Below are 144,179 nucleotides of genomic sequence, written 5' to 3' on the forward strand. Positions count from 1 at the left end.
TCAAAGTTATGCCCTTCGGCATGAAGAATGCCCCAGCTACTTTTCAGCGACTAGTGAACCAGGTCTTGGCGGGGCTCGAGGAGTTCAGCGCCGCCTACCTGGACGATATCGCTGTGTACAGCCGCCACTGGTCCGACCACCTCCACCACCTCCGAGAGGTCCGGCAGGCCCTCCAACGGGCCGGCCTCACAATCAAGGCCAGCAAGTGCCAAATTGGTCAGGGGTCCGTGACCTATCTCGGACACCAGGTGGGAAGCGGTCTGGTGGCCCCTCTGCAACTCAAAATCGCTGCCATCCAGTCCTGGCAGCCCCCAGTCATGCAGACCGAGGTCCGAGCCTTCTTGGGGCTCACCGGCTACTACCGGCGGTTCGTGAGGGACTATTGCAGCATTGTGGGGCCCCTCACGGGACTGACATCCAAAAACCACCCGAAGAAGATCAACTGGACCCCAGACTGTCAAGCGGCCTTCGAGAAGCTGAAAGCCGCCATGTGCACTGCCCCGGTGCTCCAGGCCCCCGACTACAGTCGGGAATTCATCGTACAGACAGATGCCTCCGACCATGGCATCGGGGCGGTCCTCTCCCAGCTGAACTCCGAGGGACTTGACCAACCGGTGGCCTTCATCAGCAGACGCCTCCTGGCCCGAGAACAGCGATGGAGCACCATCGAGAGGGAGGCCTTCGCAGTGGTGTGGGCCCTCAAAAAGCTCCGGCCCTATCTCTTCGGTACCCACTTCCGGGTGCAAACAGATCATCGACCCCTGCAGTGGCTAATGCAGATGCGGGGGGAAAACCCCAAACTATTGCGTTGGTCCATCTCCCTGCAGGGGATGGACTTCACTGTGGAACATTGCCCGGGCCAAGACCACGCCAACGCAGATGGCCTGTCACTCTTTTTCCGCCTCGACGAGGAGAGTCCCCAAGAGGATGGGTGACTCTTCCCGCCTTCAGCTGGGGGGGACGCATGTTGGACAGGCCACATGAGGGGCTTGCTCCCTCCCCGCATGACAGGGCCCGAGCCCCGGCCCTCCAGGTGTTACCCACAGAAACAACCCGCACCCCGTGTCATACGGGACTCCTGCCCCCGGACATCTCTGTATCATGGGGCCGAACCACTACCGGCTTCCTCGCCCAGCCCGGCCGCCATCTTTGACACTGCACCACAAGGCCGCGTGGCCTCAGCTCGACCCTAACCCTGGGCCTGGCCAGGCCCCGACATCCCGGCACCACCATCCACCCAGGAGGTGAACGGACCACTTGGCAGGTCGATGGGAGAAAGAAGTGTCGATGGCTCTCCCCCGCCAGGTGCCGATCGCCCCCCCAGCTCCCCCGGGCGCTGGCTCCACCCCCCTGCTGGGTGTCTGGACTCCCTCACCCCGGACCTCCCGGCCTCCAAGTGCGAGGGGCCGAACATCAAAGGGCGCCAGACCTATAACTGGGGCAGCTCCAGAGCAGGAAGGCAGTTGTATCCTGGAGTCGAGAGACACCGAGAAGAACTCATCCTTGACGGACTACCGGCGCTGCCGTAGCCCTGCCTTGTGAACTATCACTCTGCCTGCTGGCGCTGCTGCGGCCTTCTGCATCCTCCATCCTCGTCGGGACCTGCTGGCGCTGCCGCGGACAGTTGTACCTACCACCTTCATTGGGACCTGCTGGCGCTGCCGCGGACCGTTGTAACTACCACCTTCGTTGGGACCTGCTGGCGCTGCCGCGGCCCGTTGTAACCACCACCTTCATCGGGACCTGCTGGCGCTGCCGCGGACCGTGTAACGACCACCTTCACCGGGACCTGCTGGCGCTGCCGCGGCCCGTCCAACTAGAACACCGAGCTCGAGGATTGTGAGCTATCCATCATTTCATCGCATCTACCAGATTGGTAACAAGACTGTCCCACTACCCCCTTTCCCAACCAAGAGACTAGAATCGAGGGGACCCCTGAGTCCTGACCTCCTTGTACCATTCTATCGTACCTAAAGATTGCTTATAAATAACGTTAAAACCTATCTTTGTGTGGTGTACATCTGTGGAGGGGAAGTTACTCGTCTGTACGATCGCTGGAGACGGCTCTCCCCGGAAACCTCTCCCCTTGTCCTCGGCCGACCCTCCCGGTCCGTCTAACACTGGCCACCAATAGCGCTGTTTCAGTAATGAAACAGTCGCAGTAATCCTTGCATGCGCAGAACCCAGACCCTCATGTGCAGCTAGAATTAAACCGAATCTGCGATCTATGTTTTGGTATAACTCTATCCCCCACTCCTGGAATTTGAGCCTACGGAATATTCTTTGCATCTAACTTGCAGGAGTACTTGAGTGGAAAGCCTTTTGGCAAGGCGGCTGTGCTGTTTTGCTTGAAGCAATGACAGCTATCATTGTGCTTTCGTCTATTCTCATGCTAGAATGAGTGATCGCAGGTACGGCAGCAGTTTGTACTGCCCCTTTTGCGGCTTCATCAGCCAATGAATTCCCTTCAATGTGAATGCCATCAAGTTGATGACTCAGTGTGTACATCACGTGAGTTCTTGGCAAGTCTTTTTTCAACTCTGCCACTTGTTCCCAAAGCATTTTGTGCTTTATTGTGCAAACGTTTGAGTCTTTAAACCCATTGTGACCCCAGTAATGAAGATATTCATAACAGGATTGGACACAATAAAACAAATCGCACACTATAAGTGTGGGGAATTCCCGATCCGTTTGTATTATGGTCAGCTTTTAATTCTGCCAGCTGTGCAGTGCAATCTCCTAGATACTGCGTCTTCATTCTGCTAGGATGGAACTTATCATCACGCATACATCCTTTTACAATTGCACAATCTGCCCTGTATTGTTGTTTATTTCCTATGGCAGGCTGAGCAGAACCATCAGTGAAAATGATGTATTCATACTGATCTAGAGGCATAATTTCATTCGGGAGAGGATATTCTTGTTCGTACTGTAGGAATGCCTGTGCTTTTAGTGTAGAATCAAATTTGTAGTCCACATCTGTTGCAGTGAGAGACTTAGCCCATTGTATCTATCTTGGATGTAAAGCTTTAGCATTTGGAACGTTAACCTTTGTAACAGCCTCTAAGGCCGATACCAGAGTCACAACAATTATTCCTTTCCCCTGAGCCAGTGCTCTTTCTGTCACTACTGCAGTCTGTACTGCTGTCAGAATTTTTTCTGTAGAAGCAAAATGCATTTCAGCGTTTGTGTACAAGTGCAATTTGTATGCTATGGGCACTGGTTAGGTAAGTGTATCCTGATTGACCCGCGATTACACGGATCAACAAATTTGTGGTATTTACATGTGTGTCTAGGTGTTTTGAAGCTATCATGTCAGCTTGTTAGGAACGTAGGGTATCCATGTGTTCCTGTGTCCAATGTCTAAATGAAAAATCAGCTCTGATTAAGTCATAGAAGCCTTTTACTTTAACGTAAGTTAGTGGATGCCTTCGGGAGATGGGCTATTATTGAATTAGATCTGGGAATTACAATTTGCTCGATCTATGCCCCTAACTTAGATGATCCACGGATAATTGAAGAATTAGAGCTTGAGCTGGCTACATGGCCTAAGTTGTTGATTTTTTGTGGTGATTTTAATATTTCTTTAAATCATCTAGGAATGCCACATAATCAATACATGACCACCTATTCAGGAAGGAAACCTAATGTCTATAGGGCGCTCTCCCAACTTAAAGGAAGTTTTGACCTAATAGATATTTGGGCTCTCAAACACCAACTAGATCCTGGATATACGTATTTCTCATTTCCACACAACAAATACGTACAAATTGATTATATGTGGGTAGCCAGCGAGCTATCATCTGGAGCTGAAATTGATAAAAGCCCCAAGTTACTTTCTGACCATAATATGCTCATTGTAACCATTAATTTGACTAAATTGCATAGGCCCCCATTTAATTGGACTTTTGACAGAAAACTTTTATTAAATAAAGAATATACTGAACATATCAAGACTTGGGTGCAGGGATATTTCGACTGCAACCGGTACAGTACAACAAGGAACATGGTCTGGGATGGTTTTAAGGCTGCTCTCAGGGGGGAAACTATGAGTTTTGTAGCTAAACTGAGGAAAAAGGCAGCCCTGGTCAATCAGCAGCTGATGTTGGATTTAGCTAAGGCAGAGCAGGAACATATAAACACTATAATTAATGGGGACAATAGCCAAGATATATTACGTAAATTAATAATTCTAAAAATGGAGATCAATAGCAAGCTTAATCAGAAAGCCGCGGAAATTTTCCAATCTAACCGAAATAAATTATACGAAGACGGGGAGAGGGTTGGAAAGCAACTGGCCCTTCGTACCCGCCAAAAACACTCATTCAACAAAATCAACACCATTCATGCAAATGGTATGATTTATACAGAATCTGATAAAATATTAGATGTCTTTAAAAGATATTATGAAGATCTTTATAAAAATGAAGATTCTCTTGAGGCAGACAAACTACAAGAGGGATTATGCGATTGGGGTCCGAGTAACATTCTCGATGCAAATAGCAGAGAAGAATTAGAAAAGGATATTACCCATGAGGAGGTACAAGTGGCGGTAATGGATCTCGCAGCCGGTAAGGCAGCTGGCCCCGACAAGATCCCCATAGATCTGTATAAAATTTTGGGATCAGTAATCATACCTTATATATTGGATCTTTGCATAGGGATACAGACGAATGGAACCACGCCGGTGTCTTGGATGGAGACTAATATAATGATAGTCCTTAAGAAGGGCAAGGCGCCAATACATCCTACATCGTATCGCCCTATCTCCCTAATTAATTCAGATGCAAAAATTATGCAAAGGTCTTAGCCAATCGGCTCAGGGGGGTGGTTAAACATCTGGTCTCCCCGTGGCAACATGGATTTATCCCTCATAAGGGAACCACGGATCATACCCGTAGGGTTATTTCACTATTTGATATCATGGCAGTGACGGGGGGCCAGATGTCCATGATCCTCCTTGATGCCGAGAAGGCCTTTGACAGAGTATCTTGGAGATATCTTTGGGCAATAATGGACTCTAATAACTTTGGGCCTGGGCTTATCAAAGTAATACAAGCCATGTATCAAGGTCCGACAGCAAAAGTTCTGACGATGGGCTTAGAATCGAGACCATTTAAAATCCAACGGGGTACAAGACAGGGCTGTCCTTGCTCCCCAATACTATTTGCCCTATATATAAATCCCCTGATTGAGAAACTATTGGCAAATATGGTCATAACACCAATTAAAACAGGCATCTACGAAACTAAGGTATTGGCCTATGCCGATGATGTGGCGATTGTGACACCAGATCCCTATGAGGCTTTAGAAGAAATCGAGAAAATAACTCGGTCTTTCGGAGATATGTCTGGATACTCTTTGAACACTGAAAAAACTGTTGTCATATGCACTCAAAGCACCTTATTCAATGATCCCCGAAAGACATCTAACACAGTATATTTGGGTGTCTGTATATCCCCACAGATGGAAAATATTAACAAACTTAACTATGACCACTTGCTTGCAAATATTAAAAAGGAGTTACTGAGGGTTAACAGCCTTAATCTTTCAATTATAGGAAGGACTAACTTTGTTAAAATGAACATCTTTCCGAAGATCTTGTATCTATTTCGCGCGATACCCATCTTAGTTGAGGATAAGACTATTAAAATCCTGGAAACACTAATTTCTAAATTTATCTGGGGATACGGCAAGATCAGAAGATCCTCAAAATTTCTATCTCTCCCACAGCAGAGAGGGGGCCAAGGACTTCCCAATATAACTTTATATTTTTGGACTAGCCTCCTCCAAGGGATGTTCCCGCTACTCAATGCTAGCCCTTTGTCCTATAGCACAGCTAGTATACGTATCCCTTCTATATACGAGTTGGCTGTAGGTGAGAATGCAAAAGGACTATTGCTACGACAAATTGAACCATCCTATTTTAAGAAGGTTAAATTCAAAATTATAGATAATGCTTGGAGTGTTTGGAAAAAAATTTGTAAACATTTTGATATTTCAAAAATTAATAGATATACACCCTTATGGCACTCTTTTCTTTTTTCCAGACTAATTAATGACGATATTGCTAAAAGATGGGAGGCCCTTGGGTTATTATCAGTGGGGGATTTCTTAGATGCTCCATCTAGTACGAGATTCTCCAACCTTCAACTTAAATTTAATATCCCGACTTCCGATCTTTTTAAATATATTCAAATAAACTCCATTCTGTCTGCGAAGGTTTCACAAATTTCAATGAAGACTGTTTCTTTTCTTGAAATTATTGACAGAAGGGGAAAAAAACCCAGTATAAGTATAATATATAGGTTGTTGATGGAACAATGTCAAGACGACATGGAAAGAACAGAAACATGCTGGGCATCTAAATTGAATAATCCAAGTGTGGATTTGGATAAGATTCTCTCCCTCGCTGATAAGATTTTTCTAACAGCAACTCTTAAAGCACAATTTTATAAGACTGTATACAACCTATATTTTACACCCGCAAAACTGTTCACATGGGGCAAACGAACAGACGATAAATGTCCGCGGTGTGGGATGGGCCCGGCCCATTTAATACATATGTTTTCTGAGTGCAGTAAACTGACCTTGCTTAAAACTAAAATATCAGATTTTTGGGAAGAGGTTTTTGGCCACAAAGTCCAGATGTCTCCTACTTTATTTTTGATAGGGCATGACAATACTTTGAGTCATACTAAGGAGGAAGAGATGTGTCTGTTTTTGGGTATGGCAGTATATAGATTAATATTGGCTACCAGATGGAAGGACATAGATCCTCCTAATTTCCAAGTTTGGATAACTCGCTTTTTGGGAATAGCAAACCAAGAAATGGCAATTTATGCAGTTAAAGGCAAAAAGGCTAGACAACGTGGTGCTCTAATTTGGAAGCCTATTACCTCTTGGAAAAACAGGTTTTAGTTTAGATTTTTTCTGGTTTCTTCTGTTGCTGATCAGACTAATTGAAATGTATTATTTATCTGTGAGTTATCTAAACCTCAGATTATTATTTTCAGCACTGTATTCTATTCTAAAAAATACTGAAATTTTGTTTTGTATATATTGTACGTAATGAAGTTGCCTAATAAAAGTTTTTAAAAAAAGAAGCCTTTTACTTTTTCTGTGTTATCCAAAATGTATGTTCTGCGAAAATGTAGAAATCCCAATATGGATTGTAAATTTTCAGAGTTTTTGGAGGTTGGAGCAGCGCGCACTTTTCTAAAAAGTTACAATATCAAAACTAACAAAGGTGACGGACTTAAAATGGTAGCACTTCACTTCCAATATGCTGCTGCCTTATCTGGCTGTTAGTGCACAAAATCTCCAGCACCATTCACCTAGTGATGCCTCAGAGGGGAAATTCTGACAAACAATTTACATTAAATAGAGGTGCACTGAACATAGAAAAGAAGTCCAAAAGTGTTTTCTATTTTTCTTTGTTTAATATTTATTTCAGATAGATAGATACACAACCACAGCCAACGCGTTTCGTTCCTTAAAGATACAATTTCTTAACGGAACTTCTTCAGGGCTGCAATAAGAATAGAAAAAATATATATATAATACAATCATTAAAACTGACGGACGTACACATATATTTACAAACATTAAAAAAAATTTTTGTGTCTTTTGGATCATTCCAATTGTACAAAAATAGAATTGATATTTACAAAAATTATACACATTTTTCTTTATTCTTATACACGTCTACCTATAATATATAAACACAGAATTTGCAAAAATTTTATAGTGAAATAATGAAAAAAGAAAGAACTCTAACCTACCAATAAAGTATTTCAAAACTCCCTAATTTACAGTTTTTATAAATTCCAGACAATCTATCGCTTTGAGTCTATTTAACCAAAGCTAAAACTCATAATGTGCAGGCCATCATCTTACCTCAAAGTGACAGCAAATTAAATGCAAGCTTTGGATTTCAAATTTGAAGAATGACGAATGAGCAGTATATCCCACTTGATAATGGAACTATCCAGAGATCAGAAGATATTCTAAAAGAAATTATATGACAAGAAGACCAAATTAGAACAACCTGAATTAATTATTATGATGTTTTAAGAAGTGGAAGGGAAACAAGGGATGGATATAATCATGTGTCTCACCAGATTGGTCGTAGAGGGTCTAACTAAAGCTAAAAAACCAGTAGTTCAAGTTTAAAGTATTAAGATCCATTTGAATGATGATTGACAAAGATTCATAATGACAATCTGAAACAAGATGAAAAATTATTCGGTCACTTTTGATTAGAAGTGATAAGGATACATTACTTCCAAACAGTATATTCGAAGTACATAACAGACTCGACAGTTTTAGCCCTTATTTTTAGAAGGAGAATTTTAAAAAGGTTTCTACTTCAAGAAGACCTCAAAGAATAACAATCTGCTATTATGAACAAAATAATTTTCAAGAAAAAGTGCTTTTGTTTATTGTATTCATGAAGAACATAACAGACTCCAAAGCGTTGTCATATGTCCCTCAAAAGGATAATTCAAGTTGGGATGACCCCAAAGATAACAATCTGCAACTTCGGAAGATATAATAATCAAGAAAGAGCGCCTGGGTGTATTTATTAAGATTTGCAGTGATCTCACCTGTACTGTTCCTTCAATTCAATTCCTGAGGAAGATTGTCAAACGACATCAAAAGTAGATGCTCAGTCTAATGTCAACATATTATTGATTAAACACCTAATGGGGAATATGTGAAATGCATTAATGACTTAACACAAAACTTATTAATATTCTGTAATTTGATTGACATCATCTATGCCGCCATTCTAAACACGAACGTACCAAATTCAAAAATATCAAATCCTTTAGTAAATTGCAAAATGACCGTTATGTTTTAAAAAGAACGAAAAAGAAGGAGAGAAGGATTAACGTGGTCACGGTGTAAATCATCAAGGAGTCGACCTCAATTCCTCTTTTCTTTAAATAACCAATTCTGATTCGTTTACGCGCCAACTATACACAGAATAATCTCCACATTCCCTGCATATTGCATGAAATTGGCCATTTCAAAATGGCGGAACGATTTGTGACAGTCCATCGCACTCGGGTTGGCGCTTGTGCTGACGTCGCGTAATCATGACGTCATCAAATATGCGCCGGATCAGGTGTTTCTGATCTAGATTAACCTAACAAACTATTTAAACACGAGAATAGTAGGGCGAAAACGGTCGGAGAATCGGGATGTGACCGGAGAACGCTTAATAAGGTACTTGGAATGTAAATCATTATTTTAACATCCTCCACGTGGTTCTGACATAGGGGTTAATTAATGGTTTAAGATGAAACAACATGCATTTTTGTGTTTTACATACTGGATTGGATTAATAACTTTGTTGAATTAGTGGATTTTTGTGAATTTGGTGGTCAGAAGAGATTATGACTTTGGAGATATATTTAGTTGAGTGTATACTTTGTTAATATACAAAGTTTGATGGGAGCTGATTACTTTGGTAAAGAAATTCCAAAGGATAATCCACTTAACTTTTATAATTTCCAATTTTGGGTTTTACCAATTCCTTCTCTCCTTCTTTTTCGTTCTTTTTAAAACATAACGGTCATTTTGCAATTTACTAAAGGATTTGATATTTTTGAATTTGGTACGTTCGTGTTTAGAATGGCGGCATAGATGATGTCAATCAAATTACAGAATATTAATAAGTTTTGTGTTAAGTCATTAATGCATTTCACATATTCCCCATTAGGTGTTTAATCAATAATATGTTGATATTAGACTGAGCATCTACTTTTGATGTCGTTTGACAATCTTCCTCAGGAATTGAATTGAAGGAACAGTACAGGTGAGATCACTGCAAATCTTAATAAATACACCCAGGCGCTCTTTCTTGATTATTATATCTTCCGAAGTTGCAGATTGTTATCTTTGGGGTCATCCCAACTTGAATTATCCTTTTGAGGGACATATGACAACGCTTTGGAGTCTGTTATGTTCTTCATGAATACAATAAACAAAAGCACTTTTTCTTGAAAATTATTTTGTTCATAATAGCAGATTGTTATTCTTTGAGGTCTTCTTGAAGTAGAAACCTTTTTAAAATTCTCCTTCTAAAAATAAGGGCTAAAACTGTCGAGTCTGTTATGTACTTCGAATATACTGTTTGGAAGTAATGTATCCTTATCACTTCTAATCAAAAGTGACCGAATAATTTTTCATCTTGTTTCAGATTCTCATTATGAATCTTTGTCAATCATCATTCAAATGGATCTTAATACTTTAAACTTGAACTACTGGTTTTTTAGCTTTAGTTAGACCCTCTACGACCAATCTGGTGAGACACATGATTATATCCATCCCTTGTTTCCCTTCCACTTCTTAAAACATCATAATAATTAATTCAGGTTGTTCTAATTTGGTCTTCTTGTCATATAATTTCTTTTAGAATATCTTCTGATCTCTGGATAGTTCCATTATCAAGTGGGATATACTGCTCATTCGTCATTCTTCAAATTTGAAATCCAAAGCTTGCATTTAATTTGCTGTCACTTTGAGGTAAGATGATGGCCTGCACATTATGAGTTTTAGCTTTGGTTAAATAGACTCAAAGCGATAGATTGTCTGGAATTTATAAAAACTGTAAATTAGGGAGTTTTGAAATACTTTATTGGTAGGTTAGAGTTCTTTCTTTTTTCATTATTTCACTATAAAATTTTTGCAAATTCTGTGTTTATATATTATAGGTAGACGTGTATAAGAATAAAGAAAAATGTGTATAATTTTTGTAAATATCAATTCTATTTTTGTACAATTGGAATGATCCAAAAGACACAAAATTTGTTTTTAATGTTTGTAAATATATGTGTACGTCCGTCAGTTTTAATGATTGTATTATATATATATTTTTTCTATTCTTATTGCAGCCCTGAAGAAGTTCCGTTAAGAAATTGTATCTTTAAGGAACGAAACGCGTTGGCTGTGGTTGTGTATCTATCTATCTGAAATAAATATTAAACAAAGAAAAATAGAAAACACTTTTGGACTTCCTTTCTATGTTCAGTGCACCTCTATTTAATGTAAACTTTTCTAAAATGTTAGCTGCTAGGCTTTTCCCTTCACTTGATAACTCATATCCCAAAAATAGGACATTGAGGTGTGCTATTTTCGATTTGTTAATGTTGAATTTGTAGCCCTCAGAGGCAAACCCCAAAATTATGTTGCTCACCCTGGTCAAATGAGCCTTTAAATCATCATCTGTCAGATAAATGTAATCTACATAGGACAATGCCTCTTCGTCAAAATTTTTAAGTAACCGTGTTACCCTAGCTGAGAACAACCCGGGGCTATTCTTATACCCTAGGGAAAGTCAACAGAATTGACGCTAAGAGATGAGAGCTGAGAATGCTGTCAAATATCTGCTATCGGGTACTATGTTTTGGCAGAAAAATCCATTTGCGATATCTAGTGTTTTTTTGTTTTTTTTCCGTACGTTATTCATCAATGCAGCACTGTGTGCGTTCTGTACTTCAAATGTCTTCGTGCAAGTTTTCAGATGTCTGTTGTCTAAGACTAGACAGTATGACTTATCGGGTTTCATTACAGGAAACAAAGGATTATTCATTGAAGAGGTGCAAGTTTCTATTACACCTTGGTATTCAAGTTGATTTAAGATCTCCCTGACCTGTTCCTTCCCATCTTGTTTAATAGGGTACTTTCTCTGTGGAGTTGGAGTAGTTTTTACTGGGATTTCATTGTGAGGTGACTAGCATCCCACCCTACATGGTTGCGATATAATACTGGAGTAAGTGCTACCGCCCACTCCTGCACATATGAATGTTTTAAGTATATTGGGACAAGGTCAGAAAAATCCGGTAAGATTACCGTTTCTCACTTTGGGCACTCCTTCACTATCTTAGAAGGCCAATCTTTTTCAGCCAAAAGGCTGTCATAGCCACTTACTCTAGGATCAGGTATCTCCACCGTGATGTGTTCATTCAACGCCGCTGTCACCAGAAATTCCATCAGGTTCTGGCGAGCTATTGTTACTTCTACTGCGCTGTCTAGCATCGTCAGAGCCCATTCACCGTTCAAAAGTTGAGTCCTCAGAATTCTGGACATGTCTAACTTTAAGACCTGCTACCTTCTTTTTTTTAAATTGAGGCTTTAATTTTGATCTATCTTTTTTTTTATATTAAAGTCTGAAGTACGCTGTGTGTCTCTGGACTTTTTCAGTTTTTCTTGTCTGTGTTCTGACCGTCCTTCCCTCTCGGAGTTTTTTGAAAAACCCTGAAAGGAACAAGAGGAATGTGTATCAGTATCCTGATATTATCACGATTCCTAAGGTTGTCCCTACTTTCGGAGGGCTCCTGTTGAGGAAACCCACCCTTGGATTGTGACCTATTCTCTCTATTCTTTTTTTTTTTATTGTACCATTTCTTCTTGGAAGAATCAGGTGCTTGCTTGGTGTTATCCTTTTCAGGACAACCCATCTGTTGAGGTTTTGTTGCTCTAGCTCCCAAATTATCTCTACCTAATTCAGCATATGTGTCTTTGATAATTTTAGGTAACTCACGGATTGCAGCGAAAACTGTACCCCAAGAAGTACAATCCTCTATCTGGGGGGCTATCCCCATTGGCAAGCAGATTGGTAACATTCTGTGTTTTTCTTGAGTGCTTGTATGTGGAAATACTGCCTCTAACTGTGTGATTTTCTGAGCTATCCAGAATGGCATTTGCTCATGTCTAGTGGGCATTTTACCCATAGCTGCGTTTAGTGTTTGTGGAGTTATTTTAGTTGCAGACCCCTGAATTTATCCTGCTTGTGTAGCCCTTGTTGGTTGAAGTGTGAGTGTTCTCATCACAAACTGTGTCAGGTTTCTGTAAAGTTTTATTATTTTTTTGTGTACTGGACATAAGTCTGCTATGGTCATTGTGTCATTGTCTGGATGCGGTGTGTAAGCTGCTAGGACCGGCCAAGTCACTCCGTCTCTACCGAGCAGACTGAGTCTTACTTTATCTTTTGTGTGTGGGAAGGTGCCTTTAAACCAGTTTATGTGCTCCTGGTAGGTGAGCGGAACTTTAATGTCCTCATATGGACAGTATTCGTCTGGTACTTCATCTTCAGTGTATGAATGAAATGTATTTGTGCGTGCATCTGCTGGTGGGAATTTGACCCATTAATAGGATACCTCTGTCCTATATGACTAGTGTGTCTCAATCACGAAAGTTACTGTCCCACCTCTAAATGTGACTCCGTAGTCTGCTAGTTTTAAAGTAAGGGCAGTTCTAACATTTTCTGAAATGTTTATCGCTCCTTTCTGCTTTTCTTCCCTCCATGCATTCATACTTAATATTGATGCAGCATCATCTTCTTCAGTCATTGTTTAAAGAGTTTAAAGGAAACTGAGATAAGTTTGTATGCACAATAGCAAACTATTTATCCTTCAAGCTTGATTAAACCTACAGCCAATACATAGGATATGCCTACTCAGTGGCTGTGGATTTCCCTCCCCACTCCAGGCGTCTCTGGAGTAATGTGAGTAGGGGTCTCTGAGAGAGCACGACTGAACTACTCAGATTTGAACATTAAATAAGAACCAAACCAACGCTGGGCGCCATGTTGTGTAGTTCCTATAAATCTATATAGGATCTGCACGTTTAGACAACATAAACTGTGGGATTGGTGTCCAGACTGATTCCAAACACCCCCACTGGGTATGTTCACCTGTATACCGGCCAGCTCAAAGTGCCACTGTAAACTCCTCTTACCAAGGAGAAAATAGTCCCTGGCAACTATCAAACATGACAACTCTGTCCTATCAGGGATCGTGGAAACAGTACAGTACTTTTTGCTCATTCACTCATGCTCACTTTGTCTCAGAGAAATGCACAGAATAAACAGTGGGGATGTTGTTCAATAAGTATTTTATTGAGCCAGCGTCATTCTAGTGTAAAATAGGTGTGTTGAAACAATCATAAGACAGAAACAGCTAAAAATGATTATAAGCACCAACTAAGTAAATGGATGATATATTTCTACCATAGTGCCAACATATTGAATATATGCAAGCATATAAATACATGAGAATATTAATGAGTACTCCTACGATGCAACCCTAACTAGATGTACCTACGTGTACCTTGCATGTATGTAGGTGTAGAGCCAAGAATCCCCCTCGGCTGAAGCCAACCCCATTACCTGGGGTGAAAGACTGTGGGACCCCGTCTTGGTCTCGAGATGGACACCCCATGAGGGATGTCAGACCACTCGGAGCTGGAGTGCCTGCGTGCAGGAACCTCAGCGTCTTGTGTCAGTGTGTTAGCATGGAAGTCTTTCTCCTCTGCCTGCCCCGGCAAAGATATGGTTTATATATATATCCAAAAGGTACACGCAGGGGATTCTACCTTGCTGTGTCATGTCGGCCGAAGATGATGGAAGGGATGACCCTAATACATAGTTATTATGCAGAAGATGGTAATCCTGTTGTGATATTGAGAATCCTCATAATCCGCATAATTAATGAGGCTAGTTTTCTGTGAAAACCACACAACATTTATGCAGCGCTTATCTAGGTAAAAGGTCAATCCCAAAACCCGTTCTGTAGTGTAATGTATGGTAAATATAGGTGAAGGGTTAGGGGACTACTCAAGCCTATATTGGGGTACACTATGAAACATAACAAAAGCTTGCAAGAGAACCACTTGCATGCCAAAGCAGAAACGTTTATGTTTATATTCCCACTGTAGAATTCTCAAGCTTTATAATTTCTCCATAACAGACAAGAAATGTAATATTATCCTGGATTGGTCAGCTTCTCAGAAGGCATGAGATATTCAGTGTTTCTTAGGAGTTGATCATTTCCACTGGTGCATTCCTACATTTTCTAATGTAATGACCCCTATCAATAGACTTCTGAAGAAACAAAATCAGTTCCAATGTTCTGAAAAAGCAAATGAATCCTTTAAATCCTTAAAAAAACATTTCACCACAGCACCCATGTTGTGTCATCTAGATCCCTACAACTATACTTTGTAGAAGCAGATGTCTCTTGTGGAGCAATTCTATCCCGGAGGCATTCAAAGACAGATCAGCTACACCCCGTGGTCTATCATTCCAGAAAACTAACACCAGCAAAAGTAAACTATACAGTTTCATTTAAAGAACTATTAGCAATCAATTCAGCCTTTGAGGAATGAAGGCATCATTCATTTAGGAGCAACATCTTTAGTCATGGTATATTCGGATCATCAAAATCTTACCGTCTACAAATCTGCTAAAGTCGTAACGACATGACAACTGAGATGGTCTTTGTTCTTTGCCTAGTATTATTTTGTCATTACATTTAGAACAGAATGCCAAAATGGGAAAGCAGATGCATTATCAAGAAATCGAATTTCTGATTCATCTGTAAAAGTAGAGTCTGTGCGAATAATTCAAAGTGAAAAAAGTATTTGAGTACATTTTAAAGATCAAGATGCGAGCATTTTAAAATTAATAAAGAAAGAATTGATGCCCAAATTCACTGTTCAACGGATGACAAATGATGGGAACACAGAAAATTCAAACGTGGTTTATTTTGGTACAAAGAAATCATTTATGTACCTACTGTTGTGTTACAATAACATGTTCATCGTGAAACCCATGTTTCCCCTTTTGCCCCTCCTTTTGGTATCACTAAGACTGAGGAACTAATTAAACGATATTTCTGGTGAAAAGGGTTAAGAGAGGAATTGCAACATTATGTATCTAATTGTGACACCTGCATCAGGACAAAGAATGATAGAGGCCAAAGGGTTATTTACACCCACTTCCTCATCAACCACATCCATTGCATACGATATCAGTAGATTTCATAGTAGAATTACTAGCTGACAATGGATTCACTACTGTTATGGTGGTGGTGGATTTATTAACAAAGATGGCACATTTTATACCTGTCAAAGGCAGACCTACAGGAACAGAAACTAGAAAATATTGTACGCCTCTGCAGAATATCCTCAAAATAATTTCAGATTGCGAAACTCAATTTATCTAACAATTTTGGGGGACATTTTGCAAAACTGTAGGACCAAAAATTCAACACTCTTCTGCATACCAACTACAATCTAATGGCAACAAACTGAATGAGTAAATCAAGATCTGGATTTTTTTTTACAATGCTTTCTGCAAGATCAGACATCTTGGGTAGAACAGCAGTGGTTGCCAAAATAATTCACTTCATGCTTCATTGAATCGTAGTCTGTTTTTTGTTAGCAAGGATATCTTCCTCAATTTCTCCTGGATATAGACCAAATAGTTGCCATTGGTTGTGGAATGGTTGTGTTTAATTTCCAAACTGTTTGAAGAGACGAATGCAGCATTATTGAAAACTAGAGTACTCTACAAGCAATTTGCAGAGAAACATCACTGTAAAGCTCTGACATAGCATCCTGCGAGTTTAATCTGGCCGCTAAGCATTTCCATGGAATACAAAAATGGAAATCCTGTTTTATTGGTCTATTTCCTAACACAAAAGTAAATGATGCAACTGTGAAAATGGCTTTACCATCAACTATGAAGATATACCCAGTCTTTTAATTGGCTCTAGTATAACCATTGAAGAACAGATCTCATGTGGTGCTGCCTCCGTTATCCATATTGGTAGGTTCTGATCAACAATATGAAGTGAATAGCATTTTAGATTCTTAGGTATATCAAGGTACGCCACAATTATCAGTAAATTGGAAGGGTTTTGACCCAGAAGAAACATCTTATCAAGGAGCGACACATAATCATGCACCAAGACTAGTAAAGAAGTTTCATGATTCCTAACCAACCAATCTGCGCACAGCAACTGTGCCTAAGGGAGGAACTGTCACGAACTTTAACATAGTATGCATTCTTTATGATCCAAGTAGGAGAGGTTTTATCATGAGGCACATTTATAGTTTTTTACATGCAGTCAAAGGCTTCGGACTGGAAGCGTGCCCTGCCAGTACGATATACTATGCCTAGACAAATTGTAATATGTTTCCTAATTTTCATGTGCAATGTACTGTGCAGCACACAAGCAAAGTCGGAAAAGTTTGGAGATATAAAAACATTTCTCCTTTTTAATACCTGCCTCAAAAAGGTGTTATTTCTTGGTGCAAAGCCCTGTAAACCATTGTCAGAAGATAGAACATTGCATCAAAAACCATTTGCGGTTACATGGAAACACCAATGTACCACTCATGTAACGTCCCCTTACTGCAAATTAGTGCAAAGCAGCACAAAAAATAATTTTGGATGCTTTGTATCACTTTTGTGATGTAAAACCGGTGGAAAATGTTGGTAAATCTATTCCTTGGTGTTAGATTCTTTACACCTATGTTCCAGTGTTGTATTTGATTTGCAGTTGCTTTATGCCTGTTCATCAAACAGTGGGAGAATTACGGAGCATATTATCAAGAAACGGCGTTAAAATTATCGCCGCTTTAGCGGCAGAAAACTGCCGCTAAAGCGGCGATCATGGGCTTGATAATATGCCCTTGAGAATTCCCATAGAAGCTCATGTTCTGGTGCCAACATGGGCTTCTATTGGAATTCTCTGCAGCATATTATTAAGCCCATTATCGCCGCTTTAGCGGCAGTTTTCTGCCGCTAAAGCGGCGATAATTTTAACGCTGTGCTTGATAATATGCACCTAAATTTGCAGTAAGCACAATTAGGGAAAGAGAATTGTCTGCAATATTTATGCAAAAGGACCAAAGTTTACTTTGGATGGCCCACTAATGTCGGGACATTCCTGAACCATATAGTACTTGAGTTAGAGGGAAAAACAAAGGGTACGTAGAGGGGATATTGCCTCATACAACATCATTTGCTTAGACCTGTCGTGTCCCTAGACTTCGACCAGGTCTTTTTCTGCTGAGTGCAGGCCTTCAGGACTTTGACCTGGACATCCCCTTCTCTAGGTAGTTACTGGGGTGTACGAAGGTGACAGTAGTATCTTGGCACTATTTGGCCCCTCTCTGCATTTCACAGCATCCCATTTGGCTCTTGCAAGAGCTGCATGTGTGCCTTGGTGCTTAGAGATTAACAATCCCCCGTAGCTGATTACAGGAGCTGAGGATGATGATATGGAAGACTTGTACTAGCCACCTCCTCTCCGATGTGCAGTTTCACGTTGGCTCTTTCTCTCTTTCTTTATTTATGCAGTGGTTAATCTGTAAAATAAAAAGTGCCGGGGCTCTCCTCAGAGGCAGCTCTAACAGGAGATATGTGCTGGGGCAAACTGCCTCCTGACTAGAGCCCCGGTAGTCACCAATAATCCTAACAATAAACCTACTTTTGAGTATCTGTGTCTCAATTAAAGAAACTGCACCAGCTGCGGTAACACACAATTGCTAAAAAAGATAAAGATTCGGGTGAACAACTAGAAAATATTTTTAAAAAACACTAGAAGTCTGGATTTCACACAGAGCAGTGAAGGATCGTATGAAGAAAAAGAGAAGAAGAGCAGGAGTAACAGACCACACTTACCTCTACGTTACCTCTATGAACTATGGGGCACATTTACTAAATTATAGGTAATCCTGGGCAAAGCACTACGCTACGCTCGCGTAGTTTGCGAAGTTTGCGCTACTTCGCTTTACGCGAATTGCACGTAGCACAGTGCGTACACGCGTAGCATAGTGTTGCGTAGTGCAGCGGTCATTTTTTGCTTGCTCGCGGTCCTCAATGTCAAGTTGGCGACCGCGAGCAAGCAAAATGACATCCCGGCGAGACTTTTTCCTCGTTCGCGATCAGCAACATCAAGTTGGCGATCGCGAGCGTGGAAAATAAACCTCCCGGCGAGATTCTCAACGTGAGGAGGTCAGGTTTCTCATTGCGACTGCTCGCGATGAGAGACTACCAGTCCGCGTTGAGAAAGCTGCCGCTCGAGTAAAAATCTACTCGAGCGGCAGAAAACCACAGCTCGCACTGTGCAAGATGCCATTTTCAATGATTGCACAGTTCCGGTTGCTTGTCCGCACTGTGCAATCATTGAAAACGACATCTTGCACAGTGCGAACAGGGTACTACGCAGTTCGCAAAGTGCTACGTGTAGCTCGCGTAGTGCGAAGTGCACTTTGCGTAGCTTCGCGTAGTGCTACTTCGCGAACTACGCCCAGGGTTAATTATAGGGCAACGTACGTGGTGCGCTGAATTGCATTAGAGGAAAAAAGAAGCACAGAGCCATGTTAACTAAATATGGCCTGCAGCAGCTCTCTTCCCCTGTAGTGGTACATAAACCGCACACCTCTGCATCAGAGTGAAGAGGTGTTTAGCATAAGTTTTGCAAAGGAAAGGTACTCTTCCAGTACAAAATTCTATGCTGAGACACTTTTAATTACCTTTCACACATTCAATGTGTGCTGTACAGTACAGCTCACATGCAATCAGTGACATTTTGGAGAAATAAATATATTTCTCCAACTTAGCACCTACCTCAAAGTGGTGGTATTTTTTTTACATAAAGTCAGACCTGAAATCTTTGTAGATCTTGCTTTACATCAAAAACCATGGGTGGTAGCACTGGAATGCCCATGTAACAGCCCGAAAACACCCCCTTGATGCAAAGTAGCACACAGCAGTGCAAAATGCAGTTTTTGCTACTTTAAGGGCAACTTACCAGCACAACAAATTGTTTGGAATGGGAAGTAAATATGTTATCACTGAGATGATGGTCTGCTAACATGCCTGGGGGATATGTGGACGATGCAGGCAGCTAGCCAGAAGGTCAAGAGCTCTGTGGCGACATGGCGGCTCAAAGGAAAATATAATACTGTGTTTCCCATAATCTCTTCATTATGTGTAATGTGCCCGGGAAGGAGCGGATTTAATACCATTGGAGACACAGGCAGGTCACCTACAGGACCCACGCAGGGTCTGCTGTAAAAGTGGCTTCTACGGAGCAAGTGTCAGCGTCGAAGACTTCATACGTCGGTTCCAGTTCACGCAGTTGGGTCGATGTATCAAAGTTGAGCCTCTTAGTCGGTGTCGAGGGGTCATCGGAGTCGTACCTCGCAGCGGCGTCTTTGGATTGGCACTGCATCGTCATGGAACCTCGCAGTCAAACACTGCGTCATTGGTGAATCAACAATGTGGTGGAGGGCACTGCGTCGGTTCTGATCGGTGCAAAAGGATCAATGTGTTGATTTTTCCAGAAAACAGCTGCAGAACCTCTCTTCTGAGGCCCAGGACTGGAGAAGGGCATCTCAGGCAAGGGTAGGACTCACAGATTGCACAGATGGCACAGCAGCACCAGCAGCGTTGCAAGAAGTCTTTTGTGAACCTGAGACTTCATAGAACAGGAGGCAAGCCAACAAGCCCTTGGAGAAACTTGGGTTCAAGGATGTAGTGAACAGGTCCAATCCTTCTCACTCCCAGGCAAGAAGCAGCAGGCAGCAGGCCAACACAGCAGAGCAGATAGCGAGGTGGCAGTCCCTCCTACAGCACAGCAAACAGCAGGCAGCAGACCAACACAGTCATGCAGGTAGCAAACTAGCAGCCTCTCCTACAGCACAGCAGCTCTTCTTCCAGGCAGAATGTCTTTGGTTCCAGTAAAGTTCTGATTTGGTGGTGTCAATGGTCCGATCCTGATACCCAAATGCGCCTTTGAAGTTGGGAAGACATCAAAGAGGCCGCTAAAGATCACAGGGCCCCTGCCTTTCCTGCCCTGGCTTCAAACTCAATAAAGGGGAGTATGCAGCTCTTTGTGTGGGAACAGGCAAAGCTCTATTCAGGTGCAAGTGTCAGCTCCCTCCCAATCTACCTCAGGAAGGCCCATCACCCAGGTGATGGGCCATCAGGATGGAAATGTCACACCCCTTCTCCCTTTGTGTGACTGTGGTACTCATAATACAGCCCGCGGGCCTTCATTGGCGGCCCGCGGACCTTGCCATGCCGTTTTTACATTTCCAGTGAGGCCGATAGTAAACACAGAGGATGACCGCAGCAGCATACGTAGTGAATATGTATTAAATACGTATTTACTACGTATGCTTCTGCAGCCATCTTCTGTGTTTACTACCGGCCTCTGTGACCTTACGCATGGCACCGTCGGAAAGCTCCCTAAAAGGCCCTTTAAAAGTCAGCTGTAAGTGTTTTCACAGCTGACTTTTGGGAAGCTTCCTGTTTTTTGTTGCCAGTGAAGTCCTCTTCTATGTACTCTTCTCCCGCAGCCTGTACTCCACCCACAGAGACAGACACACAGAGACAGAGAGACACACACACACTCAGACACACACACACACACAGACACACACACACAGGCACACAGAGACACACAGAGACAGAGACACACAGAGTCAGAGACACACAAAGTCAGAGACACACACAGAGTCAGAGAAACACACAAACACAGAGACACACACACACAGACACAGACACACACACACAGAGACAGAGACACAGAGACCAAGACACACACCGAGACAGAGAGACACACACAGATAGAGAGACACACACACAGAGACAGAGAGACACACAGAGACAGAGACACACACAGAGACAGAGACACGTACAGAGACACACACACACAGACAGACACACACAGAGACAGACACACTGAGAGACACACAGAGACACACAGAGACCAACAGAGACACACACAGAGAGACGGGCACACAGACAGAGATGGACACACAGACAGGGACTTACACAGACAGAGACAGACCCACACACAGAGACAGACACACAGAGACAGACACACACACAGAGACACACACACCGGCAGAGACACACACACAGAGACACACACACACAGAGACACACAAGAAAGAGACAGACACACACAGAGACAGACACACAGAGACACACAGACAGACACACACACAGAGACACACACACAGAGACACACACAGAGACAGACACACAGAGACACACAAACAGAGACGCACACACAGAGACGCGCACACAGAGACGCACTTACAGAGACAGAGACACACAGACAGACAGACACAGTCAGACAGAGACACACAGACAGACAGACAGAGACACACACAGACAGCGACACACAGACAGACAGAAGCATACATACAGACAGAGACACACAGACAGAGACACAGAGACAGACATAGACAGAGACATACAGAGACATAAAGACAGACAGAGATAGACAGACAGAGACACACAGACAGAGACACACAGACAGAGAGACAGAGACAGACAGAGACAGACAGACGTGTGTGTATGCTGGGTCAGGTGGCTCAGTGGACTAATGTGTCCGCTGCAGAGGCCTGTGTTCGACCTCATGGTCAATTTGTTTTACTCTAGCCCCACCCCCCCACTGACCCCGCCCTACAGGTGCAGCCCTTGGTCACAAACCACACTGTAAATTTGGCCCCCGAGAGAAAGTTTGTGAGTACCCATGGTTTAGAGGGAATGCACAAAGCCCAGCTGCTACCCAACTCAGACCTGTATTCGGAGAAAGGTAGAGGCACCAAATGGTTAAAGTAAGAAAATACCAACTTCCTAAAAGTGGTGTTTTCAGGCTTACAATTTAAACTCTGACTTCACCATAAGTTGTGATTTTAAATTGTGAGTCGGGAGACACCAAACTCCACATCCCTACCTTTTCCGAATTGGAAATTACACTTATAAGATGTTTTAAGGCAATCCCAATGGCAACGTATGAGAGAGATAGCCCTTGCAGTAATGAAAAACGAATTTAGCAGTTTTTCACTTCCGGGACATATAAAAATCCAAAGTACATGTCCTACCTTTTGAATAAACTGCACCCTGCCTATTGAGCTGCCATGGGCTTACCTTAGGGGTGACTGATGTGTAATACAAGTGAAGGTTAGGACCTGGAAAGTAGGTTAACTTGCCAGGACGAAATGGCAGTTTAAACTGCACACATAGGCTCTGCAGTGGCAGGCCTGCGCCATGTTTAAAGGGATACTGAGTGGGTGGTAAAATCAGTGCTGCAGTTCCCTAGAAGCATTTAATTTACAGGCACTGGGCACTTACAGTACCCTTTAATAGAGACGTATAAGTACATTAAATATGCCAATTGTGGATAAGCCATTGTTACCCTGTTTTGAGTACAGAGCAAATGCACCTTAACACTGGTTAGCAGTGGTAAAGTGCCTAGAATACCTAAAGCCAGCAAAATTAAGTCAGCAAAACAGGAGGTCAGAAGACAAATAGTAAGGGGAAACCACACAAAGGATGCCAGGTCTAACACTGCTCTCTTCGATATGTACTTTGAACAATTAGCTCAATAGCTTAGAGAAGATAAGGAAACAGTCTTATTTGCTTACAGTGGGCTTGAGAAAAAATATAGCTTTATGTGTTATTGATCCACACATCCGATTTAGAAAGAACAGTACTTCACATTTAGCGAGCAATGTACAATTTTGCTGGGTATCTGGCTACATGGTCAATGGTGGGTCAACGACTGAAATTATGGTTTGGAACATGAAATATAATAGAGGTCCAGTAAAAACCGACATGAGATACCTAGGTATAACTATCCTGCAAGATTTTAAAAACACTGCAGAGGTGAATCTCTTTAAAATAGCTTAAGAAGCTCAGATCCAAAAGTGTAAACGCAGACTGGAACTTTACACTGGTGGTATCCTGAGAGCCTTTAAGGGGTCCAGCTTTCACCCAATAACACCTGCATCACAAATGTACGACTTCTGGGGAGGTCTCTATATAGTGGGGAACTTTGGGGGCACGACAATGTCAATGACATGGAACTGATTTAAAATCATTTTTTCCAACTCCTCATCAATCTTCCTGCCAGCCCTCCACTAATTCCACTCAGATTAGACTGTGGCATTTGACATCTTGCCCTCAGATTAAAACTCAGACCCCTGCTGTATTGGAGGAGGATCTGGTCCTCAGCAGACTTATTGTCCTTTCAACTGAGCCTTGAAGAAATAGTAAAACTTCCTGGGGCTATCAGGATGCCATTGCTGGGGTATGTTAGGCTCAGTCTTGAAGAGATTGGGTGCGGAAATATGTCGGCCAATCCGGAAACATCATGTGGCATTTCCAAGTCCATGCTTAAGGAGCTGTATTGGAGACATGCAGATGGTAGATTCCACAGGACTGGGGTGCAGATACTCTGATCCTCGGCTTCTCTAGAATTAAAAGACACCTATTGTCTGGAAGAGTTCATGGATACAATCGAGCCCCGCAGCTGCCGGATCTCTTTATATCAAGTTCTGCGTCGAGACCTTGCCGCTTCGATCATTTACAGCAAAGTGGCAACGTCCCCACGACAAAGCTGACCCTGACCTGAGCTGTCCTTTTTGCCCTGAGGCTAAGGAAACTGTAGACCATGTCTGTATTTTTTCCCGCAATATCATATACATAGGAGGAAGTGTATCTTGCCGCTGTTCCGCAATCTGATCATTAGGGACTACAAAATTGCTACTAGGATACATAAAGCAGACACCGCTCAACCAATTGTATTAGCTGTTTTTTGCTTTCTCACATATATGTGGAGACACAGACAGAAAACAGTCACACTGATGCTGCTTGATTCCTAGTGTCCAGAGCCTGTGTGTTGTATTTTGCAGTTTTCGATGATTTTATAAGTTGTATGCTGTTTTTGAATTCAGCGTATGTTACAGTGCAACTATGTCTAGGTGTTCTGAAATGAACTTTGCCTCATACTTCAAATTGTTGTGATGTCGCCTTCATATGCTACTAATTCTTATTCAGATGTCCCTTTTTTAATTTGAGATCTTTTTATTGAAAATTGTTTCACGAATCAGCATATCGGTTCAAGTATATGACTGTTCATGCATAAGAAAATCCATCCCGTTGTAGCCAAGGAAACAGCAGAGAATGGATGTTATGTTATGTTATATTAATTTATTATGTGCACAGCTACTCCAGCCAAGGAGCGTCCCGGCGCAGAGACAAGGAGAAACATAACACAACAGGAAAAAAGACCTAAAATGGACAACTAAAACAAGAATGTTTTAATAGCTCTCCGGAAAGACAGCAGATCATCTAACTGACGGACTTCAACTGGGAGGGTGTTCCAAATTAGTGCAGCTTTCACGCTGAAGGAACGACCCCCCATCCGGCTGAGTCTAAATCTGGGGACCACAGCAAGGGCCTGGCCCTGAGATCGGAGACTGCGGGTGGGGACATAGAAAGAGATACAGTTGGACAAGATTTCAGGGCCTATACCTCTTAAGATTTTAAAGGCCAAACAAAGGACCTTAAAAAGAATACGCTTCCTTACAGGGAGCCAATGCAGGGAGCGGAGGACATTCGCCACCGGGCAAAATCTGGGTAGGCCAACAATGGCTCTAGCCGCAGCGTTTTGAACCCGCTGTAGGCGAGTTAACTCAGCCTGGTTGGCCCCAGCCAGGAGAGAGCTAGCGTAGTCCAGACGAGAGATGATAGTTGCCTGGACTACAAGCTGTCTGGTTGGGGCATCGAAACATTTAAGAACTGGTCTAAGTCCTCTTAACAGACCAAAACAACCGGCTGCAGTTTTTTTGGTATGCCCTACAAAGGTAAGGCCAGCGTCCAACCAGACCCCCAGATTTTTCACCTCCGACACCGAGGTCGGAGTGGGGCCCAGCTCAGAAGGCCACCACTGATCGCCCCATAGCTCTACTCCCTTCCCGACAACCATTACCTCCGTTTTTGTGGCATTAAGCTGGAGACAGTTTCCTTTCCTATCAACCAGCTAGCCACCGCCTTCAGTCCAGACTGAAACCTGGGGGCATCTTGTTGTTCATCCCCGCTGAGAGTAACCGCCAGCTGAGTGTCATCGGCATATGAGACCAAAGTTAGGCCCCACTGCCTCGCGACATCAGCCAGCGGTCTCACGTAAAGGTTGAACAACGTGGGACTCAGCGAGGACCCTTGCGGAACCCCCATGGCCAGAGGCTGGAAACTGGACGTGAAGGGAGGGATGGCCACACAGAAGGAGCGGTTGTCCAGGAAGGAGCGGAGCCATTGCAGCGCCAAACCACTGATACCAATCTCCTCGAGCCGATGCAGGAGGATGCTGTGAGATACCGTGTCGAATGCGGCACTGAGATCTAACAATATCAGCGCCGCCGTCTGACCAGCATCCAACCTTGCACGCAGATGTTCCACCATCACAAGAAGAGCGGTCTCCGTGCTGTGACCAGCACGGAAGCCATTCTGTGTGGGGTCGAGGGCGTTGGTCCGGGCTAGATGTTCTGACGGCCAGATTAACATGGGCCTCTGTCAACTTTGCCAGCCAGGGTAGCAGCGAGATGGGACGAAAACTTTCAGGCTTAGACGGGCCAAGGAGGGTTTTTTGATAATCGGGGACACCACCGCCTGCTTCCATTTAGTTGGAACTACCCCCGACTCCAAGGAGAGGTTGACAAGGGAACGCACAACAGGGCGTCCCATAAAGGTCTGGTCTCGAAAGAGAGCAGGCCTCACTGGATCGGATGGAGATCCAGATTTAACTTGCAAAGCAAGTTTATCAAACCCATCCGAGGTGAGAGGGGGAAATTAGAGCAGGGTGATCTGACGAGGTGTCTCATTGGAACTTCCCGACGAGACCCCAATGCTAGGGAATGTCCGATAAATAGCTTGGACTTTTCCCAAGAAATAGGAAGCAAGGGATTCGCAGTGGGAAACAGAACTCTCGGCTGTAGAGGTAATCCGCTTAGCCATAAGATCTTTAACCGCCTTGAAGATGGCCTTTGACGGGTTGGTGCTGTTCCGGAATTCTTCGGCATAGAAGGCCGCTCGAGCACGACATATGGCCCGATGATAGAGCTTGACGGACGCTGCATATGCAGCTTTTAAATCGGCCCCATATGTCTTCCGCCAAGCCCTCTCCGCCCGTCTATTGGCTCCCTTCAAGGCGCGTAAGGCCCCATCATACCAGGGACTCGACTCACGAGGATTGATCTTAGTCGATACAATAGGTATCAGAGCGTCCAGAGCCCTAGTAAGCCAGGAGCAGAAGAGGTCATACCCCTCGTCTACATTGTTAGATGGGCCCAGGGGCTCCACTAACAGAAGACGATGAAAATCTTCCAGCCTGAGTTTATTCCAAGGTCTCCTAGGTACCCGTCTAGCTGAAGAAGTGGGAGTGGTCGCTGACACGGGACACTGGATAGACACCAGGAAATGGTCAGACCATTCTACTGGAGTAATCGCAGTGATTTTAGCCTCAGTCAGATTGGTGAAAAAAGGGTCAAGAATATGTCCCCCGATGTGAGTAGGCTGGAGAACCAGCTGGGAAAGTTGAAGAGCCTCTAAGTCCAAAGAGATGGTACGAGCTGTCAGACTGGACAGTGAATCGAAATGCAGATTTAAATCACCCAGTATGGAAAAATTGGCGCAGTCAGTGATCAAGGTGCCGACAATATCCGAAAAAGTATTTCTGAACAGCACGTCACTGCCCGGCGGACGATATACCACCATCCCAGAGAGTGTGAACTCTGGGCTGACAGAGACTTTAAAAGAGGCACTTTCAAGCCAGCGATCTTAAGGCTGTTCCACACACAGGGAAAACGAGACCTAACTATCAGCGCTATTCCACCCCCTCTAGATGCTCTATTCAAGGTGTACATAGAATAGTCAGAGGGGCATGCCAGATTAAGAATGGCAGTGTCAGCTTCCTGAAGCCATGTTTCAGTTATGGCGAGGATATCCGGGGCTTCATCCTCAATAAGGTCGTACAAGTTCTGCTGATGTTTCAAGACCGGCCTCACATTTAGGTTCATAATCCGCAGAGAGGAAGGAGAGCCCCTACTATGGTGGACGACAGCAGGATATTTCCGGGGGAGAGGCATTGGGGGGTAAAGTATCAGGTCATTGCAGGGACAACGATACGGACCACAGAGAGGGTGGACAAGCGGAAATGTACAGCAGAAGATCACCTGACCGATGGAAACCAGGCTCTCCCTGGAGTATGTCCGCATGGCGACGAAACAGAAGTAATGACTATCGCAGACCAGAGCCCGCCACGTCCCGCACGGCCTTAGCGCGGACGGGCGCAGACGGGCAGGACTCTGGCACGACTCTGGCACGACTCTGGCACGACTCTGGCATGACTCTGGCACGACTCCGGCCACGCGAAGACACGCCCGCTGCGCGATCCCGCTGCGCTAGGGGAGGAGCATTAAATTTGCATTCCCCCGCTGGCGCATGCGCAGTGAAGCGCTGTCGGTCTAATCCCTCACCTCACCACAAACCAAGATGTCCGCCACCCCAGGACCAACCCGCCAAGCGGCGGTGAGGGGCACGATTATAGTGCAAGTAAGGGGAGCAGGAGAGCGAGGGTCTGAAAGACCTAAAAGAAAAACAATCAGGTGAGTTAAAATTCAGCTAAGCAGCAAGCGCCGTAACGCTCCTGTCCGCAGTGCGCTCCTTGTCGGGGGATCACTATAGTAAGCAGAGAAGGCGTATAACAATAAATTCCCCATACACAACAGAATGACAGCAGGAAGGACAAGCAAATCTGTAAGCTTTGTATGCATGAACCTACGATTATTACAAAATATAGAACTTAGAAAACAAAGTACAAAAGGTCGAGAAGGCAGAATGTATAAGATCCTATTATCAGTGCGGCCTTCAGTCCACATGAAAGGGTAGGTGTTTGTGAAATATGGTTAGCTGTTGGGGGGCCTGGGCATGGAGAACAGATGTTTGAGGGGCATTTAAAAGGCGCCAGGACCATGCCTCTCCCACCTAGGTGCATCCCAGTCGAAAAGCTGGAGCACTTTAAGTTTGGGAGGATTGAAGCAGGTATATTCCAAGTGTGTGAAATAATCCATGAAAGGCTGGCAGATGAGAGTAAATTTAGTATCAGAATGTGGGTTCCTATGTGATAAAAGCTCCATGGCCATAACATGCCAAAGGCGTGTAAATCAAAAGGCCATGGGGGAGCAGAGGGTCGCTTCCAATGGAGAGCTTATAAGTTACCTGGAAGCACCCAGCAAGTGGCTCGCCAGACATGAGTCGCTGTGCGTCATGGCCTCTAGTTCAATGGGGCGGATGTCCAAGACCGCTGTGAGATAGGAGGCAGGGAAGGTGAAGCCCAGTACGCTCTTAATGTGGGCTAGGATTTCGTTCCAAAAAAGAGAAATGACAGTGCAAGACCACCGTATGCGTTGAAAATCACCAGGGCCAAGTTACAGCACCAGCAAAGATCAGATGTGGCGCAATAAATGGTGCAAATGCGTGTCGGTGTGTAATATTAACGTGTCATCAGTTTGTACGCTGACTCGCGTTGTGGTATACTGCAATAAATCCTGGGGATATCTCGCCAGAGCATCTCCCGCTGCTTCTGGGAGATACCCTCAGTGGTATCAGCTTGCAATTGCTATTGATATGTGTGCAAACACGCTGGGCCTGAGTGTTGAAGGACCTCATAGGTATGGGATATTAAACCTCGTGCCATCATAATCCCTGACCACTGTTTCAAAAGGAGTAAATTCTCTCGTTGCCCCTGAATATTCATGGGGTGAAGACCCCGGTGGAGCAGCTGACCATATTGAGCCAAGCTATTTCAGGTGTTTGGAATTCCTGTTGGCATTGTTCAGATGTTTTTTAATAGAGGTTCCTGTGAACAGACCGTGCAGTGTGTGGCAATGTCCCATCTCCCAGCTAAGAAATGAGTGATGTTCTTTGCAGCAGGCATATTAACCCTCTGCGCTACCTTAAAACTTCCATTAAAGCAAATTCCGATCTCTCCCCAGGCAGAACATTAATCACCAGAGGTATCTTGACATATTTATTATTGTCTGAAAATTGCTGGAGGGAAGGAAGTTTGCAGCTGGTCCTTTTAAAGCAATAATATACCTGCAAACACGGTGCCCACACCCGAAGCTTTTAGCTGACAAATGCAAGTTTTTCATTTTTAATAAACACTTTCAAATATCATATAAGCATCTCATTTTGGGGGGAAAATACTTTATTTATGCCTCTTAATACCAATTTACTGTTTTAGTAAGTTTACAGTTTGTCTTTTTTCCTCAAGTACTCCCATTCATAATTGCCTCACATGGACAGATTCTACCTGACATGGTTATGTGCAACCATCTCTGGGCAGGGAAGGCCACCATAACTGCAAAAATAGCAGCAAAATGCAAAGGTTAGTCACCATTATTTAAGGGCCACTGTTAAGCTGGTGGCTAACAACATAACTCCTAGGATATCCACAGTATTTTAAAGATGACTATCATTATGCCAGGGCAAGCCATAATTTGGCCAAGTATGCCACCAGCATGCAAAGAATGACCATCCCTATGGCAGGCTAACACCTTAATGCGAAGGAGGGCACACTCTGTCAAGGACAGTCATCATTACATACACCGTAAGTGGGAACCATTGTGATGTGAGAGAGGTGCAGTAGGTTAAGCTAAATTCCAAGTCCTACAAGATCCCTGGCGCCGGGAAACCCACTGCGGGTAGCTGTTGCACATTATAAGTTCAAATAATAATAAAAATAATCCCAGTCTTCTCCTGAGAAGAAAAGCCACAGCCAGAGGGACACATGGCATGGCAGAGCCAGACATTAGCCGTTACATGCGAGTGTCAGCACCAGGGCCGGACTAGGAACCAAAACCGGCCCTGGGAAAGAGCTCGGCGGCCGCCACCCACTGCGAGCGGCCGAGCTGTTTGCCAGGGCCGGTTTCGGACGATTTTGTTACAGAGCCGATTTTGCAGCTATGCAAAATCGGCCCCCACCCTGGCAGCCCACCGGGGAAACGCCCGGTGCCCGCTACAGCAAGTCCGGCCCTGGTCAGCACTTGCTGGCACAAAGTGCACATGATCTGATCCGCTCACCGGAATTAAAGGACATACGTCACTTGTTATTGTTATGTTAGATCGTGACTCAGCAACTTGGGAACAGTTTTACATTCATGTTCATAAATTGAGTTTTGGAACAAAATGTTAACTAAACAGCATTTTACTGAAAGGAATATTTTAAGTATAATAAGTTATCAGTATTTATACAAATAATGAAAGCCCAGAATATAGGACTCTCTGCTTGAAAGAGTGTCTGCTTTCATAGTATGGGAACGGTTGCAGATGCAATCATTACCAAAAAACAACAATTCAAAATGGCGTTTTAATTGAGAGATAAAAACTAGCAGGCAATCAAATGAAGCGACGTCAATCCTCATATAGGTGTTTCATTGCACCATATGTGCAAAGCGGCATGATGCACTATTTGAGTGTAGGTGCATCAAAAATATAAATTCCGCACTGTTTCATTTACAATGCATTTTGACATAGTGATGCTAGCACACCACAAATTAAAAAAAAAGAAAAAGAAGCAAGCAGTTTTGGCAAATATAATTAGAGTTACCTGGTGTGCATTCAAGTTTGGACAATATGCCGGCCTGAAGCTTGGGCCCTAGTTGCACTCTTAAAACCCACATAAGTAAATAAACAGTGCAACAATCAGCTTGGTTCACTTCCTGAAGTGATTGTGCTGATTTTAATATAATTCCAATAATTTCAATTATTTCTCCCTTGAAATCTATTCAAATGCAACCAGGACTTGCAATATTAATTTTTGGTTAACGTTGGAAATCGTGGAGGTGGTGGCACTATCAGTTACGTGGCCAGTGAAAACCGTCAGCCTGAAATGAGTAGGGCCGGCCTTTCATCCTCCGCGCTGTTTCTGTATGTTTCTAATATGAAGCGCAACCAGCTGTTGGTTTGTTGTTTGCTCGGCTCAGGCCTCATCTGCACGGCCTATGAATGCTGAGAATAATTGATGGGCCATTGAGCTCTTCGCTATGCTGTCTAGCTGTAACATGCTAAATTGTTAGATAGGGTTGGGCAAGGCTTTAAGTGGGATGAAAAAATTGGGGGGTCTCTCAAAGGGGCTTGGCCTATATAATGAAGGGCGTGGCTTAAAAACACATAAACTTAAAATCTGTGCTTAGCATAGTGCTGCTTCTGTCATTGCATCCAGATACATAATACAACAAGTAACATTACACCTACAACAAGCAAGGACTGCTGGCTTTGTCAATTGCTCTTAGTTGCATATGATAAATAAACACCAACTACGCCTTCGTTGTATATAACATTGCAAATGCTTCTGTTCTGACATGATGAGACTGAAAGAACTATAACGAGTCTATTTGTAGTTACATCAAAGGCACTGAAGGGTGGTACTGCAGCAGAGTTAAGATTATTTTTGTCACCCTGAGGGTGAGGGAATAAATGGAGAGCCCGACAGGGACCCGCCTTGGCACCTGTTGAACATTGACAGGACCCGGCCCACTTAAAGCCCTGGGTTTGAGGTTACTTTCTGTGTCCATCCGCTCTTCCCGCAGGTGTGAAGTAAGTCCGCTGACACAACGAGAAGGCACATCAAAGCAAGTCATGCTTGTAGTCAGGGCTTTAAGTGGGATGAAAAACTGGGGTTCTCTCATAGGGGCGTGGGCAATGTAATTAAGGAAGTTGCTTAAAACACTTAAGCAAAAACTCTGTACTTAGCATAGTGTGCTGCCCCACTGGTATTTTGCTGCTCATTCAGTGGGTTTCCTAAGGAGCCTAGTATCACACATTGTCACCCAGGGCTTTAAGTGGTATGAAAAGCTGGGGGGGTCTCTCAAATAGGAAATTATACTATTCCTAAGTCCAGCGCGCCCCCTAGAGCAAGTCGTTGTAACAACTTAAGTTGTAATGGTACTACGATGCAACAACTTGGTCGTTGTAACGATGTGATGGCTGTTTCCCCCTGGAAGCACATGTCGTGCATGTAGACTTGCTGCATTTCTTTTGATGAAAGGGCGCGGTTGCCGGGCAGATTGTGTGCCTTTGTGAAAGTAATCATGTTAATTGCAGCACATGATGAGCGCTTCGATTAACATGAATACGTTCACCAAGGCATACAATCTGCCCCGCAGCCGCACCCTTTTAACAAAAGAAATGTAGTACGTGCAGGAGGCACTTGCTGTTGAACTTACCAGCCGCTGTGCGATCTTCACACACCACACTGCCTGCTTGAGGTGAGATAAGTGCGCCTTACAGGGAACTGTGGTCGCGATGTGAGCACTCCCGGTAGGGCATTTTTAGGGAGCCAAGCAAGGTCCCAAAGGGGTCTTCAGGCGACAGTCTGATCCATGTCAAACCAGTGCCTTTCTCTCTTCTGTGCTGCCCATTCAGATATAAAACGGAGGTGTGATGTCCAATAGTATTCAAAGAAATTGGGTCAAGCGAGTCCCCCTCAATCCCTCGGGAGAATCAAGACAGAGTTCGAGAATCTGGGTCATCATCCCCCCAGATGAAAGCACAGATGTCTTGCTGAAGATGTTTGATATCCTCTTGTGGAATATAGGTTGGCAGAGTTTGAAATAGATAGAGGATCTTAGGGAGAAGGGACATCTTGACAGCATTAAGTTGCTTCAGGCAGGATACATGCAGGGACTGCCAGCGACGACGATCATCTAGGATAGATTTGCCGTAGGATACCCAAATAGCTTCCGTTTAAGTCGACATGGTGGAGGTCTAATTGAGACCCAGATAGCGGATGGTATGCGGAGCCCATTTAAATGGGGCAAGAGTCTGTATGAAGGCCCAATTTGGGGGATCATGAGGTTTAAGGCTTGTGACCTAGACATATTAATCTTAGAGGTGGAAACCCGTCTAAAGTCAATCAGAGCATAAACTATTGCAGGGAGAGACGTTACTGGGCGGCTGAGTGTAAGCAATAGGTAATCTGCGAACATGCTCAGTTTTGAGCATACCTACCAAAAGTAATACCGACAATTGACTCCATCTGCCGGATAGTGATGGCTAGGGGCTCCACTGCTAGAACAAACAGCAGGGGCGAAAGTGGGCACCCCTGTTGAGTGCCACACCTTAAGTGAATTGGCTGTGGGTGTTGGCCATTGACCTGAATGGTAGTGGTAGGAGCTGCATAGGAGGCAATGATTCGGGATATGCTAGGCCCAAGGCCTATCGTATCAAGCACTGCTCTGAGGAACGGCCAGCTTACCTTATGAAAAGCCTTCTCCGCATCAAGCGAGAGAAGGTAGGTGGGGATAGTATGGCTTTGGGTCTTTTCCACCAGATGAGAAACCCGAAGGATGTTATCTGCCCCCTGTCGGTTTCGGATGAAGCCAACATAGTCAGGTTGAATTAAACCAGGGAGATAGGGTTCCAGACGATTCACCAAGATCTTAGTGTAGATCTTGGAATCTGTGTTTAAAATTACAATGGGGCTATAGGAGGCGCGTAAAGAGGGATCCTTGCCAGGTTTAGGAATGAGGGCGATCTCCACCGCCGCCATCGTTGGGGTGAGGCCTGATTCAGAGGAGAATGAATTGAAGAGCTGTAAGAACCGGGGGTCACCGATTCCGACATGGTAGCTTGGCGCGAGGCAGGAAGGCACCCGAAGGCAATGTGTTAAGCAGTTGTGCAACACACACTCACACTGACTCAGTAATGTGCATGCAATGAAGACACACCACACCAGGCTGTTTTATAAAACAAGACTCTTTATCTAATTCAAGTCAGAGCAGTCGATTGGGCAGATAATCTCAGAGCAACAGTAAATTCACTTCACTTCAAAACATGAGTAAATTCCTTCAAGTACATCAGAACAGCAGAACTTCCTGCAGGTAAAAAGGCAGGAGTAACAACCTTCTCACTGCAAGTATCACCATAGGTAATGCAGTGCAGGTTAAACACATAGGCTTCAATGCGTTCAGGTACATTCAATTCAACAAAGAGCTTCATGCAGGTTTGCAAACGACATGAGAACATTTCTTAAGTCACTTCGAATAGTGTACCATCCCTTGTGTGGGCATTCAACACCAAGAACACTTGATATGCATGAACTCACTTTTGGCAATACTTCCTGGGTAGGGCAGGTCACACAGCGCCCTCCGCTATGCAGCACAAAGATTAACTCATAATGGGGATGCAATCGGTGATCAGGCCAGATCTCTACCGGCCTTCTACATTCAATCAGAGAGGGAGCAGTCAGAGGAAGCACACTTTAGGCATCTGCCCCCCGTCAGTCACACTCAGCGCGATGTTGAAAGGGGGCGTCGTCCCCTGGTTTCCCCACTCACCACTTGGTCTTTGCGGGGGAAGTTGCAACCACAAAAATCGCCGGACGCCTCCTCCCCGGTCAGCCCGCTCCTCTATGCACGTGGGGCTTCGGCCGGGGGAGACGGATCGGCGCGCTGCTAAAGCTGGAAAAGTTACGGGCTCCCTTGAAGAGGGGGCGGAAAGACACTCCTCGATCCACCCGGAACCTCGCAGATCCTCGCAGGTGCGGCCGGCAGCAGGCCCCAGGCCTCCGCAAGCCTTGAGACCCGGGAGCCAATCACAGGGCGGCCTGAGCGGGGGCACGGCCGATGACGCGGCCGGTGCCCTGGTTGCTGGGCAACGCCTCCTTTCCACGCAGCAGGCCTAGCGCGACCTGGATTCAATCACTGTGGCTTTGATTTACGCGCCGCCTGGGCTGCGACGGTGATTCGGGCCTCAGCTTCTCCTGGCTTAGCGGCGCCCGGGCTGCAGCGGTGATCGCGGCACAACGCTTCTTTCTTCAGCGACCCCGAGGTCGCGGCGATGAGTTTCGCACACAGCGCTTCTCAGTACAGGGCACAAAGGCCGCAGCGGTGATCCTGGGCAGACAGCTTCGTTATCTCTTAGCGCGGGGGCCGCAGCGGTGATCTTTGGACACAGCGCTTACACACTTTCAAGCACAGGGGCTGCGGCGGTGATTCCGGGACACAGCAGGAGCACGCTGCACAGCGCTCAGCAGGGTAGGCAGTTCCTTCAGGCCAGCAGACGTGTGGGCAGCCAATTCGGGTAGTGCAGCGCTAGGGGAGCACAGCGCTTGTAGCAGGAGGCAGGCTATGGAAGCCCAGCGCTTAGAAGCACGACGTTTTACCTGGTGATCCCCCAGTAGCAGCACCGCTCACAGGGTCCTCAGCACTTCAGTCCCAGCGCAGGTGGCAGTGACATCTTGGTTGCGGTTTCTTTGGTTGCAGTATCTTGGGGGAAAGGGTAGGGGGTTGAGTTGGCAGGCACAAGAGGCAGGATGGTTCCCTGCGGCACACTGGAGTTGGTCTCCTGGGTTTCCCCCTCACCGGGCAAGGTCAGCAGGCTGGCAGAGCCCCTCAGCTATCTTGGGTACAGCAGGGCCTAAGCTCAGTCAGTTGTGTAGGTTCCCCCCTAGACCCATCAGCCTATACTCCGGCAGAGGTTCCCCCAGGTCCAGTTGTGCCCCAACTGACTAGTTAGGTTTCCCTCCTTTCCTCTTATACCCCTAGGTCAGGTGACCCTCCTGAAAGGCGGCAAAGTATAACGCCTCCCTGGGCTGGAAGGTTCCAGGGGCTTCTACCATGTCTGTCTATGTGACAAAAAGGCAGGACGGCAAGGATACAGTAACAGTATGTCCCAGCCTGATCCTAACTACCGGTGCGTGTATGTACAATGGCCACTCCGCAGTAGCAGGGGCCTGTGGCAGCCATATTATTAGGGGAGAGCACCTGCACCTCAGCACTGTTTGGCAGTGGTAAGGCGCCTAGAGGCCTAGGTCCAACAAAAAGATGGTGGCAAAATTGAGGCGAAAAGGGAAAAAACGAGGTTAGACCACCCTAGGGCTGACAGGTCTAACACGCGTCCACCCCAGCCGAAAGTGGGGAGAGCTACCCAACCTCTAGGGAGCTCTCATCACTAAGGCGGAAGAACTGAGAGAGACCGTCAGCGTTGGCGTGGTCTACTCCGGGTCGATGTTCCACCCTAAAGTCCATACCCTGGAGGGAAATGGACCACCTCAACAATTTGGGGTTTTCGCCTCTCATTTGCATGAGCCAGCGAAGGGGTCGGTGGTCGGTCTGAATAAGGAAGTGAGAGCCAAAGAGGTATGGCCTCTGCATCTTCAGGGCCCAAACCACGGTGAAGGCTTCACGTTAAATAGTACTCCACCGTTGTTCCCGGGGGAGTAGCCTTCGAGAAATAAAGGCTGGTCTTGGCCTTCCTCATTAAGTTGAGAGAGCACAGCTCCAATGCCATGCTCAGAGGCGTCTGTCTGCACAATGAATTTTTTGCCAAAGTCCGGAGTCCTAAGCACCGGAGCAGTGCACATCGCGTACTTGAGGGTGTCAAATGCTTCTTGACAGGCAGCTGTCCAAATGACTTTGCGTGGTTGCTTCTTTGATGTCAGTTCAGTCAGGGGGGCCACGATGGTTCCATAGCCCCTGACAAACCGGTGGTAGTAACCCGTGAGGCCGAGGAAAGCCCGGACCTCCGTTTGGGTTTTGGGGGGCTCCCAGGCCAAGATGGTCTCGATTTTGGCCTGGAGGGGTTGCACCTTACCCCCACCCACCAGGTGTCCCAGGTAGACGACAGATCCCTTTCCAATCTGGCACTTGCTGGCCTTGATGGTCAGGCCAGCCCGCTTTAGAGCCTGCAGCACCTCCTGGAGATGCTCCAGATGGTCCTCCCAGCTGCTGCTGAAGACAGCTATGTCATCCAGGTAGGCAGCCGAGAAGGCCTCTAGGCCAGAAAGTACCTGGTTGATCAACCGCTGGAAAGTGGCCGGAGCATTTTTCAGCCCAAAGGGCATCACTCTAAATTGGAAGTGGCCCTCGGGGGTGGAGAATGCACTTGAGGTGTTTTCCTCAAAGTAGAGAACTTGATAAAAGCTGTGGAATGCCTGTTGTTTCTCCTAATCGGTAGTGGCCTAGCGGTCAGTGTCAGTATTAATCTTAGCTATATGCATGTAAGCATGTTGCTGACATAGTCTATGGGCCAGAAGCGCTCCTGCCTTATCTCCCACTTTGTAATAGCGTTGTTTTAAAGCAAGTAGCGACTGCTCTGCTTTATTTGTTCTGTTGGTTGCGCAACTGGCCTCACAGCAAGGCCAGCTGCCTCCTTTTGCGTCGGGAGGGAACAGATTCAAGTTGCTCAACAGCCTTAATTTCGATGTTAAATTTGTCTCAACCAGTCCAGATTCCCTCATGCGGGCTATTGCAATAGAGGAAATGACACCCCCAATAGTGGCCTTAAAGCCATTTCAGAGGGTGTGGTCCATAGTCTCTTGGAGATCACTGAGCTCAAAATAATCTGTGATCACTTTTTGGATTTTAGCAATAAGACAGGGTCCCTAAGAAGGTGTGGAGGAAATCGCCAGCGTGACTTCCGCGGTTGTAAATTCCCACCCCAGTTCTACACAGCCCCAACATGAGCGTGATCAGATATGGAAATGTCCGAGAGGGAGACAGAGACCAGCTCTTGGAGCAGAGAGTTGGCGATGAAGAGGTGATCTATTTTGGAATAGGATGTGTATACTTGTGAATATAATGAATAATCACGAGCATCAGAGTATCTATACCTCCAAACATCTATCAAACCCAGGGCTGTAAGTTCTCTTTTGAGCGCTGCCGACATTGCCCCAGTGGCTAGAAGGAGGTGTCAGTGTGGTCAAGCTGGGGGTCCCACACTAGATTTAAGTCCCCACCCATAATTATGTCATCACGCACAGTTGCTAGCTGTTCCTGCAATAAGTACCGAAGGAAGGTGTTGTGCCTGGGTAGGGGAGGAAACATTTAAAAGTGTGAGTAGGCGGGAACCATGATGCATAATAACTTTCACATAGTGACCATTGACTTTGCGTACTGTCTCCAATATCTGAGTGCAGAAACCCACCTTTCACATGATGGTCACTCCCGCTGACTTAGTAGAGGCGTGTGAGCTGAAGCAGTGTGGGTATTTTGGGTGAAACACATGATGAGCGTCCTCCCGCAGGAGGTGAGTCTCCTGAAGGAAGACAACAACAGGGTCCTGTAAAAGGAGCTATCACCACATTTGCATTCTCTTTTTAGGGGGAATTCAGTTCCTTCACATTAAGTGAGTGTAATTTGGTATCTTGTGTGGTAGTCATTGTAAGAAGGAATAGCCAGAATGATGGGGCTATCAGGGATACAAAAATATCTCAGAAAGGAGCACAGACATAACCCATCAGAACACGGTCATCTACTTGCGTGTGGGTCTTAGACAAAAGCATAGTCAGGGGAGAAGCCAGATCAGCAGCTCGAGTAACTGAAAGGGCCCAAGGTGTGGCACAAGTGTTGGTAGGAATTATACATTTGTGGGGTATGCATGGGGACAATGAGAAAGGCCCCCCCATAAAATAAGGTTAGAGAAAAAACACAAATACCATGAGGCCAACAGAGCCTAACAACTCCATTCAGATATTGTCGTGGCCAGCAAGGTAATAAGCCGGACACAATGGAGATGTTATTCTCCAGGGGTGTGAATCAAGGGGGGATGGCCATTGATGATGTGGGATCATTGAACATCAGTTGGCACGTTCCGCTGCCAAGCAGGTAAGACAGCACAGCAGCGTTGCTCTCTGCAGGTCCCAGATCCCCACAGCCAGCAGGAATCATAACAAGAGTCAGTGCGTCAGTGAAAAGTCCATGCGCTACTTTAAGGTCAAGCAGGATCCTGGCGCAGACATTTAAAGTTTCAGATAGTAGGGTGATTTATTGCAATATAGTTTCTCAAAGCCTAAGCCACTAAGTGGGAGCCCAGATGCATGTCTTGTGGCCGCACAGCCCCCGAAGTTCCAGAGCCCGCTCACAAGACTGGGGTTCTCCAGAAAGGTAGGTCCTGTGAGATGCTATTTAAAAGGAGTCATGAAGGTGCTGAGGCAAGTCACAGAGACCCTGTGGCCAATGAAGTTGGGGAGGATTGCTTATCCATTTCGAATAGGTGCTGAATAATGTCCTTTTTTTGTTTCCTGGGAGGCTGTGCCCTTATGGTTTTTATCAATGCGGTGGCACTTAGGACCAGATCGGGCGCAAGGATTCTCTGCAAGGTGTCTGTGGGAGTGACGCAACATGTCTAGATGGATCCTTTTGAAGTTTGAGAAGTTGTTGTGCTTCCGCTAGGGAGCAGATAGCTCATCTTTTGCCCTCCCAAGTGAACATGATAGTGAATGGGTGGTCCCACTGGTAACGAATATTAAGCTCCCGCAATTTGTCTGTGAGGGGCCGAAAGTCTCTGCAGCGATAGAGGGTAACAGGGGAGAGATCCTGGAAAAGCTGAATCGTATGGCCACGGAAGATAAGATCCGCCCACTTCCTCGCAGCCTTCAAGATAACCTCCCTTTCAATGAAAAAGTGGGCCCGTGTCAGGATATCTGAGGCAGATTCCGACCCTCCCTGGAGAGGGGCCACACGGTGGGCTCTATCAAGTGCTGGTCGTGAAGCGTCATGAACGGCATGGAGGATTTTAGCAATGTAGGCCATTATGTCACCATCCTCCGGTCCCCTCACACTCACCTTATATGGATGTTATTCCGCCGGCTTTGATTTTCAAGGCCCTCCAACTTCATTTGGAGCTCGCTGTGCTTTCCCTCCAGTGTCACAGCATTTCCTGGTCCTCGGCGCGGCATCGAACATGGGTGCCAGATCATCCACACTTTCTTCTATGTCTGTGACCTCAGGGTGGAGATCTTTCAAGCAGGACTTAAAGTCTGTTTTGAGGGAGCCAATTTCAGTATGGATTTCTTGTAGGAAATAATTCATGTCGGCCTGTGAGATGGTTATCGATGTTGTGTCCCCAGCCGCACCAGAGTGCATGTAAACAACAGGGTCCATATCTGGCACAGGCGTTTAATTCCATAGCAAGGTGACTAGATTGTCCATAGTAGATCCATCAGGTGTGTCCCTTGCTGTTTTGCCACAAGGCATGGTATCCGCCACTGGAAGGTACAGAGGTGCAGTTGAGACAGCGGACCTGGGCGGCACTCACAGTCATTCTGGCAAAAGCTATCTCCGAATGAGAGTGAAGGTCTATATCCAGTTGTGCCAAGGGGATCGCGAGGTGGAGGATTTATCGAGGTTGCTTTAGCAAGACAGGCAGGACAGGGCCTCTCAGAGTACCTTCTCCATGCAAGATCAATATGGATGGGGCCACGATTGGTGCAAAGAGCCCAGAGGTTGCGTTGAAGAAGGCTCAAACCCTGATGTAGCCCAGGATGAGCCCCGGTCCCAGCCCTGTGTCACAGAGGGGTTAGAGAGAGGCTCAGCAACCCTCCACGTGTCCCCCAGTGTCAAAAGCAGCCTAAGAGGGAGGTAGAGTGGACCTCCAGTGTCTCTCTATGTGCTCCTTACCTCCCACTCTAGGGGGACCTCTTAGTACAGAAAGCGTGAGTCAGGCAGGTCCGAGAGGCCCTCCAGTGCCGACAGCTCCAGGGCAAGATGCGGGGGCCACAGCAAGTATAGCAAGAAATGAATGCATAGGCAGAGCAGGCTGCAGCAGCACTCCCTCTTCAGCAAGCACCTCAGGGACAAGGATCCGGTCCTGGGGAATAATGGGGCTACAGATGTGAGTTGAGACCAGCCTCTCAAGCCAGATTCCAAGACCCATGCTAGCTAGAGGTTTTGAAGGGAGTCTCAGCCCTGTTGTCTCCAGCAAGGCAGTGTTTTAGGGCCACTTTTGTTTTAATTTCAATTTTACCCTGTTTTTAACTGTTCTTGTAGCGCCCACACACCTGCACTTTAAATCGGGCCCCTCACCGCGTTTTGAGCGGATTTGTGATCTTTCTGCATTCGTTTGGCGCGTGGTCGCCATCTTGGGGGTGGCTAGTGTCGACTGTGCCACTTGTTGAGCGCTCTAGCGCTTATTACGATCACAGGTGAGCCCTACTTAAGGCGAGCATTTCTTTAGCTCGACCTTGGATAAGGTAATAGCACGCACGCGCGCTATGCTGCTGTAATTGTAGGCTGCAGCGCTGGTCATTTTTAAAATTACCGTTTTTCTATTTACTTTTGTTTTAATTTAAATTTTACCCTGTTTTTAACTGTTCTTGTAGCGCCCACACACCTGCACTTTAAATCGGGCCCCTCACCGTGTTTTGAGCGGATTTGTGATCTTTCTGCATTCGTTTGGCGCGTGGTCGCCATCTTGGGGGTGGCTAGTGTCGACTGTGCCACTTGTTGAGCGCTCTAGCGCTTATTACGATCACAGGTGAGCCCTACTTAAGGCGAGCATTTCTTTAGCTCGACCTTGGATAAGGTAATAGCACGCACGCGCGCTATGCTGCTGTAATTGTAGGCTGCAGCGCTGGTCATTTTTAAAATTACCGTTTTTCTATTTACTTTTGTTTTAATTTCAATTTTACTCTGTTTTTAACTGTTCTTGTAGCACCCACACACCTGCACTTTAAATCGGGCCCCTCACCGCGTTTTGAGCGGATTTGTGATCTTTCTGCATTCGTTTGGCGCGTGGTCGCCATCTTGGGGGTGGCTAGTGTCGACTGTGCCACTTGTTGAGCGCTCTAGCGCTTATTATGATCACAGGTGAGCCCTACTTAAGGCGAGCATTTCTTTAGCTCGACCTTGGATAAGGTAATAGCACGCACGCGCGCTATGCTGCTGTAATTGTAGGCTGCAGCGCTGGTCATTTTTAAAATTACCGTTTTTCTATTTACTTTTGTTTTAATTTCAATTTTACCCTGTTTTTAACTGTTCTTGTAGCGCCCACACACCTGCACTTTAAATCGGGCCCCTCACCGCGTTTTGAGCGGATTTGTGATCTTTCTGCATTCGTTTGGCGCGTGGTCGCCATCTTGGGGGTGGCTAGTGTCGACTGTGCCACTTGTTGAGCGCTCTAGCGCTTATTACGATCACAGGTGAGCCCTACTTAATGCTCGCTATACCCGCGCAGCGGTGACGCGCAGCGGTAGCGCCTGTCTCGCGCCGGAGTCAAGCCAGAGTCCTGCCCGTCTGCGCCCGTCAGCGTCCCGGAGGCGCTCGGGGCGGCGGGACAGGCTCGGCCACCCAGCATGTGCCATACAGGACCACTCGCGCTGCGTTATACTGCTGGGGAGCTCCGCGCTCTCCTCACTGCTTCCAGTGGCTGCGGTACTGTCTTTCCTGGGCGTCACCGTGGTAAGTCCATCTGCCCCGGGTGTGGATGGCGTCCCACCCGTGCTTTGCCTTGTTCCCCTGGCAATAACATCGCCAGTGTGGGATATCTCTGCATGCTATTAAACACCAGATCGGCGTGCAGACATGCACAAGACGTCTTTGAGCTTCTTGACACGGCTAAGCCACTGTGTCTTATGCTCACCGAGACATGGTGGGGAGAATTTTCGAATCCAGACGTCGCCATGGCAATTCCGCCTGACTATAACGTCTTCAGGAAGGACAGAGCGAAGGGAAGGGGCGGTGGAGTGGCACCGGTGGTGAAGAAAGGCACGGCTTGTACTATCCTGCCAGTGGAGGATATTCGTGGCTCGGAGTCCCTCGCTTTTTCTATCGCTTTGGCTCCGCATCAATCAGTCAAGGGATTATTGGTCTATAGACCGCCTGGCCCACCCGGAACGTTCTTTGAAGATCTTGACTCCGTTTTACTGGGACTGGCCCTGAAAGCAGAACACTGCATCGTGGCCGGAGATTTCAACTTCCGGATGGATGATCCATCCGACGCGGCCGCTATTAAAATCTCAGAGGCTATGGCACCGCTGGGATTGCTCCCCTATCTGCAGGGGCCGACGCATGACAAGGGGCACACTCTTGACCAGGTTTTCTCGACTTCCCCTTTTGAGGTCCTAGAGATTATCCCGGTACTATGGTCAGACCATTCGCTGGCTAAATTTTCGATCAAAGGCACAGTTAAATCGGGTGTTGCCGCCCCACAGCAGCATGGTCGCACCCATAGGGCGTACCATCGAGTGACCCCTGAGATGCTGGCTCAGGCTGCCCTGGATCATCCCTGCCCCCTCTCTGGCGACCTGACGAAGGATTTGGAGTCCTTGCAGGCATGGCTTTCTGACAGGCTCAACGATCTTGCCCCGGAACTGGCCCCCCGTCTTACTCCTAAACGAGTTTCCGCCCCTTGGTTCACCGCAGCACTGTCGGCCAAGCGGCAGCAGTGCAAGGTAGCTGAAAGAGCCTGGCGGGTAAAATATGACTCGGATGCTAAGTTGACCTATAAGAGCGCGGTTAAGGAGTATCACCGGGACATTCGCCTGGGTAAGAAAGCCTACTTGGCAGGGAGGATAGAAGCTGCCTCCAACTCCTGTAAGGAGATTTTCTCTATAGTTAGAGAATTTATTTCTCCACGGACTAACATCTTTGAGGAGAGACCCTCTGACTCTTGGGCCTCTGATCTTGCTAGTTTTTTTACCAGCAAGGTCCAACTTATACAGGATTCTTTTCCATCGGCTGTACCCGTGGAGCGAATTAATTCTGAGGCCAACCGATCGCCCCCGGCTTCGCCAGGCTTGACGCTGGGCGTATTTCCACCTATATCTGCGCCCGCCTCTTTAGCACTTTTGGGCAACTTGAAATCGGGCTCGCCCCTGGACCCATGCCCTGCTAAAATTCTAGCGAAATTGGCCGAGGTGGTTAATCCATTGGCCAACCCGCTACTGAATCTCTCGCTGAGCCAGGGAGTGGTTACGCAGGCTTGGAAGCAGGCAATGGTCATCCCGCTGCTCAAGAAGCCTGGTCTGGATCCAAAGGCCCCAGTCAACTACCGGCCTATCTCTCTGCTGCCGGCTCTCACGAAAGTTGTTGAAAAGCACGTGCAGACGGTGCTGTCCAATTTTCTAGAGTCTAATGAGATTCTGCATGCCACCCAGTCGGGTTTTCGCCCAAATCTCAGCACGGAGACTGCGCTCCTCGAGGTCTCAGAAACTATTAAAGGGGTTCTGGATACTGGGGGCAAAGCCATGCTGGTGATGCTGGACTTGTCGGCGGCTTTCGACACCGTCCCCCATGACGGTCTTCTCACAAGACTCTATGAGATTGGACTACGGGGGACGGTGTTCAGCTGGTTTTCCTCCTTTCTAGCGGGCCGCCGGCAAACGGTCTGGGCCTCGCCAGATTCCGCCGTGATGCCGCCTCTGGGAGTCGGGGTCCCTCAGGGCTCTATTTTGAGCCCGACCCTCTTTAATATCTTCATGACCCCTTTGGCGGCGTTGGCGGAGTCGTTTGGGGCCCGGATCGTATCTTATGCAGACGACACCCAGCTCCTCTTCTCGTGTAAGAGAGGAGGAGACTTTGATGGGGAGAGTATCCGGGATTGCCTTGGGGCTGTGTTTCAATGGTTTCAACTGAATAGCCTCAAGTGCAATTCCGATAAGTCCGAGGTACTTTTCTTTGGGTGTGACACGGAGCCAGACTGGCAGGCTTGGTGGCCTACCAATATGTTCCCCCCAACTTGTTCATCCCAAATGGCTAAGAACTTGGGGGTCAAGATGGACAAGGGGTTGACTATGAAGTCCCAGATCCTGGGGGTGTCGGGCACTTGCTTCGGCCTCCTTAGGATGTTACGGAGGTTTCTTCCCCTCTTATCGGAGGAGCACAGGAAGCTGACTGTGCAGGCCCTGATAGGCTCTAGGCTAGATTATTCAAACGTTCTGTACCTGGGCCTGCCAGAGTACCTGCTACAGCGGCTCCAAATTGTGCAGAATGCTGCGGCGAGAGCGATTTTTGGATTGAATAGACGCGTTAGTGCTGCGGGCTTGCTCCAGACCCTGCACTGGCTCCCAATCCGCAAGTGGATCGCCTTTAAGGCTTTGACCCTGACATACAAGGCCCTCCATGCGACGGGAGCTAAGTACCTCCAAAGGAGACTTGCCTTCTACCGACCGGCTCGCTCTCTGAGATCAGAATCCCTGTTTTTGGCGATCGTCCCGCGAGTGAAGAGAGTGCGCTTGGGAGGTCGCTCCTTTGGACTACTGGCGCCACAGCTGTGGAACTCTCTGCCTCTTACACTTCGGGGAGCCACCAGCTTACTAGCTTTTAGAAAGGACCTCAAAACCTGGTTGTTCACCCAGTAGGTCTTTTTTTGCTCGTTGTTTTCTTTCTGTCTGTGACACTTTCTCTTTTAATGTGTTATGTTAGTATACTGCAGCCTACCCTAAATAAAAGCGCCGGGACACTCTTTTTGAGTAGCCGTGCGCTCTATAAAAGCCATTTTAACATAACATAACATAACACAGCCTCCAAGTGCGGTAGCTGAAGTTCTCCAAAGCTAATGGGAGCAAGAGAGTTGATAGTGCGGGCTGGTCAAAGCAGGGGCTGCAGGCCCACACCAGTCAGGGAGCTGATCTCTATTGTTGGCAAGCATGGAGAATGAGCAGGGGGTGCATGAAGATATCCGCCCACCCTGTGTCCAAATCTAGTCCAGAAGCAGGCAAGGCCTCAGGGCAAAGCAGCCTCACACTCGAGGTCAGTAGGCAGTGGAGGGTGGAGAGACTGCCGATCCATGGTCAGGTTATCCCCCTCTCCGCAGGTCAACTGCAATCTCACCGGTGTAGACTAGGCAGGCCCCAGGGAGTCACCAACAGGTGGCAGGGGGACCCGCCTCCAGCCCGCCCCCGCCAGAGAATGACTCACCAGAGTGCCACAGGAGGCAATGCCGTGGCATCCCATGGTGAGTCCACAGGTCATCCGTTGGCCCCTCTGGTGATGTGTGGTCTGCAGGTCAGGGGAATCCCTCTTCATGGAGCACGAGGTTGGTGGGTAGAGTGAGTTGTGGGTAGAGAGGCCTCTCAGGCAGGGACAGGGTCCGATACCACCAACGTTGCCAAAGGGGTCCTCCGATGTCGGGGACGGCAGGCAAATGCACTCAGGCGCAGCTGTGGGTTCCGCCCGCTGCAAGACGGCGGTGTCCTCTGGCAGACCGTCCCCAGCGAAAGGAGGTGCTACAAGGGGGCTTGAATCTGAAGGGGGTCAAAACGCCACCACAGCCGATCTCCCCTGCAGCTACAGCTAAGGCCCAGGCAGTCCACCCCTGGTAGAGGCATTTGGCAGAGCGAGCGACATCTCATGAGAAACAAAATGGTGTGGCCGACAGCCCAGCAAAGGCTGCCGCTGATCCAAGACCTCACGCCCAGGTCCCGTACTCCGTATTCAGCAGCTCTTCCTGATCGATAGGACACGGAGCATAGGTGCCCCCACCGGTACAATGCCATGTAGATAGGATTACAGTGCTTTTAGTAGCTTTAGAGGGCCGCAGGGATCCGGAGCTGCCACGGAATACGTCCTACTTCATGAGTTCCCTAGCCACGCCCGTCCATTTTTTAAAACTATATTATATCTCACGATTTTACGGATTTTAATGATTTAATGAATTTATTGTTTTAACTTATTGTTAAATCTGCTTTTATGGCAATTGCCGAAATAAAGTCTAATACAGGTTAAAAGCTTCAGAACTAGAACTGCTTATGAGGCGATGAAAGATCTTACCGTTTATCATCTATTGAAGGGTCATTTTGATTAAGATGATAGCTCTGCCCAATTTTACTTTTTTATGTCAGAATAAACTGTTAAACTTTGAAAGAAAAGAACAGAGAAACTACAGCGTATGATTATCAGCTTTACAAGGGCCTCAAATGGAATAATAATTTTATTACAAGATCAGAGACTAGCATTATGCATTAACTCATTTCACTCCACAGCAACTCCACATTACCATAACAACCATTCCAGAATTAAAACTAAACACACTATATAAATTCATAACTTAGACTATTCTCCCTCTTTTAAATGCTGCTCCTGCACAGATAAGTATATAGTGGTTTCTAATAGAAAATGTTATTGTGTTTTGGGTGAAGGCTTCTAATTTATAGAAGTGTGTGAACGATTGGATGAAAATGTATCTTTAGTAAAGCAGTTGTGTTAGTATCATAAGTAAAGACTGAGCAGAGTTTTTTCAAATTTGTAGATTGTAGAATTAGCCATCAGTTTTTTTGGTAGGATTCACTTTTTTTAGAGAGGTGGGCGCGTTTGCAATTCGGGCTATAATCACCCCAAGACACAAGAGTGGCACTGCATGCTTGGGGTATTACTTTAAATGCCTGTAGGAACATGACTGGGGGTTTGTCTCACACAAGTTCTTGCAATGTTGGACAAGTTAAGAGAGGCAAGCGTCTTAAAAAAATTGAAACATTTGGGAAAGGTGCTGATGCCTAAGAAGCAGAAGTTTTGCTTTACCGCTAATTCTGAGACTGTGGTCATAGAGGATGATCAGGATAAGTAACCCCATAGTGGCAGTAAGGAGAAAGGTGGTTTTTACAGCACAAAGATGAAAGGTGTCCTTATCAACACACATGGAGATGCATACTCTGGAGGATTGGAGGAGGATGTGTAAGGAGATTTGCTGCTTGGAAAAGAACAAGGGCTTCATGTGTATGATTTCGATCTTCAAAATGATGATGATACCTTTAGTGATGATGATGAGTTGGACAAGCCATCAATTTTGAAACAGGTGATTATGGCACCTGTAGGTGAGGAAATGTTCTCACCTTATAACATAATGCATCAACCAAGTGCAGATTAGTGGCCTTTAGGACATGCTGGAAAGTGTATAAAGGAGCGTGTTAAGATAAGTTTAGACATGGACGTATGGGCTGTTATGAGAGCAGAATGTTCAAGACCCGTGATTGGGGAAAAGGGATGTTATAATTTAGATCCAGAGTTGATTTAATTTTGGTTTAAGTTGGGAAGAGACCCCAGGAAGGGTCTGGAGAGGTCCTTGAAGCAGTGTCAAGACAAGTTGGAGATCCTTTTTGAGCCACTTGCTAGAATTCTTGATAAAACAGAGGAAGCACATTTGTGGAAGATCCCAGTGGCTACCGGGCTATTGCGGGGTTGGAGTCAGAGGACGATTTGTTTTTTAGCCAACACTAATGCAGCCCCAATTGCTGAGAGGTGTAAGGCCATTTTGATGAAGATTAGCCCAAAGCTGGGAGACATGGAAGGAAAAGAGGCAAGTGAGGACGCAAAAGGTTTACTGTTTGGAGAGGGTTTGGCGAAAAGTGTGGGAAAGTATGTCTCTACCAGAACAGCACTTGATAATGCACAAAGAAGTATGCGGACAGTTTTTGGAGGTGATGATTTTACCAGGACCGGCAGGCGGGGACTTCCTGTTGGCTGAGGATGGTCAAGGTCCCATTACAGTAATCAGACAAGGGGGCACAATACAACTTGCCAAGCCTCAGCAGGATTTTTCCCAAGCAGAGGAAGGCCAGGAAGGAGCAGGACTAGCAGAGGAAGAGGATCAGGTCCTAGAGGGGGCGGAAGGTGACTATGGGGATACATTCTGTTTTTTCCCCAGCAAAGGTAGGAGGACGCTTGAGGTTTTTTGTTTAGGAATGGTTAAAGATCATAAGGGATCCATGGATGTTAGAGACAGTAAAGTGTTACAATTTAGATTTTGTGGAGGATCCTTCCAGGCAATATAGCAAAGGAAATCGAATTTGAAGAAGAATTTGGTGGAGGTTGTGGACTGTAAGGTAAAGCAGTTGCAGGAGAAGGGTGCCATAGTGGTCTTGGAGGAGTGTTGCAAGATTTGTAAGTAACATCTACTTGGACAAGGGTTGCTGTCCGGTAATAAATTTAAGGAAGATGAACAGGTTTGTGCATTCAGACATTTCAAGATGAAAGGCATTCATTTATTAAGGGATATTATGCAGAAGGAGGATTGGTTAGTGAAGCTGGATTTGACGGATGTGTATTTTACAATGCCTATGAGTCAAGAGAGTCAGAGATATCTGCAGTTCCATTGGAGGCAGCATCTTTATCAGTTTCAGGCACTTCTTTTCAGGTTATCTTCAGCCCCATGGTGTTTCACCAAAATACTGTAACCTGTTGTGGCCTACTCGAGGGAGAGAGGAATTTGTGTTTTAATTTACTTAGACGATATTCTTTTGATATCTCAGGTCCAGGAATTGTTGGAGGAGCAAGTGAAGGCAGTGAGGAGTGTATTGGAAGGTTTGGTATTGTGGATAAATGAAGACAAGTGTATGGTGGTGCCTTCAAAGGTGATGGCATTTTCAGATAAACAGTGCAGTCAAAGCTTTTGTTACCAGAGAGGAGGGTGAGTTTGATGAAGAAGATAATAAGGCATGTTTTGCAGAAAGAGAGTTTGACTTTGAGGGATTTGGCAAGAATGACTGGCCTGTTGTCTTCTTCCAATCAGGGGATTTTCCCAGGCTCTTTGCATTATCGAGGTCTGCAGAGGGTGAAGGGGACGCTTTGTAGAAGGGTGTATGGTATAGAGGATAAGTTTGACTTTGGAGGTGAGAGAGGAGTTGCTGTGGTGGCAACAGAATTTGGAATCTTGGAATTGCAGGGCAATATTTGGTTGTGCTCCAGATTATGTCATGGAGGCGGATGCAAAGTTGCAAGGTTGGTGAGCTTGTTTAGAAGGTCATGAAACTGGTGGATGCTGGTCGCTAAAGGAGAATAATTTGCATATAAATTGTCTGGAGTTGAAAGCTGGGCTTTTTGCTGTGAGAAGTTTCAAGAATGTTTTAATAGGAGAAGCAGTGTTGTTGCCCATGGACAATGATTCAGCTGTTTCATACATAAATTGTTTAGGGGGACGAGGTCAAAGGATTTGAAAGATTTGGCGAAGGAGTTTCGGTATTTTTGTTTGGAGCAAAAGACATCTTTGAGAGCAGAGTGTTTACCTGGAAAGGAGAATTTTTATAGTGGATTGGAATTCAGGGTTCTTAAGGGATTACAGCAATTGGAAGCTGAATCCCACGTATTTCAGGAAAATAGACAGGATATGGGTTCTATTAAAATTGGATTTGTTTGCGAGCAGGTTATGAGCCTATTTGGAATAGTGCAGCTGGCTTACACATCAAGGGGCCGGAGCTGTATATGCATTCCAACAACAATGGCTAGAGGAACGGGCTTAAGCTTTCCCACCTTTTGAGATGCTGCAGAGGGTTCTGTTGAAGGTCAGATGGGAAAAATGTCGGTTGGTTCTAGTGACTCCTTTTTGGACTTCTCAGGCACGGTTAGAGCTGGTTTGCCAGGTGCCTTTTATGATAAAGGCACAGAATGGTCTTCTAATAGAAGGAGACGGAAAGGAGCATTGTTTTGTGCTGAGCAGGGTATTGAGCCATCTTGTTTTAAAGATATCAGGAGATATGGATACCACAAAGGCCTTTTGAGTGGAGCTGCTGAGCTTCTCTAGGAATTCTGGGCACCAGGAAGAAGGCGTAGATATAAAGGAATATGGAGAGTGTGGGTTGGTTGATGCATTGAACGGAGTTTGGATCCCGTTGAGGGAAATGTGGTAGAAGTGGTGAATTTTTTGACAGAACAGTTTGAGCAGGGTTTGAACTACAGGAGGATAAACTGTTATAGATGTGTGATTGCTGTGGGCCATGCGTTAAAGAATGGAAGGTCAATAGGAAGAGATGTATTGGTTTGTAGAGTAATGAAGAGAATGAGGTTAGGGAGACCTCAAGGATCTAGGTATAAAGTGTTATGGGATGTTAATTTTGGGAGTGTGGCGTGCGGGGGCGGGACTGCCCTCCTGCCGCACTGCCGAACCCATGTTTGAACCACCCACCATATTAGGAGTTTTCTCCTGTCTGGCGTGCGGTTCTTTGGAGTTCCCAGTGCGGTGCCTATGAAATAGGCACCACAATGAGAATGTCAAAAGCAGTACATGCACAGCATGGACTGCTGGTAGGTATTGGTGTGCACGCACACAGAGGATCACATATTGTGCCCCCCTGTGTGCATCTCAGGACCCGTTGTTTCCTCACTGCCACACTTTTCATGGCATTCGCACCGCAATGAAAAGTATGGCGGTGAGGAAACTCATAATATGTTTGACGGGGCTGCAGGGGCCCTGCCAAGCATACTGCGGACTCTGGACCACAGCGCAACTGCAAGGGAACGGCGGTTCCCTGGCAGCTGCGGTGACCCCAGGGCAACCCGACTGCCCTAGTCGTAATGAAGCGGTCAGGAGACTGTCACCATGGGTCTGGCGGTCCGTGGACCACCAGAATCATAATAAGGCCCTTGCTGTTGAGTTTGTTTGAGTCATGGCCAGTTGATTCATTTTTTTAATGTTTAGAACACTATAAAGTTGTCTACTCTTTTATGTTCGGTATCATGTAGAAGGGTTTTAGATGTTAAAGCATTGGAGGTTTGTAGTAGGTTTTATACTCCTCATGGGGTGTGTTTTGAGATTGGAAAGAGGACTTAGACTATGTCAGATTCGATTTTCTATCCAACGTTTGAGGACAATGAAAAGTTATGTGTAGTGTATTGCATGCAAGTTTATATGGTTAAGGTTTTGGAGTTCAGGCATGAGGCAGATAAGCAGTTGTTAATTTCTTATGCAAAGTCATTTAGGGCAGGGACGTCTGTGACAATAGAAAGATGGTTGAAGCTTGTAATGAGAGAGGAAGGTGTAGATGTGGTTAGTTTTGGGGCCCATTTCATGAGGGATGCTATATAGGCGATATGTCAGGAGCAAGGTTGGGGGATGTTTTGCGAGCAGCAGATTGGTCGGGAGCTGGTGTTTTTGTGAGGCACTATTTCAGACCTGTGGATCACGTTTTGGAAAGTTTTTAAAATGCATGATTCTAGTCTCCGATCTTGTAATGAAATGTTGATTCTCCAAAGTGTATGTAGAGAGAATCTAGATTTTATTAAGGATATGGAGGCTAGCATTATCCTTCCCACCTAATCCTTGGGAGGTATGTGAATAAGGGGGGATTGATTAGTGTTTTATGCTGATTTATTGTTGGTAAAAAAAAAGATAATGTAAACAAAAATGAAAGGAAAATGCCATCCTAGGGGTGTGTTTAGCCAGCTCTTACCTCCATGCTGGAAAATCAGCCATTATGAATTTTAAGGATTTGGTGCACTGTGGGACAACAAACTGCCGCTCTCTACAGGATGTGGTCATACCCTTGAGGAGTTGCCCTGCTCCCATTGGTCAGGGGTGATCTCTTGCTTGACCCAGAGAACTTGGAATAGGTATCTGAGAGGGGCAGAGTCTTTCAGATCTGCTTCTTGAAACTTAAGAAAGCAAGATGTTGCCATGCTGAGAAGTTGAGGTGCACATTCTAAGGCCTGCCCTCTGAAGACTGCACCAGCTAAAACTACAGCCCTGTGGACTGCTGTGCTGTAAAAGAACTAAAGAGTGGACTCCCTGCAGGCTACAGGTTAACAGAGCTCACCTGGAACATCACCACCAAGGGTCCTCAACCTGGAGAACTACCAGTGGATTTGTAAGGGTTTTGTCCAAGTGCATTGTGGGAACTGAAGTCCTCAACTTTCAAACACCGTATTGGAGCTTCCAGACCATTGGAGTGAGTTTGAGACACTTTTGGGACCCTTTGGGGAACTTCAGGAAGAAGTTCCAGAAGTTTGGAGAACTTTGGAGCAACTTTGGAAAAAAGCTCCATAGGGGGACTGACTCAACCTGGCCAACCAAGCAGCCTGCCATCAACTGCGAGCCAGCCAAGCCATCCAGTTTCGTCCCGCTGAAAGCTCAGTAGGACTAACTTCCAGAGTTTGACCGGGAGTAGAAGAAATCAAAGGCCGGCGAACCCTCACCGAATCCAGCCTGGTGAAGAGCATTTAGGGACCCCGCGAGAAAAAGCTCCAGAAAAGTTTCTAAGTCCGAAGTTAAAAACTGTGACCGGGACCTACCGCCAGTCATAGCCGCTCAGGGCTCCATGGCGGTCTGCCTGAAACTTTGACTTTGAGCCGGTCTATCACGACCAGATATCCCAATATGGTGCTATAGGTTTCTAAGTGCTATAAAGTGCAAAATCTTTGAAAATTCATATCTCCGGTTCCCTACATTGGATTTTTGTCGTTTTGGTGTCATTTTAAAGATAAAAATATTTCCTATTCTTGTCAATTGGTGTTGGATTTTTATAATGAATCTTGTCTTAATTATTTACTGAATTGGTGTTTGTAAGTGCTTTACATACCTGTCTTTGAAGTTAAGCCTGCCTGCTCGCAGCCACGTTACCGAGGATTGAGCAAAGGAATACTTTTCTAAGACCTATTCTGAGCCCTATACTGTGTTAGTGGCCTTATTTCCAGTGGCAGACCTACAATTGACCCTACCAATAATCCACTTTCCAACATTTGGTGCTCAGTGGTGTGGATGAGGACTTGTGTTTAAAAAGTACACCTTTCAGTAAAGTGAATTAAGATTATAAAAATCCTCTAAATTGCCTTAGAACAAAACTTTTGAGTATGATTTTTGGAATTTTGACTAAACTGTTTTTAATCGTTTGTTTAGATTTTTCCAAATTGTTCTAACTCTGTTGTGCTTAGTTGTGGTGACCCAAAACTAGGGAACCATGGAGCTGGACCTGGCTAAACTGTCCCAGTTCAGGATGGCTGATCTTAGGGTACTGTGTAGGCTTAGGGGGCTGCCTGCTTCCAACAAGATTAGGAAGGCAAGGTTGCTTAAGTCCCTACAGGCCTGGGCTGCGGTAGCTGGGGAGATTCAAGGTGGGATGGAGGGTGTTCCCCCAACCTCACCCAAGAGGAGGGTGAGGATGGTGCCTCTTCCCCCAAGAGGAGGGTGAGGATGGTGTCTCTTCCATTATCTCTTGTGTTAGCCATATGATTCCAGATGGTGGGAGTGGGGAAGGGTTCCTTACTCAGGATCCACCACTGTCCCTTGCAGAGAGACAGCTTGAGGCTCAATTAGCTTTGATTGCCTTGGAGAAGGGGTAATTGGAATTGGCTAAGAAGAAATGGGAGAGGGAGGAGGCGTTGAAAAGAAATGGTGGCAATAAAAATGATGAAGATTTTGAAATGTCCAGGGGTGGTGGTCTTGATCACAAACTTCCCAAGGGTATAGTAGCCCAGGGTCAAGAAGGTCAAAAACCTAAGGAGTCCTCCAAAGACCCACAAAAATCTGCACAAGGAGAGGGGGGGCGAGCCAACCCAAATTCAAAGGGAGGGGGTATCAGGGAAAGAATGGTAGGTTCTTTGATCGCTCAAAGGTGGGTAAGTGCTTTGACTGTAACCAGCCAGGGCATAAGCAGGTAGATGCTGTCTGCGCCAAGAATCTCCCCCCTAAGGGTCCATCCACAGGGATTGCCAGTGTAAGTGTAGGGGTGGAGAGTGGTGCCCCAGAGAGTGGGGTCCAGAATAGTCAGTTGGTGGAAGCAACCTTAGTGTCCCTGAGTGGAGTGAATATTGCAACCCTTTCCGCCTTCCCTCCAAACATGTACAAGTACAGGCAGAAGCCTAAAGTGAATGGGGCTGAGGTTGAGGCTATCAGAGACACTGGGGCTAGTGTAACTATGGTCCTGTATGAGCTGGTGCCTCAATTAAGGTTGCTACCTGGTGAGTTTCACCAGGTGACTTATGCAGACAGCACAACCAAACTCCATCCTATGGCTGTGGTGGATTTGGAATGGGGAGGTGTGACAAGCCCTATGAAGGTAGCTGTGTCAAGGGTGCTCCCAGTCAAGTGTTTACTGGGCAACGATCTTAAAGTCTTTGTGTGGTCAGAGGTGGAGAGGACTCCATATGAAAATTTTGGAGCTCCCTGAGTGGGTATGTGCTGTGACTAGGTCACAGACTAGCCAGAAGGGAGGAGCTGGACACTTGGGCCCTGGAACAAACGGCCAAGCATCCAAAAACAAGAGTACTGGCCCTGGTTAGCCAGCCCAGGGAACTCCAGAGATGCAGGATGAATCTAACCCTGATGGGGAGGATCTAGGCTCTGAGGGAGGGACTCCACCTCTGCCAGAGCTCTCAGATTTAGCAGAACTGACAGGAGCAGGTGGACCCTCCAGAGAGGAGTTCAGTAGGGGACAGCAAGACTGTCCCACCCTTCAGAGCTTGAGGCAGATTGCTTCTAAGAAAGATGAGGGGGAGGACAGTGGAATTCACAAACTCTACTGGGAAGATGAACTGCTTTATACTGAGGCCAGATACCTCAACGGAGGGGGCCACCAGGAGGTTGGTGGTGTCCCAGAAGTACAGAGAGTTCATCCTGACTTTGGGTCATGATATCCCCTTGGCAGGACATTTGGGACAGACAAAGACATGGAACCGGTAGGTGAACCATTGCTACTGGCCCCATATGTCTGAAAAGGTAAAGGAGTTTTGCAGCTCCTGTGTCACCTGTCAGGCCAGTGGCAAGGCAGGGGTCAAGACAAAGGCTTCCCTAAGACCACTATCAGTGGTTGGGGTTCCTTTAGAAAGGGTGGGGATGGACATTGTTGGTCCCATGGACCCACCTACTGCATCAGGGAATAGATATATCTTAGTGGTAGTGGACCATGCCAATAGGTACCCTGAAGCAATCCCTCTTAGAATCATTGATGCTCCTGCAGTGGCTAGAGCACTGCTTGGTGTGTTCACCAGAGTTGGTTTTCCAAAAGAGGTGGTAACAGATAGGGGCATTAACTTCCTGTCCAGGTATCTGACTGATATGTGGGATGAGAGTGGTGTCAACTACAAGTTCACCACCCCCTATCACCCATAAGCAAATGGTCTTGTTGAGAGATTCAACAAAACCCTGAAGGGCATGATAAATGGGTTGTCAGAGAAACTCATGAGGAGATGGGAGGTTCTCCTCCCATGCTTACTGTTTGCCTACAGGGAGGTGCCACAGAAAGGGGTTGGTTTCAGTCTCTTTCAGTTGTAGTTTGGACACCCTGTGAGGGGCCATTGAGCCCGCTGAGAGAGTCTTTAGAGCAGCCTCTTAAAGAGGCAAAGGACAATGTGCTTGACTATGTGCTATGCCTCAGATCTAGAATGGCAGAGTACATGTACAAGGCAAACAGGAAACTGGAGGCCAGCCAGGAGCTCATGAAGCACTGGTATGACCAGAAGGCTACTATGCCTGAGTATGCTCCAGGACAGTTGGTGTGGGTGTTGGAGCCTGTGGCTCCCAGGGCCCTCCATGACGAGTGGAGTGGGCCCTATCCAATCTTAGAAAAGAAGGGTGAGTTTACCCATTTGGTTGACCTTGGCACCCCCAGGAACCCTCATAGGGTCCTGCATGTGAATAGATTGAAAGCCCACCATGACACCACAGACATGACCATGTTACTGGTCACTGTTCACTGATAAGGGTGTGGAGGAGGAAATTGAGCCTGTGCCCGACCTCCTCTCCACTAATGTGCAGGATGGGTCAGTGGAGGGAGTTGTGCTCTCTCCCTAGTTGACAGACCAGCAGCACAGAGACTGTAAGCTAGTGCTGGAGCAGTTTGCTGGCCTGATCTTTTTGACCCCAGGCATCACTAGTGGTGTGTGCACCACATTGAAACTGGTGACAGCCTACCTGTCAAGAATAAACTGTACAGGTTGTCTGATCATGTCAGAGCCCGCATTAAAGATGAGGTTGCTAAGATGCTGGAATTGGAGATAATTGAACCATCTGAGAGTCCATGGGCCTGTCCAGTGGTGCTGGTACCTAAAACTAATTCTCAGGGGGACCCCAGGGAGTTAAGGTTCTGTGTGGACAACAGAGGATTAAATGCAGTCACAAAGACTGATGCTCACCCTATACCTAGAGCTGATGAGCTCATTGATAGGTATGGGGCTGCTAAGTACCTGAGTACTTTTGATTTGACTTCAGGTTACTGTCAGATTGCCCTCACTGATGGAGCAAAGGAGAGGTCAGAATTCTCCACACCAGAGGGACATTATCAGTTCAAGGTAATGCCCTTTGGCTTACAGAATGCACCTGCCACCTTCCAGAGGTTGGTGAACAGGGTCTTGTCTGGGTTTGAACAGTTCAGTGCAGCTTACCTGGATGATATAGCTGCATATAGTTCTACCTGGGGTGATCACTTAAGCCACCAAAGGGAAGTGCTTCAGGCCATGCAGCAGGCAGGCCTGACTATTAAGGCAAGTAGGGTAGAGTTCTGTGGTGTACCTGGGCCACCTGGTAGGTGGGTGCCATGTAGAGCTTTTCCAAGCTAAAGTCCAAACTATTTTGGATTGGACAGCTCCTGTTACCCAGAGTCAGGTCAGGGTATTCTTTGGACTGACAGGGTATTATAGAAGGTTTGTGCAAAATTATGGGACCATTGTGGGGCCCCTAACAGAATTCACTTATAAGAAGAGGACCAAGAAGGTGGATTGGACCCCGGAGTGACAGAAGGCTTTTGACTCTCAAAGCTGCTATGTGTTCAGCACCAGTGCTGCTGGCCCCTGACTACACAAACTAATTTGTGGCTCAGACAGATGATTCAGAGCAAGGGATTGGGGCAGTGTTGTCACAGCTAAATGAAGAGGGCCTTGATCAGCCAGTTGCCTTTATTAGCAGGAGACTTCTTCCCAGAGAGCAGAGGTGGAGTGCCATTGAGAGAGAGGCTTTTGCTGTGGTTTGGACCCTGAAAAAGTTGAGACCATATTTGTTTGGGACTCACTTTCGTATTCGAACTGACCACTGGCCTCTCAGATGGCTCATGCAGATGAGAGGGGAGAATCCCAACTGTTAAATTGGTCCATTTCCCTGCAGGAAATGGACTTTACAGTGGAACACAGAGCTGGGGTTGCCCATGCTAATGCGGATGGTCTTTACAGGTTTTTCCACTTAGCTGATGAGGGCTACCAGGGTGTAGGTTAGTAACCCATCACCTTTCGTTCGGGGGGGGCTATGTTGCCATGCCATCCTGTGCCCTGGGCAACCCCCAACGTTTTGCTGACTGGTACTGGTGGTAACTGCCTCTGACTGACCCTGGGCTCTGCCTAACCAGGCCCAGGGCCAGTGCTATCCTGAAAGAGACACATTTAGAATACAGTGAAAACACCTACATACACTAGGGTACACTATGGTATGGGGTACCCCTGTGATTGTCATGACCTACCCTATCAGACCCCATTAAATAATAGGGCAGGGGATTAAAACTACATAGAAGTCCCTAGTCCACAATAGGCCAGCAGCCTTTTCTGCACTTGCATGTGTGCACTGCTGAAGCCTGAGATCAGTCAACACTGCTGGGTGGGCAGGGTGCTGCTACAGAAGAATACCAGAGCAGGGGGGAGTCGTAAACCATGGTCTTCAAAGGAAAGGGGAGGCCTCAGTGTCATTTACAGCTCTACCCTTTTGACCCCAAGCCAGAGCTAGGCTTATGGAAGGAATGAGCAGATGCAGGGGGGGGGAGAGTCTATGGAAAGTAGCCATCCTAGTTGGTGTGTTTAGCCAGCTCTTACCTCCCTTCTGGAAAATCAGCCATTATGCATTTTGAGGATTTGGTGCACTCTGATAAAAATAATGCCACACTCTACAGGATGTGGTCATATCCTTGGGGAGTTGCCCTGCTCCCATTGGTCAGGGGTGATCTCCTGCTTGACACAGAGAACTTGGAATAAGTATCTGAGAGGGGCAAAGTCTCTCAGAATTTAAGAAAGCAAGCTCACCTGGAACATTACCACCAAGGATCCTCAACCTGGAGAACTCCCAGTGGATTTGTAAGGGTTTTGTCCAAGTGGATTGTGGGAACTGAAGTCCTCAACTTTCTAGGAACATCTTGGAGCTTCAAGACCCTTGGAGTGAGTTTGAGACACTTTGGAACCCTTTGGGGAACTTCAGGAAGAAGTTCCAGAAGTTTGGAGAACTTTGGAGTAACTTTGGGAAAAAGCTCCATAGGGGGACTGACTCAACCTGGCCAGCCAAGCCGCCTGTCTTCAACCGCAAGCCGGCCAAGCCATCCAGGTTCATCCAGCTGAAAGCTCCGTAGGTCCGACTTCCAGAGTTTGACCGGGAGTAGAAGAAATCTGAGGTGTCGAACCCTCACCGAATCCCGCCTGGTGAAGAGCATCGAGGGACCCCGCGAGATAAAGCTCCAGATAAGTTTCTACGACCGAAGGTAAACACTGTGACCGGGACCTACCGCGAGTGGTAGCAGCTCAGGGCTCCAACGCGGTCGGCCTGAAACTTTGACTTTGAGACTATCTATCACGACCAGATATCCCAATAAGGTGCTATGGGTTTATAAGTGCTATATATAGTGCTAAATCTTTGAAAATTCATATCTCCGGTTCCCTAATTGGATTTTTGATGTTTTGGTGTCATTTTAAAGATAAAAATATTTCCTATTTTTATAAATTGGTGTTGGATTTTTATTATGCATTGTGTCTTAATTATTTACTGAATTGGTGTTTTTAATGCTTTACTTACCTGTCTTTAAAGTTAAGCCTGCCTTCTCGCAGCCACGGTACCAAGGGTTGAGCATAGGAATAATTTTCTAAGACCTATTCTGAGCCTTATACTGTGTTAGTGGCCTTATTGCCAGTAGCAGACCTACATTTGCCCCAACCAACAGATTATTTAAAGGAGCTGCTGCAGGAGTGGCATTAAAGGACATAATGCATAATGCTAGCCTCCGTATTTTTAATTAAATCTATATTCTCTCTTCATACTCTTTGGAGAAATCACCATTCCCTGGAAGAAACATAGGAGGAAACAGTACGAAGTACCAAGTATATTGGCAAAGGGTGGGCAAGGAAATATACAAAATACTTCAGAAAATGATAAAGGCAAGCCTTACCCTTATTATCTTTGGGGTTTTAGAGGAGGAAGAAAAAGAAAGAGTGTCACTATTGCCAAACCAAATTAAGCTTTTGTTTCATATTATATTGCTTGTAAGGATGGTTTCTGTAAAAATAAAAGATGGATTCAAGCAGTAGCCTCGCAGTATGCAGGTTGGTTAGAATGTTAAAAATATGTCAGTACCCTGGCCATGTGATGTTCGAATGAGAAGAAGGCTCAGATTTGGTTACCACTCACAAGGTGGATCACTCCAGAGAACTGTCACCTGTTGGCAAGTCGTTGATGACACCACACTGTGGGGGTCAGAGGAAGTACCCACGGAAAGTCTGAGACATAATTTTTCTCAAGTTAAATAGAATAAGGGAGAGTTCCCATGAACTAGAAATATTGGACCGGGACGGGGAAGAAGAACCAATTACTAAAGAGAAGACCCACCTCCAAAATGAGTTCTAAAACGTAAAAAGCGTATATAGGCTACACAAAACAATACAACAGATATGCATACAGAAAATTATTTTCAAATGGATGGGTACATCCATCTAAATCTGTGTTACGTTCTCATTATTTGGGTTTAAAAAAAACGCAAAGGGAAATATGCATATATTATAAGTTACCAGTGAACAAGTCCTGGCAAACAGCCCAGTCTCGCCCACTTAGCGAGGCCGTTGCAAGGAAACGGTTGCGGGATCCGTTTGAAAATTTCATAAGCACGTGTCAAGGGTAGAAGACAGAAACTCGCAGTATTCCAATCACGTCCACATGAAGACAGACTACTGCCCATGCTTTGTACATGCTCACTGTCTATTGTTTCAAAGCGGCTTGATTGTCCATGCGGTAGCAGTAAAAACAATTGCAAATTTCAAATGGCTGAGGGAGCTTGTGTGTGGGTCCTAATTTAATTTAGGTTGTGCTTTGCAGGATGACTTAATGCAGAACGCTTGGCTGCTGAATATGTAAGACTGGCAAGCAAAAGTGCTTAGATGAACCACTATAAACATTATGAATATTGCCAGAGAGTGTAAATGGGCATTTTTAAAAACTGAAAGAACAACATATAATATAAGCTTACAGGCTGCCGTAGCTGCCTATATCCAGGGCCACCTTATGGATTTTTGGAACCGGGCAAGACATATTTTCGGGCCTCCTGTTCGGTACATCTCTTAATTTATTGCCCAATTTCAGCTACTTCAAGTCCTTGTGATGATACAAGCTGACTTGAGAAGACAAATAGTACAGAACAAAAGCTTGAACAAACATTATAATGGCATTTATTTAGAACGAGACAAAACAGCTCTTGCACTGTTAGACGATCTATTGTCTGTACTTTGTGGGGTCTGCTCCTCCCACGATTTGGATTGGCTTTTGTGTGTGTCCTTTAAAAATCGTAGCCTGCAAATTGCTACTGGTGAGCGTATGTCCCACCTTTTCTTGCAAGTTCACTCCCATTGAGTATTGCTGCAGGAGCGAACAGAGACATGCACGCTGCTTGCGTGCCTTTATCTTCTTGTTTTCTCTTGCTGCCCTTCCCTGCACTACAAGCCTGGCTCATGTCTTCAGTGCCCCTGCTCGTCGCTACCTACTCTCTTTGGGCACCATCACTGCTCCTATCAACATACCTGCAGCTGCGTATCTTATTTGCCCCTGAACGTCGCTACCCCAATCTTCCATGCAGTGCCCTCCCCCACCACCACCTCCTCTCACTGCTCCTGTCCACACATGGCGGCAGCTGCATGTCTTCCGTGCCCCTGCTTGTCCTTACCCCATCTCTCTATTATTGCCATTGGGCCCGCTTCACGGGCCACCATGCGCATATGTTTAATATTCAGGCGCTTTCATCGTTATTACTTTTGCAGTACCATGGTGGCCAAGCGCCTGATGTTTATGTGCAGGGGTGCTGGGGTTTGTTTAAGAACGTCACCTGCTTTTTTAATATGTCTTCTTCCACTGTCTTTATCCTTATAATTTCCCCATTACTGCTAGATACAGGAAACTGGTCTCGGAAGCCTAAGAGGAACGGATGCTGTGGTGTGGTCCCCCTTGTCTGACACCTCCAGGCATGCAACCCAAGTATAACTAGACTGTGCTCCCATGGGTGGGGGAACAGGCAGCTTCAGAGAGCCGGGGGTGTGGGCAGAGGACTGGGGCCACCCTAGCTCCCCTTGCCCTGCTGATTCATGCGGTAGCGCAGCGAGTGCAGACGTAACAAAAGCATCATTTGAGTGTCCGTTCACAAACAGAGGTAGACTATCAGGAAGGGGCACGGACATATCACACACACATGCTCGTCCACTGCATGCTAGTGGGTACCAGTTACACCTAGCATGTGGTGGGCAAGTGCTAGAGAGAATGGTCCTTTATAGCACCCACAAGATGCCCGCTAACACCTCTGTGCTTGAACATGTGCCCAGGCCGACAATCAGCACTGACACACCATGGATCCAAAGAACACGCTGGGAACCAACTAAAAACATTCTTGGGCTTGAGCAACCTTTACAGCACACATTAGAGTCCAGCAGCTGTCTTCTCACACAGGCCAGTCCCAACGACCAAATTATGTGGGATCGTTGACTAAATTATGTTTCAAGATAAGGCAATAATGCAGTATATTTTGTGACAGTATTACCACTTGCAGGTTTTCAAAACACATAAATAAAAGGCTTTGTCATTTACAATGCCAATAGCTCAAACTATCGCAAATGCTAAGCCTATTGCATTGCAAATGCTTGTTGTCAATTGACCTGTCTGGGAGCAGGTATCTGAAGTCAAAAATCTTAGAACAGTACACTGTCATTCACTGCTTCCAGAGCGAGCAGCCCCTCAAGGGAGACAAAGATACACCCTGCTTGCTGCTTCATAAGTTGATCGGCAGATAAACCGAGATATGAATGTATTAATGCAATTTACTTTCTCATGCTTTGTACTTTTGGATATATGGTATGCAGCTGCAACTGCTGCTTATTTTTAACATGGGGATTGTTGTTTACAAGCTTCTCTCACTTTGCAGTGTGAGAAAGAAAAGTAAAATTAATTTTGTGACATACTTGCTGGGGTACAGGGAGAGCAAAAGGAAAGAATATAGGATATCATTTATTGTAACACATTGCAAATAAAGTGAAATGAACAATACAAATCGGGGAGCTAATTGCTATAATTTGGAAAGATATTTATGAACAGCCATTATACAGACTATGGTCATTCTTCTCGGAGGAATTTTGGAGAAACTGTAACAAATGATGCATTTTTTAATAAACATTCTCAATGCAGGATTTATATTATAATGGATTTCACATGTTGTGCTGAAAGCTTCAGAACATGATTAAAAGCATCGCTGTTGTTATTATAACATATGCTATTAACTCTTTTGGTGCGGGTGTCGCCCAATGGTCGACGTCCACACTACCTCCCCAGTGCGTGCGTTGGCCATTGCCTGACATTATGGAGGTAAATAAATGCCCCTCTGGTGCGCTGCGCCAGATGGAGACAATTAATACTTTTTGAGGTCAGGCTGCTCGGGAAGAGCTTCCCGAGCAGCCTGAGTATTTTTTTTTTTTACTGTCATGATGATCGGCTCTCAGGGCGCGCTGACGTAATTACAGTAAAAGTTAAAGTAAAACAAGCAGAGGGGCATAGCCATACTCTCATCCCCATAAATTAGGGGAGACAGTCCTTCTGACCCCAGAGGGTGCAGCAGACAACCCACTAGACACCAGGGATTAAGTTTTTTTATTTTTATTTTAGGGTTGGAGCCTACCCACCACGGGCATTGCCATGCCCCCACCCCATAAAACGTATGGGGAAATAGTCTTTCTGCCCACCCAGGGAGGAAGATTGGGGTTATTATCCCTCATCTGCCCCCAGGGTGGTAGCAGAAAGCCCACTAGAAACCGGGGATTTTTTTTAACTATAGGGGTGGGGGCTGCCCAGCAAATAAATGGGGCAACAGACTTTCTGAACCCCTGGGGGCAGATGGGATAATTACCCCTGATCTTCCCTCCCCCGGGGGTCAGAAAGCCCACAAGAAGCCAGGGATTTTTTTTTTAAATATAGGGTGCAGGATTTCCACCCTAACATTAGGTCCCACCCTCACCCTAAAACTTCAACATTCTGTCTGGTCCCCTGTGGACTAAAGCATCCCATCCCAATGGCAAGCAAGAGAGTCTTTCATTCTTTTTGTGTGTTGTTTTTACAAATGGGCCAGAAGAGTTTGGCAAACTCCAAGTATTATCCCACTTACAATAGTATGGTGAACAGCTGCACTTTTTGGGCTTGGTTAGGCTTCTTACTAGACCCTGAAAACTAGACATTTGGGGGAGTCCAGGGTGGTGTGCTTTGCATGCATCCCACACCATTTTCTTACCCACAATGCCCTGCAAACCTCGAACGTTGACTAAAATAACACTTTTTCCTTACATTTCTGTGAGGAAAACTTCTGGAATCTGTAAGGAGCCACAAATGTCCTACCGCACAACATTCCTCCAAGTCACTTGATAAAACTGGTAGCTCACTTGTGACGGTGGGGCAAGAGACCTTGACACAAAAGGTCTTAAAGTGCTACGAGGAGGGATCAGCACTAGGGGTAGCTCTGGGATTTGGAGACCATGCTCGCCTGCCACCCATGGAAACCTACCCACCATAGACATTTTCTTTTAAAGTAAATATAAATAACCAGGGCATTCCAGGGTGGTGTACCTTGTGTGAATCTCATGACATTTTCTTACTCACAATGCCCTGCACGCCTCAAACTTTACATGAAATTCTGCATTTTCCCTAAATAAAAATTGTGATGGAAACTTTTGGAATCCACAGGAATCCACAAAATGTCCTACGACCCAGCCTTGCCCCAATAAATCTCTGCCACTTGTGTGGTTGGCAGAACACACAAGATGATGGACGGAATGTTGCACATTGGCAAAACATTCACCCCCAGTCACAGATCGGGGTTTAATCCATTGTTATTTTGCTCACCACGCCACCCCAGTTCAGACATGGCCATATGCAAATCAGTCTTGACCCTGTGCCTCATGGGAACAGTCCAGCCCGAACTGCCAAGCCATGTCTTCCCTGGACCGGAATCAAGCATCCTAGGACCGGTTTCGGGGTTTCAACCCTCTTCAGCCAGTATAGCTTGACTCCAGTGGCGTAGTGAGCACGGGACCCACGTCTGGGCATACCCTTCCCACATAGGGAGAACAGCAAAACACACAAGATGATGGACGGAATGTTGCACATTGGCAAAACATTCACCCCCAGTCACAGATCTGGGTTTAATCCATAGTTATTTTGCTCACCACGCCACCCCAGTTCAGACATGGCCATATGCAAATCAGTCTTGACCCTGTGCCTATGGGAACAGTCCAGCCCGAACTGCCAAGCCATGTCTTCCCTGGACCGGAATCAAGCATCCTATGACCGGTTTCGGGGTTTCACCCCTCTTCAGCCAGGATAGCTTGACTCCAGTGGCGTAGTGAGCACGGGACCCACGTCTGGGCATACCCTTCCCACATAGGGTGAACAGCAAAGCACACAAGATGATGGACGGAATGTTGCACATCGGCAAAACATTCACCCCCAGTCACAGATCTGGGTTTAATCCATCGTTATGTTGCTCACCACGCCACCCCAGTTCAGACATGGCCATATGCAAATCAGTCTTGACCCTGTGCCTCATGGGAACAGTCCAGACCGAACTGCCAAGCCATGTCTTCCCTGGACCGGAATCAAGCATCCTATGACCGGTTTTGGGTTTCACCCCTCTTCAGCCAGGATAGCTTGACTCCAGTGGCGTAGTGAGCATGGGACCCACATCTGGGAATACCCTTTCCACATAGGGCGAACAGCAAAACACACAAGATGAATAGGGGTGGCTGAAGAGGGGTGAAACCCCGAAACCGGGCCTAGGATGCTTGTTTCCAGTCCACCTGGCGTGGCAGTTCGGGCTGGACTGTACCCATGAGGCACAGGGTCAAGACTGATTTGCATATGGCTGGGTTCAAACTGGAACAGCATTGTGAGCAAAAAAACGACGGATTTAGGCCCAGATCTCTGTACTGGAGTGAATGTATGACATTGTTCTGCATCCTGTCCATCAACTGTTGTTTTTGCATTTGTCACTCCGAGTGGGAAGGGTATGCCCAGACATGGGTCCCGTGCTCTCCATGCCACTGGAATCAAGCTATCCTGGCTGAAGAGGGTTGAAACCCCGAAACCGGTCCTAGGATGCTTGTTTCCAGTCCAGGGAGGACCTGGCTTGGCAGTTCGGGCTGGACTATACCCAGGAGGCACAGGGTCAAGACTGATTTGCATATGGCTGGGTTCATACTGGAACGGCATGGTGAGCAAAACAACGATGGTATTAGGCCCAGATCTCTGTACTGGGGTGAATGTATGACATTGTTCTGCATTCTGTCCATCAACTGTTGTTTTTGCATTTGTCACCCCGAGTGGGAAGGGTATGCCCAGACGTGGGTCCCGTGCTCTCCATGCCACTGGAATCAAGCTATCCTGGCTGAAGAGGGGTGAAACCCCGAAACCGGTCCTAGGATGCTTGTTTCCAGTCCAGGGAGGACCTGGCTTGGCAGTTCGGGCTGGACTGTACCCATGAGGCACAGGGTCAAGACTGATTTGCATATGGCTGGGTTCAAACTGGAACGGCATGGTGAGCAAAAAAACAATGGATTTAGGCCCAGATCTCTGTACTGGGGTGAATGTATGACATTGTTCTGCATTCTGTCCATCAACTGTTGTTTTTGCATTTGTCACCCCGAGTGGGAAGGGTACGCCCAGACGTGGGTCCCGTGCTCTCCATGCCACTGGAATCAAGCTATCCTGGCTGAAGAGGGGTGAAACCCCGAAACCGGTCCTAGGATGCTTGTTTCCAGTCCAGGGAGGACCTGGCTTGGCAGTTCGGGCTGGACTGTACCCATGAGGCACAGGGTTAAGACTGATTTGCATATGGCTGGGTTCAAACTGGAACGGCATGGTGAGCAAAAAAACGATGGATTTAGGCCCAGATCTCTGTACTGGGGTGAATGTATGACATTATTCTGCATTCTGTCCATCAACTGTTGTTTTTGCACTTGTGTGGTTGGGCCTACTGCCAGCAACAGGAACAGATGCACCAGAGATCAATAGGAGTCCCAAATCAAAGGCTCCCATTGTCTTTGATTTTATCCGTTCCTGTCATAGGCAGTAGTCCCACCTTCACAAATGAGGTACCAGTTTTATCAGAAGACTTAGGGAGATGCTGGGTGAAAGGATGTTTGTGGCTTCCTACAGATTCCAGAGCTTTCCATCATAGAAATGTGAGGAAAATGTGTTTTCTTAAATCAATATTTGAGATTTGCAAGGGATTCAGGGTTAAACAATTCAACACACCCTGGATTTCCCTAGGTGTTTAGTTTAAAAAATGTACAGGTTTGCTAGGGTTTCCTATGTGCTGGCTGAGCTAGGGCTCAAAATCCACAGCTACCCACTTTGCAAAAAACTGGTCTGTTTTGAGGGGAAAAATGTGATGTAGCCATGTTGTGTTTTGGGCCGTTTCCTGTCGCGGGCACTAGGACAACCCACACAAGTGAGGTACCATTTTAATCAAAAGACTTAGGGGAATGCTGGGTGGAAGGGAGCTTGTGGCTCCCGACAGAATCCAGAACTTTCCATCATAGCAATGTTAGGAAATATGTTTTTTTCTTGGCAAGGTTTGAGGTTTGTAAGGGATTCTGGGTGGAACAACCTGGTATGAGCCACACAAGTCACGCTATCCTGGATCCCCCTAGGTGCCTAGTTTGTTATACATGTACAGATGACCAGATAGAAAATTTCCCTATTGGTCAACATTAAAAAAGTAGCATCTTTCTGAAGATGAAATACAAAATATTTTATGACTTCGTTATTTCACCGAAGGACTTTTCAAAGAATTGGCAAAAAGGGTCCTTATATAGGAGCAAATTTACAAAACTGGTTCTAAAGTGCTCTATATTGAAATGATGTGTAGAGGATGCTTTTTAGCTGTCAAATCACTAATTTCCCTTTTCAAAGATATGTCAGTAGCCTATAATTAAGGCTCCCTGTTTTCCGTTTTTACTGATTATTACAGATAAATACAGACAGAAAAACATGTATTTTCCTGTCTGTATTTATTTTTAAATAATAATGAAAACAGAAAGCGGGTTGCTTTTTTGAGTGATTCTAAATACTGTTTGCTGTGACAGTCAGGCAAATAGCTGTGTGGATTGATAGGTAAGGGGGTTAGAAAAAGAAAATAATTTTAGTAAAGAGGCTTAAACAACAGTAGATGCAGAATGTTGATACTGAAAATTGCATATTTTCATATAAGTGCATTGATTTATCTTCCGCACCTGTTCATATCATTGAAACCTGGCAGGTGTTCAAGCATGAATGCATATTGATCAGTTAAATAAATGTGGAAATATACTTATTTCAGCTTTATTTTTTCACAATACCCAAATAAATATGGATTAATACAGATAAAAGTCACAAAAAATAAATCTGGATACATACAGACAGACATGTCAAAAAATAAATTCCATAAAACCGGGAGCCCTACCTACAATCATTGTCAAATCCACTGAAACATGTTTGTTGTAATCCTATTGTCTTTGACCAATGTTTAAAATGAACAATTTTTCACTGAATTTGATTCTATTGGCTCTAAGGATAGCTCCGCCCCATCTCTTGAAGTGAAGCCCTGTCATTATTGGCTGAACTGCTAGACGCAGCCGCCCCTCTCCCACAAAGTTCGGGTCTAGTTGTGCTCTTATGATCCACTCCATATATCCCCGCTTCTTACTGTCTTCCTTTTTTCTTCTTACTTTCCTTTCGCTCTTTCCTTTTTTCTTTATTCCTTAAATCTCTCTTTTTTTTTGCTTTTCCACTCTACTTACTTGGGGGTATATTAGCAATAGACGGCGATAAATATGGCAAAGCGCGCTTAGCGCTTTTTTATTTATCGCTGTCTATCGCTGGAATTTTTCGCTCGGTTAGCGCGTTATTAACAACACGTATAACCGAGGCGATAAAAATTCCAGTGATAGAGGGGATATCGCCGTTTTTCATGGAACAATGCTGGTTTTCAAGCGATGTTCCATGGAAAACGGCGAAAACCTTGCAGATACGACCCTGTGGTCGTATCAGCATAATCCATACACCTAAGTCAGCATTTTTGCAGATGTTAGTTTTTGGTGAAAACCACGGTTTTCGCCAAAAACTAACGTCTACAAAAATGCGTGGGCCTCCTTGTAAATATTGCGATGTGCACATCAGCGATAATTTACAAGGAGTACTGCCCAGTGACGCCCACTTTGCATCTCATTAGGGTCGAGGCGTCAGGAAAACGGGTGCTAACATGCGCTAATGCATGGTAGCATCCCCTTGTAGATAGGGCGATGTCATTTTCGCCGCTTTTTTGGCGTATAAAGCTAAAAAATCTGCAAAATGGCCCTTCTTAATATGCCCCTTGTTTTTTTCATTTTTCTATCGCTCTTTTGTTCTTTCGTTATGTTTTCTGTAACGCGATCCTCTCTCAACACTCACTCAAATGACTTCGAATGGTAATTATTCTTTAGTGGGTGAGGGACTTAACATTCCTGGTTACAGTGCTACTATTTTTAAAGTGTGGCTGCACCCGATCGGCTATTTCTGCATAGTGACTGAATAAAGCGGCGTGCACTTTTCCCTGCTGAGCAAAGCTAAACATATTCTATAAATGTACATCGTGTTGAGCTGTCCCTGACGAACCACTCTTTTCCAGTCATTTTGGACTACCACACATTCTATGGGCTACTAAAATAGGTCCATCAAGGGTTGCTGCTTTCAAAGGCCACATTGTGAATTCAGTCAGGGAACAAACATTCATTTTTAATAGTTATTTAGTCTGGACTCATTTTCTCCGAATTAATCAGTGGTAAAGTGCTCATGCACCTCTTGGGGGCAGCTGTCTGACCAGGATAGACCTGTAGACTGCAAGTTACACCCAGAGCTATGTTGTAGGTGCAGTAATTCGCTTGCCTTATAATTTATGCTCCGCGGTTAAAAACAGATATGTATTTCAACCCCCTAATCTGGCTCATTAAAATTGGAACCAGTGACCTGTTGATTAAACACAGACCTCGGCAAAATATTCCTTGAAACTGTGGTTTATCTATAGATGAAAGTAACTGCATTCATGCAAATTACACATGGGCCTCTCTCTAGTTAAAAACCTAAATATTGGCGGCGTCTGTATCTGTTTTGTATACTTTTAGGACCAGATGTACGACCCTTCCAATTTGCGAGTCGCAAATTTTGTCGTTTTGCAACTCTCAATTTGCAGCTTGCACAATGGAATGTACAACAGAGTCTCAGACACTATTTGCGAATCCTAATGGGGTCACAAATTTCATGCCTCATTAATATTCATGAGGCAGGTGCAATTTGCGACCCCATTAGGAATGGCTAGCACTCCCAGGGATGGTGGCCTGCTGGGGTCAGCAGACCACCATGTCTATGACTGCTTTTTAAAAAAAGCACCAAAAAGGGATGCATTTAAAAAAGAAAAATGAAACGTTTCTGTTTAATTTTTTAAGGGCAGGCAGTGGTCCCCGGGGCCACTGCCTGCTCTTAAAAAATATTTTTGCATCCTTTTACAAAGGGGAAGGGGTCCGCTTGGGACCCCTTCCTGTTTGCGAGTGGCTTACCACCTACTTCAAGTAGGTGGTAAATTGTGAGTGTTTTGCGGCCACAAATGCAGTTGCAAAACAATGGTACATTCCATTGTGACTCGCTGTTAGGAAGGGATGCCCCTTCCTAATAGCGAAAGTCGTAAACGCTATTTTGAAAGGCAACGATTCGCAAAATAGCGCTCGTACATGCCTGGACCCTTTTTTGCGTTGTCAAATGGGCCGCTTTCCCATTTGCGACCACAAAAACTGGTCGTACATCTGGCCCTTAGTGTTATTTCATTTATTCCTTATCCGTACCTTTTTAAGCTCTGCCCCCCTATGTCAGCATTTTCTCATTATATCTCTAGTCAGGTATTTTGTGTTTTTCTGTAGATAATTTTTTCATTTTCAGTTTTATTTCTTTACAGTTGCCTTGCCTTGCCTTGCCTTGCTGCCTACAGACAGCCTTAGCTGTGTCCCAACACTTACATGAGCCCCATCGAGAGAGATGTGCAACGGTTTAATACTCCTCAGCTATTGGTTGCTATAAGTGTAATTCACTTATTTATCAGTCTACATTCGGAAGCCACTAGTTGTTGGTAGATGTTGTTCATGATTTATAAAGCTTTGTCTGTGCACTGTCATAAGGCCATTTCATTGGTACATCAGTCAGATACGTCCTCAAAGGGAGCGGTGTACTTTTCTTTGTGCTGTTGCTATTTTCAAGATGGCAGACCCTGCCCTCAAACAGTGGTGGCTGCCTCCGTGCATGCACATTTCTTATGAGAAATGTGCATGTGCGGAAGGAGGGCAGGAGTAAAGGAGAGGGACTGCCGACACATGCACTCTTTAACAGCGCATGTGGGAAAATAAAAAAAATAGCACCTGCCGGAGCCTGCACCTAGTGGAAAGACACTAGCCACTGACAGGAAGCTGTACTTGCTCCATGCTCTACCACAGGGACATACAGAGAAGCCCAAGGAGAAAGTGAAGAGAATGCTCTGACCCATGAGAATCATGGAAACGAGAGTGACGTGGAAGCTAACCAATGGGAAGCAATGGGAAGCGCTCTGCCAGCGAAACCTAAAATATAACAGGTCTCCAGGGGAAAATATTGGTATTAGAACGACATAAGGATGAATGTCTTTATAAAAGGATTTTGCATGTCTCCGTTTAAGGAAAGGTAATAAAATGTGCCAGGCTGTCACTTCTGCTTACATTATGAATAAAAGCAGTTCTAGCTCTAAGCATATAGCTTGTGTCAAGCCACTCCTCAGGGGCCTGCATTACTCAGGGAGTGATTGGCAATTCTTGTAACTTGTTTCTCAAATCTAGTCAAAAGCCTGGGATCTCCTTTTTGAACTTTTACATTCAGGGGGTATAAATGATGAAAATTCAAACCTTACTATTATGTAAGATAAAATACTTTTATTGTTTTAAGGAACAATATCAATCAAAGTTAATACACGTTTGGCACAAACAAATATACCTGACTGTGTATCTTAGTTACTCTGTAACTAATTCGGACTTTAGGTTTATGGAAATAAAAGTTTACATTCAGGAGAGCTAATTCCCAAAAACTAACCAAGCACAGCATCTGCTTACAAGTGTTCAAGTTATCTCAGTTTGATATCGGACTGTCCATTTTTTATGCAGGAGACAGTGGGGGTGCCACACAAACTGGGACCGTGCAATGGGACGTGGTTACACAATTGCCGGACAGCAGATGCAAGAGTCTTAGGGACCAGATGTACGACCATTGGAATTTGTGACTCGCAAACTGTGATAAATTGCGGTTCCAATGTACAGCAGTGTCTGAGGCACTTTTTGCGATTCCCAATGGAGTTGTAAATTGCATGCCTCGTGAATATTTATGAGGCTGTCGCAATTTGCGACCCCATTAGGAAAGGCTAGCACTCCCAGGGATGGTGGCCTGCTGGGGTTAGCAGACCACCTTGTCTGGGACTGCTCTTAAACAAAGCATTTTTTTTTTTTTAGTGCAGCCCGTTTTCCTTAAAGGAAAATGGGATGCATTTGAAAAAATACAAATGAAACTCTTCAGTTTAATTTTTTAAGGGCAGGCAGTGGTCCCTGGGACAACTGCCTGCCCTTAAAAAATATTTGCGCATCCATTCCCAAAGGGGAAAGGTTCCCCTGGGGACCCCTTCCCGTTTGCGAGAAGGATGGTAAACAGCGAGTGTTTTGCGACCCCAATTGCAGTCGCAAAACATTCATATATGGGTTTTTTAGTTATTAGGAAGGGACACCCTTGGCACACTTCTTCCTAATAGGGAGTCGCTAACCCTATTTTGCGAGTCGCTAATTGATTAGTACATTGGCCTGACCTATTTTGCGGTCGCAAAGGTGCTGAAATCCCCCTTGCGACCGCAAAAATCGGTCTTACATCTGGCCCTTAGTCTGGGCCACATGCCAGTACAGGTAGCAGCACCTACATGATAGTTACCATTTGCAAAAATCCATTTAATTTCGAACTTCACACCAAACTTTTGGAGGACACAAAATAATGTAAAGTACATTTCCCTTTTGGTTTGCTTCAGCTCCATGGCAACTATTTGGAGGTAGCAGTCGTACCTTCCTTTAGTGGATTGCAGGTTAACAGCTCCTCTTCTCAGCTCAAAGATAAGATATCCAAGAGGCGCAGGGCCCCCCTGATTTCTATAGGGGTGGGGGTGTCCCTGGTGGTGTCTCTGGCCAGATTTCTAGGCCACGCTCTTTTTATTCCTCTATGCCCAGGTCACACCTTGGCCTGCTGGATTTGATTCAGTTTTATTCCCTTGCAGGGAAAAAATGTCCTTCTGTTTCAAAGCCAAACATTGCATTTGACTTTACAAAGAATCCCAGGAGGGCTACACTGAGGAGCAGTACAGTGGGGCATGCAGAAAGAGGAGAGACAGCTATTTCTGGCTACCCTTAACCCTATTAAGCACCCAACAGTGCAAGGCTTACATGCAGGGATGACCCCCACAAGGGTACACCACCTCACATGTTACCCAAGCACATGCATTAAGGCCCTCAACGGACTCTGTCTCCTTCCACTCGTTCTATTACCTTCCCCCTCTTTTAACTTTTCATTTTCCTTCTTTCACTAAACCTCTTCCATTGCCTCTAATCATCTACAGACCTCTGGGCCCTTCCTTGTCTTTCTTTCATGAACTTGAATATGTTCACTTGTGTCTTTCAGTCCCTTTTTCATTACTTCTTCTCTCAAATGCATTTTTCGTCACATTGAAGACATGTCTTCCTCTCGGTATTCTTACTGAGTCTCCTAACCACACACTCTTGGCTCCTCCACCTACCCACATCTATGGCAGCACCGTGGATCTCATCTTTTTCTCCACCTCATTCAAGGTTTCTCCTTCCTCTATTCTTCATTGTCATTCATTGAATCATTTTCCTATTTCGACTACTCTATTTTCTACACTGCTCCTTCTTGTCCTACATACATTTGACACAACGTGAAGAACATTTCCCAGCTTCAAATTCCTCTACTGCTCTTAATTCATTGTCCTAAATTGAACTCTTCTCTTCCCTCAGACAATGAATCCTCTACTCTGTCTGACTCGCTCTGCATGTACCTCGACTCTCCTTCTTCTAAAGGCTGTCTGACCTACCCAGAATTACTACCCAGTCCTGACTTATATCTGAGCTCTCTGTTCGTCACAGTTATGCACTCCATTCAAGAGGCCATCATGTAAGCATGGGCCATATTATCAAGGACGGAGTTTATCGCTGCTTTAGCGGCAGGAAAGTGCCGCTAAAGCGGCGATAATGGGCTTGATAATATGCCCTTGTGAATTCCCATAGAAGCCCATGTTCCGGTGTGAACTTGGGCAACTATGGGAATTCATAGCGGCGATAATATTAACGCCGTCCTTGATAATATGGCCCCATATAACTGCTGTCCTCCTAGCCCCACGTCCTGTCAGTTCATGTCACTTCAACTCAAATATGCTAGAAATCAATTTTTCAGAAACTAATTCACGATCAGGCTCATCACTCTCTTCGCTTGCTTTGAACTACAAACCATTTACTTTCCCCTCCTGCTCCTCATACCTCACTTCTTTCTTCTTAACTGATTACTTCCTCCTCCTGCCCCCCACCCCTCACTTCTTTCTTCCCATTCAGCAGAGGACTTTACAACTTATTTCACCTCAAAGATCTCTAACATTTGTGCCTCTTTTCCCTTTCTTTCTTCCAATGTTTTTCTTTTTTTCTATGCCTGAAAAAGACTTATTAGTATTTGACTCTTCTCCATGCTTCAACTCCTTCTTTAGCCATATCTTTTTCAAAATATAACAAAAATCGATCTTTTTTTTAATCTTTGAAAAACACATTTTATGTCCACCCTTGCATCCACGTGCATGCACAAGCTCATGCAGTCATCTTAGAATGGTTTTCGTCATTAACTACGCTGCAAAAACAGGCATTGACAAATCCACTAGCTTGCGCTCAGAGTCAAAAGGCGCAGTCTACTGACATTGCCACTGCTTGTTTCATTTACAGCAGCAGAATGACCCTTCTATGCCTTATTGAATCATTTCAAACCATTCATGGTATCACTTGCTTGCTCACTGTGACTTGAAGAAATTTCAACCCAAGGTAAGTATAAGTGTCCAGAGTGAGCTGTTGGCTTTTATTAAGCCACTGTGCTTCGGAAATACCTTTGCACCCAAACACAAGTACCAGGGTTTTTAATATTAACTATCAGCTTATTTAACATACAATAACATGAAGGACCCCAGTCTATCTTGGCATCCCATATCATCGAGAATGACCAGGCCATCAGTAAATATTTGCTTTTTGGTATGTGGTTTCTTTCCACAGGGGTGGGAGTTGCAGGCTTTGAAAAACATGTTGGTAGGTTCGCCAGCAGCAAGCACAGTAAGAAAGGCGCCAGTGCAAAGATTTTTTAAAAAACATTTCTAATTAGAAGTTAGGCTGACAACTGGTCCTCATACCCCGCAGTGCCTTGATTAAGTTTTCAGTTTGTTCAAGTTGCCGTAAATCTAGAAAACCAGAAGGAATATTCAGATCTGATCTCTTTGTTCTCGACACCACATGGTCTACAGGACTGAAAGCCCCTATGAGGTTCGTGAACAACAATACTGCTGCCCTTTGGCAATATCCATGGAATTCTGAGCTAAGCAACCGAGGGCACACCCTTGGTACATGCTGTTTAATTTAGTCTATGACTATCTGCTCAGAAAGTATATTTGCTCTGCCTCTTCCCAACTCTCAAGTCTACGCAGGATAGTCAGAGGCAAATATTTCCATTGCTTCATTGTTGCTTTCCAGCTTCTAGCTTTTGTGATGTTGCACAGCTGCTGTTCTTTATTGCTAGCACATGCTTGTCAGCCCTTGCATCTTCGAAGCATTGTTCCAAGTTCCATGTTCGTGCCTTGGAAGACTGGCAGTCTGTTGGGCGGTTTAGAAGGACCGACTGAACTGGAAGGTCGCTGGCAATTAGGCTCTTCTACTTGGCTCATTTTCTACAAATAAACATCTGAACAATCACACTTGCCTGTGTGGATCATTGGAGGCAGCCCACAACAGCCATCGAGCAGGAAGACCAGTCTATAAGAGAATGGATCACTGCCTCCTTTATAGATTTTTAAAGATGAATGGTCTTGTTCTTGGTGGAGGCCATGTGTTCATTTCAACAATCCACCAGAACAATGAGTAACCTAGCACAGGCCACAATGTTAAACTTGCATATATATTTGAGTTTGCCAGCCGGTAAGTGCCAGGGCGACTATTATATATGAAGCATAAAACACTTTGGCTAATTTTTTTAAGTCCAAAAGTGGGACTGACATACTTTAAAAATTAGAGTCATAATGGAATATTTTTTGATAGAGGGACTAAACAGCAGGTGAGTGAAACGGAGGTTTATTTTCAAGTGGATAACTATATATTTTCAAGTAATGGAGCACCTGATGTTCTCACTGTTCTACCATCAGACAAAAATGAACCTGTGACAAAAATAAGAGGTATTTGATCTCTGGTGTATACAGCGACCTACTAAAAAAAAATCCCAAACAGAGCTAGAAGCATTTACTATACCTTTACCACAGCATATATACCCCCCACCCCCCCCCATTACATGGCTGACTCAGCAATGGATTTCAAAACATAGAGCGGTGGCTCTGACTGTCGGTCTTAGCGCTGGTGACTCAGTTGTGATGGACTTTAGAGGCTCCAAGTGGACAGATCAGAAAAAAAGAACTGTAATCCGCTTTGATTAATGTCTTGAAACGAGCCAGCATGCCACCTGTGACTGTGCGCCAGGAGGAGGGGAGCGGTGACGTGGGCAGCCAAAGAAGGGGAGGTTTTGATCACCACAGTTTGAGTAGAACACACTGAAGTTGTATCCACCTGGGCTGTCAGATTAGCACAGAACCCGAGCTTGTGTCCGTTAATTAACACCTCCCTGCGTCAGTGCGCACCCAGCATGCACCGGTCGGGGTCACCATGATGGGAAAGCTCTCAAAGACCCCAGGCCTGAGGTTCGGCAGCTCTTCCCAGAGAGCTGAACTTCTCTGTTGTCCTGGTCACGCGCAGTGCTCAGGCCCTGGGCCCACACAACTCCGACTTTGAAAAGCTGAAACTATGACGTGCATAGCTTTGTGTGACAAGGCAAAGTGTGCTGGCAGCCAGCCTCATTCTCAGTCAATACCTAACTGCTTGACTAGGAGCACTTGCTAATGTTTACTTTTGAGTTTCAATGTTTGCCTTTAATTTTCTATCTCTGAGGCGCGTGGGGGGAGCGCGGGGAGTTAATTTTCCTCTCTTAAATATTTAGCGATGAGAAGTACAGAAGGGCAATGACGCGACCAGCTTATAAACGAGCTTTTCACTTACAAGGTTAGCACATAAAAGCCCTCATTGAGCACTGGCAGGGGAGGATTCTTGGAACAGAGTCAGGAAAATGGGTTTGGAGATCTGCTAATGTGATTATTAACTCCTGTGTGCTGGGTGCGTGTACTCTTGGCAGCACAGGGCCCGCAGCATGGCTGCAACAAATGTCCCAAACATGTGTAGAACCGTATGTTCTGTGTGCTGGGTGCGTGCACTCTTGGCAGCACAGGGCCCGCAGCATGGCTGCAACAAATGTCCCAAACATGTGTAGAACCGTATGTTCTGTGTGCTGGGTGCGTGTACTCTTGGCAGAACAGGGCCCGCAGCATGGCTGCAACAAATGTCCCAAACATGTGTAGAACCGTATGTTCTAGATCCAAAATGTGCTTTGGGTTTGACAGAATGATGCAAGCATAGGGTGGGTCATATAACAAATATACTATAAGGCAAATATCTGACATGCAGACATTTATAAAATTCACAACAGCATAACATAATGAGGCATAACGGTTAATAACATCATGACATTTCAGAACATATCACGGCATAACATAGCACTACAATGTAGCATAAAATAGCATAATTTCATAACATGGTATGACATAACGAAATAACAAAGCATAGCATAACAAGCATGCAATGGCATAGCATAACATATTAGAACATAAAATAACATAGCAAAACATAGCAAGCTAGGATTGCAGCTGAGCCGCCATCGTCTGTCACTTTAGGTGACGGGAGCGTTGATGCAAGAATGAAATGCATTCAGCGCTCCCAACCGTCCATCGCTTCCTTCTTATCTCCTTTGCGAGTATCAGAACTTCTACGTTGCAAGGACCCTCTCATTCCAGCACAGCCTTCTCGTGTTTCAGAAAGCTCCTGTGTTTGGGTATCCTAGCCTATTTTCCATTCACGGCTGCTGCCAATATAAAGTGGCGGAGCGGCAAAACAGCAGCCGGGGGGAGGCGGCGAGTGACTTATTAATAAAAAATGTACCTGGTGCTGCCGGCCACCTCAGGCCTTGGTGCTCCTCTGCTTCCTGCTCCCAGCAGCCCCTGGGACACCACCAGAGACTCCCCATCCAATCCATTGACCTGAACAGGCTGGTTTAAAGCTCGCTCAGGCACAGGGAGTCTGTGCCGTTTCTCCACCTGGCTGTGGAATACAGCTGGGTTGGAGAAACCTATCTGCACATGTCTATTTGGCAGGCCTAAGATGACCGGCCAAACTGGCATGCACATTTATAAGTTCACTCCACTCCACTCCTCCTCCCTTCCATGGCCCGGCACCTTCCTGCAGACGCCTGGCTCAGCCAGCGCCTGAAAAATAAAACAATGGTAAAATCTCATTTTATTTTTCAGCTGCTGGCTCTAAGCCAGTGGGGCGACGCTGCTCCACCATTGTGGAGGAGCCGCTGTTGCTATTTTCTTTCAACTATCTGCAGAAATATTTTTTATTGCTCATGGACCATTGTGTGGCATCTGTTTTTACCAGCATCCCACGATGTGGGATCCTTAATTTTCCACATACACCTACCACCTATCACAAGTTGAAGTGGGTGGGATTTGTTGGAAACTATGTTCCCAAGATTTTAATTTTTTTGAAAAAAGTTCCCATACTTTTTGTCTAAGAGTAACTGTTTCTTCACAGCTAATGATGACCTTCTATTGTTTCAGATTGAAAGGAAAGAAGTGAGTCTCCTCACCTGCTCTGTAAATAGTAATTTAACTATTTTTCATTTAAGGTATGTGCATTATATTTTATATGGAGATACTCTTGGTGAAAGTCCAACAATATAGCTACAGAATATATATATATTTTTTAATTATCTGACCCGGCCCCACACACACTTACGCGGAACCCATTGTTTTCAAGATCACAGTTCCCATACTTTTTGCATGGACTTATACCACTGTGCTTATTGACTCAATTGTCCCTTCCAACATTCCTCTAGTATTCCCGACTATATTTGCTTCTCTTCTTTGTGCATCTTTTCAAAAGGCTACAGTGAGAATGACACAGCCTCCACCATTCCTAAATTACGTTGATGAGTCTTATTAATTTTGAGGGAGTAGATAAAAATATCGGAATCAAACTTGATTACAATAGAGGGACACACAATACTCCTCTTGGGAAACAGCAAGTTTTTCTCCATTATATAGGTATAGAAAGCAGGAAAATGTTACGAAACTCTTCCAGATTTAGTTGAGGATGGTGGATATGAACCTCAAATTGATGTCTGCTTGTCTACATTAGGGAGGTTAAGGAACATTTTGGAGGCAAGGGTAAGGTTGTCCTGGAGAGACACAAATTCTTCAGCAGAATTCATTACAGGTATGAATAAGTGTTCAGTTAAAAAATGAGCTCTATGTGGTATGTCTAACACGTGAAGTGGAAGCTCTTTGTGATTGTTTGATTAAAGACAAACTCATATGTTGCGCCAACAACCCACACATACAGGAAAGGTTGTTAGCCCACAGTCTTGATCTGACATCACTAGGGATAGAGAAATGAAAACTCCTGTTGACAAAGTCTGAATGGAAAACAGACAGGAAGATGCTGGTAAGGTAAAAACAGTCTGAATTCCAGAACTAAATACCTTCAAGATGGAGCTCAGATCAAGTGTTAGCAATGCAGCAAAAGTGTGTGTCTCACTAATCCAACTTGTCCTGCTAAAGGAGCTGTTTGAAGCAGTGTGGCATTGATAGGGCATGCAGGGATCGAACAACAGAAATGTGAACGCTGTACAAACTTTAGAAGAGGCTCCTAAGAGACCATCGCATTTGAGATTTCTACAGACAAAATCATTGGAAAGTTATCATCTTGCAAGCTTTTATTGGAAGGACACATTGTGAAAGTTTAATGCAGATTCTTTGTTCACCATTTCCATTGAAATGTTCTTTGATAAATTTGGAGAAAATACTGTTTTTTTAAAGAAGTAGACATTATCCAGAGAATTATCACAAAGAACCACTCCCTCTTCAAGTCATGGAAAGAATGGAAATTCCAAATTTCTAAAAAAAACCTTGCCAATATTGTGAAATCCGTTTGATGACTCCTAGAAATGAAGTGTTGTTTGAGTGTAGAGAGGCTTTTGAATCAATTAAGAAATCTATTGAGTGGGCACCCTCATTAGGTAACTTTAAAGTACAGCGTGGCACCTATTAACCACTTACGCCAGTGAGAGGGATTAACAAAACTACTCTTCCACAAAGGCCCTCCATGTGATTATAGGATTTTAATGCAACTATTCTACTGCGACAAATAAAGCCTTAGCCTGTTATTCCCCAGTAAGGCACTTTACTTTTTCCTGTGAGGCATTCCCTTCACATTAAGAATTGATCACAAACTATCAATATTTGCATTTTCCATGAACAGAGTAAAACACCACTCATAGAATGGCTTATAGTCTGCTGAGGCTAGAAGGGTATAATTTCAATGTAGCTGTAGATTGTTTATCTAGGTAATTGATATTGAGATCTGATCACTTAGAAAACCATCTAGAAGAGAGGGTGCTCTCCATCGCGACAAAAGGGCTCAATAAGGGGGAACAGGATAGAAGCATAAAAGAAGATGATTTACTTGAAACAAGTTTAGTAATGTATAAGAAGGGTGGCTCAGCAAGTGAAATAAGTTACCAGAAAGCACCCCAGGGTTTTTATGAGAGTTCAGCAATTAAGTGAGTTTAGACTATGGTAAAATGCTGAGAGATGGTAAGATTGTTACTCGTGGTGCGTTGCAGGATAAGATTATAGAGTTAGTCCATGCAGGCAGTCTGAGAAGGAGTCTAAGAATAAGGCTTGTAGTCACTACTGGGGGACGAAAAGGGACAGCTGTATTGAGCAGACGGTCAGGGACTGCACCAGCAGTGCCACTGGTGACAAAACTACAAGAACTAGGAATCCCCCTTTGTCCCCAGTGGGTAAATACATCATTGGACAGGCCGATTGACATTTAGTTGTCCAGCAAATCATGACAAGTGTCCTCATTTATTTATTTATTTATTTATGGGTTTGTAACGCGCCGGCATCACACCCGAAGGTGTATCTCCGCGCGGAGCTGTAAGGAACAGTCAGGGCAGCGCTCCAACTAGAACAGAGTGGTTTTAAGGAGTTTCCTAAAGGCCAGGTGGCTAGAGCAATCTCTGAGAGAAAGAGGAAGATTGTTCCACAGACGCGGGCCCCTGATGGAAAGGGAGCGACCCCCCTGTCTGGTCTTGTTGTGTCTAGGAACCTGAAGTAGCAGCTGATTGCTGGACCTTAGAGTGCGGGAAGGGCGGTGGTATACAAATTTCTCCGCAAGGTGAGGTGGACCGAGGTTGTGAAGACCCTTGTGCACCACACAGCAAATCTTGAATTCCACCCTTTTCCGGATGGGGAGCCAATGGAGGGCCTTGAGGAGGGGCAAGGATGGGGTTCTAGGGGGGGCACTGGTTACCAGGCGGGCCGCAGTGTTTTGAACCACCTGAAGTCTGTTAAGCACTCCTTCGTTGGCTGCTAAGAATAGGCCATTGCAATAGTCCAGGCGGCTCAAAACGAGGGCCTGGACCAAGGTCTTTCTGGTGTGGTCTGGTAGAAGGGGGAACACCTTCCGAAGGAGGCTAATAATGTGAAAGCAGGAACCTGCCGTGATGTTGGCATGATGAGCAAAGGTGAGATCATGATCAAGACGGACCCCCAGGTTTTTCACCACCTGTTTAGGGAGTGGGGCCTGACCCAGACTGGAGGGCCACCAGTCAGGGGTCCACAGGATTTTAGCCCCTCCGAATAGCATGACCTCTGACTTTCCCACATTACACTGGAGAAAGTTCCGGGCCATCCAGCTGGCGATCGCAGTCATGCCGTTGGAGAAAGCTAGTCTTATCTCCGGGGTAAAGTTTTTAAAAGTAAACAGCAGCTGCGTATCGTCAGCGTAGGAGATGGGCATGAACCCGAAAGACCTCACAATGTTAGCCAGAGAGGAGACATATACGTTAAACAACGTAGGGCTAAGACAGGAGCCCTGTGGGACTCCTCTGGTGATACTGGCCGAGGGGGAACTGAAGGAACCCATATTCACCTTCTGGGTGCGTTCAGAGAGAAAGCTGTTAAACCACGCCAAGGCGGCTTTCTCAATGCCGATCTCCTTTAATCTGGTCAGGAGAATTGCGTGGGATATGGTGTCGAAAGCTGCGGACAAGTCCAGCAGCACCAACACCACTGACATCCCTCTGTCCAAGGACAGGCGTATAGCATCCGTGATGGAAAGGAGCGCCGTCTCGGTGCTGTACCTGGGCCTGAAACCCGACTGAGAGTGGTCCAGACAGCCGGCCTGCTCAATAAAGCTGGAAAGATGGTGATTAACATGCTTCTCCGTCAGTTTGCTGATGAACGGCAAGAGGGAGATAGGCCTCAGATTAGTCATGTCAGACCAAGGGATGGAGGTGTTTTTCCTAATAGGCTTGACCATGGCCTCCTTCCACTCCCGGGGGACCAGTCCCTCAGAGAGGGAGCAGTTGATCACCGTCTGAATGGAAGGGCTGAGGACACTCCCAATGTGGTGCATGATACGGGCAGGAACAGGGTCCACTGGGCTGCCTGACTTAATTGTCCCGATCAGGGAGTTGACTTGGTCCAAGCTGATCTCGGGAATAGAAGACAGCGCAGCGGAGACAGCACCGATTGTGCCGGGCTGGGGGCTGAAAGAGGGGACCGTCTCCTCAATTGGTGGACTAATTTGGGAGATGTTATGATAGATGGAATCGATTTTATTTGCAAAAAACTCAGCGGTATCCTCACACAGTTTTTGGGTCAGCATTTCAGGACTGTCACAGGCGACGGGCTTGGTAAATGTGCAGAGAACCTGGTAAAGTAGTTTAGGATCATTGCCAGCCTCAGACAGTTGGGAGACAATGTAGGATTTACGGGCAGCTCTGATGTTTTTGTGGTAAAGTCTCATCGCTGAGCTATAGCGTTCTTTATCGGTCATACTGCGTGAGGTTCTCCAGGCTTTCTCCAACTTCCTGCAGGCCTTTTTCTCCTCACGCAGTAGGTCCGAGTACCATGGTTCCTGCCTGCGGTCAGAGCGCCGATTACAGCGCCTTAAAGGAGCAATTAGATTGACAGCCGTGATCAAGGCCTCGTTGTATTTGGACAAAGCCGAACTGGTGGAGTCAGAAGGGAGAAAATCGGGAGGTACAAAAGTAGCTCTAAAAGTGTCAGCAGACATTTTATACCACTGCCTGCGCCATAACGGAAGAGGAGCAAGTAGGGGGCGTTCTGTAAAAAGAGCGGGGAGGGAAAAATTAATTACAAAATGATCAGTCCATTCCACCTGCGTAGGAGGATAACACGACAGGAGGTGCGAATTGGACATGATTAGGTCGAGGGTATGACCGGCCCGATGAGTCGGACCTTGGTTGCACTGTTTAAGACCAAGGGTAGATAGATCAGCCAGCAAGTTGCGTGCATCTGCATTATCAGCCACTTCGCTGTGGACATTGAAGTCTCCAAGGAGTACAAAATTAGTTCCTATAGTAATATAAGGAGCCAATGTCTCCAGAAGGAGAGTCGAAGCCTCCCCACAAGGGCCAGGGGGACGGTACACCAGTGCTCCCTTCCAGCAAGTTTGTGACAAGGAACCTATTCTGAAAACAAGGACTTCAATGTCCTTAGTACAGCATTGGTCGAGGAAGGTAACAGTAAGAGTGTCCTTATAGATTACTGCAACCCCGCCGCCAGTTTTGACAGGGCGGTCAAGCCTAAGAATCTTGTACCCCATGGGGATCCCCAGGGTAATGGCAGGGACCAGATGGGGTTTGAGCCAGGTCTCTGTGCAAAAGCAGAAATCAGGGCGGGCCGAGTGAATTAAGTCCCAAACCTCCGAGTGATGCTTCGGGAGGGATCTTATATTACATAATATGCTATTGCCCTTAGGAGACCAGGAACACAAGTCACCAGGGGTCAATGTGCCTGAAAGGGGGGGGCATGTGTATGACTGATAGTGGCAGTGCCTACATGAGAAAGGGCCCTCTGGACGAAAATCAGGGTTCTGAGCGCAACCTTTCAGCGGAGGGTCCCACAATTTACGAAGGTCATTGGAAGAGTACCTAAGTCTGTTGGAACCGCCAGCGTAAAGAGCCTCGATAGCAGGGGTCATGGCCCCTGGCCCCGTGCGGTCACGGACGGGCACAGACGGGCTCCTCTCTGGCTCGTCTCAGGCGCGACTAAGGCGCCCCCTGCGTGCAATCGCTGCGCGCTTGGGCGACGAGAGGGCTTAAATGCCCTGCCTGATGCAGACCGCTAGAGCGCTGACAGCGCGAAAGTGTGGGTGGGGTCACTGGCTCTTCCTGTCCCGCCCTCCGCTCAATCGGCACTGGTTGCCGTGTCGGACCGGGGCGGGGCAGGGGAAGAATCGAGCACAAGCCCTCAAGGAGTCAGAACGCAGTAAGTATGGCCAAAGTGTTTTAAAAATATCGCAATAACAAGTTAAAAGCTAGACAGTGCAAGCATACACCAACAGGTACCGGCTAGTGGGGAGCGCAGAGCGCTGTTCCAATTACAGCAGGTAGTAAAGCGGGTCGGGGAGACTCTGCCACCGTCCTCCCTTCCGCAAGCTCCCGCTGCTCCTCGCCGCCTTAAATGCCCTGCCTGATGCAGACCGCTAGAGCGCTGACAGCGCGAAAGTGTGGGTGGGGTCACTGGCTCTTCCTGTCCCGCCCTCCGCTCAATCGGCACTGGTTGCCGTGTCGGACCGGGGCGGGGCAGGGGAAGAATCGAGCACAAGCCCTCAAGGAGTCAGAACGCAGTAAGTATGGCCAAAGTGTTTTAAAAATATCGCAATAACAAGTTAAAAGCTAGACAGTGCAAGCATACACCAACAGGTACCGGCTAGTGGGGAGCGCAGAGCGCTGTTCCAATTACAGCAGGTAGTAAAGCGGGTCGGGGAGACTCTGCCACCGTCCTCCCTTCATTATCTTCTGTAGAGATGTCTTCATTGGCAAAGAGGCATCAGAGATTTTAGACACTGTTTACAGTGTGCAGTTCATGTCAGAATGCATGCAAGTGTTTGTTAAGAAGGCGCTCGCATCCATGCAGGTAAGTCACAGGTGATATTTATTTACCAAGGAGGGCAGAAGTGAGGAGCGGCGCAGGCACTTTCCGACAGTCACGGGACTCCTCTCACAGCCGCCTCCAAGAACCCACGCGCCCATGCCATTCCATGCCCTCAACATTCCACATGGTAGAAGGCAGGGATTTGTAACAAAGTCAGAAAAGATGAGGGTGATGGATTAAACCACTGGAATAATTACTTCCAGGAAGCAGTGAGCCAATCAGAGCTGGAGCCCCCTTGGGGAGTGTAACAGCCACCAGGCACCGCCCCGCGGTGATGACATGTCCCGGAACTGCACCTAATGCATCCTCTGGCCAGGCTATATAATAAACAGGAAGAGACCACATGTGGTCTTCTGGCTCGCATTATAGCTCTGTGTGTGTGTTCATTGATTCAATGCGGTGTAGTCAGGCCTAGTGCCTGAAGCAGGAGGCCCTGTTACACTGGTGACGAGGGTGGGCTGTCCAACCCCACCTGCAACGAGGGCCACACTGATGTCATTACTGAGATCCTGTGGGCACTAAACTGCTGACTTCCGCTAGCCGCCATCAACCTGTTCAGCAGTGGAGTCTGCGAGGCATCCATTGACTCCAGTCTAGTCAATTTATGTCAGCGGTGTGAAGAACATGCTTATCAGAGAAAACATTATCCAGCGCCCTCTGTGACAGGCCGCTGGCCAAGTATCTGCTTGATTTCAGATGTGAAAACTGACCCCCAACCATCGTCAACAATCAGCGCTGCTTCTGCCCTGCGGCAGGCCGTGCAAGCTTCTGCTCCTAGCCTCCTTGCTACGCCGCCCACATCACCTGGAGCGCAACAGAGCACGAGTCTCGACCAATTGCTTCACAGCTGCCCAGCTCAGCCGCACGGAGCGCTCGGCGGCCCTCTTCCTTTTACCCTCCGTGCACAACGAACATCCAGTTGAGAGGGCCCGACCCCTCCCTCTACATCATTACGCCCGACCGCCACCGCACTCTGGCCCAGGGTGCCCATCAGTGGAACAAGCAGTAATCTGACACTGTGAAACATCAGCAACCTGAAAAAAAATAAAAGATGCAACACGTGATAAGGGGATCATAAATAATAAACACACAAAACGAAATAAAAGATAGTGAATGGAGATGCCAGGAGACGATACCACGTCACATCCAGATGACGCTGACGTAGCACTTCAGCCAAGGGTGCCACAAGACTTGCCTGCCCCACCACATGCCATAGTTGGTGCCCTGCCACCGTTCAAGTGAGCTAGTGGACCCAGCTACAGCCTGAGTGTGTTGGAAGGTGTAGGAGAGTGGGGTCTGCTATCCTATGGTCACCCCAAATTTTTGCTTTTTGCTTCACTGGTTTTTGACATATTGAGGCTGTGGGCCTGCTAATCAGACCCCCAGCCTGCTGTTCTCTCTACTAAATTAACACTATGCACTCTAGGTGCATAACCCATTGGAACTAGGTCACCCTGTTAGCCCCTTGTACCAGTGTACACTAGGTACCCAGGGCATTGGTGTATCTAAGGCCTACCAGGGGCTGAAGCATGTATTATGCCACCCCTGGCCTGGCCTAGCAATTTGACACAACTGGCTGATCACTCAGCTGGGGTAAGTTGGTGTAACCACCTCTTACTTAGGTGTAGTATACCTATACCTAACCTTAAAAGGGACACATGTTAACCTATAGGTCACTCCTATGGCAGGCCTTGACAATCCTGAAGGCAGAGTGCTTGGTTCCATGTGAGAGGGTGCTCTGGCATGAGCTGAGCCTGTCTGCAGTGGTCGGAACAACTTCCTTCTACTGTTTCCAGAACATCGTCATACCATATACTCTTAAGTGCATTATGAACCTCGCGGTTAAATGCTAACTTTGGTTTGGCTTTATCAAAACATGTCGAGTAAGGTGTCATACGAATTGGAATACTAACCCCTCGCCAATTCTGGCGACGGGGTTAGCATTCCACCCTTCTAGAGGGACACGACATGTACAGTACCTGAAACCCGGGTAAAATCAGACATAGCCTCAGCTCCACAAAATGGATGCTGCCACCACAGACACAAGTCTGCCCTCCTGCTGCTGGGAGTCCTTCCAGCTTGGGAGACGTGGACAAAGGGTTTCCTGCCAGGGGAGGTGCGAGCACCACCCCAGACAGGATTTTGTGTATTGGTCAGGTAGGGCTTGAAAGGAATCAGACATGCCTGAGGCTCACAAGGAGCCTCGGTGCATATGCCAGTTCAAACCGGTCCTGGGGCACACCAGCCCCGGACCTGGGGCGAGCTGGACAAAGGATTGGGGGTGTAACCACCCCCCTTCCTGGTCCCACCCTTAGGGAGGGACCTAGCAGGTAGTCCGGCCCCTAGAATCCGCTTAAAGGTAGGAGCTGTGTCCTAAGACTTCAGACATCCTGAAATCAACTTAAATTAAAGAAGAAGACGGGAACTTCGACGCACTGCTGCACAGAGGACTGAAGGAAATCTCCCCTATGGTCAGGGAGTGACCATCTTGCTAACGCAAGCACCAACCAGCAACTCGACGTCTGCTTTGCCGCCGCCTCCTGCCGTTGCCTGAGCCCAGAGCCCGACAAGACCTGGATCTCCAGACCTCTCACCGCCCGATCCACAGTCCCTGAAAAGAAGGAACCCGTGGAGGCACCGAGACACGTGGAGCCAGCCATCTTGGAAGACCAACGACAAGCTGCAAGCGCAACAACAGAGGCTCCCTCCAAGTTGTGCTTTGGGTCCTGAGAAGCCCAACCACCGAGCAGCATCTGCACCAAAGGTGAGCCCTCCAGCATCTCCACGATCTGCGTGGGGCCCCTCTGCATTTTGCATCTTGACACGCCTGCCTGGTCTCTGGCCCATTGGCTAGTGGCCATTTTGGCGACCTAAATTGAAATCAACAATGCTGGTCTGGTTGCTCCAGACTGGCCCTAGCTGCTCTCCAAAGGAGCAGCCCCTCTGATCTTGCTGGTCAGAACAATCAGCTTTCCTCTCTTTCCACGACTCCTGCCTTTGCCAAGACTTGTTTGTTTCTTTCGAGTCGCCAACACCGCCGACAGCGAGAACCTGCGTGGGACAGCTCGTGAACCGACTCCTGGACGTCGTCGACCTTCAGGGACCACGTGGCTGCGGAGACAAGCTACCCCTCATCACCTGTTTGCACCCGACATCGCCTGGTACCTACCTGGTGCCACGCTGGTCACTGGCTAGTGACTGTGAACACTGTCCCCTCTGCTTTCAGGTCTTATACAACTCCGATCCACCCTTGGATCCAACGCAGCTCTTCTGGACCGACCGCCTGCAGCATCTTTGTCAACAGGCTCCATTGAATCGATAGAAGAAACCCGACGCACTTCGAGACCTATGCACCCGCTTCCTGTGGGTGCGGTAACGCTGGCACTCCAGTGCCCAAGTGTAGAGAAACATCTCTAGTGTCTGTGTTTTGAATCTAAAGTTCGTAGTCCATTCAGAAGACCCTTTCTGCAGTAACTTTTAAACTTTTACGCACCCATTGAAAACCTATGGGAGCCCGCGTGTAACTTTCCTCACTGCACACGCGACCCGTGGACCTCCTGGTCACTAACTGAAGTTAGCTCCTTGTAGGCCCAGTGATTCTAGAGGCCCTAGGCCTTTTCCCTTTCCTGTTCGTGGTACTTATACCACTATTTTAGTATATGGTTTGAGTGGCCACCAGGGCCCATCCATATAAAGTGCAACTTCTGTATATTATAACATTGTCTTGTTTAACGATTTGTGCTCCTGTGCTCATAAAGAGTCTAGGGGATACTTTGAGAAATAAATACATATATATTTTGAATATATATCTGTGTGGTGTCCTTTCATTGGTATAAAAGGGGGTTACATTTGGTAAAACAGCTGGCTTAACAACCTTTAACGAGTTTAGCCTCAAAGACTGCTTAGCCTACGCTACCACTAGGGCAGCTAGTCCGAAAAGGTTGACTTACAACCACACCATAAGGGTTGCTTGGCATGGTACAAGGTGGTCACTTTAACTAGTGAACATCATATACCAGGCCAACTTCTCACAGAAGGTATGGCTTGGAAGTTTAGAAAACGACTTCATAGCTACCTGTGAGTCCGATGGGACCATAAAGCGTTCTCTCCTACTTCATTATGCAACCAAAGAAATCTACACATTATTTGAGTGCCTCCCTAACACAGGTGTGGCAACTGACTCTGAAGTTAAAGCGCTCAATGTGCATTTTGACCCGCAATTAAACCCAGACCTTGAGAGTTTCAAGCTCCGCTAAGCTGACCAGAGGGAAGGTGAGTCGATAGACACTTTCTACGCATGACTGCGTGAACTTGCCAGTACTTATACAGCTGACGATAAACCCAAAGAGGTGCGGACCCAAATCATCCAGGGCTGCCGGAGCAAAATACTAAGAGGGCTTATCCTGAGGCAACCGAACATCAGCCTGGATGATATTTTGATTCTGGCCAGGTCTTATGACCTGTCTGAAGCAAGAACTGCTGAAATGGATATCGCAATCACGCAACAGCTAGAACCCACGTCCACAGTGAAAGTGGAACAGGCTGACGCTGTACACACTGGCAGCAAAGCAAGAACAACGAAGACGCCAGTGCCATGTCATGATCAAGCTGTGGACACTGGGGCCGCATTTAGCATCCACTGGACGAATGCACCACCCAAGTTCTCATATGCTCTAAATGTGGTAAACTCAAACATTTTATCTCCATCTGTAGAAGTGACCTCAAAAGCCGAAACACACAAGGGGGCAAGATCAGGCCGAAGTCAGGCTGACAGCTGTCCCCGGAAGCCCATACATACTTTGGGGCCACCAAGGTACCTCTGCACATGCTGGAGAACTCCTCACCGGATGACAGGGAAGAAGTATTCCTTAAATCGTATTTTAATCACAAGTGGGGGGGGGGGGAGGGAGGGAGAAGCAATGGTCCATTCAGCCTCCAAATAAAGTACAAAGATCAAAAAATGGGGCAATGGACCACTTGTACCTGCGTTACCAGGGTCATGGATGGTTGGTACCTTTCATAAAAAACCCTCATACATGTACGTATGTGGGAAGGCAGTATATCTTGGTTCTCTGCCTATTCGTAACGTGACACCACTGGTATTACAGTAGTGTCCTGAGACCTCACGAATGGACTACACTAGTGCACAAGATTAAGTAACACGATCTATATACACACACCCATTGTTTTTAACTTCTTCCACATCCCCATACAATAAATGATTTCACCCAAATGAGGATGTAGAAAGAATTTTAACCTCACTTCACATTGAGCACTTCACTTCCTCCAATTTTTGGTCTCTGGACACCACTGTAATACCAGTGGTTTTACTCCTGGTGGAGGTCAGCATACCGAAAACAACCCTATGATGATGCTGTCACATTACGAATAGGTGGAGAACCAAGATATACCGCCTTCCCACCTACATATGTGTCTGAGGGTTTTTTATGAAAGGTACATCCATGATCCTGGTAACGCAGGTACAAGTGGTCCATTCCCCCTTTTTTTGATCTTTGTATTCATTAAATCCTTTACAAATGAACTCAAACAACACCGAGGACCCCACCCGACCTGCCCGGTTGACGACGTAGGGTCCAGCAACAAAGCCCTCATTGACACAGGCGCTTCGGAAAATGTAATGGGAATCTAACAATATCAGTGCCTGCGATCAAGTCCGCAGTTAGTTTGTACGAATACCATAATATTCACGTATGGAAGCCAATCGCCACTCCCGCTAAGAGGAAAAATTACAGTACAAATAAGATCTGAAGACCAAGAAGTCACAGCAACTGTCAATGTTGTTGACAAAGAGTCCGACACCCTCATCGAAAGCCACACTGCGGAAGACCTAGGATTAGTATGATTCGAAAGGAACGTGAAAGCCTTTTAAGTAGACAAACTCATAAGTCAGTTCCCTGAATTGTTCCCAGGGCTCGGGTGCCTAAAGGCCAAGCTACACAGCGACAAAACTGTGAAACTAGTTGCTCTTCGCCACAGGTGTGTGCCTTTGCATCTGAGACCGCTGGTAGAGCAAGAGCTAAGCAAACTGGAAAGCCTAGGGGTGATAGAGAAAGTATCCAGTCCAACCCCGTGGGTGTCCCCGTTGGTCATCGCTGAATAACCAAAGCAGCCCAGCAAGCTACGACTCTGCATTGACATGCGACTTCCCAACCAAGCCATAAAGCGGGAACGACACATCACTCCGACAATGAATAACATAATTACTGACCTGAATGGATCAAGGTGGTTCTCTAAGCTGGATCTCAATGCAGTATACCACCAGCTGCTGCTGGCAGAAGAGAGTCGCTACATCATCATCTTCTCAACTCATCTGGGATTATGCAGATATAAGAGGCAGAATTTCGGGATTTCGCTTGCAGCGGAAGTCTTCCAAGATGCCACCAGAGAGACACTGTGTCTGACCTTCAAGGGGTCATGAATGTAAGTGATGACATCCTGATCCACACTGCAAACCCTGAGAAGCACAATAGACACCTCCGAGCAGCACTGAAGAGGCTGTCAGAGCACTGTGTCACGCTTCACTGAAAGAAATGCTCCTTCTTTCAAAATTCTTTTGATTTCTTTGGCTATGGCTTCAACCAAGACGGAGTCTAGATTGATCCACGCAAGTCGCATGCCATCAAGCAAGCCCAGCACCAACAACACTATCTGAAGTTCGAAGCTTCATGGGCATGGCCACCTATTGTTGCCGGTTCAACCTGAACCTAGCGACCATTGCTGAGCCTCGAACGTGCCCTGACGAAAGTGGATGCCCCCGGCTGTGCGGCCAGAAGGAGAAGGAGGCTTTCCAAATGATGAAAACTGCCTTGCTGAGCAAAATGACAAAGGCCTATTTCAATCCCAAGAGACAGACTGAACTCCTGGTTGATGCCAGCCCCGTAGGCCTGAAAAGCCATCCTCACACAAGAAGTGGAGCCAGGAAAATGGGCACCCGTGGGTTTGCTAGCAAAGCCCCAACCCCAACAGAGACCCGATACTCCAAAATAAAGAGAGAAGCATTGGCCATCAAATGGACGTGTGGCCACTTCCATCTATACCTCAGCGGTAGGCCATTCCATGTGGTCAGGAACCATCAACCCTTTGTCCCTCTATTTTGCGGCACAGCTCCACATTCTCCTCCACGGATCGAGCACTGGGCCATTCAACTGCAAACCACAACATGGAAATCGACCTGGGTCCAAGAATGCAAATGACTTTCTCTCCTGAACACCCGCAGGCTCATGCCAAAGATAACCACATAAGGTGCATGCCCACAAGCATTCACCCTCCAGGAGATCAGCGATGCCACGAAGTCAGACTCAGTCCTAATATAGGTTTTGGACACCCTCCATCGAGGGGTCATGGCAGAATTTCTTAAGAGAGGCCAACGACTGGCTTGGCCCAGTAAAGGAACACCTGATCAAAATGTGGAGGGTTTATGATGAGATGAGCGCCACCTCAGATGGATTAGTGCTTCGAGGAGCCTGCATTGTCATACTCAAAAACCTGCAACAGCCTTAGCTCATGGATAACTCCAAGGGACAGTTTGAATGAAGTCTAGAATGAGAGAAAAGATCTGGTTTCCGGGGCTAGAGGCAGCAGTTGACGAAGCAATGAAACGCTGTCCCTCGTGTCAGCTCACAAGTCTCCAAGAACCACCAGCGACCATCATCACTGAGGAGCCAAGCACCATCCAATGGTCCCAGGTGAGCCCAAACGTTGGGAGCTTCCCAGATGGACACATTGCCGCCGTAATGGTTGATAGCTACTACAAGTTTCCAATTGTTGAGGTGGTAGAATCCAAATCCTTCGCAAACACAGCCCCAATGCTGGAAAGAACTTTTGCCCTGTTTGGCCTCTCGCATGCAATAAAGACAGATAATGACCCACCGTTCCAGGGATCAACGAACTTCTGGACGATTTTGGGATCAAACATCGCAGAATTACCCCTCAATTGCCATTAGCCAACAGTGAAGTTGAGCGCTTCATGCGCACCCTGAACAAAACCCTCAGAATCGCTGTTGCCCAAGGCGCCAATCCAGGACTGAGAATGCACAGGTTTCAAAGAGAATGCCAAGAGACACCTCACTGCACCAAGCAACGGTCCCCATGGCCCCTAATGTTCAACGTACACAGGTGTGGCACCATCCCAGTCTCCCCAGGATGAACTCCACCTCCTTATGATCCAGTATGTGCCCAGGCCAGGCGCACGCAAACCAATATACACACCAGCATGAGGCGGCCTACAAGAGTCCAAGTAATATCCCCCGGAGACAAAGTATTGATAAACAACAGAAGACCAGGTGGAAGTTTTCAACCCCATTTGCGCCCGGAACCTAAACAGTCATTTGCTCACACAGTACCATGATCACCGCCCAAAAGGGTCAAGAAACTCTCACCAGAAATGTGTCATGGTTCCGGAGAGTTGCCTCCCCACGTAGCCTGTCCCAGAAGCAGAGAAACAAGAAGACAAGTGGGAGAGCTTATATTGGCAACCAGGATCCAGGGGGGGAAGACGGCAAACAGACCTGCCCCTGTGTCAAGTGACTCGAGAGACAATGCCGTCGACACCCGCCAGGGCAGCCAGCAGTGTGAGGACAATAACAAACAATAACAACTGCTCCTGTCACCCGGGGTACAACCTCAGGCTCAATTCACTCCCAAGCCAGAGACTCGTATACTTTGCATGCCAAGCACGACAGCAAAGTCCTGGGCCAAGTGAGGAAGGATGTAACAACCACCAGGCACTGCCCCCACAGTGACGCCATGTGCCGGAACTGCACCTAATGCATACCCCAGCCAGGCATGGCCAGAGGCTATATAATAAACAGGCAGAGACCGCAGGTGGTCTTCTGGCTCATATTATAGCTGTGTGTGTGTGTGTGCGCGGATGTGTGTGTGTGTGATTGATCCAGCATGGCGCGCTCAGGCCTAGTGCCCGAAGCGGGAGGCCCTGTTATAGGAAGGAAGTGAGACATATAGAACAATTATGATCTTTATCATACTGTAAAAAAATGTAGGAATTTTAACAGAGGAAAGTGTCCAAGCCTAACCAGGGAAACACCAAGGTTATCTCACTGAATAAGCCATGAACTTCGTTTGGCCAATAGTTTTGCTGGTCCCTATCGTAGAGTTGAGCAGGAATGTCGCTGGTAAAGGAACTGGTGAGGGGATTACAGTGGTGGCATACGAAGGATGTCACTTATGTACCTGCAGGGGGCTGGAGCTCAGTACCATTATCTGTCACTATGCTGTTCAATCATGTAAACATGAGCTGGATCTGTGAGCCTCAACGCTCTCCACATTCAATTATCATCTCGTTTTGTAAAACTCGTGAAGGAAGTGGTCCAACCACTGTTTTAAGTCGAGGTGAGGGTTACACTCACAGACACCCTAACAACCAGCATCATTTCTGCACAGAGCTCCCGTCCTGCACAAAGTTTTACATGAAGGGTCGTATTTGAGTAAAGATTTCTTGGGACCTTGAAAGGAGGGAACTGATAGTGCTAGAAATACATTAGCGGGTGAGCGATGTGAACCAAGGTGACAATAAAAGTGTGCTTGTATTAGAGCTGTAAAACGTTCAGACAATGAGAGACAGTTTGCAGTGTGCAAGAAGCTCAGGACTTTATGATTTCCTCATTTCAGTGATTTAATTTGTTTGAGATTGCAGGTCACAGGGTTTATCCAAGACTGAGGAAATGAATGTGCAGATCTTCAGTCAATGGGGGCTAGATGTTAATCTGCAAGAAGTTGAGGGCAGCAGTATTTCCTCCATTTGCAGAACATTGGGGGATTTGTTTTTTTTGAGCTTGCATATCACAGGGTTTATCCAGTACAGGGTGATTGGAAAGTATAAGATTGAATATGTGGAGGAATAAGGTATAGACAGCATTTCGGGCAAGGAGTTAATTAGGTCGGATGTGGAATGTGGATAAACTGTAGTAGATCTGATCAAGCAGCCAAGGATGAAGTTGGTTGTGTATTTTCATTAAGTAATGAAGGACTTTGTAGCAGTTGTAACTGGGTAATGTTCTTTATCCTGTGATGCATCGCGTGGTCAGAGGATAATGGTTCAATGGACAGTTCAATGTAGGTGCAACTCTTTCAATATGTGCCTAGCATCCTTTAAATGGCTGCACAACCTCAATTACATGTGCACATTTCGCTCTGTGAATTAAAGGTTTATAGGAGAAGGAACTGAGGGTTAGTGGCGTAACAAAGGCGAACTTCAGGGGACCCCCCACCCCAGTACCCTGGTCTAAGAGCTCCTGAGAAATTCCGTTATGCTGCCCCTCCATGCACGTTCCATGGGGGGGGGGGCTCAGGTTTCCTTACGCCACTGCTGAGGGCTGGGGGTCATATAACTTGTTGTTGGGGATGAGACAGGGATAGGTGGTCATTGCTGCTGGTCCACTAGACAAACACCAAACTAGTAGCAAGTCAGTGGTGCAATAATAGCCCCCACAGTTCGGGGCGCCCTCGAGCTCCTGGGGTCCCCCCGCTGGCACAGTGCACTAGCGGCAGACTCCTGGCCTGATAGCTCCAGACAGGGTCTAGAGCGTGAGGAGCCCCCTCCATGTATTTTGCAGGCAGGGCCCTCAAGTTTGGTTACGCAGCTGCAGCAGGTGCCTGGCGCTCTTCTTGCACAGTGTGCATTCTATCACATTGCTCACAGTACTGCTCCTTATGCTCCTGGTCAAGGCACACCAGCCCCAAAACAAAATTGTCAGACATGCTGGGGAATGGATTAGAGGTGTCGAACCCTTAGTGGCTGCCATCAGGACCCTTGGATAACCGTAGTGGGTGTCTTCAACAGGCTTGCTTGCTACTGCTGCACTATCTTATTGCATCGTGTCTAATTGGCTTTAGAGTGAATTCCAAGAATATGTACATGAAAAATGTTTGGTTGACCTAAGGCCATAGGTGTTGGAAAGGGAAAGGCTGTTTTAGAATGATCAATTTCAAGCCAAACCAGCATTGCTTAGGAGCTTGAATAACTATGTGATTGTGAATCCTAATACAGATAACTAATCAAAACAAACTGCTTCAGGAGCAGAATGATAGAGCATTGTGATATTCTGGAAATTGTAGGGGTACATTATATTCATGAATAGTCCGTACCCGCATATATTCTTATGTGTGTTAATTTTAGTTAGTAAATTGTGTTGTAATAATCGATGGTAAATGAAGTGTTAGAATGAGTCGTGCCATTCAAGAAAATTAAAATGGCATTTAGATGGAATCATGTAATTCTCGATATTCATTGCAAACGCTTAACAAGGTAGCTCACATGTAATGTAATATATTAGATTTGAACGTGCCCCATATTAAAGTCTGCACCTGTAGGGATGATTGACTGTGCCTTACAATGTGATGAAATGTAGTGCTTGCAGATGCAATTTATAAATGCGTGTTTAATTTGATGTCAAAGGCCTAGATGGAGTATTTACTCTTTCATGCTATGAAAGGCCTATTCGTTTTTCTTATGTTACCTGGTTTGTATAGACCTGAAATGCATTTTCCCCTGGTAAAGCTCTCATTTGGAGGCAGTCAGTGAAATTCATGTGCGTGCAAGGTTGTTCTGTTCTCACGTTTCTGTTGCAGGTGCAAGGACACCGTCCTCGTTAGTTAGACAAATGCCTTTTGTTTTAGGAGACAGGTATGGAGGAGACCTGTTACAAAGTATTCAGGAACGCTGATAATTGGGAGCCAATATTCCTTCTTGCTGAAGAAGCCTGAGACCCAAGAACACATCAACCGTTGCTGGACCGAGTACATGTTTTGGTGGAAAATTACCTACAAGAGGTGCCTGGCCAGAGGAGGTGTTTCATGGGCGTGTTCTATCAATTGTGCATTTTGTATTAGGGACAGTGCCCTGAGGGATGAGGGAAAAACCAAAGGAAATGATGGACGGAGTGTTGAACATTGCAAGCACTCGCCCCCAGTCAACTGATCTGGGTTTAATCCATCACCGTTCTTTAGCCCACTCTGCCACCCCAGTTCAGACATGGCCATATGCAAATCAGTCTGACCCTGTGCCTCATGGGAACAGTCCAGCCCGAACTGCCAAGCCATGTCTTCCCTGGACCGGAAACAAGCTTCCTAGGACCGGTTTCTGGCAGAGTGGGCTAAAGAACGGTGATGGATTAAACCCAGATCAGTTGACTGGGGGCGAGTGCTTGCAATGTTTAACACTCCGTCCATCATTTCCTTTGGTTTTTGCTTTGTTCGCCATAAGTTGGCAGGGTATGCTCAGACGTGAGTCCCTTGCTCACTTTGCCACTGGATTCAAGCAAGCCTGGCTGAAGACGGCTGAAATGCCAGAAACCTGTCCTAGGAAGCTTGTTTCCGGTCCAGGGAAGACATGGCTTGGCAGTTCGAGCTGGACTGTTCCCATGAGGCACAGGGTCAGACTGATTTGCATATGGCCATGTCTGAACTGGGGTGGCAGAGTGGGCTAAAGAACGGTGATGGATTAAACCCAGATCAGTTGACTGGGGGTGAGTGCTTGCAATGTTCAACACTCCGTTCATCATTTCCTTTGGTTTTTGCTGAGGGATGAGGGGGCAGAAGCAGTTAGAAGGGCTGAAGCAGGGGATCAATTCTAGCAGAAGCAGGTCTTAGAGCGAACTCTGTGGCTTTGGCTACTGACCCTTACAACGTGAGTGTACTTCTTAGGAAGCCTTCACGAGCTGACACCTTTTCTTGCTCTTGCCTGGGAAATGCTGTGGGATAGTGTAGGGATAGATTAACGGATTTGTTTACAGCCACTAATGAAGACTAATATAGATGTTGGGGCAGTTATTGCCTGTGTAGTATTTTTGGAGTTAATCATTCTTTTTATGCTGCACTGGATTAGACTGATTCGTAGGATGGGCTTTGTATTAGTGCCTATGTATTTTTACAACCTCGTCATGAGGTGCTTGTATGTTCAGTTATTTTTGGCCTTGTAATAAAACCCTAAATTGGAATTCGCAGTCAGTGATCCTTTCCGAGTCTTACTTAATTGGTCCATGTTACTTAGTCATGAATGTATGGTTTCTCCCATTTACACTTCTCAGCAGGTAATAAAGATCCAGTCGACCGATGATTCTTGGTGAAACTTTTATAGTGGAATCCGGCGTTATCAGTATAAACTAATGAATCTTGTATACCGTGTGCAGTCAGTGAAGGCTTGGATTTAATATGAAGTGCCAACAATCACAAGAGAGTGGAACCCAAATCAAACCAATATGAATTGAAGTCCCCAAAATGTTTTAAAGAGACCCTCACCCACTAGTGCCATGCTTCATCATTGGGTCGACACACCCGACAGCTAATGTGTCAGGGTGAGTTTGACCTCCAAAAGAAGTAAGCACTTCTAGGTTTGAGGCTTAGTGGGCTCTGTGATTTCTGTGGTTAAAATTACCTCTAACTCCTAATCTACTTAATTTATCTTGCAGGATTTAGAGTAAGGTTAAAAATGGAACAAGATGTAAAATGGGAGGGAAACAATGATCCCTTACATCCAAAATCACTCACAGGCCACATGTTTTGACCAACCCCACCCAACCGGGTCATGTGACGACTTGCTCCAACCCTCCTGCATACTAGTCTAGTCCTGCCTCTTCTGACCACTGCACTGGGACAATACTGTCACTAGGCCTGTCCTAGTTACATTCTAGTTGGCTCCTATGTCGCCTGTTGATTACCACTGGTAAGGTCAAAGATGGAGTAGAAACCACTAGTGAAGGCTCTCAATGATTTCAACAGGTGCAGCGCTAAGCTGCCATCAGGTGGCACATGCAGTGAAAGTGAAAAAGAGATTGGGGTGTAAGTGGATCAATGTGTATTTAAAGTGCTATCAAAGAAAGTGTGCATGTGTGAGGTTGCTTTTCCAGCTGTGTAGCTGTCAAAACTCAGAGATTATTATTTACCTATTTAGTACACATTTTGCCCAGCACTACATGTTACTACAAAGCACTGGAATGGCTGCATGTATACAGGTAAGGAAGGTGAGAAGAGTGGATAAAGTTCAATTGGAAGAGTCGATCGAGTCGCTTCGATAGCATCCCATCATAAATGATGAGTTCAATGAGAAAGCAAGTGTGGGTAGGTCTGTCTTCATGATGAACCTTCATTTGCCAAGTCAATATTTCAGGATTTTGTGTCGTATAGCATGGAAACAGCATTTGTCCACACATGTATTTACATGTGTTATTCCTTTAAAACCCCACCCGTTGACATTGGCAACGTTTTTTTTACATGAAAATATAGATGTAAAAGAACAATGCCTAAGACACAAATACAAAAAACACCAGGAACATGAATACGGGGAAATCAGTTGGAAATGTTCATACATGCAAAGTCAGTAGAAAAGCCGCAGATGTGAAAGAACAATGGATAGGACAGACTGGGAAAAAAATCCATACAGGTCCTGACTAAAATGTAAAAAAGCATGCTGCAGTGAAAAAGCATTGGCAAAGCTAATAGCTCTCATTGTTACAATGCAGGCATTAAGCTATTGGCTTTGCCAATACTTGTTTTGTAGTGCACTGTAACAAAACACAAAAAAACATTCCAAAATGGCTGCTGGTAAGCAAGCACTGAGGCCTTCTAGGAATGTTTTCTGTTTGAGGAAGCCTGTTCTTAGAAAGCCACTGTTTCATGATGACATATGTGAACAAGTGGGCAGACATCTCAACCAAAAAGAAAGGTTGTCAGTGTCTGTGCATGAATTGTAATATCATGACGCATGAACACAGTTGTGATGCACCAGAAGCTATTTTAACTATTTGTTTAAACTTTAACATTCAGTTCAAAGATGACCATAAGCCATTTTTGACCAGTTAATAGAGTTGTAAAAAGTTTGAGAAGAAATGAGTGGCCTGCATCAGTGTACAACGGCTTAGCCCTCAAAGAAAAATGTTAATTTAGATTTTTTTTAAAGGGGTGGAGGTGCCAGGGGAGAACATGGATGTAAAGGAAAGGAGAGCAAAAAACTTGCAATCCTATGGAGTGCTAAAAATAAAATAAAATATGGAAAGTAAAACCGGGAGGGGTTTGACAGCAATGGACGACATGGGGAGAAGAAAGCCACTCATACAGTGGAATTAGGGGGACAAAAATATACAGCAAAACAAACACTTGCTGGAGAGAGGAAAAATCACATGCACTCCAATGGAGTGCTGAAAGTAAAAGTAAAGTGTGATTTACCGATTATAAGCAGTGGAAAGATGCAAGCCATTGATGGAGCGGGTAGTACAAAATTTTGTATACCTCCCCCATTTTAGTATAAAAATACTAATTCAATAATCTATTAATTATAATAATATTAAATGAGCTTTGCATGAATATTAAACCAACATTACTAAATATCCAAAATTACACGTGGGATTGCATATTGCATGGCTAAATAACCTTATGACTAAAGTCCGTACGCATACTAACAGTAGTATATATATTGAATAGAATATTGCATGATATATGTTGCTTTATGATGTCTTTGTAATGTTGCCCAAGAAGACAACGTAAAAGGGTGAATATAAACGCTTTAAAATGTTGCTATACGCTAGATAAATACAAGCACATAGAGGGATTAGTAAGGGGTTAACATTAGATTTATTATTTCTATGCATTAATTACTCTTTTGTGTTTGTTTTGCTTAAGTTGGTGTTTGGGCCTAAATCTCAAAATGGCCGCCGACGTGACACGATGAAATGGCCACTGTCCCACGAGGCGCGGAGCGAACCGAGTATGCGCAACAAAGATGAATGCAGCCTCTGCATGACCCGTAACCTACTGTACTAAGGCAAGGCCACAGTGGGACGACAGCCAAGTGACAAGACAATGAACATTCATAAAACCAGTACGGACTGAACCTGTGACATCACCCCTTGAACTGTACCAATATTCTAAAATGACTCTATCGAACGATCCTAACCAGCCAATCACAACCATATTGGAATTACAAAATGTATCTTTTTGCTTTGACTTTATTATAAAAATGCGCGGTAGAATAGAGAGGTTGTAGATGCTTTTTCGTAGATGCTGTAGCGAGATGCTTTTTCCCGATACTACGCTACGCTGTTGAGGACAACGACAACGGCGGTGACTTTATGCGACTTAGGGTGACTGCTGCGTTTTTCTTGAATCCTAGACGATCTCGATGATGCCCAATTGCTGATGACTGCGAACTTTCCTAATTCTATGGGCACTGACAGATGCTTGCACGACTTTGGTCTATGCCGATCAATTGAGACTGTGGCGTGCTGAGCAGAGAAATCGGAACTTCGATAACTAACTGCGATATGAATCAATGACTTAGAGGACTCCGATTAGCCAGATTAGGTAAATATGATGTTCTGCGCTATATTTGAAAATTGATATAAATAGCTTTTCCAGAATTTTAGATAAACAGATATTGATTAACATGAAATGAGTTGGTGGTTTATTGAGAAAGGTAAGATTTAAATCTTGAATGTGTTTTAGCTGGTTCGAAATCACCATCAACCAATCCAACAGTGAGGATTGATATCGCCTGCCCTAATTTGGCAGCTTTCAATAATCAATTGAAAGGATTCTTTACCAACCCTGACTAGTACTTCCCTTTACTTAAGCATACAACTGGTGGCCCTTTGGGCATGATACCCACCAGAATAGTTGCAAACCAATGCCCTTTGCCTGTCTTGAGAGCGGAGGGAAATGTGCAATTGGACACAATTTATCCCGTGCTTTATTCCTGGTGAAAAACATGCTTCCATGCTACATCTCATGAAAGTATGGATGGGAATGAGGGGCTTTGTTAACCCAATTTGACATTTACTCCAGTTAATTTTACAACTAATACCAAGTGCGCAATTATTACGAGAAAACCCGTGGGAATGTTTTTGGGTATCCATGAAGTTTCACGGTGACTTGAGAATTTCTATTTTTGGTACAGCTATGATTTACTTGGGTGTGAAAACCGTTCTGGGAATTAAGCTCAGAGTGGGTGGAGTAGCTGTGAAAATAGGGAAGGTACCCAAAATAAAGGTAATTTCAAAACCTACACACGGAAACCTTTGATTGCAACTTTTTTACTATATGTAAACTTTTTGCCTCCCCCAGGTATTTTTTGCCAGCAAGTTTGTTTTATACCGAAAATGCATCAACTTTTTGCAAACGTTTTTGACAAAAGGGAACGGGTTTTCTCCCATCTTTTTTCAAGATGCTACTTTGCAAGAGTGGGAAAGAACATTTATGAAGGCCCCTCTACGTCACTGCCCAGGTTACCAGTGGCTAGTGGAAAGAGGATGTCTGCTTGAAAAAGTGAAAATACCTGATCTGCTGGTCACACCAGATCTTTCAAATGAAAGGAATGCAGCAGTCCTGAATTGGATTGTGTGTGTGTGAACTGCACAACTTCCGGTCTTGCGGTGCAACTTAATCCTTCCCTGTTGTTCTCCTATGGGATTTAAAAGGCAGACAAAAGAGAGCCACCAACCTCTCTGTGCGAATGAGGTAGGTAATCCGCTCAGCTCAGAGGAGGGTGACGCCGCTTTTATCTGAGTAATCAGAATCACAGATGCCAGCCTTTTTCGCCATGTAATTTGTATTCAAAGACAGAGTGACTCATTCTGTTGGAATTATTCTGCAAACGAGAAGGAATAATTTAGTCAGGTGAAGTGCGTGGGCTTATTACTGTAGTTAGATGAGAGTAACAATAAAAGCAATTAAATCGGGAGTCGACAAAGCCAATATGTTTGGCTTTTTATATTGTGAGGGACTAGGTTGCTGATCATGAAGCTGTGTGGCGTTAGTTGTGGTAAGATTTATTGAAGCCAGAAGAACTTTGTGGCTCATTACGATGGTGGGCGGACATGAGTCCGCCTACCATCGTTGCGCTGTTTGGGACCGCGCGCCAGTCATGCGGCGGTCCCACTACTGCAATCACGATGCACCCGCCAGTATGGCGGGCGCGTCCCGGGCCTTTAACATTGCAGATGGTGCTCCTGGCTGCAGCACCGTTCGCAATGTTAATATGGCATGCACTGCATTTCCCTGCACTACATGGCAGGCACCACGCGGTGACTGCCACTTATTGCAGAGAAATGTTGGGGGGTACCATAAGTACCCCCCAGTGCACCCCCCCAAACGGGGCAACGGGCCCCCGAATCCAATCACCGCCAGCCTTTCTTTGGTGATTGCACCGCCATGGAAAGGCTGGCTATAGCCAGCATTGTAATCAGGCGGACGGTGCCTGTTAGGCACGGTCACCATTTACAAGGTCCTTTCTGCTCTGCCAGGCAATCGTAATGATTGCCTGTGGCAGAAGCATGGCAGGTGGTCTTTGCGCCCGCCACGCCATCGGAACTATTCCCCCCGCCATCGTAATGTGGCGGGGGTAAATGGGCAATCAGATGGCAGAGGGCCCGCCACCGCACGGCTGGAGCCCATATGCACCTGTTCCCAGCGTGATGAGGGCAACAGGTGGTCAGCATTGGTAGTTTTCAGTTCAATCCTAATATACAATCAAATGTGCTAATTATAATATCAGCTCATGAATCACAACAGCATGGTTTTTTATGCATACTTTTCAATCAAATAAATAATACCAATTTTAATATATACAAACATTTTAAGCCCTTATTAGTCACAATACATTCCTTCAAAACATTGTATTGCCTAAACCTGGTTTTTCATCCCTTTGACCACAGAGCCACTCAATCAAAATAATGCTAACATTGCTCTAAAACTGCCAAATGTATTTGTACAAATTTTGCTTGGGTGACACATTTTTACATATCAATTCCACTTATCAAAAAAAATCTAATATAACTACTTGGACCAAGCCACCATCACTCAGCGCCGCTGAAAAACAAAACCCGGGAATCCGTGGGGCTGGTATGTAGCAGCGGGTGTTGTAAATCACCAAAAAACACAATGAGGCCAAAAGTTGATATATCATTCAGCTCTAAATGATTAATGCTGCATATTAAGAAACTGCAGCAAATGTTTTCCCTGTAAAAGACTTCCTTAAAAATTCTTCTTTATTTAATGCACTTCACCATCTTTAAAACATGTTTACAGCATGCCAACTCCTCATGACAATTCTTTTAAAAAACAAGTTCTAAATCGGAAAGCCAGAAATATCCCCCATGGCTTCCTCACAATTCATTAATAGCAGATAAATAAGTGTTTTACTTTGATCAAAAAGGGAATATTTATTATACATTACCACAATCCATGTATTTTATGGTCCCTTGTACTTTGTATAGCACAGAAGAATGTGCTCTTTATATAGTTCAGTCACTACAAATGCAGCAACCACAGACCTTTCCATATCTTACATTAATCTATTTTAATGACAAAATGTTCACCCACAAATTGGTAAAAATAGTACATGCCCTTTGAATAAGTGCTTCTGTTACTTCAGTTTAATCAAGTGACTTGTAACAGAACGTTCTGATGAGTTTGACAATCTTTTTGAGCTTGTTTCTGGTAAACAAGCTGCAGTGGCAACACATATAAAGGGTTTGGTCAAAATGTAGAAGAAAGCCAAGCTCCCTCTTTGCCACAACGCATACCCATAGTTTGTCATTCTCACCATGTCATTGTGTCAAAGAGTTTATTTAACTCTATCCTCATATATAGGGTTAAAATGTAACATGCCTAGTGGAAATTGCCCAATGACCTTTGCAAGTTTTACTACCTGATTTTCCCATCCTAAGTAATTGGAAAATGCAGTCTTCACTAATTGAATAAGGAGACTGTTTCATTTTATGTTTGTCAACATAAAATGATTGTTTCATAACATAAATTCACATTATAACCCTAAGTGTAGAACGGGTGTAATTTGTGTAGAGATTAACATGTGTTTTTACACACGTACTGGAGAAGATATTTCAGCCACAAGTGTGTCTAGTTTAGGCATCTAATTGCTTTGCAATTTAATGTCAGTTGGAGACTGGTTTTGTTGGGGAGATAAACGGAACAGCCTAATTGTCTGATATTTTAAACAATACTGATCACAACAAACGATTATGGTAAAACTCATCCAATTCATAACTTCATGCTCATCTGGTCCCCACAATGCTGCTACCTGGATGAAAAAATAATCAGTTTAAACTCCATGATCTCCATGCACAAAAGTATTGTCAACAGGGAATTCAGAAGGTAGAAAACCATGAAGTATCTAAATCCTTGGGTCATCATTTGTCTTTCTAGGTTCAAACCTGCATTTTGTTTGGGGTACTGCCAGACAGTACTTCATCTCTCCTCTTGTTCTAAACACAAACAGATCTAGACCTGGGTGATGTTGGATCAATCCGATCCCTCCAAATATCCAACAGGTGTTAGTCTAGGACAGTTAAAACTCGACATTCAATTTGACTTGATTGGTAAATTTCTGTGCATATCCTATCAATCAGTCAGTAACTTTATTGCTAAAGTCATCACTCTTGACATTAAATAATGTTAACACAAAAGAATAAAACACCAGTGATCTGGACCTCAAATAAACAAATTACAAACCAATGTTAAACACAGGCCTACTATTAACTCATACATACACCATTACATTTCAGAACATATGCAATTTAAGTACTTCTTTAGAAAAAACTCTGGACCCACAGAATGGGATTGCATCATACTGAATGGAATTCACTGAATGGAATAAAATTCCATCATAAAGCAGAACTGGGGTGCTTCATTAAACCACCTCTCATGATTTTGCTTTAAAACAAGCTTTAACAATCAATTTTGAAGTACCATGAATTCAGGACAGTTTGACAAAAAAGTATGAAAGGTCATCTGGAAAGCATCTTAAACACTCACATCATCCCAACTCTGCCATCCGAATTTCTACACTAGCACTATGACGGAATGCAATTTCTCAAACCATCATCAAGAGTGGCAACCGTTTTATGGTAGCAGATGAAATATTAACCAAAAAGTCAGCAATACCTATAAAGATGTTCTAATAAGTGTGTTTACTAATGTACTCTAAATCACTTCTAAAAGAATGTTTGAAAGAGAAACTTCTAATATGGGTTTTTGAATATATTCTCCTCCTCCACCTGCATTCCAGTCTTCAAACAAGGAATCCAAATCATATTTCACAAACAAACATTTTAACTTCATTTTAGTTCACTTGCCCAGGTGTTCTCTGAGTTTACTATTTCTAAAAATTCATTCCTGTGAAAGAATCCCCTCTTTCTCTGGTCAGGTCTGATAAAAAATTACTTTTAACACCTCAGCTTCTAAATTATTAATGAGCAGTTCCATTTCTAAAAGACGTTAGTCCATGGCAACAGCATGAGGCATTAACACGCCCTTAATCAAACACTTATCTACATAATGTTTAAAACCTATTGGCTTTTCAAGGTAAAGGGCTAGGAAGCCATTTGTTAATGTAAGTATACATTCTTGTACAAATACTTTATGCACGGGTATGAAAGAAATACCTCCATACATGTTAATAAATAGGGTAAGGGTAGTTATTTCAGCAGAAGCCATAACAGATTCATCTTCTAAATGAGAATTCAAGAACAATCTATCTGTAAACACAATACATATATATTTATATAACTTTGCCTTGGTTAATATAATGTATTTTAATCACTGGATATAATTCAAATTCTGTGTGCCAAATGTAATTTCTCAATTTTATTTTAATTAATAGCAAGTTTATTTAGGTCACAATATAGGCCCAGGGCGTCAAGCTGGCAATGCAGCCCAATTGGGGTATAATCTATAACTAAATCATCTATATATATCATCATGGAAGTTAATGTGCCAATCACCTACTTTCGGTGTAAAACCTAATGCTGTAGCAGGGTTTTCAGAAGATAAGATAAATACAGGGCAAATAGACAAGGGGCTATGACACAGTTTTGTTTTACTAGATATAGAAATTGATCTTTTCAGTAAGCTACTCTCCTTCACCCATTTGGATCTTGTTTTTTGAGTACAGCTTTTGAACATGGGGCAGAAGACCTTCTGAAATACATAGGCCCTCCAATTTTTTCAAAAACAGGGGCCATCCACTGTATCAAAAGCAACACAGAAGTCCACAAAATATGAATTGCCGTCTTTTGTATATTTGCATGCTATATAGGTCAAAGAAAAGATATGGTGCAACGTAGATATTACCGGCCTAAAACCGACCTGTTCAATATGGACAAGTGCATGCTCATTCATCAATTCTTCTAATTCATGTTAATATACTCAGCCAAATGTTTTGACTGAAGAATCAAGTAGCGATAAAGGTCGATATGAACCAGATTGGCACCGATCACACAAAATTTGGTTGGTCCATGATCCACAACAGTTTTGTGGGATTGTCTCTATGGCCCTTATTACGATGTCGGTTGGAGTTGCCTCCAACCGACATCGTTGCGGATTGGGAAATGACCGACCTCAGGTCAGCGGTTCTGACTGCATTATTTGGATGCGACCGCACAGGGTGGGGTCTGAAACATCCATTTTTCAATGGGAGCTTGTACGGCGGCCTGAAACTGCCCACAGCACAAGCTCCCAATGAAAAGAGGCTGCTAGTCTTCTAAAAAATGCATTCAGGTGACAGAGTAGAGGCTATTGAGTGGTTGCTGTGGCTAGCTCCGATATTGATAGTGCAACATGCATCCTTGGAATAGAGGGTGGTATAACTCTCATTCTCTGAGGCTATGCTGAAGATTTTCAAGATGTTTCCCCCCATGAAGCGTCACTTAATGGAAATCATCATCTTACAAACCACATCACTCACATTTGCTTGAGCCAGGAGAAGAGTGATGGTTGCATTCATCTATGTAGGTGTTCCATCAGCAAAACTGACAGTCACAGTCATGAGGCTGAATCAAGAAGACTTTGCACAATAAGGGATAAGCGCTGACACTAATGTGGGAAATTGTGGAGTAATTCCTTGACCTCACACCCTTTATTTCCAAATAGGTATGACATTTTGTGTTGGTGTGCAGTATCAAGGTGTACAGTGCCAGAGTGTACAACACTAGGGTCTAGAGTGTCTTTGGGCAGTGTCACTGGGGCAATGGCAATGCCTGTATGTGGTCATGGTCTAATGTCAATATGCTAGCTTTGAGTTATGGATTGCAGTGCCAGAGTGGGAGTGGAAAAGTGTATTCAGGGTCAGGGTGTGCAGACTAATGGTGGGACATTTCAGTAGGCAGTGTTGGAACAACATGGTCAGTGTGAAGTGTAAGATGTTGCAATGTCATGGTCTGCAGGAATGCAGCACCGTAAGAGGGAACAGTATCAGGATAGGCAGTTTCAAGGTGTAAAGAATCAGGTGTGCAAGCAGAATCAGGTGTGAATTGACAGCATGGTCAAAATCAGGGTGAGCAATATCTTGGTCAGCCGGGTCACATGCAGTGTCTGAGTTGACAGCGTTAGAATTGGCGGTGCCAGCATGTGCATTGCCAGGGCTTGTAATGTTAGCATGAGAAAAGTAATAGTGGGCATTACCTGTGTATTATGTTAGGAGTTTTGGTGTCAGTGTTGTCAGTGGAGAGTGTGTATTGTCAGTTCTTAGTATCAAGGTGAAGTTTTCTAATATTTGCAGTCTTGCTATAGACAGAGTAAGCGTAGGTAGAGTCGATGTAGGCTGATTCACTTACTATATGGATCTGAAGTGAAGGAATGGGTTGAGTCAGAGTATGACGCATTTGGGTGTGAAATGTTATCATTGATAGAGTACATGGACGTAAGAAATCAAGTTGCTGATTGAGGGGGATGGAAACCCCACTCAGGGAATAACTAAAATCCTTGTCGGGGTGCACCACAAATGTCACTAAATTAACCTGTGCTTAACCCTCTGGTATCTTGGCACCAGAAGCAGTCAAGTTTAGCTTTGAGGCAATGTGTAAACTATTTACAGCACACAAAAAGTAACAAAGTGAAAACCCAACACAGAAAAATCCCTAAACCAATTTATAACAATACAGTAACTTTTGATAAATAAAATGATACCAGAACAAAAATCCAGTCAGTAGAATTGGAGATACCCAGTTTCAAAGTTTTAGTTAGGTATAGTGCCTAAAAGCACAAAGTGCCCCTCATGGTCACTTGGTCATGTTAGCCCAGGAGAAAGTCACAAGTTCAGGTTAGTCCTGCTGAAAAAGCTACTTTCTCAAAGTCTGGTGCGAAGGTACCAGTTTGGGATGGAGGAGGCCCTGAGGAGAAGGGTCAGCATTGTGGATGGTCAGCGCTGGGGTGCAAAGTGCAGGCCAGGCATCGCTGATGGTCGTCAGTGTAGCATGAAGATCCAGTCAGGTGTCGCAAATAGTCGTTGCTGGAGCTTCACGTTGGTGGTTATCCCGGGCTGTGGTTGCTGTAGTGGGTAGTGCAGATCTCGCATTGACAGTTGTCACTGGCAGTCGCTGTAAGAGTAAGAGTTGAGTTCCACAGAGCTTTGTGTTGGCAGTTGTCTCAGACGGTAGTGTCTCGGCACAAAGAGGCCTGTTCAGGGTCACAAGGAGCCCAAAACTTCAGGATTTCTCCTTTAAAAAAAAAAAAAAAAGAGGTGCACTAAGAGGGGTGCACATTGATGCCAGCCAAGGGTCCAGGACTGAGGAAGGCACCTCTTGAGAATCAGGGACTCACTCTAGCAGAGCACAGTATCTGGTTATGGAAAGTTCTTTCCTTCCCCTGCCAAGGCAGCAAGTAGTCTGGGGTGACAAAAGACTGGTGTCAGATTCATTAGAGGCAGCTCTTTGAAATGTAAGTGGGCCAGGAAACATCTCCTACCCACCCATCCTGGCAGGAAAGCCCGTCCTGTCAACATCTAGTCCCCTTTTTCTCAATGTCTGGGAGGAACACAAAGGTCAACTGCCACACTATTTGCACTCATGTGACACAGGACACAGCCAGCAGGCACTAGGTGGTTAGGACAAAAAAATGCCAACTTTCTAAAAGTGGCATTTTTATAAGTGTGACTTGAAATTCAACTTTACCATTAAGGTTTTTAAATTATAATTCATTTGAATCCAAACTTGACATTCCTATTTGTTACAATAAAATGTTAGCCCCTATTAAATATAATAAGGTAGCTCTATTTTATCCAATGGGAGACATAGGGCTTGCAGTAGTGAAAAACAGATTTAGGAGTTTTTTACTACCAGGACATGTAAAACTTCAAAATAGGGCCTCCCTCAGGGCTAACATATATTTTAAAAAGGAAGGGTTAGGCCTCGCAAAAGGTTTGTTATGGCAGGTTGAATTTGCAGTTTAAAGCTGTGCTAGTCTGCAGTGGCAAGCCTGAGACATGTTTAAAGGCTACTTAAGTGGTTCGCACAATGCATGCTGCAGTGTTCAATTTACAGGGCCTGGCAACATGTAGTGATATATACCAGAGACTAGTAAGAAAATTACATATGCCAATCAGGTGTGAGCCAATTGTATCATGTTTTACGGAGAGAGCACAATCACTTTAGTAATGGTTAGCAGTGGTGAAGTGCACAGAGTCCGAAAGCCAACAAATACAAAATTCAGAAAACAGGAGGGGTGAAGGCAAAATGTTTGGGGGAAGACCGCACCTCAGATGGTGATTCTGACAGTAGACAATAATAAAGCATGGTATTGTCTTTGTCAATATAAAAGTATCAGATTCTGAAGTGGCAGGGCGCACATTGTCATGGTGAGCCGTATCCTCAGTAGACAAGATGGGATCTAGGCATGGCTAGCAGAGCCTTTTTAGGTCTTGCCTATGCAGCGCGCAAGCGCTACTTAGAGAGACCTCTTGGCATCGCTCAGCACTTTTGCTAAAACTCGTGCATGTTTGCACTGCTCTCTTTGGGCACTCGTGCATGTTTGGCGTTTCCTGCAGTGGGCCATCTGTTAGCAATTATCGCGCCTTGCTGCTCGCTCCCGCAAGGGAAATGCCAGACATGCCCTCAGCGTCTACAGGCGTACTTAGCACGATCGAAATCGTTAATTGCTTCTCTTTCGCGCGGCCACCCTCTCTCGTCCATTGTGGTGGAATAGTAATATAAATACACTGCTATACTCGTGCAGAAGGACAATTCACGTCCACACACCACACTCAGTGAGCCCTGTGTCATGGGCACTCAGTGAGTCAAGTATCAGTAAGATGGCATTATCATAGTATAGGCACCCTCGTTGAGTCCTAGATAACTGTTACTTTAATCACAGTCCACATTATGCAGTCACTGAGCCCAGCGTGCATGTGAAAGTTTTGTCTACCTTTAGAGCACTTTCAGTGAGTTCTGTTTCATAAGAGGCTATTTTCGACCCATACACCATATTGAGTGAGATAATTGTAACCGGACTGCATACTTGCTCTTTACATCACACTCAGTGACTTCTGTGCAGAATGTATCCTTCATCCCTGAAGCCCGCTCAGAGAGTTATGTTAATGGAGAGAGGTGGGGTGGGGATGTATATTCTTGAAAGATATGCCGCCCACACTGAGTGCAGTGTGAGCCGGAGGGTTAGAGCACACTCCGCGGGCTCACGACATATACTCTTGGTGAGTTCCATGCACCCTTGGGGGCTCATTTATGAGCCCCTGCATCACTTTTGCGCCACTGGTGCATCACTTTTTGTGACGCACCAGTGGCGTAAAACATGCGCCATGATGCGCCATATTTACAAAGTGACGCATCTACCTAGATGCGTCACTTTGTAAACCCCTGCGCTACATTATACCTGCGTCAGGTATAATGTATGCAGGGTGGGCGTTCCCACGTAAGTAAGCATCGTAGAAGTGACGCAGGGAAATCTACGAGATTTCACTGAGCCACTTCTAAGGTGCAAATGTGTCAATATCTTACGCCTGCCTCACAGCAGGCGTAAGACTGACGCAGGCCCTTTCACATGGGGCTTGCCCCATGTGAAAGGACACATTGCTGGAGTTGCGTCACTTTTGTGACACACTCCAGCAATGCGTCACTTTTGCGCCTACAGATACGTCAGAAATACTGACGTATCTGTGACTCCTTGCGACATGATGCGTCATACTGTAAATATGACGCATCATTGGAGTCGCAGGGAGGGCGAAGTGAAAAGTGACGCATCACTGTTTTCACGCAGTGATGCGTCACTTTTCATAAATGAGGCCCTTGGTCTTTTGTGACAGAACAGAAGAAGAGTGTAAACAGGGGATCTGGGGGGTGGGGGGAGGGTAGGAGGGTGCCTGCCTGGACCCTGAGGTCTCAGCTGTGCCCAGCCAGTCTTGGGCACGCAGTGCAAGTCCTCTCCCAGCCTAGGCAGCCCGTGGTCCTCTCGAGCAGACCCCCCTCGTGCCTCTAGACTCTCCTGGGCACGCGCCTGCCTGCCTCTCGCGCTCCTGCGGCATCCCTTTCCAGATTCTTTGTCGATGCCTTTGAGTTGAAATATATTGCCATGACAACCCAAATCAGAGCAGCTTTGAAAAAGCGAGGCATAACTGCATCTGATATACAAATAGTTTGATCTGTCAAAGAGGACCGGCTTCTGAATTTTAGGGGCATCAAGGAGAAGAAGGGGTACATGTGAATAATACCGCATAAATATGATGCATTTACCTAAAATAGTGCTGCCTGCTAACTCTTGTCACCTTTAATATTGTATTTAGTTCCAAACATCACGAAAAACAAACGGAACACCTTCTCTCCTCGGGCTACCTCTGCTTTGTATCCATGCCTTAACAGCTCACTCCCCGTCTCTCTCTGCGTCTTTGTCTGCGCCTCTCTCTCTCTCCCTCACTCCCTCTCTCTCTCTCTCACTCCCCCCTCTCTCTCTCTCCCTCCCTCTCTCTCTCTCTCGCTCCTCTTCCGGTTGTATTTCACTTTGACTGTCTAACTTTCCCCTCTCACCCGCGCTCTTTCTCCTTCTTTGGCTCGTCCTCCTCCCTTTAGTCTTTGCATCTCTGTCTCTTTCTTTACATCTCCCATGCACTGTTGTCTCTGTCACGCCCACTCGCTACCTCGTCCTCATCTCGGTATCTCATACGAGTCACGGTCTCTCTCGCTCTATCGCATTCCCTCTGCCTTTCTCTCTGTTTCGCAGAGTTTCACATTTCATTCCTTTCGCTGTGTTTCTCTCGCTTTAAGTTTGGCTAATGCTGGGACCTTGCTACAAAGCAACGTTGCGGTGCATGCGATGGTAGTTTTATACCAAGTGGTTCAGACGAAGGCGGGTCGCTGGAGGGAACATCTAAAGTAACCCTGGGCGTAGATGTACTTGCGCTACGAGACCTTCGCGTAGCTTCGCGAGCTTGCGTAGTTGCTTGGGGCGCCCGTTCGCGATGGCTTTTTCTTGTTCGGGAGCGCAGTGAGCGTGTTCGGGGAGCTGTTTGCATGCTCGGGGGATATAGCTCGCGATCTTACCCATGTGGTCGCCAACGGGCGCGGCCATCTTGTTTTTCAATTGTCCCGCCCGCTCGCGATGCCTATTTCCTGTTCCGGGTCGCGGATAGCGTGTTCGCGATGTGCATTGACGTGTTCGGGAACGCATTTTACTTGTTCGTGATGAATAGTGCATGTTCGCGAGAAATATCGCGCGAACTTACCCACGCGGTCGCGAATGGACGCAGCCATCTTGTTTTTCACTCTATGCTATGGTTCTGGGCCTACTTTTGTATCTACCCTTTATCTTTGCAATCCTTTGTCTCTAAAGCATTTTTTCTGACTTTTTTTTGTTATTATCTATCTCTCTCTTTGCCTAAGTTTACATTTTGCATTTTATTTCTACTTTTACTGTGGTTTTGTTACTTTTATAAAGTTCTTTCTATCTTCTTCCCCCTAACTTTTTTTCCCCTTCTAACTTTTCTTTTCCGCCTCCCACCCACCCCAGAACCATGGCCAAGGGCACACCAAGTCTGAGTGCCAAGGGCAAGGGACCTGCAGGAACAGAGAAGGGCCGCCTGCCTTGCGGCAGAATGCGTCCTGCAGGGGTGCAGGCCCGGCAACTGTTTGGGGAGGAGGAGGTGGCCGCCCTTGTGTTTTTCATCCAGCGCCTCCTCCCGTTGACCTTGGCAGCAGGCGGCAGGCCCGGCTCCGGGTACGCTACCGTCGGTGGGCGAAGGTGCGCCGGGCCGTGTTCCGGTGCTCTGGGGTCCGGCGCACCCACAATCAGCTAGCCCACCGGTGGTCCGACATCCTGGACCGGGAGCAAGACCTGTTGGACCTGCTAGGTGTCTAGGTCGTCGGGCTTGGTGAGTAACTGATTGTGTATATTAAATTTGATGAACAACAAGATTACTGCTGCGTGCCAAGCGTTGCTGGTAAATTACGTTCCAAAAAGCAAAATGTTCTTTGATTTAAGCCAAGGACCTAGTTGCTCGGTGGTACTCTTACTTGTTTGCAAGTTAGTTTGCACTAGCTTGTGCTGCTAATGCTGATTATGGAAGTTTATTTTACAGAACTGAAGTTAGGTAATGCGATTTGCTAGAGAGACTCTAGTCCTTCCATTGTCCTACTGTGAAATAGTGGTGGATGGATATTGGATGCTAGGTTTAGTTTGTTAGTATTGGTTAATAATTGTTTTATGCGGTCTGCGTGACGCCTCCTCTGTCACTGATTGCTGCTTACCCCAGTCCTCCATCGAACCTTTTGTACTTTGTTTAGTGAGTGGTAGGCTTAGCATGGTCAGTCAGTAGCAGAACTAGATCAGAATCATGCAACCAACCCACAATTTGTTGTATGTATGTATGCACTAATGTATGCATGTGTCCTCCATCTCATCTATGCATTTGATGGCTGAAAAAAATGGAAATGCAGACTTAGTGAACAATTGGCCCGTCTGGAATAGGTGGTGTAGGTCAGGTGGTACTTACTAGGCTTCGTATTGTAATCAGAATGATTATGGAACACTGGAGTGTTCATAAATAAGTAGACGATCCGTGAATGCAGGAAGAAGCCAGTAGTCGATCCATCTGATTAGATAGGTCAATTTTATTGCAATTGTTGTTTCCTAAAATGTTGTTTGACTTATTTTTCAAAATGATTTATTATTATTTGTTTCACAGCACTCCTTAATGTTTGTCTTTCTTTATTATATTTTACATGATCATCAGCACCACCCAGGGGCAACAAGACGGGGTCAGAGTCGGCGGGGGAACCACAGGACCGCTCCTCTACCGAGGCTCCTGCTGCTGACCCCAGTAAGTCCTCCAGTGGTTATATTGACATTTATATTTCCCTAACTTTTTCTGCATCTTTTTTTTCCGAACAATAAATTATGGTTCCCCTTTCTAATTCTATTTTTACAAAAGCTTACTTCTTTGACCTTGACTATCTGTTTCCAAATTCTGTTTATCCCTGCCTCTAACTAAGTTGCTTCTAACTGCCTCTCTGTACTACTACTACTACTATTACTATTATTACTCTGTCTGTAGCGAAGCTTGCACAGTTGCCCACTCTTTATAGAAGGTTTTCTTTGGAATAATAAAACTCCGATTGACCAATAGCTCTAGCCACTGTTTCCTGTCCTTTGGGTTGTCCTCTTCAAGTCTTCTCAATGTTGAGGCTTTGAGAATTACCACAAACAAAATGGCCAACCAGATATTTGAATAGTATTTTTGATCGGATAGTACATGATACTACTATTGTCTAGTGATTCTGCAGAGCCACATACAGAACTATGCACAACAAAATAGGATGTTGCTGATGGGAGGTTGGACCTTACTGATCACACCTCAGTCCGAAGAACCCACGATCCCCTGACCGACTAGCTATAGTGTCTCACATTAGGGTCCCACTCCCGACTCCCCCCCTCACGAAGAAGATACACAATGTTGATGATGACTGAGACAGACAACCCAGAACATAATAATTAATAACACCATTTTGCTCACTCACTTGTGTAAGTCCACCCCACCACACCAAATACCACAGAGTCTATGTGTAAGTTCAAAAGGTTTATTTGAAACAAGTATCAAACTCTGTACATCGTTAATATGAAATTTAATTTACTACAGCCATAGTCAATAAGCCAGCAAAAAGCCTAACATTAAAACAGTAAACATTTACAAGTGCATGACAACAAGAACAAGAGCCAAGATCTTTTGAATTCTGGAAGACCCCTCACCATAGAACGTAGAAATACTGGTTACATCAACTTGCATCCAATATGCTCTGTAAATCTCTGGTTTGTAGAAGGGAATCTTCCGCCTAATATTTGAGAAAAATGCTGCACGTTAGCCGTTAGATAGTATACAGGTGAATGCAAGCATTTTGCAGTCATGAGTAGTAGTCGACATGATGAATCTAAAAGGGTTACACATGGCTCAGGCTAACTTGCAAAAGAGTAGAGTAGGACTAGATGACCCTAGGAACCATATCACTACTAGTGTCTGTCTACTGACTGTACTTACTGTCTAGTGCTGATGTATGTTGTATTAACTTTTTTTTCAATGTTCCAAGTGAACAGTTAAAATAGGGGGAGGTTTCTAGGCATCTAAAAATTTGGGTTGTTTTTTTCTAGGCACACTACCATCCACCAGTGCCGGCGGGGCCAACGGCGATGCGGCCATTCCGGAGGGGGCACCTGCAGGAGAGACAGGGGGGGAGCCAGCAGCAGTGGCCGGCGGCGGTAAGTTATATTCATTACTTCTTGACATTACTACTAGAAGGAAGTGTGTTCACTATTTCACTGTACTGTGCGACTTATTAAGTTGTAGTGAACATTATACAACGGTTGAAGAAGACACCCATTACTTAGCATTAGCAGCGTGAGTTGAGTAACCAATGGCCTCTTGTATTTGACTCCAAAATCAGCTGTGAAGGTTTAATGGAGAAGACAAACTCAGATCAGATGACCTTGATGGATGTGTTGAACAAAGAGGGAAAGAACTAAGGGTGGAAGGACGGGCGAGATAAATAATATGACTGACTGGCTGAGAAGGATATGTTGTTGGAAGCATGCATAGGTGGCTGATAGTAATCAGATCAGATGCATGGGTTGTTGAAGGATGGGTGGAAGGTGAAAGAGAATGCCTGCCTGGGTGGGCGACACAGTATGGGTGGATAGTGCTAGATAGCAAGAATCAGCGTTGTTTGGTTCTCAAAGCCAAGGCAAGCAAGGAAGGAGCGGAAGCATGGGTGGTTGTTGGTAAAACCAACTAAGTATGAGATATATAAAAAAGAAGGATAAACGTTTACTTTAATGGATGTATGCCTGGATGTACTATCATCAATAGACAGTATAGGTGGAAAGTGTCACTGGAGATGCTTACTTTGAAGAAAATGTAAAAGAAACTGCGCAACAGTAGCAAAGCGTAGGGGAATATAGGTAGTATTATCAGAAGAATACAGTAGACTTGCAGTAGTTTGCAGGCACGTCATATATATTTATATATATATATTTTTTTCTTTTTCTTCAACAGCACTTCACCGCCGCCGCTCCGTCTCTGTCCTGGGTGCTTTCTTCCGGCGGTGGTGAGCCGCCAAAACACGAAACAACCAACACGTAAAACGTGTAAAGCGAAGAGCACTCGAAGCAAAATCCAGGGACAATGTTTCTTAAAGCATAGATGCTTTATTTAGCAAGTTCCCCCCTGCAATTCCCCCGAAACGCTGACAGACGCGTTTCGCCGACTGGCTTTTTCAATGTCAGTCGGCGAAACGCGTCTGTCAGCGTTTCGGGGTAATTGCGGGGGGGAACTTGCTAAATAAAGCATCTATGCTTTAAGAAACATTGTCCCTGGATTTTGCTTCGAGTGCTCTTCGCTTTACACGTTTTACGTGTTGGTTGTTTCACATATATATATATATATATATATATATATATATATATATATATATTATCAAGCGGAAGCCCCTTCCTCCCACTCTGGGGACCACTCCCTACCTATTATTATTTATGTATTTTCGATTGGGTCAGCCAGCCTGAAAAGGGTGGCCTATCTGTTGTTTATGGTTGGTTACACAATCAATGAAAGCAATGTACCCTCTGCAGTAGCAATTGGTGGTGGGAGTGCTGGCGGGCGGTGACATGGGGAGGGGACGGGTGGGTGGCACTGGCGAGTAAACTGTGTATTACGGCCAAATACAGGTAATCAACATAAAAATAAATAAAATTATTTTCAATGTGCGCACTGCACCGCCGAATGCGATGCAGTGCGTGCAATTTTTTTTTTAACGTATTGTTTAATTACCTGTGATTGTCCTTAATCCATAGTTTACTATCCCCACCCTGCACCTTCCCACGTCACCACCCGGCAGCACTCCCACCACCGACCGCTACTGACCTGATGTCGTATCGTATTAGCATCTATAATATGAATATAAGCAATGATCATTGGATCAGATTAATAATAAGCCTTTTTGTAGTACCCAGGGCAGGGTGTAGGTGAAATTGTGCATTTGCCCTCATGTAACAGACAGAGTATGGGCAGTGCCACCGGCCGTAAGGCGTCATACAAAAATATGAGCTTCCCCACCTGCAGACAGTAGTAGTAAATAAAACTAACGTGAGTCTGCATCATGTGGCTCATATCTGTTTCTCTTGGGTGCAAGCTTAGCTGACTGAGCTGGCATGCCGGCTACAACAAGGTTATGTAATTGGGCTAAACTACAGATAAGAACAACATGACTGGTGTACCGGAGTACATAGTACGATTATATTTATGTCGGAAACTCCCACAAATGTAAGAGTCCAAGGAAGTAGGAGTAGAGATACTTACCACCAAATCACAAATGTTATGAACTGTGCTTGCTAGTGATACTGTGACACTATGTGTTGAATGATTTTAGTGTTTCTGTTTTGCTAAGAGTATTGGCTACAACATGTTCTTTTTCTTTCTTGATATAGATACTCCTGCCACATCAACAAAACCATCTCGGAAGGAGTTGGCCGCTAGGGCCATGCGGCGTAAACTGGAGGCCATCTGCGAACATTATCGCCGGCTGGTGGCTCAGGCGGAGGAGGAGGAGGAGGCGGCTGCAGCTGCAGCCTCCTCCAATACCCCGGGCCCCAGTCAGGCCCTGGCTCCAGTTTCACGGCGCCGTGGTCCGGCAGCCGCCCGCCACCGCACCTCCATTTCAAGCACTGCTGCCCCCCACCCTGCATGTAACTGCAGGGCATTTTGCCAACAGCTGATCCGCCGGATGGCCCGCTTAGAGGAGAACCTGGAGGAGCGGGTAAAAATCCTGGTAGACAAACACCTCAAGGCCCGCCGACAATAGAGGACCTCATCATATGCCCCCTTTTTAATTCCTTTTGTTGGGGGGTGGGTTTTTGGGCGTTGGGGATTCATTCGGACATTGGGAATCTTGGACTTTCGTTTCGTTTTGGACATTGGTTGGGTTAGGGAGGGGGTGTGTTACGTCAGAGTGGGATAGTTTATTTTTGTTAGGGGATATTAAATTTTATTCTATTTACTTATACGATGTTAATGTTTTGTGGTGGGTTACAGTTTTCAGAATTCAATCTAAGTTACATGGTTTGTTACTTTGTTTCCGTGCTGCTGCATGCCCACAGCCAGTGTTTGATTTAAAAGATCTGCCGATTTTGTAACACACAAACCGATAGATGCAGTACCCCTCACTGAGTTATTTTTAATTGTCATAATAGTACTGTCAGTCTCTCCTCCTAGTCCATACCTCCCACCAAACTTATCTTACCTGTGATTGATGATGAAGTTCGGCACACTGATGGCTGCATGGTTGGTTTCCCAAATTAACAGAGAAGATGCCATTATTGTGGTGGTAGTAGTAAACATTGGCAATAGCATTTGAAAAAAGAAAGAGAAAGTCACTTGACCGAGAGACTGTGGGAGGAGTAGTAGAACAGAACACAAAGTAAACTACAGCATGGGTGGGCAAGCAGAAGAAGATCATTGCCCTGCCTTAGTTGAAATTCAATTAGTGTTGCTTTCACCACATCTGCCCCAGCAAGCGCGTGATCAATTGTTGGTGTACATTTAATGTAGACATCACATCACACCTCAATATAAATCACACAGCCCAGGGGAAGAGGGTTAGGGATTAATGAATGGATGGGAAGTGGGGTTTTGGGAAAGGTTTGAGAAAGAAAAACAGACAGTATGCCTGGACACAACAAAAGTAAAACACAATCTTGTAAGACGACCATGATCCATTATCAAAGAAATCAAAGTATAAAGTGAGAAAAAGCAAATGCATGCATGCTGAGGAAGAGAACTTGATGGTTAATGATAATGAGTTGTACTTACTATAACTACTATTACCCAATGAGACAGTACAGGTAAGAAATTATTAACATGAAATTTGCCTTGCCTGTCTGCCGCCCTCAGAGCTCAGACCGAACCAAATTACATGCTGTACCGGGTTACTTTTATTTTTCAAGCTAGCAAAGCAAATTAAAAAATAGTTGTAGGGATCAATTAACAAACAGACCACAACACACAGTCGTAATGATTGAAGAGAAAAAAGCAATCAAATAAATTTAAAGACGAATGATGAATGATACTAAAGTTACTGTATTATCCTGGTCTAAATGTGGAGTTGCATCATCCTCGTCATTCCTCTTGGTCCTCCCTTCCATGGACACTCCGCACATCAATCTTGGGTACCACTGCCTGCCTGATGCGGATTGGTAAGGTAAGTGTGAGTCGTTACTCCCACTATAGCACAGGTTAAAGGCCGGCCTGTAAGTGTAGATGGAAAAACAAACGGGGTATTGAAAAATTACTGCATTTAAAACAATAAACTCAATTACAGTGGAGTGCAAGATGAGAAGACAAGACTCTGGAGAGAACACTTTCAGACTGAGGCAGCTTGGATAGGATACATAGTGTCTACTCTACAGCGTTAAGCTACAACAACAACGGGACAGGACTCAGGAGCCAGCACAGCCACAGAACAGGAGAACCGCGGCACAGGCCAGGCACCCTACCCCTTACTTACATTTTGAAAGAGCCAGAGAAATGTCATATGCACTGCAGCAACCTAGCATTTTCCAAATGAAGTGACTAAATCAATGCACCACTGTCCCTCATACCACTACACTCTACTCCAGTCCACACCACTACACGGACATCTAGCCTAGGTCTGCTGTGGTTCTTGTTCAAACTGTTTACCTTTTAAGTCAGCCCATGAAACGCAGTTATTCCATCAATTTTCTCCGATCCAACTGACTGTGTGCAAAGATAGTATGCTCAGCAGCATCATGATACTGACCGTGTGGTACGTATTCTCCAACACCAACTCAGTCTGTAGTGACTGATTAAGTATAATATATTCCATATTACAAAATTGCAACGGATATTGGCCGGCACCTGCAGCGGTAGGAGTACAATGTGGTTATTATTAAACAACAAGGAAACATTAACTGTCACCACACCTGAGTCACTTTTACTTTGTCGATAAACTAGTATAGTTCTACTTCATGGCATGCACAATTATTCGTAGTCACCCAGCATCCAATGCAATGCATGCCATCATTCACAATATTAATCACTCATTACCTGTCTTGCTGTTCTCTTTGGCTGTCAGATCTGATGCCTGCCTAGCCTTCTGACAGTCAGTGATGAGTTTCTTTCGGCTTGGAAACAAAACGGAATATATCTGGAGTCACGTTTCACTTCTTATGGAGGGACTGTTAGAGGCAACAGGTATTGTACTATTCTCCATCTCCATCCAATGTCTGGCTTGCTTGAAATGTACTTAGGGAGAGTAAGGAAGATGGAGCAGGACCCTGAGGAGTGGAGTGGACAGTTATGCACAGACGTGCAACTCCAATAGGGAAATAAAAAGAGAAGACTGTTGATGGATTTGTTGTGATTAGATTTTGAACCAGAAAAACAGATACACAGTCACACACAAATAAAGGAAGGGAGAACAATTTGAAAGGCTAGTTGTCAGGGAAGAGGAGCTCGTCCTCAAACTCTGGTGGTTCGGACATAAGTACGTCTAACAACCCACTACTTATATCATCGAAGTCGCTCTCCTCTTCCTGCTGTGATTCACGTATTTTGTACTCCGGTGGTATAAAGTGTTGATTCATTTTGATCATGGTTAACCTCTCAACGCTTTTGGGCGAGAGACTGGTCCTTTTGACAGTAAAAATGGCACCAGCAGCACTGAAAACATGCTCTGAAGAGACACTTTCAACAGGGCAAGCCACATACTTTATCGCCAGCCTGCTGAGCACTGGCCATTGGCTTCTTTTCCCATACCAATACACCAATGGGCTTTGCTCCATGAAGACCTCTGTTGTGTCATCTAGATAGGCCTGAACCATCCGCTCAATGTTCAAGGGTGCTCCGATTTGCTTGGCCTCTTTTGCCTTTGCATCAGTCATGGACGTACAAAACCCTTTCCGTAGAAACCAATCACCTGCCGTTTTTTTAAATGTGCCTGATGATCCTGTTGGTGCTGTTGATGTTATTGCTGGCAGTGTTGTTGACTGCTGGGAGGCAAACGCACTGCTCTCGGCCTCTGAAGTAGAACTTGACTCTGGGTGCCCTGCAGTACTTTTCTGCCCTGGGGGGGGGGGGGGGGCTCTAATTAAGATCCTTTTGTTTTCAAAGTCAGTGGCTTCCTCAGCTATCAAAGTTTTGTACTGGGCAACATCCACTTCTGAAAAAGGAATTTCTTCATTACTGCGCAATAATTTGTAACGTGGATCCAAAATTGAGGCAGTAATTTAATGTGGATGTGACACAATGTTATTTTGAATCCTTGTATTGTCAGATAAGCGAGCGACTAAGGTGTCTGCCAAATAATATGCGTCTACTTTGTCATCCACACCTGCGTACATTTCTGACACCTCCTTCAGCTCTTGCTCTAACATGTACAACAATGGGATAGCTTGGCCCATAGTACAGTCCTCCCTGCTCACTTCACGTGTGAAGACCTCAAAAGGAAGTAGCATCTCTGTCAGGCATTTGACGAGGTCCCATTGGGCCATCTCAACTCTCATGCCTTTCACAGTAGGATCCCCTGGCCTTTTCATGACATAAGCATTAAGTGGTATGTACTGATCAAACAGACGCTCAAGCATGTAATACGTTGAGTTCCAACGTTTTGGCACCTCCTGGATGAGTGCTTTGACTGGCATTTTATGCTCACGTTGAATGACCCTCAGCTGCTTCCGGGCTTTAAAAGAATAGTTGAAATGTGTGCATATTCTTCTGCAGGTGGTCAGTAAGCTTCTGACTTTGCTTTCATTTTTCAGAAAGTCTTGAACAACAATGTTAATGCAGTGTGCCAAACATGGGACCCTGAAATAGCCACCATCTTTCATGGCCCTAACTACATTACTGCCATTGTCCGTGGCAACAAAACCAATGGTAAGCCCTCTTGGTCGCAGCCACTCAAACACCTTGCTGTTAAACTCATCCAAAATGTTTGCAGCAGTATGAGATTTCTCCATAGCAAACATGGCTACAGTTGCATGTTTGCGAGTGTCTTTAAAAATCTCAACGGTGTCAACAAGACCGTCAGATATCTTATCTTTAACACCCGAAAAAGAGACCCAATGTGCAGTGATGCACATGTAATCAGTGGCTTGGCAACTGGTCCACATGTCTGTTGTCAGGTGTATAGTCTGAATAGCACTCTGTTTTAAGGCTTTTCCAAGCAATTCCAGCACGTCGTGATGTAGTGCTGGAACAGCAACTCTTGCGAAATAGTAGCGGCTGGGAACTTTCCATTTTGGGCAGATGGTGGTCACAAATTCAAGAAAACCCACCCCTTCAACAAAAGAATAAGGGAGAAGGTCCAGTGTTAACATTTTAGCCAGCTTCGCATTGTACAAACATGCTATTGGGTGGTTGCGTTCATACTGCCCCTCCGGCCTACTAAACATGCTAAGAATGGTAGGCTGTATGGTATTTCTTCCTGTGGTGAACGTCACACTTTTTGGGCCAGCAGTACTCCTTGGTGTCTCAGGCTGACTCTTACTCTTGTGCCAATGAGATGTGGCTGAGGATGTGGGCGTTACCACTGCAGTGCTGGGGACAGGGCTACTTGGGTACCACTAGCACAGAGAATGTCTCCCTCTTCTTCCTGTTCCACCGTGAGTGGACTTTCTACTCGTTTATGCCCAACAGCAATGGTTCCAGTTTGTTTCATGCTACTAAGGTGCTCCTCCCACTGGATTGCGTGGTGTTTTTCCAGATGGGTCATTTGGCCTCCGGTACCATAGTTTGTACCAAGCTTACCACGACTAACAGAATTATGACAAACGGAGCATATAGCAATGTTCTCCTCCTTTCCGCTAACCGTAAAGAAGTCCCACACTGGGGAGCTTAACTTTTGTCTCCTGCTGGAGGTGCCACTCCCACTTCCAATGCCGGATGAACTGGAGGGTGTGTATTGAATTTGACTCTGTGCAGTACCACTACCTACTTCTGCTGAGGTGGTGCTTGTGCTGGATGTAGGATGCTGCCGGCCCTTTGCTAATGTAAATATGGAAGCTGGAGGTCGTGTTGGTGTTACCTGTGTTGGTGCTACATCCCTCGCAGCCATTTTGGATAGTGTAAAAATGTTGGTCTCCATCTCCTCAGGCCCGGGAGTGATGTTCGTGATGACTGGCTCGCCATCATCATCATCATCATCCTCCTGCTCTTCTACATCAACCTCCATAAGTGTAAGGCTTTCTGGAACCTTCCTTTTCCCATGCCTGCTCTTGTGACCTGTTTCCCTCTCAGACTCAGTTTGTGGCTTCCAAGTGGCATCTAGATCATCAGAAGGGGGGCTTGATGAAGAACTTGATGTACTAACCCTCCTTTTCATTGCTGGGGATTTGGAAGCCAATGGAACTTCTAAAGGAGTGGCTTCCTCTTCTTCCTCTGCGTGAGGGAACTACAGGTACTATTGCAGGTGGTGGTTGCGGCTGTTGACCACTTATCTGCTGTGTTCCTCCTGCGTTGATTGTGTAGTACTTTTAGATAGCGATAAGTTTAGTTCAGACACAACATCACTACTTTCCACCATAAGGCTGGCTACCTCTTCCACACTCATCTGCTTGGGCCTGGGTTGGTGGGTTGGGCCCACTGATGTGGAGGTGCTGCCCCCAGCTTGGCATCCCGACACCGCTGCTGCAGGCGTTATTTTTGGTGTTCCAAAAAAGGTTTTGGGAGGCACACCGGACTTAAGTAACACTTCCTTCTTCTTCTGTTCCTTCTTCTCCATGGCAGCTTTCTTGGTACCAGAGGACCTGCTACCTGCTTTCTTTGGGGGCATCTTCTTCAGATGTCAAAACAGCACTCAGTTGCACAAGTTGCAGAGATGCCTGGTCAGGTCACTCACACGCCACGTCGTGTACAGCAGCAGGACGTCGGTCTGGCACCACAACCGTCGATGATGATGACACACCTCCTCTGTCTTTTGTGCACCTAAAAGCAAAAAAGCCAGAAGAACATCAGTCAAAAGATCAATAATATAATATATAACTTCTTAGTGTCTGGTGGGTGGTCACAATTATTAAATGTTATGAAGTCAGTGAACAACAACAGTATAGCCAGCCATTAAAGAGACTGACAAGGCCAGGGATCCTGGTGTATTTGTACTGTGTACACTCAGGAAGAAGAATAGCAAAGAACAAAAACATAAATGTAGTCTAGCCTGTTTGCCCTAAATAAAAATTTGTGCATCTTATGGGATGGATGCAGCATCAGGGAGCAACAACAACGAACATATTCACATAAAAACTAAAGGCATTTATTTACACCCAAAAAGTGAAATCTACCCCCCAAAAAAAGTAAAGGCTACATTTTACAATTCCAACCAAAGCCATACATGATGTTGAAATTTAACGAACAACACAAAAACAGTTGTTTAAATTCCATGCACCCGTGATGATTGATGAGTAGTACCCCTGGGCCTACTGTACAACTAGGCCACAAGCTTGGAGGCCTATGGAAAAAGCACAGTGGTTGGTACCACAAAATGGCCGCCACCACATGGCCAGGCCACTCACAAAAACAAGAAAAGGTCAGGAATACAAGACAGACAATGCAGGCCTATTGCAAAAGCACAATGCCTGCCTCCACAAAATGGCCGCCACACATGCTCAGGCCACCCACCACAATAATAACCAAAAAGTGATTACAAAGGACAGGAACAGGAAGTTGTAGTGTCTGTGGGACTTACTTACTCTCATAAAAAATATTTTTTTAAAAATAAAAGCTTCTCCGTGCTCCAAAACTACAGCTGAATGACAACCTGATGAGTGTTTTTTAGCAAAATGCACAAAATCCGCGTTTTCGAGATGGATTTATGTTGCTCGCGAGATATTGTTTGCCAGATTGCAAATGCTGCGTGTTCGGGATCGCGAACTGTACAAAAATGCTTTATCGCGTGCGCGAACACTCATATTGAGAGCGCGAAAATGCCGAAAACTGTAAGTCCGCATTGTCGCGCTGTGTAGAGTCACCGAAAGTAAGTGAGCTGAATCGCTAGGGTTACCTACTGCCTGAAAAGCCCTATTTATTTAACACACACCCAAAAACTGCTATTCCACCCCAAAAAACACCTTTTGCAATAAAATCCAAAGCCATCCATGGTGTAAAAAAAAAATCAACAGACAACACAAACTGTAAATTTAAATAACGCACCAAAGATTTGAGGCTGACTAACTCTGGGCCTACTGGCAGACTAGGCCACAAGCTTGGAACAGTCAATGTAAGCCTATGGCAAAAGCACAATGCCTGCCTTCACAAAATGGCCACCACACACATGGCCAGGAGGACACAACAACAACAAGCATAAGCCAAGGGGAACAAAGAAAATAAAAGCAAGCCTTTATGGAAAAAGAAGCACACACTACTAAACTACCACCACAAAATTGCCACAAGCCACATGGGCACTCACAGTAACAACAGGCCATGGAAAAAAATGAACTGAAGCAGGCATATAATAGATGACGGGACAAAGGAGGCCTGCTAAACAACACAGCTTTAATCCAAAAATGAAAATCAACAGGGCTACGAATGAAAGATTGGAAAGAAGTTACACATCAAGCACACACATCCAACAAAGGTATTTCACACACACACACACACCAACAGTCAATTACACCACAGCCACATTTAGCATTTCAATCCTATGCCATCCATTCCCTACGTGATGTTGAAAATTCTACAGACACCACGAAACATGGACCCATGGGTACCCTACTGGCAGAAATTGCAGAGAAAAACAACTAGGCCCCTATTGAAAGTACAGGCCACCCGCCACAACAATAATTTTAAAAAACAATTAAAATCCCAGAAAAATGTAGGTACAATTAAGCCCCAATGAAACAAACACACCAATTCTCCAACTTACTTGTAGTAAATTAAATCTCAAATCAAAAAGTCCTCAAATAAATCCAATCCAATGGTATGATGCAGCAGACAGACACAAAAAGTGAACCTTCCAGCTCCAAATCGAAATGAAAGTGAACAGCACATGCACAAAGCACTGGGAGGAGCCTTCTGGACAGGAACAGGAAGTTGTAGACTCAGGGGCACTTCCTTCCTCTTGAAAAAAAGAGTTAAAAAAATTAAAGGACTCCTCCTTACACAAAAGACTACAGCAAAATCACAATCTGAGGTGTTTTTCTGAGCAAAATGATCATTTTAGAGAAGGTTTTATGAAGCTTGCGAGATATTCTTCGCCAGATTGTAGTTTTTGCATGTTCGGGATCGCGATCTTACCAAGACAGCCGCCGGAAGTCAGCTCGCGCGCCCGAATGCCGTGTTCGCGATCGCACACTCTTGCAGGCTTGGGCAGCCATATTACAAATCTCGTGGCGCTCGCGAACGGACAGAAAAGCAAGTTGGCGATCACAGAATCACGGTAAGACGTTACCGCGCGCGCAAGAATGAATATTGAGCGCGCGAGGAAGCAAAAGTACTACGCTACGCGCTAGATTGCGTAGCAATCTGCAACTTCGCGCTCTACACGAATCGCGAAGTTGCCTAAACTTTGCAAGCTCCGCGAACGCAGCGTAGTTCAACGCCCAGGCTTAATCTAAAGTAGGGGTTTGCAGTGAAGATGGAGATTGTCCTGGGGAGAGGCTCACACAGAGGTCTGAGCGATGAAAGGAGGGTCCGAGCCCTAGGTGGGATGGAGTGGCACCAGGAGTTGCTCTGGCATCTAGAGGGCTGCACTGGGGAAGTGTTGCCTAAAGATATGGGGGCATATTATCAAGACAGGCGTCAAAATTATCGCTGCTTTAGCGGCAGAAAACTGCTGCTAAAACGGCGATAATGGGCAGGGCCGGACTGGCCGTAGCGGGCACCGGGCAATCCCCCGGTGCGCCGCACGCGTGGGGGCCGGTTTTGGGCCCCTGGGGGCAGTTTTTGTTACAGGGCTGTTTTTGCAGCATAGCTGCAAAATCGGCCCTGTAACAAAATCGGCCAAAAACCGGCCCTGGCAAAGAGCTCGGCGGCATCCCCCAAGCCCCGGGGGGCCGGCCAAGCACTTTGCCAGGGCCAGTTTTGGTTCCCAGTCTGTCCCTGATAATGGGCTTGATAATATGCTCTATGGAATTCCAATTGCAGCTCAGGTTAGATGTCCTTCACATCTAACATGGGCTTCAATTGGAATTCCATAGAGCATATTATCAAGCCCATTATTGCCGTTTTAGCGGCAGTTTTCAACCGCTAAAGCGGCGATAATTTTGACGCCTGTCTTGATAATATGCCCCACGATTTTTCATCTTCTTGTTTAGGTTGAACACTGGCAGGTATGCACTGGAATGGTAATCGAGATACTATGAGCTCAGGAAGAGAATGCCTGGCACCTTGTCTTCTCTTTCCATCATTTCCCTTGTCCCAGTCTTTTAATGCTGCTGCTGCAGAGTGTACTCACTCCACTGGAGGTCTTGAAGTTGGCTATCAGCTTTGGTGCAGTGACAGAGTTGACAGCGTGAGACTAGTGGGAGCTAGTGAAGGTCTCTGAGGGCCAGTGTGCTGCTGTTGAACTTGCAAACATCTCAGATGAAGTGTGCTTCCGTACGGAGGGCCGTCTTCAGTGGAGTCACACAGATCGCAGGGGCGATGGGCAGCAGAGCCCTGTCTTAGATGAAATGTAAATGGTCCAGGGCTTGGGTGGCAGTTCTCAAGGTTGTTTCAGTAGGATATGCTTAACTAGTTAACTGTATGGAGCAGGCCAGTTTATTCCAGGCTGTTGTCATCTGGTGCACAATGTGGGCTCTGAAGCTGGGGTTGGTGTTAATGTAGAAGCCCCAGGACCTAGCACCTTTGGCGCGTCAAGGAGTGAATCCTTTAAGATTCACCTCGGGCAAGTTGCCTTGACTTCTTGTTTGAAGTCAGTAAAGAAGAGCACAGGTTCCTTCTTAGTGGGGTTAAGTGTAAGGCGAACCTTCAGATGCTGTTCTTGGATCATAGCAAAATATCCTTCAGGCGACAGATGTAGTAGCCAGATGAGACTCCAGCGAGAGTTGTGTGCCATATGCGTACTGGTGAACTGTGGCATCCTTATCACCCAGTAGACCTCCCAGAAAGCGGCACTTGCCGCTTTCATTAGAAGGTGCGTCCCCTCCACCCCACCTCCACAAGAGTGCGCTTTCATTTTCTTTTTTCTTTTTTGCATTATGTAGCGCGAATGAAGGTATCAAAGCACTTTACATAAGTACTAGTTCCATTACAGAAATCTGCCCGGTGGGTGATAATGTGCTGCATGGCTAAACACATATAAGGTACCAAAGGTGAGACCTATTGGCTATGCCAATGCTTGTTTATCTTTTAGTTGAAGATAATGGCCCAGAGGTGGCCCATCCTTACGAGCACCAGAGCATTGCTCCCTTCCCTTTTTCAAAACATGATGAGTGTCTGTGTGTGTTAGGGACTTTGGAAACGACTGGTGCACTTTAGACAAAGTTAACAATATTGGGTACAGAGTTGCCCAGGATCACACAGGGAATCAGACAAGTGATCTAATTGGAAAGCTCTGCACTAGGTAATAAGAGATCAAAGCTCATAAAGAACAAGCTCGCAAGACCCAATTTGCCATTCAGAAACTAAAAAACTAATACCCATGACATGCCTGGCATACATATAACAACATAGCAATAAATGGAATGTGGGGTAGAGCACTCTCGAGCTCCACACAGTAAGACTGAAGCTCAGTATGTTCCTCAACTACAATCACTATTACAGATAGTGACTGCAAACTCTCATACATGGTATGTATATGCGAAGGCAGGACCTATGGAGCTAATACCTTGTGACATTATAAAAGTAAGTAAAGACAATTCTCACAGTGGACGAGAAACATGGCCTAGGTTATCAGCACAAACTGTGCACAAGGATATGGCACTCACACAGGAACATGCAAAGCAGTAACCGCAAGGGTGGATAACTAAATCCAAAGCCATGATAGACTAAGAGCAAGAGAGGAGGAGTGCTTAACAGGAAAGAAGAGAAGACAGAGGGAAGACTAGGCAGAAAGCAAGTAAACAACCCCACCAGGAAACTGGAAGCTAAGTTAGTATGCAAAAGACGTTAGCGAACTAGAATATGGAACTAAGGAAAAGGGAAGGAACGGCAGGGACAGGGAAAATGGTAACTACGGAAATAGTGAATGTTCTAAGATAAAGGATGCACTAAAATTGTGCTGGCTCACTCAGGAATCAAGATGCAAGGTAGCACTGCAGTCAGTGACAGTCATGCTGAGCAAACGTTAGCCTGACAGACACTCACCATGTCAGGGTCAGGCAGTAGGCGATATACATGTGCTAATGCACAGGCACCTGGCAGCCTGAACCAAGCTTTGTTGGGATGAAGATTTCACAACCCTGAGGGCAGTGACCTCATCAGCACGGCAAAGTCCTGTGGATCCTCCCAATTAATACGAGAGTGAGCGTCAGTGATGGAGCTAGACTTTAAACCCCAAAGTACTGAGGGTTCACTGTCTATCAATGATACCTTGTCACAGAGTGGAGTAGGGTCAGCTAGTCTCACTGGCCCCACTCTCTAACGAGTAAGAGATGGTCCTCCTCTTATTGGCTGACCCATGACAAGGCCTGCCAATGGGTGGCGAGATCTTCAGTGATTCCCTTCCTCCCAGAAGGGTATGTGTTTGTGAATGGTATGCATGTGTGCTTGTGAATGGATGGGTGTGAGTGAGTGTGCTTGTGGATGGGTGAGTCTGAGAATGTGTGAGCACATTTGAGTGAATGGGTGGAAGAAAGTGTGCACATGTGTGCCTACCCCACCACTATTCTACATAGCGAGCCGCTGGGCCTGAAAGATAAAGTTGGAATCTGTATGCAAGGTGAGACAGAGCTCACTGGAGGATACATCTGAAGGTTAGGCAGGCGATTTTAAAGTGTTTATTGGAATCAATGTAAGGCATGTTGAGGGAATACTGAGTAGAACGCAGTGCAGTAGTTTAGCCGCAAATTAATGGTTGTCCTGACAAATACATCTCAATGTTTTGGAGGTAATAGTGGGAGAACTGGTTCGAGTTGTTTAAGGAGGGAAAAACAGTTGCAGATAGGCATCACATCATGTCCTTCACATCTAACATGGGCTTCAATTGGAATTCCATAGAGCATATTATCAAGCTCATTATCGCCGTTTTAGCATCAGTTTTCTGCCACTAAAGCGGCGATAATGTTATCGCCTGTCTTGATAATATGCCCCAACTTTTTTAACTTTCTCTGAGCAAGTGGTGGGAAGGTTAAATCTGTTGGTGGTGGGATATTAGTTAAAGAGGTCATCACCTTTCCTTAAATAATCATTAGTTCAGGTTTTGTGGCAATCAAAGGAATTTGGCTGACATCCAGTCGTGAATATTGCTCAAAAGGTGTTCTTGGTCCAGGATGGGCTTGCAATCTGGCATCAATTTTGTGTAAACCTTGGTGTCATTGGTATAGGATTGGAATAAAAAAGAGGTCAATTAATGGGCACAGATAAATATTAGATTGGGCTACAATGCTAATCCCTGTGGAACACCGCAATGAAGTCTGAAAGTCTATGGTCAGTAGGGTCGTAATTGTACTTGTTGGCAGTTATCCAGGAAGGAGTGAAACCATTGTGCTGTTGGCTCTGTTAAATGAGATTGTCTGTGAATATGTGGTGGGTAACAGTATCAAAGTCTGTGTAGGGGTTTAGAAGAACCAACAGGGAGGCTGCCACCTCATTAGAGGAAATGTAGCCCAATGGGTGGAGCTGCTCACTTTGTACCTGGGGAACCAGATTTGAGTCTTTTGGCAAATCACTTAATTGCCTTATGTCAAAAATAAAGAAATAACCCGGCCTTGTTTATTATAATTTGGTGCTTATATATAGTGCACTAATGCCCATGGGCCAAGACTGTGCTGTATAAAAGTGCAAAAAGAATTGTTAAACCATAAGGTGCTGTCCCAGTCTGCCTGGCTGAAAAATGGAATGGGGGATCAAGAGAAGGTTTTAGTTGTATAATAAACTTTTTTTTAAAAAAAATCGTGGGAACTGGAAGGCTGGTAATAGGCCTGAAGTTCAAAAGGTAAGAGGTGGATAGATTAGTCTCTTAGAATAAATGGGTTACTAGAGAATTCTTTGAGGGGCAACAGCACATAAGACTCCCTAAAATGACAGGAGTAAAAACAAGGCATGTTGCTTTAAGAGTCAGACAGGATCGTGGTCAGTAAAAGCATCTGTGGACTTCAAATTGGGAAGCAGGATGGAGATGTCAATTTCTGTAACCCCATGAAGTTAAAAGACCAGTGTTGGAGAATACATGACCTTCTAGGACAGGTGAGACTGAAGGAAGCCTGTGGTAATTTATTACTCATGACTATATTAGTATGGATCTTCTAGATTTGATGTATGAAAAGTTGTATAGCTGGTCACACAACTCAACAGAAGGGACAATACATGAGGATCTGTGATCAGCACAAGATTGGTAATTATTAGTTTAAAAAGAGCAGAGGATTTATTGACAGGTTAGGTCGAATTGGGCCTATTGGCACCCAAATTGTCTTTTTGTATGTTTTTATACTTGTGTCATTTTGAGGAGCGGGTTCATGTTTACACCATTTAGATTGACGTCTTCATACCTTGTTGCTTCATAGCTTTGCACTCTGCAGAGAACCCTGGGGAATTATGTGTTTGCATACAGGTTCTGCGAGCAGCAGCTGGACCTCAATGTTAGAAGCATAGAGAGCTTAAGTGGCCTATGCATGTACATTGCTCTTGGCTACTGTGGTCAAAAGGGTCGCTGGGGTTATATGTGCTAATCCTCAAAAATATGCGAATGTGCCCTTCCCGTTACAAGGACATTCAGGTTGGGAGCCTAGAGGCAGCTTTTGGGCAGTCAAAGGAGAAAGAGATAAGGAAATAGTCATCCCAGGGATAGGAAGACATGAGTGATGTTGCACCTAAACATTTCTTGCTAGTTTAGCATCAAGGGTGTCCCCTTTGATATGAGTATGGCTGTGCAAGGTGGATGCTAGACCAAGTTTGGCTAGCCCTTATAATAGTATTTCTGTTTTTGGGTCAGAATTATGGCCCACTCTGACGTCACCCAGAGTAATGGTTTGCAGTGTCAGCGTGTGCGATGTCTGTAAAACCCACTACAGTGGATGTGCGCGCTACTATGCCATGCTGGCCACTGTGGTTGGGCTTAAAGTTCATCAGCATCAAGGTGTGCATTGTCATAGTTTGTAGTGCAGGTACAGAGTTTCAGCGTGTTTAGTGTTTGCATATAGGTGGTCTCAATGCGTTGTGTCTGGATGGCAGCTTCAATGTGCTGTGTCAAGGTCAGAAGTGTCAATCAGGCGCAATGGACCAATGAGAACCGGAAGAAATTAGCATTCCAGCCTCCATCCAAAATGGCCTTGGAGATGTTTTTAGCGACAAAAATGGAAAACTCTAGCGCGCCAGTCACTGAAGTCAAACCGAAAAAGAATATAGTGATTGTGTTGAAAGAATCGTCAGCTGTCACACGTAGTAACAATGTAATTACAGATTATGAAATCCTAATGTGAGAGAGTAATGCTGTAGAATTACACATACCACTAGAATGGATGCAATAAAACCACTCAATGCACGAGACAAGTAACAAAAGTCACAAGATACTGCTGAGCCGCCCTGCTTGTAACCTGGAAGCAAATACCCCACTTTAATCCACTTATAAAGCTCCCGTCCTCGGCAGCTCTCAGCACTAGGTGCTAGGGAAGTATCGAATTTTGTTTGTCCCGATTTCACTATTACAGACCTAAGCTGAGCGACTTCTGACAAAGCAAACCTGTAAAAGGACCCTTGCGTCAACACCGCCATGGAGCTATTCTTTAAGCCGGTCTGCAATTCCCATGGTGTAAGTAGGCTCCCTAGTGCAACATAACATAACCGCATAACAACGTAAAATAGCATAATATTAACTCTACCACTGTAAGGGAATAACATTCAATGATCAAAACATTCCATGATGATTAGGTTTTTGTGTGTGCACTTTTTTGCTTCTACATCACCCATGCCTTTCTCCTTTTAGCTGGTTTAGCTACTAGGCTTGACTGAATAATCCCACTAAAATTGTGAGAGCTCTTCGACATACGTCCTTCCCATATTACATGTTAACTTACATGGGCTTCGGTAGTCACCCAGTGTCTGAGACATCTATAAAGTGCTCAAGGTTCCAGAAAGTCAGGCTTCCCACATGTGAAAAATATAAGCATCTTCCTCGTCTGCCTCCTTCAGGACTCCGCATTACATATTAAAAGTCCCTAAAGATACCAAAAGTCCCCTGTTAACGATTTTGCAGGCGTATACGGTTTCTATGGCATCTTTTCTTTTGCTGCAAGAGTTACAACCTGAGCAGGAATGAAGTAGGTCTGGGGCATGTAGATTCAATTAGTCAACCAATCAGGGATTTAAAGAGTGCACTACTCACCCCAGAGGGTCTCAAGTCGCTGGGCGGGGTACGGGCAGCTCCATGGTCACCCGAAGAGCCAGGTCTTGGGATCTTTTCTGAATATTTCCAGTGTCAGTCTGCGTCTGATGCGGAGGGGGAATTCGTTCCAGGTCTTGGCCATGATGTAGGAGAAGGATCTGCGACCCGCTCTGGCCCTGTGGATGCAGGAGACCGTGGCTAGGACTCAGTCGGCAGAGCAGAGGTTTCTCTTGGGGGCTTGGAAGGAGAGTCTTTCATTGAGGTATTGGGGGCTGGTGTTATGGAGAGCTTTGTTGGCAAGTGTGAGCAGCTTGAAGGTTATTCTTTTTTCGACTGGGAGCCAGTAGAGGTCGCAGAGGTGATGGGTGTTGTGGTCATGTCGTGGGATGCTGAGGACGTTCTGGACGGTCTGGAGTTTGCAGAGGAGTGTTTTGTTGATTCCAGCGTAGCGCGGTTCCATAGTCCAGTCTGCTGGTGATGAGGGCGTGGGTGACGGTCTTCCTGGAGACGGGGGGATCCATTTGAAGGTCTTGCACAGTATGCGGAGGGTGTTGAAGCATGTGGAGGACACAACGTTGATCTGGCGTTTCATGGTGAGTGAGGAGTTGAATATGATGCAGCGCTTGCGGGTGTCGTCCGTTGGGGTGGGAGGGTTTCTGAGGGCAGGGGGCCACCAGGTGTTGACCCATGCAGACAGGGTGGACCCAAGGATGAGATTTTCAGTTTTCTCTGAGTTGAGCTTCAGGCAGCTGCTGCTCATCCAGTATGCAACATCCTTCATTCCTTCTTGGAAATTGTGCCTGGGGAAGTTGGGTTCCTTGGTGAAGGAGAGGATGAGCTGGGTGTCGTCGGCGTATGAGACTATGTTGAGTCTTCTGACGATGGTTTTGAGGGGGGCGATGTAGACATTGAAGAGTGTGGGGCTGAGGGAGGATCCTTGGGGTACTCCGCATTTGATCGGAAAGGAAGGGCGGGAGTCTTATTCTTTGTGTTCTGCCTGAAAGAAAAGATCAAATCCAGTCTAAGGCAGTTCCCTGGATGCCGGCGTCATGGAGTCTGGCGGCTAGTGTGCGGTGGGAGACGTGTTGAAGGCTGCTGAGAGGTCAAGTAGGATGAAGGCTGCAGTGTGGCCTTGATCGAGGAGGGTGCAGATGTCATCAGTGGCGGCTATGAGGGCAGTCTCGGAGCTGTGGTTGCTGCAGAATCTGAATTGAGAGGAGTTGAGGATGTTGTTGGTTTCTATGATGTGCGTTAGGTGGGAGTTGACGACTCTCTCTATGACTTTGGCAGCGAAGGGGAGAAGAGAGATGGTCCTGTAGTTCTTGAGGTCTGTGAGGTCTGCAGAGGGCTTCTTGAGGAGGGGTTTGACTTTGGTTGTTTCCAGTCGCCGGGGAACGCGCTGTTTCGCGGGTGCAGTTGATTGTTCGTCGGAGTTTGGGTGCAATGGCTGTGGCAGCCCTGTGGAAGATGTGTGGCAGTAAGGGGTCTGTGGGTGTTCCGGAGTGGATGCTTATCATAGTCTTTGCAGTGTCTTCTGTGGTGACTGGGGTCCAAGTGTGGAGGGTCGGCTGGGTGGTGTTGCTGGTGGCGGGTGCTGGGTCAGTGGCGTGGTCTTGGTCGTTGAAGTTGTCGTAGAGCGTCCTGATCTTGTGGTGGAAAAAGAATCTGAGTTTGTTGCAGAGGTCTTGGAAGGGAGGGACGTCGGTAGTTTCACTGTAGGGTCTGGTGGATTTTTGTATGATGGCGAAGAGTTCCTTGGAGTTGTGAAGGATTCTGTCCTGAATCCTGTATCTCTTAGTTGATTTGATGAGTTGGTGGTGAGCCGTGGTTGCGGCCTTGTAGGTGGAGCGTGCTTTAAGGGTTTTGCTGTTCTTCCATGTTTTCTTCAGTTGTCGGCAAGAGTGCTTGGATTCTCGGAGGTCCGTGGTGAACCAGGTGGCTTTCGCGTTGTGTCGTCTGGCAGAGTTCTGGAGGGGGCGAGAGTGTTGGCGCAGTTGCTGATCCATTGGTGAAGGTCGTTTGCTGCTGTGTTGGCATCTGTCGTGGTAGGGGGAGGAGTGCAGCTGAGGACAGAGAAGAGGTGTTCTATTGTGATTTTGCTCCCGTTTCTGAGTGGGAGGCGTGGCGTGAGCTTGTGTTTGTTGGGTTTTGAGAAGGAGAAATGGACGCAGTGGTGGTCCATCCACAGCGGTTCCATGGTGTGACTGAAGCAGATGTTGATTCCTCTGGCGAAGATGCGGTCGAGAGTGTGCTCTGGCGGGTGGGTGGCAGTGGGACGAGTTGCTTCAGTCCAATGTTGGCAAGATTCTCTAGGAGGGTGGAGGTGCTGGGGCTGCTGAGGATGTCTTGGTGAAAGGTCAGGTCTCTGAGCAATATGTAGTCTGTGGAGGCGAGGGCGATGGAGCGATGTAGTCTGCGATGGTGTTGGTGAATAAGGAGCGAGGTCCAGGTGGGTCTGTAGGCGAGTGCTCTGAGGAGTGTCGTTATGGGGTTGGGCTGGATCTGGAAGTGGATGTGTTCCATGGGGGGTGAGGTGTTGTCCAATTTGTAGGTTGGCGGTCGGAGGGAGCTTTTGTGAATGATGGCGAGGCCTCCTCCGGGGCGGTTGGGGCAGTCTTTCCTCAGAATCTTGTATCCGTCTGGGATGGCGGTTGCGACATCGGGTGCAGATCTGGCTTTGGTCCAGGTCTCCGTGAGGAAGGCGACGCCGGGCGAGTGAGTGTTGAGGAGGTCCCAAACATCTACTGAGTGTGCAGGGAGCGCACGTAGAGGAGGATGCAGCTCAGGGGTTTGTTTACACTGGTGTTCGGTGGGATGGGGGTGGCTGTCTAGGTCTGGAGGCAGGTGAAGGTGCAGTGGCAGTGTCGACAGGAGAACGGGCCGTGAGAGTTGCTCAGAGTTGAGAGCTGGCAGTTGTTGTTGCGTCCAGGGTCTAGTGGTCGGGTCACGGATGGGCGCAGACGGGCTTGCCTTTGGCGCACCAGCAGTGCAGCCAAGCAGCAGCCGCCATTAAGTAGGGGTTGGGGGAGGGTTAGCAGCTGGGAGGCAGAACACGCTGAGGAAGAGGGGCGGGCAGCAGCGGCAGGAAAAAAAGGCAAGAAAAACAAAAGCAAACAGAGAAAGGCAGATTAAAAAGGCAAAAACAGAAGATGGAAAAAGACAGAAAAAAATGAAAAAGATAGAAAAAGGCTGTGAGTGGACCAGCAGAAGAGCAGGCTCTTCAAATGGACCATCAGGAATGAAGCGCAGGCAGGAGCTGTGCGAGGCGCGTGCAGTTACCCTGACCAGGTCAGAGGTTTTGCTCACCTTGTCGTGCAGCGGCCGCCATTAAGTAGGGGATGGGGTAGGGGGAGCAGCTGGGAAGCAGGAGTGGGAACATGCTGGGGGGGAGGGGCCATGCAGGCAGCAGCAGCGGCAAGGAGGATTAGCAGCTGGGAGGCAGAACACTCTGAGGGAGAGGGGCGGGGGGGCAGCAGCGGCAGGAAAAAAAGGCAAGAAAAACAGAGGTAAACAGAGAAAGAAAGAATAATAAGGCAAAAACAGAAAACAGAACAAGACAGAAAAAACAGCAAAACAGAAAAAGACCGAAAAAGGCTGACAGAGCGGACTAGCAGATGAGCAGGCTCTTCCTCTGGACCACGAGGGATGAGGCTCAGGCAGGAGCCTGCGGTTGGAGGAGGGCCTTGAACACCTACCTGGGACACCAGAAGGCACTGGGGCAGTGCCGTAACAGCGCAGCTGCGCGAGGGGTAAGCAGTTACCCTGATCAGGAGCTCAGAGGTCTTGCTCGCCTTGTCGCTCAGCGGCCGCTATTAAGTAGGGGTCGGAGGAGGGTGAGCAGCTGGGAGGCGGGAGCCGGAACACGCTCGGGAGTGAATGGCCATGGGGGCATCAGCGGCAGGAAAGAAAGGCAAGAAAAACAAACAGAGAAAGGCAAAATAAAAAGGCAAAAACAGAAAAAGACAGAAAAAACAGAAAAACTGAAAAAGACTGACAGAGCGGACCAGCAGAAGAGCAGGCTCTTCCACTGGACAACCAGGTATGAGGCGCAGGCAGGAGCCTGCAGGTGGAGGAGGGCCTCAAACACCTACCTGGGACACCAGAAGGCGCTGGGGGCAGTGCCTTAACAATGGAGCTGCGCGAGGGGATAGCAGTTACCCTGACCAGGAGGTCAGAGGTCTTGCTCGCCTTGTCACCCAGCAACTGCCATTAAGTAGGTGTCGGGTAGGGTGAGCAGCTGGGAGTTGGGAGCAGGAACACTCTGGGGGGGAGGGGCCACGGGGACATCAGTGGCGGGAAAGAAAGGCAAGAAAAACAGAGGCAAACAGAGAAAAGCAAAAACAGAAAACAGAAAAAATAGCAAAACAGAAAAAGACAGAAAAGGGCTGATAGATCGAACCAGCATTGGACCACCAGGGATGAGACATAGGCAGGAGTCTGCGGGTGGAGGAAGGCCTCAAACACCTACGTGGGACACGAGAAGGCACTGGGGGCAGTGCCTTCTTGACAGAGCTGCACAAGGGGAGAGAAGTTACCCTGACCAGGGGGTTAGACATGTAGATTAGGGCCTACTTAAAGGTGCGAGTTGCACTCGTATAGTGACAAAGTCGATTACACTTTTAGACCCCATCACTGGCTCTTGCAATCCCATCTATACCAAGAAGGTGAAATTCAAGCTCGATGCTCCCTGTTACTTCTGAATCCTGAGCACCTCTAAACACACATGCAGGAAGACACCGAAAGACTGCCTAGCCCTCAAAAATACACAAACCGCCACTAAGCTTCCCATTCACAAAAGCAATTCTAGTTGCTTCCCTAAAATTATTGCTGGAGTGGAGAATGAAAGCAGAGTGCTGCTCATGGTAGCCAGTCACTTCACACATGCCCTTGTGCTGTCTGCTGCGAAATGTACCAGCATCAACATTTTATTCACTCCAAGGATCCTCTGTATATCATGTCTACTATTCAATATGCCTGTGTTCCCATTGGCAAAATGTCTTCAGGAATACCAGATGTACATTCAAGTGTACCCAGATGATATGCAAATCCACTTCCGCTTGAATAATAAACATGGGAGTTCTGCAAACATTGCCTTGCATCTGGACCACTTGTTCCACTGGATGAAGTGCAGCTTCCTCAAACAGTGATTCCGGGAATTAAAAAAACTGAGCCTGACTCTGTTCCCTTCCACTGACACCAGGCCTAAGACCCACTGTACTGTCTGCTGCAGAAGTGAGAAACTGAGGGTCACTTTTGCCTCCAAACTTTTCTTCGGGGATTTAATCTGCGGCTCTCACTGCCCTGAAAAATCGTGCTGATTGTAAGATGGAGCTGGTGAGGGACCTTCCCATAACACATTGCAACTCCTACAATAACATCAACATTGGTCATCCTGAGGAGTTCATTGTCAGGCTTCAAATGCTTCGGAGTGTGACAGCCAGGCTATGCCTTACCCTCTGCAAGTGCAACCATCTCAAATATGCCCTCTATGATCTCTGATAGTTTCCAGCAGGCACAAGGATCGAGTTCAGGGTCCTCTGCACTGACCTAATGGAGTTAAAGGCCCAGAATGCTTGCAGAAACTGGCACCACTCTGAGCCCATCCAGAAACCTGTGCCCAAGATACTGAAATCTGGTCAGTGAACTGTCTGTCACAAGGTCGACACAGGTGCAGGAATAATTGGGATTGTAACTGCCCCGTAATTTGGAATATTTTAAACCCTTACATGAGATCTGAGCAAAATCATATGCACTTTAACAAACGTGATGTAAACCCGGCGCAAAGTATTGTGGTGGTATCTTTTTTTCCTAAAGTAAATCAAAGTAGCGCTATGTGTTAGCATGTGTCAAGAGACGTTGGTACATGGTGGATTCCATGCAAGCACCCACGGGTTTTGACACAAATCCTATCTACAGACATTTGTAGACATGTATCTGCGCCAAAAAATGATGCCGCCACAAGGAAGGAGTAAAAGAGAGCAACTTTTAAAAAGCTTCTACGGGGCATATTATCAAGGACGGCGTTAAAATGATCGCTGATTTAGCGGCAGGAAACTGCCGCTAAAGCGGCGATAATGGGCTTGATAATATGCCCTGGAGAATTCCAATAGAAGCATATGTTCTGGTGTGAACCTGGGCTTCTATTGGAATTCTCTGCGGCATATTATCAAACCCATTATCGCCGCTTTAGCCACAGTTTCCTGCCACTATAGTGGCGATAATTTTAACGCCGTCCTTGATAATATGCCCCAAAATTTTTCCAACCTTGCATATTTGATGCATTGTACATCCCACACACACAAAATGGGAAAAGTATTAAAGCATATTTTTGTGCTGTAAGGGTTCACTTCCTGTACAAAAACTTTGCTTGACAGAACGCACACACCCTTGCACTATTGTGCGAGGTTGGGTGCGTTGGTGCATGACAGCCTAAAGTGTGCCAGAGAAGCGAGAGTGGAAACAGTGTCGTATCTTAGCAACTATGGTGCTGTCCAGTTCTGTCCCTTTCACACGACGCATTGTAGCAACCTGGGCAAATCTACCCGCAAGCTTTTTAGACGTGTCAAAAATTGAACTTCTGTTCTACACATGGGTTGTGACTAAAAAAGTATTGGATTGGGTTTGTACCTCTCCTTACTCTACTCCTCCTGTTATATGTCTCATGCTGTTTGTTTGCTGTTATCTTCAGAGCTAAGAGGTAACTGAAAGTCTACCTGTTCTGCTCTAGCACTTTCCCATTCTCATAAAATTGACTGCAGCCTCAAAGGAAATTCTGTGAAATTCCCCCCAAATAATTGCAAAATAGTGCATGACGCGAGAAACAGCATCTCACGGTCTGTTTATTTGTGTTGTTTCCATGATCCCTCAATAGGAATTTTACCCAAATTGAAGCTCATTTATGCGACATGATGTAATGGCGTAATTTCAGGCATTATGGCAATTTTCGCACAGCAATCTTAATGTGAAATCCCAGAAATGTATCCGAGATTACACCTTCATAAAGAAAATTTCACCTGGGACTACTACGCTGAGCCCCACAAACCAATAACATTCAGAGAGTTGACTACTTCTGGCACTGTATTCCTATAAACAATCCCCAATTTGCTGCTGAGGGGGCGTTAGCCATCCCTGGACACGTGTTTCGAGGTAGTTGCCTCTCGTCAGCAGGGAGTAGGTATGTGTGTGGGGTTGCTGCGTAGGCTGCCATAAAAAGTATTCTCAGGTAAAGTACCACTCAAGGCGCGCAGATGCGTAGCCATGGGCTCGTCAGCCCCACCAGCTCAAGGGAGCCTGAATATAAACAAAAGTCCGATTGGCCGCACTCTGCTCTTCCTACCAGCGTGTTACCCCAAAGCATTGTGGTCCATGAAGTAGCGTCGGCGAGTACGCCTATGCCAAAGTTTAAAGTGAAAATGAGTGTCGCGTTAGCCATCCCTGGACACGTGTTTCGAGGTAGTTGCCTCTCGTCAGCGGGGAGTAGGTATGTGTGTGGGGTTGCTGCGTAGGCTGCCATAAAAAGTATTCTCAGGTAAAGTACCACTCAAGGCGCGCCGGTGCGTAACCATGGGCTCGTCAGCCCCACCGGCTCAAGGGAGCCTGAATATAAACAAAAGTCCGATTGGCCGCACTCTGCTCGTCCTACCAGCGTGTTACCCCAAAGCATTGTGGTCCATGAAGTAGCGTCGGCGAGTACGCCTATGCCAAAGTTTAAAGTGAAAATGAGTGTCGCGTTAGCCATCCATGGGCACGTGTTTCGAGGTAGTTGCCTCTCGTCAGCTGGGAGTAGGTATGTGTGTGGGGTTGCTGCGTAGGCTGCCATAAAAAGTATTCTCAGGTAAAGTACCACTCAAGGCGCGCCGGTGCGTAACCATGGGCTCGTCAGCCCCACCGGCTCAAGGGAGCCTGCATATAAACAAAAGTCCGATTGGCCGCACTCTGCTCGTCCTACCAGCATGTTACCCCAAAGCATTGTGGTCCATGAAGTAGCGTCGGCGAGTACGCCTATGCCAAAGTTTAAAGTGAAAATGAGTGTCGCGTTAGCCATCCCTGGACATGTGTTTCGAGGTAGTTGCCTCTCGTCAGCAGGGAGTAGGTATGTGTGTGGGGTGGCTGCATAGGCTGCCATAAAAAGTATTCTCAGGTAAAGTACCACTCAAGGCGCGCAGGTGCGTAGCCATGGGCTCGTCAGCCCCACCGGCTCAAGGGAGCCTGAATATAAGCAAAAGTCCGATTGGCCGCACTCTGCTCGTCCTACCAGCGTGTTACCCCAAAGCATTGTGGTCCATGAAGTAGCATTGGCGAGTACGCCTATGCCAAAGTTTAAAGTGAAAATGAGTGTCGCGTTAGCCATCCCTGGACACGTGTTTCGAGGTAGTTGCCTCTCGTCAGCAGGGAGTAGGTATGAGTGTGGGGTTGCTGCGTAGGCTGTCATAAAAAGTATTCTCAGGTAAAGTACCACTCAAGGCGCGCAGATGCGTAGCCATGGGCTCGTCAGCCCCACCAGCTCAAGGGAGCCTGAATATAAACAAAAGTCCGATTGGCCGCACTCTGCTCTTCCTACCAGCGTGTTACCCCAAAGCAATGTGGTCCATGAAGTAGCGTC

The sequence above is a fragment of the Triturus cristatus genome, chromosome 8 (genome assembly GCF_964204655.1).
Source record: "Triturus cristatus chromosome 8, aTriCri1.1, whole genome shotgun sequence".
Taxonomy (NCBI): Eukaryota; Metazoa; Chordata; class Amphibia; order Caudata; family Salamandridae; genus Triturus; species Triturus cristatus.